Source organism: Mobula hypostoma, chromosome 6 (assembly GCF_963921235.1).
Source record: "Mobula hypostoma chromosome 6, sMobHyp1.1, whole genome shotgun sequence".
In the NCBI taxonomy this organism is placed as follows: domain Eukaryota; kingdom Metazoa; phylum Chordata; class Chondrichthyes; order Myliobatiformes; family Myliobatidae; genus Mobula; species Mobula hypostoma.
In genome coordinates this window covers 142,244,805-142,388,983 of record NC_086102.1, presented here as the reverse complement: position 1 = coordinate 142,388,983, position 144,179 = coordinate 142,244,805, and the positions used below count along the sequence as shown (strand labels likewise).

Here is a 144,179-nt window from a genome sequence, read left to right as displayed (position 1 = left end):
AGCTGCAACAGGTGGTGAAAAATGTGATGGGGTTTATTGATGCATTTTAAGTCCTGGGCCACATTGCTTAATCGGTAAATCAGTTTATTATTGTCACATGTGCTGAGATACAGTGAAAAACTGGTCTTGCATCCTGTCCACACAGATCACTTCATTTTGAAGTTGCATTGAGGCAGCACAAGGTAAACAATAACAGAGTGCAGGATAAAGGTAGAGCACAGAGAAAGAGCAGGGAACGTATACGTTAAGGTACAAGGTCATAACGAGGTAAATTGTGAGATCAAGAGTTCATCTTATTGTACCAGGGAACCATTCAATAGACCAGTAACAGTGGGCTAGAAGCTACCCTTGAACCTTGTGTTACACTTTCTGATTTTTGTATCTTCTGTCCGATTGGGAGCGGGGAGAAGAGAGAACAGGGAGAGTGGTCAGAGTGGGTGGGGTCTTTGATTATGTAGGCTGCTTTACTGAGGTAGTGAGAAGTATAGATAGAGTTAATGGAGAGAAGTTGGTTTCCATGATATGTTTTTTGTGGTCTCAGGAGAAGCAGTTGGCATACCAAGCTGTGATGCATCCAAATAGGATGTTTTTAATGGTGCATTGATTAAAAAAATAATGAGGGTCAAGAGGCACACACCAAATTTCTTTAATTCCCAAAGAAGTAAAGGCTCTGGTGAGCTTTCCTTGCTGTAGTGTCCACATGATTGGAGCAGGATAGGCTGCCTGAAAATGAGTGCCTTCTCTCTTCCTCATCCCCATCTTAACCCTCTTGCACAAGGCACCATTCTCACCACCTTTACAAGGTTAGAATAAGTTTTAAGCTGCTTAGTGACTGAATGGATCTGTCAGGGCCTGACGAGCTACTGTTCCTGAAACAAAAGGAGTTTCAAAGCAGCAGCCACCTAAGGCATAATCGAAACGCAGATGGACATTTTATAACAGATACTTAGCCTGTGGCACTTGCACATTTGCTGACAAAGAGAAATTGTACCCCGTGGAGTTCCTATAACTGCACAATATCATCAGCTCATCACTTGAGTGCTTTGATCACTCAGTCTTCATCTGCTTTAGCCAGAACGCCAATAGCTGAAATCACAGTAAAATCACAGGACCTCCAGCTTACGTACCAAGGAGACTGCGAAACACTGACTGAAGAAGCTGCAATGTACATGCAGAAATGTTAGCGTGATTGCAGGTACTGGGAATCTCGAACAACGCACATAAAACGCTGGGTGGGTGAATGAACTTGGCACAAAATTCCGGCTATTAACTTCTCGTCATAGATGCTGACCGACCTGCTGAGTTCCTCCAGCATTTTGTGTACGTTGCCCAATGTAAATGCTGTTACCTTCCCTCAGACCGACAAAGTCAATGTTATTTTGATGGCTATAACGGAAATTTTTTTCTTAGTTTTCTTCACCTCTGGATTTATTACAGGTAATGCATTATAACGAAACTGCTTATGACAGGGTGCCACAAAAGAACAGTGAGGTAAATGATTTAATGTGTGTGCTTGGGTGTTGGTTGAACAGTGTATTTCCTGGGAAACTGAGTGACCTTTCACTTCTGTCCAAAGGGTGTGTTTCATGTCTCATGCAGATAATCGTGGAAATTTCCAAATGTAATGTGGCCATTTGGCCCACTGGATGCACATTGGTGACAAATGGACTTTAGTTAATTCCTCCTTCCCAACATTGGTCTAGAGTATTGTGGGTGGCAACGATTCAAATGCACATCAGATATTGAATCAGGTTCAGATTCAGCATCAGCTTTATTATCACAGTGAAATACATAAAATTACCAGAAGTTACGATAACTACATAAAATATAAGTAAATAGTGTAAGAAGAGAGATAGTGTTCATGGATACGTGGACCTTTCAGAAATATGACAGCAGAGGGGAAGAAGCTTTAAAATGGTGAGGGCTTCTGTCTTTACCAATTTCTCCAGCAGTGAGTTCCAGACTCATTAAGTAAAACCTTTTCTTAAAGCCCCATCCTCTCAAATAATAATTCTACTGATTAAATGAAATTTATGCTCCCTTGTTATTTCTCACTGGGAAGTTCAGTACCCTGCAATACCTTGCACGGTGAATCATTTTTCCTTCCTGCAGATCGCCACTGAAGAGTGGGCAAAGGAAGCTGTTGTCCAGTTCTGGTTGGGTACCAGGGATCACAGGGGAAGGCCGCTCAAGGCTAGAGTCGGCAAATCATTGGGAATTGGATATGGGAAGAGTTCAAGCTGTGGCATGAAGGTGAAGTCCAGTTGCTGAGGACCTGTGGGTGGTGGTCAGTGATCAGCTTTTGACGGAGGAACAGTCAGGAGTCAATCTGAGGAGCACCATCATCACGGGGATCAATATACCAGAGGGAGACATATCGGATTAGCAGATCGATACTTGTGGGGAGGTGTGTGAATTGGGTGAAGTGGTGATGGGGGTCACTTCAAGAGGAACTTGAGTAAGAATTTTATTTGAAGGAGTCTCTACCTGACTCAGATTAGCATCTGCTCAGACAGATGGCCTTTATGAAGCAGGGCTCACAGGCACACTGATGGGATACAGTGCACATGGATGAAGGTCTCCAGATGTACATTCCACTCCATTGGACAACAGTTCAAGTGTTGAAATGCCCCGCTGTGTTACCATCAGGAAGAATCGTTCCGGACTATGCTACGTTGTGTTTAAATTTTCATTATGTTTTATTTTACATTGGAATAATATCAAGTGGTAAACAAAGGCATGACACTCCACGGCAATCATGCCTGGTATTTTTGCTGAAAGATATCATAGGTTATTCCTATACATTTTGTTTTGAGGCACAGGCAAAACTACTCTACTCTGATCTATTAAATCTCTGATTATGAGAGGTTTTACAATGCATTAACACAAAATGGAAAATTTTGGAGCAGCAGGAAGTAGGGCAAGGTATGGTAAGGTGGGCCCCAAGGGAAACATACAGTGAGGGGTAGTGGAGGTACCCATTTGCAGCCATTTCCAGAAGGTTTCAAACCTGCCGTGGACATTCCCATTCCAGCTCTAAGTTTCTCCTTTCCAAATGCCTCTTAAATGTTGCAAATGTACCCGTTTCCTCTGGCAGCTCATTCCTGGTACTGACTGTCCACTGTGTAAAAAGGTTTCTTCTCAGGTCTCTTTAAAATCTCTCCCCTCTTGATGTGTATATGTGCTGTCTAGTTTTGCAGTTTCCAACCAGGTGCTCCAGTGTTCTCCCACGTCCCAATAATGTGTCGGTTGGTAGGTTAACTGGCCATTGCACGTTGTAAATTACCCCACTGTGTAGGTGAGTGGTAGATTCTGGGAGAACTATTTGAGAAAGTGGGAAGAACAGGAATGGGATTAACATAGGATTACTATTAATGAGTGGTTGGTGGTCAGTGAGGACTTCCTGTGTAGAATCCTTCAAAGAAGTTACTTTGTAAGGAAGTATGTAAGTATTTATTAATATCTGGAACAATGAATGTGCTGTTGGCTGGTCTATAGATGGAATGAGCTTTCAGAAATGTTTGATGCATGTAAAATAATGCCTAAAAGACACTTTGACAAACACACAGATAGGAAAGTTTCAAAGGGATGTGGGCCAAATGCTAGTCTGGTCAGTACAGGTTGGGCCGAAGGGCTTATTTTTGTGCTGTGTAACTCTGTGACTCTGGTTGGAGATGCAATGCTGCGACGAATATTGCCAGCCAGAGTGAAGTGCTGTGTGAAGCGACCCTCGTTTGGATGTTGATGTACTCGATCTGAGGGAGTGTGGTGAAGTGTAAAACAAAACACAATTCAGCAGTGGCTGTGATATGACCCGAAAATATGTTGTGTGCACAGAAGAAGTGTGAAATAAAAAATAGAAGCAATGGAGTGAACCCTTGGGTCTGCTCCACCATTCTGTAAGATTATCAACTTTTACCTCAGTGTCACTCTCTAGTAGTAGTCTTACATTTTGAGTTCTCTGCTGAGGTCAGGGGAGAAGACTAGGTCTGGTGCAAGGTAACAGGCAGCCATATTGCTGGTGTTCTATGCTTTTACTAGATACAAAATACTGTCCCTTTTATTTTATATCATAATTTATTTAGAGATACAGCATGCTAAGAGTCCCTTCTGGCCCAATAAGCCCATGCCACTCAATTACACCCAATTAACCAACCAGCCCATGTGTCTTTGGAACGTGAGAGGAAACCAGAGTATCTGGAGCAAACCCACATGGTTACAGGGAGAACGGACAAGCTGCATCAGAACTGAATCCAGGTCACGGCCGCTGTAATAGCATTACTCTGACAACCATGCCATTGAACCCAGGTCACTCGTGCCGTAATATTGCTACGTTAACCACTACACTATCATCCTGTTATAAAATAATGATGCCACTGTGTAAGCACAAGAACCATTGCAGGTTTAGGACATCACCCTCTGTCCAATCAGGGCTGACCTTTTGCCTAAACACCACTTTCCAGCTCCAACCTCAAATCCCTTGATCCCCTTACTGTTTATAAACCTATCAGTCTTCTTGGCGGAAGAATTCTTGTGGCTCTGGCAGAAGATTTTGTTCTTTCCCAGATAGTCAATCCCTTCTTTTGAGACTATGATCTTGGTTCTAGACATCCAAGTCAGGGGAACATCATCCCTGCACTTACCTTGTCAAACATGTAAGATCTACAAGATTAGCTCTTGTTTTTTCTAAAGCCAAGAGACTACAGAATCTGTGTACTCCTTCCTCATAAGACAAACTCAGCATTGCAGGAACAGGTCTGGTTAACCTTTGTTGCAATTCCTTGGGAAGGAAGGCTAGACCTGTACACACATTCCAGATGCAGTCTCTACCAGGCCACCATATAATTGGAACAAGAAATCTTCCCTCTTGTACTCAAATGTTCTTGCAATAAAGTCTGGCTGACCGTTAGCCTTCTTGATTGCTTGCCTTACATGCATGTTAACTTCCTGTGATTTGATTACACAGATACCTAGGTCTCTCAGGCCACCGAGACCTTTTCATTGCTCACCACTTAAGACATATTGCCCTTCTATTTCATTTCTACCAAAGTGAATTACCTCATACATTTGTTTTAACATAATATCCCATCTAACAAGTCTTTCCTAAATCACTTAATACATCTCTACTTTTAATTCATTCCAGGAAAATGGCATCACTGAAAAAGGCCTGTACTTATTGTTTAACTTTAATTGCTGCTAAAGAGGTGATAGGGAGATGTGTTGTGATCTGCTGCAGTGCACTTGGAGAGGGAGTTACATGACTTAGACCCAATTATCATGAAGCAGCAGCAAATCAGGGTGATGTGCATCTTGGAGGGAATCCTGCAGGAGATGAACACCTCATGTGGCCTTTATCCTTCTTGGATAAAGATCATATATGTTGCCAGAGTAGCTTATGTAACGCTCAGTTATATTGGTTCGTATATGTCCAGGGGAAATCCCACCCAGCACCTGCCTCAACGCTTCCCAAGGAGTCAGTGCTGCACCACTGCCGTCCGATTCAATCCCAAACATCAATCATCAGCCAGCACACCCAGTACGTTTTACCAAGTACGCTTTATAGATATTACTAAGTCTATGAAATTAATATAAATTCGATACAGAAAAGGAAGTAATGGAAAAAAAAGAGGTGCCAGACTTATCAAAGTCCAAGTTCTTCGTGTGCAACCGTTGGAGCTCAATCGATTCCTGACGACCACCCGAATCCTGTCGACTCACGGCTCGGGACCACCCGAAGTGATTGACCGGAGCCCTTCTGCACGTCCGCCGTCCTCCCTGTCTCTCCTCCATTCTCCCCGTCAAAAACCCCGTTCCCACTCATATGAGACAGCATTATCATCTGAAAAAAAAATGATACATGAACACCCATTGACTAATAGCACCCTGCTATCTGTATTAACACAAGCAAATGTCTAGCTAGAGACTTTCTCAGTATTTAACATAACAAAGAAGCATTCCCAAGTATAACATAACAAAGAAGCCATTTTAAGTTTAACATACAAAAAAGAAAGACCCCGTACACTTAGGCAAACAATTGCATTAGATGATCCCTAAGACAGTCCAGTGGTCACAAACACCTTGTTCAATTCTGACTTCTTTATTCACACAATAATAGTCACATAATTAAAAATGTAAACAACAATGATGTTACAAGCTGTTAGTGATATTTTCATTATGCTGCATTAACCCTGCAACCCCAAAGGTAATAATATACAGGAAATCAGCTCCACATTCCAATGGCATGGATTAAAAAACAGAGATATTGTTATTACATTTTCCATATTAATACTTGGCATTGTTGGATTAGTTCAGTTGATGAGCACTGTCTTTGGAAACATGATGCAAGCCTCCAAAATATTGTTGGAGATTGTGTAAAGAATATTTAGATGCTGGAAACTCGTGGTGAAATCCATAATGTGGGCTGACATTTTGCAAGTAAGTTAATAACCCAATTATACAAATAATGTATTTGCGAAGTTTTTTTTGCCCATTTTTCTAATAATTCTTCAGAAAAATATTTGTTTACAGACTTAGACTAAATTGTGAGGTGGATTCTTGAGCCTGAATTATAAAGATGGTGCTGAGTAAGCTGAGCAGATAGCAAGCCTAGAATATATTCCAATCATCATCTCTAGGATCAGTAGGCTCAGAGGAGAAACCACTGTAGAGTAATGTATTAACACATACAAAATGCTAGAGGAACTCAGCAGGCCAGGAGAGGAATAAACAGTTGATGTTTTGGGCCAAGACTTTTCATCAGGACTCAAACTTAAACATCGACTGTTTAAGCTACAATACAAAGTAATGTATTGTCTACGTGAAGCAAGGTAACATCAAGCTCCTCAAAACCCAAATATAAGGTGATTAATTAATGCTGAAATTAAGCCCTTGATCAAGAATGAAAGGTGTTTCACAAACAGCAGTGAGAAGAGATCATGGCCTGGGTGGTGGGAGTCCTTGATGATGGATGCTACTTCCTTGCCACAGTGCTTCAAGTAGATGTGCTCAATGGTAGGGAGGGCTTTTTCCATGATTCACAAACCTATCCTTTACTTTTTGTAAGCTTTTTCATTCAAGGACATTGGTGTTTCCATACTGGGCCGCGATACAACCAGTCAGTATACTCTCCACCACGTTTGTTAGAATTTTAGATATCATGCTGAATCTTCAAAAACTTCTAAGAAAGTAGAGGCACCACCATGCTTTCTTCATAATGACACTTTTGTGCTGGACCCGTGACAAATCCCCTGAATGATAACACTGAGAAGTTTAAAGTGACTAACCCTCTCAACCTCTGATCCCCCAGTGAGGACTAATTCATGGACGTCTAGTTTCCCCCACCTGAATCGAATAATCAGCTCCTTGATCTTGCTGACATTGAGCGAGAGGTTGTTGCTATGGCACCACTCAGTCCGATTTTCAATCTTCCTCCTATATGCTGATTCAGCCAATGACAGTAGTGTCATCTGCTAACTTAAAATGATATTGAACCTGTGCTTATAAGTCATGAGTATGAAGTGAGTAGAGCAGGGGTCTAGGCACACAGCCATGTGGTGTACCTGTGTTGGTGGAGATCTTTGAGGAAATATTGTTGTCAATGCAAACTGACTGGGGTCTGCAAGTGAGGAAATCGAGGATCCAGTTGTACAAAGAGATATTGAGGCCAATGTTTTGGACCTTATTGATTAGTTTTGAGGGGAATATGGTATTGAATGCCAAGCTGCAGTCAATGAAAAGCATCCTGGTGTATGCATTTTCACTCTCCAGGTGTTCCAGGATTGAGTGAAGAGCCAAGGAAATGGCATCTGTAACGACAGGAATTCTGCAGATGCTGTAAATTCAAGCAACACACATCAAAGTTGCTGGTGAACGCAGCAGGCCAGGCAACATCTCTAGGAAGAGGTACAGTTAACGTTTCAGGCCGAGACCCTTCGTCAGGACTAACTGAAGGAAGAGTTAGTAAGAGATTTGAAAGTGGGAGGAGGGTGGGGAGATCCAAAATGATAGGAGAAGACAGGAGGGGGAGAGATGGAGCCAAGAGCTGGACAGGTGATTGGCAAAGGGGATATGAGAGGATCATGGGACAGGAGGTCCGGGGAAAAAGACAAGGGGTGGGGGAACCCAGAGGATGGGCAAGGGGTATAGTCAGAGGGACAGAGGGAGAAAAAGGAGAGTGAGAGAAAGAATGTGTGTATAAAAATAAATAACGGATGGGGTACGGGGGGTGGGGCATTAGCAGAAGTTAGAGAAGTTGATGTTCATACCATCAGGTTGGAGGCTACCCAGACGGAATATATGGTGTTGTTCCTCCAACCTGAGTGTGGCTTCATCTTTACAGTAGAGGAGGCTGTGTATAGACATGTCAGAATGGGAATGGGATGTGGAATTAAAATGTGTGGCCACTGGGAGATCCTGCTTTCTCTGGCAGACAGAGAGTAGGTGTTCAGCAAAGCGGTCTCTCAGTCTGCGTCGGGTCTCGCCAATATATAGAAGGCCACATCGGGAGCACCGGACGCAGTATATCACCCCAGCCGACTCACAGATGAAGTGTCGCCTCACCTGGAAGGACTGCCTGGGGTTCTGAATGGTGGTAAGGGAGGAAGTGTAAGGGCATGTGTAGCACTTGTTCCGATTACAAGGATAAGTGCCAGGAGGGAGATCAGTGGGGAGGGATAGGGGGAACGAATGGACAAGGGAGTCACGTAGGGAGCGATCCCTGCAGAAAGCGGGGGGGGGGGGGAGGGAAAGATGTGCTTAGTGGTGGAATCCCGTTGGAGGTGGCGGAAGTTACGGAGAATAATATGTTGGACCCGGAGGCTGGTGGGGTGGTAAGTGAGGACCAGGGGAACCCTATTCCTAGTGGGGTGGCAGGAGGATGGAGTGAGAGCAGATGTACGTGAAATGGGGGAGATGCGTTTGAGAGCAGAGTTGATAGTGGAGGAAGGGAAGCCCCTTTCTTTAAAAAAGGAGGACATCTCCCTTGTCCTGGAATGAAAAGCCTCATCCTGAGAGCAGATGCGGCGGAGACGGAGGAATTGCGAGAAGGGGATGGCGTTTTTGCAAGAGACAGGGTGAGAAGAGGAATAGTCCAGATAGCTGTGAGAGTCAGTAGGCTTATAGTAGACATCAGTGGATAAGCTGTCTCCAGAGACAGAGACAGAAAGATCTAGGAAGGGGAGGGAGGTGTCGAAAATGGACCAGGTAAACTTGAGGGCAGGGTGAAAGTTGGAGGCAAAGTTAATAATGTCAACGAGCTCAGCATGCATGCAGGAAGCAGTGCCAATACAGTCGTCGATGTAGCGAAGGAAAAGTGGGGGACAGATACCAGAATAGGCATCTGCTGTTGGTCTGTTGTGACGGTAGGCAAACTGGAATGGATCCAAGTCACTTCTCAGGAACGCATTGATATGTTTCATCACCATCCTCTTAAAACATTTCATCACAGTGGATGTAAGTGCTACTGGACAATTGGATGATACCACTTTCATGTAGGCCAACGGTATAATTGAAGCCTGTTTGAAGTAGGTGGGTACCTCAGACTGCCGAAGTGAGAGGTTAACAATATCGGTTAGCACTCCAGCTGGTTAATCAGCACAGGTCTTTACTACTTAGCCAGATACCCCGTCTGAGCCAAGTGCTTTCTGTGAGCTCACCTTCGGAGGTGTTGCTGACAGTGAAGAAGGTTATTGTAGACTACAGGATGGTATTCACTCGTTATAGAAGTGGGCTGAGGACTGGCAAATAGATTTCAATACAGACAAGTGTGAGGTAATGCATTTTGTAAAGTCCAAGCAGAGTAGGATTTATACTGTAAGTGGTAAGGCAGCAGACAGTGTAGTGGAACAGAGTATGAGTGCAGAGTACATGGTGTCACAGATTGACAGTGTGCTGAAAAAGCCACTTAGCAAGTCTGCCTTCATCAGTCAGGGCATTATGAATAGGAGTTGGGACTTCATGTTGCAGTTGCATAAGTTATTGGTGAGGTACACTTGGAGTACTGTGTATAGGTTTGGTCACCATGTTATAGGAAATATGTGGTTCAACTGAAGAGTGCAGAGAAGATTCACGACAACATTGCCAAGAATAGAGGTCCTGAGACATAGGGGAAAGTTGGCTAGCTACATCTTTATTCCTGAGAATGCAGGGGAACGAGGGGCAACCTTACAGTAATGTTTAAAATTATGAGAGGCATAGATATATTGGATGGTAACTGTCACTCCCCCAGGGCAGGGGAGTCTGGAAGTCCAGACTGGACCGGAAGTCCGGATCCGGAGATCTGGAGTGCGGAACTAAAGGGCATAGATTTAGGATGAGAGGAGAAAGAGTTATAAAGGTCTGAGGGGACAACTTTTTCACACATAGAGTGGAGTGCATATGGAGTGAGCTGCCAGAGGAAGTAGTTCAGGCAGGTACCATAGCATCTTTTAATTCGCACTTGGATAGGTGCATGGAGGGGTGGGTCCTGGAGGGAAATGGGCTGAACACAAGACCTTAGGACTAGGTAGGTGGACAACATGGTCAACATGGTATTGTTGGGGTAAAGGACCTGTATTCATGCCTTATTGCCCTCTGACACTTGTATTCTATATGACTCGTGAATTGATTTGCAGAGAGCAAAGAAGGATGTGGTAAACTCAGAGATGACAAATTGTGATGGTGTTTGACATCATGGAGGTGTAAATTCACTAGATCAGCATCAGGAAAGAAAGGTGAAGTCAGCAGATAAGTATGGGTTATCTTGGCCTGTATGGTGCGGGTGACTATACCTTCATGGGTCCTTTGGAGGACACCAACGAAGGCGCTGAAGGAAGCAGGGAACTTTTAAGTGAATAAATAACGAGGTGCAGTGTGTGTATAATTTCTTTCATCCACTCAGCTTTCATCAAAACTGCCTCCAAGGTTAGCTAATTATTCAGCTTCAAATGTTCAAATTCAGCCCTCGCCGTCCAGGCCATGCTCCCTTCTCACTACTACCATCAGGCAGAAGGTACTGAAGCCTGGGGCCCCATGGTCGTCCAGGCCCCATGGCCGTCCAGGCCATGCTCTCTTCTCACTGCTACCATCAGGCAGGAAGTACTGGAGCCTTAGGCCCCATGTCATCGGGTCCAGAAACATCGTCAGGCTCCTGAACCAGTGTGGATAACTTCACTTACCTCAACACTGACCTGATTCCACAACCTATGGACTCATGCGTACTATTGTAATGTGAGCATTATTAAAAGTAAGTTAATAGCATTATTAAAAGTAAGTTAATACTAATTAGGATAATGGGGGGTTTTACTTCCCGTGTGCTTTTTATATAGTGTGCCTGCCATGTCATACGGGTTGTGAAATTCTCTGTATATACATAATGGTTTTGAAGTTTGAGATAAAGTTGTTTCTTTGGCATGAAGTTGTCGAGTGTGCCTTTTTCAAAGTAGAAGTTACTACTTATTTTTGGCGACGAGGTGAACTGGTTTTTGTGAATGTATCAGCACGTTTTTTGGAATGGGAGCTTTGCGTTTCAGATGGTGACGTTTGGAACTATCGGTGAATTTCTGGAAGGAAATGAGGACTGGCTGGAGTATGAGGAAAGGTTGGGACACTTTTTCTGTGTGAATGGAATTACTGAGGAGGCTAAGAAGCACTCTATTCTCCTGAGTGTGTGTGGGGCAAAGACTTACAAGCTAATAATGAATTTAGCCACACTGTGTAAACCAGGGGACAGTCCATATGACAAACTGGTTAAGCTCGTGGGGAACCACTACAATCCGAAACCTTCTGTGATAGTCCAACGGTGTAAGTTTCACAGCCGTTTCAGGAAGCCAGGTCAGTCTGTGGCCAATTTCATGGCCGAGCTTCGGCAGCTGTCGGAGCATTGTGATTTCGGAGTGGTGTTCGATGACATGCTCCGTGATCGATTGGTATGCGACATTAATAATGACGGCATACAACGCCGCCTGTTAGGGGAAACCCCACCACTGACTTTCAAGAAAGCCTTAGAGATTGTCCAAGGCATGGAGATGGCTGCTAATAATGTCAAGGATATCCAGAAAGGACATGGGGGGGTGGGGGTCGCAGTCGGCGGCAGTGCACCAAGTCAGGAGGGATACTGGTAAACAGGCAAAGCGGGTGGAATGTTTCTGGTGTGGAGGGACACACTATGCAAATGGTTGCAAATTCAAAGACACTGTCTGCCATGCTTGTAGCAAAAAGGGGCATTTAGCTAGAAAGTACAGAAGTTCGAAGGGTAAGATTAAGCCTGGGCGGGGGAAAGCTCAACAGGATCAGGCAGTCACACACCATCTAGAAGAAGCAGATGAAGAGGCAGCGTGTGCCTACAACATGTTTGCAGTGGAAACAGATGAGGAACCACCTGAACCATATTATGCCACAGTCACTGTCAGGGGAAAGGACATTAAGTTTGAGATTTATTCAGGGGCTACTGCATCGGTCATTAGTGAGGAGATCTACAGGAGGACATGGGGGTCCAACCTGCCTCCCATTAGACCGTCAAAGCTCAAACTTTATACGGGGCAGCCCATACCTCATTTAGGGGTGTTATATGTGGATATTTCAGCCGGGGGTCAGAAGGCTGAAGCCAGGCTAGTGATAGCTAAGGGCAGGGGGCCCAGTCTTTTGGGTCGCGTTTGGCTTCGCAAAATCCGGCTAAACTGGCATGAAATTAAGTATGCGCACACGACGGAGGACGTTCTGCAGTGGTACAGTGACGTTTTCAGGGAGGAGCTGGGAACACTGAAGGGTGTAACAGTGAAACTCCATGTCGACCCTGAGGCTACACAACGTTTTTTTAAGCCCAGGTTGGTGCCCTATGCCATGAAAGGCAGAGTCAAGGAGGAGCTGGAACGTCTACAGAGACTGGGCATTATTGAACCCATCCAGCTTTCAAGGTGGGCGGCTCCCATTGTTCTAATTTTGAAGGCAGACAAAACGGTGAGGATATGTGGGGATTATAAACATACGGTGAATCAGGTCTCTAGGCTGGAGGAGTACCCATTGCCTCAGGTGGATGACCTGTTTGCGACCCTGTTAGGGGGTAAGCTGTTCACAAAGCTGGACATGAGCCACAACTACCAACAGCTGCTGCTCGACGAGGATTCAAAGGAGTACGTCACAATTAATACGCACAAGGGTTTATTCAAGTACAATTGCCTGGTGTTTGGAGTGGCGTCCAGCCCTGCCATTTTCCAAAGGACAATGGACACTTTGCTGCAGGGGATTCCACACGTAGCAGTGTACCTTGATGATAGTTTGTTCACGGGGGCTACGGAGGTGGAGCATCTGGCTAATTTAAAACGTGTGCTGAAGAGGCTCTCAGACACAGGGCTGAGGTTGAAACGCGGAAAATGTGTGTTCCTGGCATCGAGTGTGACTTACCTGGGACACAAGATCACAGCTGAGGGGCTTTGCCCTGTGGAGGACAAAGTGAGAGCTATTAAGGAAGCCCCAAGCCCTACGACTGTCACGGAACTCAGATCATTTCTGGGCATGGTGAATTATTATGGCAAGTTTCTTCCTGACCTCTCAAGGATTTTGACCCGACTGTATAAGCTGCTTCACAATGACACTAAATGGCAGTGGGGTGAAGAGCAGGAGAAAGCTTTCAAGGAAGTGAAAGAACTCCTCCGCTCAGCGAAGCTGCTTGTTCACTATGACCCAGACAAGGAGATCACCCTGGCATGCGATGCCTCGCCCTATGGAGTCGGGGCAGTTCTCTCACATGTAATGGAGGACTGTTCAGAGAAGCCTATTGGTTTTGCTTCACGTACCCTGACATGCTGAGAAGGGATATTCACAGCTAGACAAAGAAGGTCTGGCCATTGTTTTAGCAGTCAAATGCTTTCATCAGTACCTTTATGGACACGTATTTACAATTTATATGGACCACAAACCACTGATGAGCCTGTTCAGTGAGACTAGACGCATCCCACCGCTAGCCTCAGCCAGGATACAGCGTTGGGCTCTTACATTGTCAGCCTACCAGTACACTATAGTGTACAGAGCGGGTGAGAATAATGCAAATGCTGATGCACTGAGTCGACTACCTTTACCTGAGACACCTGTTACTACATATGTGCCTCCAGAGACTGTGTTTTCATTATAGCAGTTGACAGAGGGGGACCCAGTCCTGTCCCAAGACAAGACTTTTGTTTTACAAGCTTGGCCCAGAGTCATGGAAGGAGAGGAACTGAGGTCTTATGCCAAAGGCAAGACAGAACTCAGTCTGCAGGATGGCTGCATTTTCTGGGGGGCAAGGGTCATCGTGCCTCCCCCTGGCCGTTCACAGATTGTGGAGGAAATTCATGAGACTCACCCAAGAGTGTCTCGAATGAAAAGCCTTGCAAAATCCTATATTTGGTGGCCAGGAATGGATCAGGATCTGGAGAACAAGGTAAAATCATGCACACAATGTCAGACTAATCAGAATATGCCACCACCAGCTCCTTTGCATCCATGGGAGTGGCCAGACCACCCCTGGGCTAGGCTACATTTGGATTTTGCTGGCCTTTTTATGGGGCAGATGTTTCTTGTAATGGTGGATACACATTCTAAATGGATCGAAGCTCACATCAGGAGCAACATCACAGCCCTCTCAACCATAGACAAACTCAGGCAAGTGTTTGCAGTCCACAAGTTGCCTGACACTCTGGTCACTGTTAATGGCCCGACGTTCACCAGTGAACTGTTAGTGAGTTCATGCAGCAGAATGGCATTCGTCACATTCGGACGGCTCCTTTCCACCCAGCCTCCAGTGGTTTGGCTGAGCGGGCTGTTCAGACAGTGAAGGAAGGCCTGAAGTGGATGACAGGGGACTCTCTCAGTATTCGGCTTTCACGATTCCTGTTGAAATACCACCTCACACCACAGACTACGACTGCCCGCACTCCAGCAGAAATGCTGATGGGGTGTAGGCCCAAGTCAAGATTGGACCTGCTGCGCCCGGACATGAAGGCAAAAGTGGAGAGAAAGCAGGAAAAGCAGAAGGAGGAACATGATCAACATGGGCGAGAGAGACAGTTAAAACCAGATGACAATGTCTATGTGAGAAACAATCAGCAATGGCTGCCAGGGGTTATTCTTAAGCAGAGTCGTCCTGTCTGCTATGTTGTTAAGCTGACTGATGGGTGTATTTTCTGCAGACATCAGGACCGTGTGCGCCTGCGTCATGATACCGGCTCAGAGGCAGACAGTTCCATGGAGTTTCCATTTGTGAGACAGACTACGGTGGAAGCATGTCCACCAGTGACTTTGCCAGAGGGCGAGACGCTGGCAGAGGGGTCGGGGTCCCCTGAGGAGGATGGACATTCTCACGCAGACACACAGACCCCTCTCATGCCCCCAACACCAGAACCACCCAAAACACCCTCACCAGTGGTGCCTGCTGGGTCACCAGGGGTAGTGTGCAAATCACAGCGCACTCGTAAACCTCCTGACAGACTGAATCTTTGACGGGACAGTTTTTTTTTTGTTGTTGTTAGATTGAATGTTGAATCTGTCAAGTTTTCCAGATGTTTTGTATTGATAAACTGTTGCTGAGATACTAGTATAAGTTTTCAGGGGTACGCAAGTTAATAACACCATTGTTTTTATTTCCCAGTTTTTACATTTGGGGAATGTTGGATTTTAAAGGGGGAGAAGCATTGTAATGTGAGCATTAGTAAAAGTAAGTTAATACTAATTAGGATAATGGGGGGGGGGGCGGGTTTACTTTCATTCTTTTTACTTCTGGTGTGCTTTTTATAAAGTGTGCCTGCCATGCCGTACGGGTTGTGAAAGGCTCTGTACATACATAATGGTTTTGAAGTTCGAGATAAAGTTGTTTCTTTGGCATGAAGTTGTCGAGTGTGCCTTTTTCAGATTAGAAGTTGCTACACGCACACTGTTATTTATTTTTTGTTTGCACACTTTGTCTTCTTTTACACATCGGTTGGTTGTCAGTCTTTCAGTTTTTCATAAATTCTATTGTATTTCTTTACTTGTCTGCACATGCCTGCAGGAAATTGACTCCCAAGGAGTGTATGGTGGCATATACTGTATGTATTTTGATTAAAAAACTTTGTCTTGAAATTTTGCAAGTATTTACATTTGCCAATTTTGACTGCACAGATTACAGACCCCCTGGGTCTTAGTGAGTAGAGTCATCTCCCAAACAGATTGGGCAGGAGTGAGTCAGGACCAACAGACAGGAGCGAAGATTGGAGGCAGTGTGGTGTGAATGTCAATTTGGCAGCAGGGCAAAAGGGAGGTCTGCAATGTGAAGGAGTCAGACGCTTCTTGTGGGATGTAGGGACAAGCAGATTTACTCCTGGCTCACAGGATTGGCACTGAAAAAAAAACCTGAAACATTTGTCCTGGTCCACCCACCAGTTCTGCTGCCTGCTGGTTTGGGCTCCCAGCTCTGCTGCTACACAGGCCTTCTGACATTTTCTGTTGTAGCAGTCCGCAACCCTGACATCAGTGCAGGAGCTGTTAAAAGTGCATCTATTCCTGACTGTTACTCTCAGCTGCTAACACGGCGCACTTTAGATGGCCTTGAGTTTTTGTGTAAGATTTGCCTTTCATCCCAGCCTCTGATAAACACCGTATAACCCCTGTGTAGCACCAGTCTTGTCGTGCGTGACTAGTCGTCACACTCTTTAGAGAAAATCAAATTACAACAGGTGCTAATAGACCATCAGAAGAATCCAGGTATCGGAAGGAGGCAGTGAATAGGAACTCCACACTTTTGAAAATAAGGTTTTGTATTTAACGGAAAAGCAATATGGACAAAACATTTACATGAGCAAGAATAATTCAAAATTTTGACATTCTGCTTAGCTTCCAAATCTTAGATGTCAACAAAAGCCTAATTCCTATTTAGTTAGAATCAGTGATATTCATTAGAATAACCTGTGTTACTCTAATTTCTCTAACCAATTACATCTAGTGTTATTCCCTATTTAAAAGTTTACAGACTAAATTTCCCTTTTTACTTATCCCTAGTTAGTTATAAAACCAAATATAATTACTATTTTCAAGTATTATAGCTAACTTCAGTTTCAGTTCCAGGCAGCATATCTACAAGTTTAAATTCAAATTCAAAAATTATATATACACAGTTTAACACCTTTCACAACAATTCTCCAACATCACAACTCTTAAACAAAGTAAATCTCATTCAGTAACTCATCAAGGTCTTTGCAAAAATAATCAGTTCTTGCAGAAAATCAAATTCGGATTCTTCGAATGAAAATACATCCAGTTGTATTAAATCCACTGTGCCATTACACATTTCATTCCCACGCTGGTTCTTCATCTTGGGTGGCTTGCCATCATGTTTCTTGGTTCTTTGGAATGAAATAGTTGATCATCCACAGAAAGTCAATCAACAAACTTGTACAAAACTTGACTGAATGCCCTCGTATGATTTTGCAGAACTCGCAATTACACGGTAGGGATTTTGAACACTGGTCTCTGCCGATATTGTCTCGTTATACCTGCTGCATGTTATGGCTGTAGCTTCACTAAATCTAATATCGTTATTGTCTCTCCTCCAGGGGTTTCATCCTGAGGGTTTCAAGTTAGTAGGGTAACGATACTGACTACTTATTCCACTCCTAATAATTTACGTCTTCTGCTTCTAATCGTTGTTGCATTTGTATTCTTGTCCATCCTGTGTCCAGCCTGCTCTGCCCTTGCATAGCGTTTTTTTTCAAATTCTCTTTTTTTAAAATCGGTAAACCTTGTTTTCATTCCTCCGCAGGCAGAACTTTCTAATATTACAATTTTAGGTTTAAGTAACCTGGTCATGACCTTTGTTTGAATCTAAAACCAAAATCAGAATCAGGTTTAATATCACTGGCGTATGCCCTGAAATTTGTTGTCTTTCTGGCAGCTGTACAATGTAATACATAATAATAGAAAAACTATGAATTACTGTAAATATATATATATATACACACACACAAACACGCACATTATATATATATATATTAAATAAGTAGTGCAAAAGTTGAAGTAAGTAATGTAGTAAGGTAGTGTTCATGGATTCATGGGTTCAAAGTCCATTTGGGAATTAGATGGCAGAGGGAAGAAGCTGTATTTATTCAGTCACCCTTTCTTTTAACCAGCCGTGTATTCTTCATCAGAACAAACATACCAAATAAACAAAATGATTATGCTGTGTCTTCTTGATGCCAGTACCTTTGAGATTAGTCATCCTCCCCTCATCTAGTTTTAATTGTTCCACAGTTAATGGCTGCATTTGCAGGTAGAAAGGTTGGAGAGGTTTGATACGCGTTTGTGACCATCTGTCACAAGCACAGACTCTGCCGTGGGATCTGCATGCCATCACATACAGAAACTGTGGAACAAGTTTGGCAATCATGCTCATACGTATGCATGTTACAGCCAATTAGTGGTTCATTGTGGTGGTATTTAACCCTTACATACGGTTAGGGTCAAATTTGACCTGTTTTGATATTTGACAGCAGTAAAAACACCCTAAATGCCATTTTTTTAAGCCGAAATTTGATAACTTTTCCTACAGTGACCCAAAATGTGAAAAAATGAAAATATTTCAAAATTTCAAACATGAGGAAATCTGCAGATGCTGGAAATTCAAGCAACACACACAAAATGCTGGTGAACGCAGCAGGCCAGGCAGCATCCATAGGAAGAGGTACAGTTGATGTTTCAGCCCGAGACCCTTCGTCAGGACGAACTGAAAGAAGAGATAGTAAGAGATTTGAAAGTGGGAGGGGGAGGGGGAGATCCGAAATGATGGGAGAAGACAGGAGGGGGAGGGATGGAGCCAACAGCTGGAAAGTTGATTGGCAAAAGGGATACAAGGCTGGAGAAAGGGAGGGGATCATGGGATGGGAGGCCTAGGGAGAAAGAAAGGGGGATGGGGAGCACCAGAGGAAGATATAGTGAGAAAAAAATTAAAAATTATTAAATAAATATAAAAGAGATGGGGTAAGAAGGGGACGAGGGGCACTAACAGAAGTTAGAGAAGTCAATGTTCATGCAATCAGGTTGGAGGCTACCCAGATGGAATATAAGGTGTTGTTCCTCCAGCCTGAGTGTGGCTTCATCTTGACAGTAGAAGAGGCCATGGACAGACATATCAGAGTGAGAATGGGACGTGGAATTAAAATGTGTGGCCATTGGGAGATCCTGCTTTCTCTGGTCGACAGAGCATAGGTGTTCAGCGAAACAGTCTCCCAGTCTGCGTCGGGTCTCGTCAATATATAGAAGGCCGCACCGGGAGCACCGGATGCAGTATATCACCCCAGCCGACTCACAGGTGAAGTGTTGCCTCACCTGGAAGGACTGTCTGGGGCCCTGAATGGTGGTGAGGGAGGAAGTGTAAGGGCATGTGTAGCACTTGTTCCGTTTACAAGGATAAGTGCCAGGAGGGAGATCGGTGGGAAGGGATGGGGGGTACAAATGGACAAGGGAGTCAAATAGGGAGTGATCCCTGTGGAAAGCAGGGGGGGGGAGGGAAAGATGTGCTTAGTGGTGGGATCCCATTGGAGGTGGCAGAAGTTACGGAGAATTATATGTAGGACCCGGAGGCTGGTGGGGTGGTGGGTGAGGACAAGGGGAACCCTACTCCTAGTGGGGTGGCGGGAGGATGGGGTGAGAGCAGATGTGCGTGAAATGGGAGAGATACGTTTGAGAGCAGAGTTGATGGTGGAGGAAGGGAAGCCCGTTTCTTTAAAAAAGGAAGACCTCTCCTTCGTCCTGAATTGAAAAGCCTCATCCTGAGAGCAGATGCGATGGAGACGGGGGAATCGTGAGAAGGGGATGGCTCTTGCAAAAAAGCCCAGGCCCAGCTGGAAGAGCGAGTGTCAGCCCTTGTGGCAATGATTTGCAACTCACTGCAGACACCCGGAATCAGGTGGCAACAGTTACTGCTGTCACGGCCGTGGTTCAGCACCTTATTACTGATCGCTGTAATCAGGTGATGCCCATTACCACTCTTGCTGCCCGAACTCAGTAGCCTTTAGCCTTGTCATTCTCACTGTCAGCATTTCCTAGATTCTCCTCCCCTGCAGCCTCAACAATCTCGGCCGCTAATACGCTGACCTGGCAGATACTCCAGTAACCCCAATGACTACAGGAATTTTGTTACGCAGTTGTGAGCAGATTTTCCAAGCCAGCGTAGCTGGTCCAGTGAGGATGCATGTACCCTAGCGTACATGGTGAATTTCCAAGACGGACCCCCACTCAGCCTGTTCACCTCTGTACACAACACAATCATTTGGCAATTTGTTATCGAGTTCAAGAGAGTTATTGGTCTTCAAGTATCGGGTCACGAGGGTGCTTATCAACTCCTGGACCTGCGCCAAAGGAAGGGACAGTGAGAGACTCCACAGTAAAGTTCCATATGCTTGTGGTAGAGATTCCTCATCACTGCCTTCCAGAGAAGACTGATTGCAGGGGTGTGCATGAGATTGTAGTGCGTGATGAGTAGGACAGCCTGAATGACCTGATTAATCTGACCATTCGAGTTCACAGCCAGGCACCTGAATCGTGCAAGAAAGAATGCCCTGAGTTTCTTACTCCTTCGATCATTGTTCGTCTACCCTCTCCCATACCACCCAGTACACAGTCCAGGGAGGAGCCTAGGCAGGCAGGGTGCATGCAGCTTTCTCAGGAGGAATGAGATCAGCACAGGAGAACAGGTTCCTGCCTCTACTGTGGCAATCCAGGACACTTCTGGACTGTATGTCCCAAGAGCCCAGTAATAGTGAATACCCACCAGCAGGAAAGAGAATTCTGCCAGGTCGATTCTCCCTGTAAGCATCTTTTCCTAATTATGTAATGATTTAAGCTTCCTTGTTATGGGAGTCTCAGACCCACAAGCTTCAGGGGTACATTGACTCTGTGGCAGCCGGGAATCTCATGGATAGCCCTCTGGCTCAATGATAGAGAGTTCCAACTCAGCAACAGAGAGACAATATTGATCTCAAGGCCATTTTGGCCTCTGGGCACTAAGAAGATTAATCTTTCCACAGAACTAGGCTATTGTGCTGGAAGGCAAACATAAGGAATAGCTCTTCTATCTGGTTGCTTTGGCTGTACTGTTGCTAGTGCCTGGCCTTCCCTGGTTATCTCGACACAACCCATGGATTGATTGTTTCCTAAAGGCACTCCAAGAGTGGGATTGGCACACCTGTCTACCTGCCTGGGTCAAACTCCTGTCAGCATGTTCCCTCCTGTGCCAACTGCTATTGTGGACCCACCTGTCATTCTGACTGAATATGGAGACCTTCCTGAGATCCTCAGGAAAAAGAATTCCACCTCGCTGCCTCCACATTGGCTATATAACTGTGCCATTGACCTCTTACCCGCTACTAGTCCTTCCCGAGGAAGCTCTTTTCCCTCTCTCTTCCTGAAAATATGGCCTTTGTAGAGTGCATCAAGGAAGCATTGGCCTTAGGGTTTATTCATCTGTCAATCATGTCAGCAGGGGCGGGCTTCTTTTTTTTGTGAGCAAAAATACGGCAAGCTCTGTCCCTGCTTTGATTACCAACCACCCAACAACATCAAAGTGAACAACCACTACCCTCATTCCCTGCTCACCTCTGCATTCAAACATATCCAGGGAGCAACGATATTTTTTTCAGAATAGATCTGCGCTGCGGTTCATATCTGATAAAGGGACAGTTGGAAGACAGCCTTTAACACCTCCACTGTCCACTCTGAGTATCTTGTGGTGCCCTTTGGTCTGGCTGCTGTTTTTCAGTCCCTGGTCAATGATGTGCTCTGGGACAAGTTGAATCAGTTTGTTTTTGTGTATTTGAGGTGTATTTTGAGACTTTTGCCAGGAACATGTCCAGCACGTTCTCCAACGGCTTCTCAAGCCAGAGAAGTGTGAGTTCCATAAAGATCAGATATCATTATTGGGCTATATCCTCATCCCTTCCAGTGTTCAAGTGGGTCCGTGTAAAGTTCAGGAAGTCAGAGTGGCCCAAACCACCTAGTCAAACAGGTGCAGAGCTTCATGAAGTTTGCAAACTTTAATTGCCGCTTCATCAGGAACTTCCGTTCCATCACAGCCCCTCTAAATGCACTCACCAAGAAGATCTCTGCAGGATTCCTTTGGACAAGTGTTCTTGGACCTAAAGTGAAACCTTACCACTGCCCCAGTGCTGAAACACCTAGACCCATCCCATCCATTCATGGTTAAGATGGATGCATCAGATATCAGCATTGGAGATTTACTGTCCCAGCACTCCTCTGTGGATAACCAGCCGCACCCCTGTGCCTTTCTTTCCTGTTGCTTGGCTCCTGCTGAGCATAACTACAATGTTGGAAACTGAGAACTTCTGGCTGTCAAGGAGGCCCTGGAAGAATGGTGACTGGCTGTAAGGGGCTGAGCACCACTTTTTGGTATGCACAGATCAGAAGAACCTCTCCTACATTTGGGACTTCAAGAGACTCAACTGTCAACAAGCCTGCTGGGTTCTTTTCTTCACCCGGTTCAATTTTACCCTCATCTACCATCCCGGCAGCTAGAATTCCAAGGCTGAGATCTCTCTCGGCAGATTGACGTGTTTGTGGGCAATGCCAGTACAGACCCCTTCCTTCCTCAGTCATGCACGGTCTGCTGATTTGGGGTATAGAGGCAGAGCTGAGGGCCACCTGACAGTCAGATCCAGGCCCAAGTGGGCAGCCCCAGCTGGCTTTTTGTCCCTGTCACACTGCACACAGTGTTGGAACGGGGTTACTCCTCCTACCTGCTTGGACATACAGATACTCAACAGATCCTGGAATTTATCAAGAAGTGGCCATCTACATCCCAGGACATCCATGACTTCATCTCTGCCTGTCCCACTTGTGCCTAGAACAAGACATCACACTAGCACCCTATGTGTCTGCTATGTCCACTGCCTGTGCCTCACCGCGCCCTGGTCCCACCTCTCAGTGTATTTCATCACTTGTGTGCCCCTGTCTGATGGAAACACTTCACTATGAATGGACCTATGTAGCGTGGGGGCAACCGGTAACTGGTGATTGTGGACCCATTCTCCAAGGCTGCCCACTTCATTGCTCTCCCTAAACTCCCATCAGCTCCTGAGACCGCTACCCTCATGATTCAGCACATATTCAGGCTACATGGCTTCCTGCAGGACATAGTGTCTGATCAAGGACCATAGGTCACATCCCATATTTAGAAAACCTTCTGTTCTCCTGTGGAAACCACAGCTGGCGTCTCATCTGGTTTCGACCCCCAATCTAACAGCCAGATTGAGAGGGTGAATCAGGAGCTGGAGACAACCCTCGGCTGCCTTGTCTCTTCCAACCGCATGTCCTGGAGCTCCAAATTTATTTGGGCAGAGTTTGCCCAGAGTAACCTCCAGTCATCCTCTACTGGCATATCCCCCTTTGAATGCCAGAAGCATTCCAGCTATCAAGCTTCCTTGAACAAGAGATTGAAGTGAGAGTTCCTAGTGCTGAACAGTTGGTCCAATGCTATAAGTGCATGTGGAAACAGGCCAGGACATCTCTGCAGTATGCTCAGAAACAACGTGCCCAGCAGACTGATCAGCTCTGCCAACAAGAAGCCTCTTAAGCCATCAGAGAAAGTCTGGCTGGCATCTAAGGATCTTCCCTTGAAAGTCAAGAACTACCAGTTACCCCCATGCTGGGGGTCCAATCATGATGAAGAAGGCCATCAAGAAGGTCTTGAATAGATTTCACCTACCATCATCAATGACGATTCACCCAGTGTTCCAAGTTTGATGACTTCCTTCCCCCTTACTCCAGTTACCACCCCACCCCTCCTTGTTTGGTGGATGGGTCCCCGGTCTATTCTGAGGGGTGCCTCCTCGCATCTCACCAGGTATTTGGCAGGATCCAGTATCTCATTGATAGGTGAAAGGTGCATTACAGCAAACCTCAGAGCATTATGGAGTCTGATCAGAGGCAAAGCCAGAGCCGTTGTTGTGATTGAAAGGACAGGTAGATACGACTGAACAGCTGAAGAAGATGACTGTCAGCGCCTCACAGCACCCCTCCACCCTGGCCAGATCGTATGGTTGACCTGAAATCGCACAGGTTCCCAGGTTAGTTCCGAAGTACAGAACTGTGCAAAAGTCATAGGTACCCCAGATTTTTTAAATGGTGTTAGATGGTATGGCCTCCTCAGATTCCTGATATCACATCATCAACGCTGTCCTGGATTATCCGGAGAGACAGAAGCAAGCAAGACAGCCAAAGTCTGCAGAAGAACTGTGACAAGTTTTTCAAGGTGCTTGGAACAACTTGCCAGGCTATTTTCTACTAGTTCATCTTTAGGGACCCCACCACTCAGGACATGGTCTCTTCTCACTGCTGCCATCAGGAAGAAGGTACATGAGCCTCAGGACTCACAGCACCTGGTTCAGGAACAGTTATTACCCCTCAGCCATCAGGCTCTTGAACAAAAGGCAATAACTTCACTCAACTTCACTTGCCTCTTTATTGAAGTGGTCCCACAACAATGGATTCACTTTCAAGGACTCTTCATCTCACGTCCTTGATACTTATTGCTTATTTATTTATTACTATTGTTTCTTCTTTTTGCATTTGCAGTTTGTTGTCCTCTGCACTCAGGCTGAACGCTCTAGTTGGGTGATCTTTCATTGATTCTGTTATAGTTACTATTCTATAGATTTGTTGAGTATGCCCATAAGAAATTGAATCTCCAGGTTGTATATGGTGACATACTGTATATGTACTTTGATAATAAAATTTACTTTGAACTTTCTTATAAAACTGCATGACAACTTGCCGAAAAACAACACACACAAAATACTGGAGGGACTCAGCAGATCAGGTAGCATCCATGGAAATGAGCAAACAATCAATGTTTCAGGTCAAGACCCTTCTTCAGGTCTGGAAAGTTAGGGGGAAGGCGCTTCTTTGGTGGCTGTGGGGTGGGAAAGAAGGATAGCTGCAAAGTGATAAGGCGAAGCCAGGTGGGCGGGAAAGGTAAAGGGCTGGAGATGAAGGAATCTGATTGGAGAGGAGAGAGGACCATAGGAGAAAAAGAAGGAGGAAGGGCACCAGGGGGAGGTGATACGCAGGTGAGAAGAGGGGAGAGGCCAGAGTGGGGACTAGAAGAAGAGGGGAGGGGAAGGAATTTTTTTACTGGAAGGAGAAATCAATATTCATGCCATCAGGTTGGGGGCTACCCAGATGGAATATAAGGTGTTGCTCCTCCACCCTGAGGGTGGCCTCGTCATGACATAAGAGGAGGCCATGGACCGACATGTTGTAATGGGAATAGGAATAGGAATTAAAACATTTGGTCAGTGGGAAGTAAATCTTTCGGTGGATGGAGTGGAAGTGTTTGATGAAGCAGTCCACCGATTGGGTCTCACTGGTGTAGAGGAGGCTGCATCGTGAACATCGGATACAATATGACCTAGCACACTCTCAGCTGAAGTGCTTCCTCACTTGGAAGGACTGTTTGGGGCCTTGAACTGAGGTGAAGGAGGAGGTGAGTGGGCAGGTGTACTTTGGTAGCTTGCAGGAATAAGTGCTGGGAGGGAGATTAGTGGCGAGGCACAAATAGATAAGAGAATTATAGAGGGAGTGATCCCTGCAGAAAGCAGAGATTGTGGGGAGGGTATGTAAAGATGTGTTTAGAGGTATCTTAGTGTACCTTAAAGAATTGATTCAGTTTTAAAGGTGAAGGGTGGTCACACCTAATATTGATCTAATTTAGTTTTGTTTTACTGTTTACAGCTCTTATAGTAAATTTTTGATGTTTAGAAACTTTACATTTCATTATTTTTGAAAGCATTTTCATTTTACAGAATTGTTTTACATGGCCTGAGGCTTTTGCACAATACTGTATGAACACTAGCTACATCAGACAGTGTTGGAATGACTTATACCCCAGATAATGCACTCATTTTTCATTTGCTAAGGCTGTTCTCTGGTTCTCTGTTGTTGGTCAACATGCGTAGCTGAGGGAAGCATTGGGGTAGTCCTATCATTCCAGCACACTCCTGGAATATACCCAGGTATCCCGGTGGAAAATCCCGCTGGCATTAACCGAAACCGGTAGTGGAATAGTCAGCCCCCATCCCTACTGTTTCTGTGCTGTCCAGTGTGTCCTTCAGCAGATTTCCTAGCTTGTTAATTCTGGAGTCTGCCCGCTGCACCTGCACTGGGTTAAATTTAGGACAAGATGGGCAGTCCCTGTTCAGACAAAGGCGAGGATCCAGCTTATGGTTCTGGGGGCAGTGTGTCACCCGCTGTCAAAGCCATCGTGTGGGTGCAGCAGTCTCTGCTACACCGGACCATGTTGAAGTGCTGGAAGTGTAGGGAGTTGTGAATTGTGGTAAGGCAAGGGTTAAAGGCAAGAGAGCGTTAGTAAGTCATAAGTGTGTGTTTGTTCTGGGCCCATGTATCTTATTTTACTATGGGCACCAGCAGCTGCTAGTGTGGAAGCTGAGATAAGGCAAGGGTTAAAGACAACATCCGGGCAAGGACAGCCTAGCGTAGTTGTAGTCAAGTGAGGCCTTTGAGGTGAGACCACCAGAGACACCTCTGATTACTACAGATGAGATAGGCTAGAGTGACTGTGGCAGTGTGTAAGCAAACCAAATGAGTGAGACCCCTGCAGTAAGACTTTTCCACAAAGGTGTTCCTAAAACACAACAGGGGGGTGCCAGATACATACAAAATAGGAACAATGGAAGGATGTGAAACACACTCAACAACTAAGGAACAATTGCTTTACTAACTTTAAAAAATCATTGATTGTCAGCTTGAATTTTCGATTGACTTTTCAGATCTCTATTGTAAGTGCAAATTGAGCTTGCAAGTAAGGAATTCAAACAGATACAATTTACGGAATGGATCAATATCCATAACTGAAAAGCTAATTCTGTATATAAATAGCAGTTTCCTGTCCTGGTTTCAGAGTGGTATTGACCATTTGTCATTGGTACTAAGTTAGGAAATTCACTACGCAACTCATAAATTAATTGAAGCTTGCACTTTATTGTCTCTGTACAAACAACAGCCTAATTATGTTGACCCCGGGCCAACAGCTTAGAACATGATTTCTACAGTTCCCTCTGTACCAATACTCACTCAGACCACTTGTCCAATTTATAGCACCAAAATAGGAGGATCCAATGGCCAGATGATCAGTCCTTTCCTCACCAGGCGTCTGGCGTGGGTGTTCTTCCTTGAAATGGTGGACCTCTTTAGAGAGTTATCACTGATAGCACACTTAAAGTGTCCACTTTTATACTTGTTCCTTACCAATTCAAATATTGCATTCCAGTGTCATTGGCTGGAGGTCATCTGATTGACCTTTAACACCTTTTTATTGGCTCTGCTCTAGGCCAGCATCACTTATTGCCCTCTTCCCGGCAAGTGACAATCGGTAATTTATGGCTCTTTGTTCTCTTCAGTGAACAGCTCGAATCACTTCAAGCAGACACGAACCCCAACATCCACAACCCTGCATGTTATCTTACATCAAAGAACACCTCAGAAATAACGTCTTATTTGGAAATGATCTTTAGACTAGCAGATTACCTGAAACATCATTGTGTCTACTTCAAAGCACAGAAAGCAAATCAGCTCCATCTCACAAAATGGCAGTCTCCATCTCCAAACACATGGCGGGAACAAAGACAATTGATCACACTTGGAATATTCTGTTCAATTCTGGTCGCTTCATTACAGGAAGGATGTGGAAGCTTTAGAGAGGGTGCAGAGGATATTTACCAGAATGCTACCTGGACTGGAGTGCATGTCTTATGAAGATAGGTTGAGTGAGCTAGGGCTTTGCTCTTTGGAGTGAAGGACAATGAGAGGTGACTTGATCGAGGAGTGCAAGATGATAGAGTGGATAGTTAGAATTATTTTCCCAGAACAGAAATGGCTGGTACAAGGAGGCATAATTTTAAGGTGATAGGTGGAAAGTATAGGGAGGATGTCAGAGGCATGGTCTTTACACAGAAATTGGTAGGTGTTTGGAAAAGCCCCATCAGGGGTGGTGGTAGAGACAGATACGTTAAGGGAATTTAAGAATCTCTTAGATTTGCAGATGGATGATAGAAATATAGAGGGCTATGTGGGAGGGAAGAGTTAGACTGATCTTAGAGTGGGTTAAAATAATGATACAACATCATGGCCAAAGAGTCTGTAATGTGCTGTTCGTATTAAGTTCTCACTTTTTGTGAGGATGAGTGAAAAGTTCCCAATTTATTCTCAGATCAGTTAAACGAACAGCATTAAGGCTATATCATTAAGATTTAAAGTCATTTATAGGAAAGAAATGCAAAGGAACTTGCCTGGAAATAACCCTGAAATAATTTGTTTTAGCAGAATATCTGAACCTTCTAATCATTGTAAGAGGAATTAAAGCAGCCAAGGGAAAAATATCACCAGAGGTTTGTCATGGCAAGAATTTCATAGGTCAGGTTTGGCTATGAATGATGTAATGCATATTCTTATTGCCAACCCAACATGAAATTTGACCAATGTAATTCCAAGAATTTAATGTAATAAGACCTATCAGTTCCCAAAATAATCATTCTGACTGAAGCCAGTTCTCTTCTGAGTTAATAGCCAACAATTATTATAAAAAATAACAGATTGGCATGAAGAGATATATGGAGCCTAGCAAGTCATAGTCAGAATCTCTTGGTACAGAAGACAAAAAAGTCCTTCAGCCTATTGAGTTCATGCCAACCACCAAGCCCCCACTTACTCAAGATTCGAAGTACATTTATTATCAAGAGGTGTAAATGATACAACTTTGAGACCTGTTTGCTCACAGGTGGCCACAGAAACCTGAAAGAACTCAATTAAAAGAAATAAAAATGAAAATAAAAGACCAACATCTGATGTGCGAGAGAAAGGGAGAAAACAACAGAAATCGTGCAAAGAATTGAAGTGAGCAATAACATTCTGAACCAAATTGATGAGTCCTCAGAACCGAACCCCAGAGCAGCCAGGAATAGACCCAAAGCCTCGCTTATCAGTTCATCACACTAGCAGACATGGAGCACAGCAACTGGGCAATTCTCATTGCCTCAGCACTATGGAGAGAGGAGTGACCATCGCCGAGAGTGAAAATCGGCTCTCGCTCAGATCCTGACACCCTGTCATTTCACTCTATCTAGGCTGGCACTTAAATTGACCAAACAGTGGATTGTACCTCGCATTGTACCTGGCAACCATTGCAGCGAAAGTCTCTGGCGTCTTGGAGAGGGGCGTGAACATCACGGAGATCGGGTGAAATTGGCTCTCACCTCCAGTCTGGGCCGGCATTTAAATTGTCTAAACAGTGAGTTGTACCTCACACTAGGATCCGGCTCCTGTGATGGGCTCAGGGCCTGAACCATGCCACCCAAGTCCAAAGCCGCTCTCAAGCTCTTCAAATCAGCTCGGTGCCCAGATCGATCCAACCTTGCACCTGGGCCAGTTGTATGGGCATTGAATCTCCTCTGCCCCAACTTCTCCTCTCTGAATGGCTCACTTCAGCTGCATCGATTCTGCAACACACCAACCCAGGTCATCCCCTGAACTCACCCTCTCGCTCGCCTGAACTCGCTCGCCCCCTCACTGCTTGCAGTGATAATTTAACTCAATTTACCTCTGAAAAGATGTTTTTAGTGATGTTTTTAGTCAAAGTTCTTGCCTTTTGAACTACTAGTGAGCTGTCGCATGCATTCGGCTGTGCCACCTTAACCAGAAGATCTATTAATCCACTCTTATTCTTGTCACATTTCATAAACACCCCTCCCGATTCTATCACACCACTCACTCAGCTATATCCTAGGGACAACTTACTGTGAACAATTAGCCTGTCAAAGGTTGATTACTATCTAACTGGAGAGATTTCAGAGGAACTTGATGATCCAGTGCAGGGGTGGCCAACCTTCTACATTCCATGTGTCAATTTTTTCACGCATGAGTTCAGATGCGATTTTTTCACATGAGTTCTATATTAACATATTTTTACAAGAATTGAATGGGGATACAAGAGTTGTATGGCGCATCTGAACTCGTGAGTGAATAAATTGACACTTGGAATGTAAAAGGTTGGCCACTCCTGATCTAGTGCGTGTAACACAAAATGTTAGCAGGCAGATCGAACAAGTAATAAAGAATGCAAATGGCATATTAGTTTAACTGTAAAGGGGGTGGGATTTAAGAATAGGGAGGTTTTGTTACAATTGTACAAAATGTTGTTGAAGCCACTACTGAAGCATTGTGTACAGTTTTGGTCCCCGTTGGAGGCAGTCGGAAGGAGTTCAATCAGGCTAATTTCTGGGATAAGTGGATTATGCCATCAAAAGAGGCTACATAGGTTGGACTTGTATTTTTTGGAATGATTAGAATTAGGGATGAATTTATTCAAACGTATACGATCTTGGGGTGAGGGGGAGGGTTGACAGGAGGCATGAGTAAAACGAGTCGGGATGAAGAGGCGATTTCCATGCCTTATATTTTTATGACTCAAATTATTCCTCCTTAAGGCCTATCCAATTCCCTTCTGATTGCTTTAACCATCCCTGCAGACAACGAATCCCAGATTGCAACCAAATAGTAAAAGCAATTATGGTCCGGAGATGCATGGGTTTTTGTGTTCCTGCACATCCTGTGCAAGCATACCATTTAGTCTATAGTTCCATATTTCTCTGCCAAATTTCAGCTCTTCATCTTTCTCTGTTTTAAAATTCCCTCTGCCACGTCTGCCTATTCTGTCAGCCTGCCCACGTCTTTTTCCTGTCTATTAATAAATCCTCACTGTTTGCCTTCCCTCCAACCTTGGATGGATGCCTTAATTCCAATTACTCAGTGTATAATCATCTAGATTCCCCACACTCATGCTATGAAAGGATAGGGTTGAAACATATATGGAACTAACTGTTGTATATTTGAGTGCTTTAACTTAATTATCTATTGTCTTTATTTAAGTGGCGCGGCTAATGTAAATGAACTGAACACACTGATGAGGGAGAGGGAGAAGTGGAGAGTCCGTCATCGTGCCCAGCGCCGGCCCCCTAGGCCTGAGTCGACGTAGTAGTAGTAGTAGTTAATTAAGCACAAACAAGTGAATTCTCAGTCTTTCCAAGTTCTCTCTGCCCAGGTTTGACTGATGAAGCTGGATGGCAGCTTTTCAACCAGATATTATTTAATGTTTCAGTACTTGTGAATTTCTTGCTCTGATATTTTATTCCCCATAGCCAATCATTTCAGCTTTATTTGCTTGACAAGGGCATCAGATACACCACCGTAAAATGCTGTCAATGAAAAGCCTAAACTTAAGTGTTGCTATCTTAACTGTCAGCATTTCCCATCATTATAGTGACAGGAATTCCCGGTGTTTCGAAAGTCTGAGTTAAACCCAGACAGTGCACACTCCCGTTCCATAGAATGCAATGCTTTGCAACCTTCTTCGTCATAACCTTCAGAAATCAATGATCTGACAACTTCAGTTATGCACAAAGCATTCTTCAAATTTTTTTGCATGATGCAAAAGCGAAGTTTTACTAGTGAACCAAATTATGATTCCTACTCGCAAATCTCTTTGCTTATCTGGACCTTAATTTCATGCGTCTCTTATAATTTCTTTTCGGCCTGCAAAATTTCAATAAATTTAGTTAAATGTTGTCGACATGAGACTGCAAATGCTGGTATCCTGAACAACAAACAATCTGCTGAAGGAACTCAGGGGTTGAGTGGCATCTGTGGGAGATAAAGCTTAGGGATGAATGTTTGGGTCTAAGCCCTTCATCAGGATAGTTTCAGGGAACGGAATTATCATTCCCTAAAGGAGATTGGTATCCAAGTAGTAATTTGGATGGATTTAACATTATTATGGATAAAATAAAAAGATAAAATAGGGGTAAAATCTCTAAACTGGGGGCTAACTCTTGCCTTTGAAGGTTGTTCTTGTTGGAACAAGTGAGGCTGAGGAGAGACTGAATTGAGAGGCCTGAATAAAAGAAAGAGACTAATTTTCCTCTGGAAAAGATAGATAGATAGATACTTTATTGATCCCAAAGGAAGTCACAGTGTCATAGTAGCATTACAAGTGCACAGATATATAAATAGTGGAAGGTAAGTAAGAAAGAATTTTTAAAAAAGTTACCTTGAACAGTCTAACAGGAGGGGTCATCACTTGTCCGGCTATAGTTTGACTCATTTTAGAGCCTAATGGCCCAGGGTAAGAATGATTGTATATAGCGCTCTTTGGAACAGCACAGTTGTCTTAGTCTATTACTAAAAGTGCTCCTTTGTTCAGCTAAGGTGGCATGCAGAGGGTGAGAAACATTGTCCAGAATTGCTAGGGTTTTCCGTTGGGTCCTTTGTTAAACCACACCCTCCAGTGTGTCCAGTTTGACTCCTATAACAGAGCCAGCCTTTCTAATCAGTTTATTGAGCCTGTTGCTATCACCTGTGTTGATGTCATTGCCCCAGCACACCACCGCACAGAAAATTGTACTGGTGACAACAGACTGGTACAACATGTGAAGGAGAGGCCTGCATACTCCAGACCTCAGTCTCCTCAGGAAGCAGAGGCAACATGACCCTTCTTGTACAGAGCCTGCGTGTTAGAGTTCCACTCAAGTCTGTCATCCGGGTGCACCCCCAGGTACTTGTAGGTTCTCACCATCAATAGTAATAGGGAGCAGTACAGGTTTAGTCTTCCTGAAGTCCATCACCATCTCCTTTGCCTTACTAGTGTTGAGCTGCAGATGATTCAGCTTACACCATTTGACAAAGTCCTCCACCAGGGCCCTGTATTCATCCTCCCGTCCTCCCTTTATGCACCCAACTATTGCGGAGTTATGAGAGAATTTCTGCAGATGACATGAATCAGTGTTGTATCTAAAAGGTCAAAAATGAAAGGATCAAAGTGGAAGTGAGGAAAGCATTTTCAGCCAGCAGTGGGAGAGGTCTGGAGCTCACTGCCTGAAAGGGTGCCAGAGGCAGAGACAAGTACTTAGGTGTTTATCTGAGGAATTGTGCTCTGCAGGGCACAGTGCCGGTAGCAGAAGGAGCATCAGTGTGGGTCAGCCTTCTCTACTGGCACAGATACATAGAACATAGAAATTTACAGCACATTACAGGACCTTTGGTCCTCAATGTTGTGCTGATCCTGGGCCAAATGGCCTCCTTTGTGTCTATTTTTTCAATTACTTGACACCCTGTTATTTTTGTTGTTAAAAAGACAAGGTATTAGTTCCATACACTATATAAATACTGTGGTGCTTATAATATAATCTACCCGATTTAGCTTTTAAAATGTTGTTTCTTTTGTCTTAGTATCACACCATAATTTTCTTGCCAGGGTTATATTTTTAACAATGTATATTGTCTGACAAGTGCTAATTCAAAAGAAATTTACTCAACAAGGGAGGTTTTAAATAGCAGATTAGATTCCAAACCCCAGATTTTAAAAAGTGCAGAAGAGATTCTGTTGCAAATTTGAGGAGAATAATCATTCAAACCAACTTGAAGGCTCAGTCTTGGGGAGGACTGTGTCCTTCACAATATGCATCAAAAGCCACGTTGCAATGTGAATATTGAAATCTCCTTTTGAAATTCAGTACCCTTAGTGGACTGAAACACTAATGGATGGTTCAGTACAGGTGATGAATTCACAGAGGGCAAGAGATCTCTTCACAGACTGTGTGGGCAGGCAGCTCTGGTGAGTTATTCCAAGTATCAAATACAGAGTTGCTGGAGGTGGCACTCCTGTGGTTTATGTACATCGGCTGCTAAGGAAACCTGCTGCTTCAAGGTAGATGCACAAACACTGCATTTTGGTTGAAGACAGCTGCAAGTAAAGAAGTAAAAACGGAAAACACTGCAGGTAATCAGCAGCACAGACAACAGCTCTTTCCACAGACGCTGCCTGATTTGCTGAGCACCTCTGTATCTCTGATATTTTCTGCTTTTATCTCGGACTCCTCAGATTTTTGCTTGTCATTAAGAAATGCTGAGTTCACTCGCAGCTCCATGTTTAAGCGAGTGAAGGAGTCACCGTGATAATTTCCGCCAACACCAGCTTGGAAGGGCCTACAATAATTAGAAGAATGAGGGGCAACCTTACAGAAAAGTTTAAAATTATGAACGGCATAGAAAGGGTGGATGAAAATAGTGTTTTCCCCAGAACAGGGGAGTCCAAAACTAGAGGGCATAGGCTTAGGGTGCAAGAGGAAAGATTTAAAAGGACCCTCAAGGGAAATGCTTTCATGCAGAGGGTGGTGTGTGTATGGAAAGAAACCGAATCAGGTTTCTTATCATTGGCATGTGTTGTGAAATTTGTTAACCTAGTACAATGCAATGCATGATAAAATAGAAAGAAAAAAGAATACGTAGATCAATTACTGTAGTATATATATGTATGTTAAATAGATCAAAGGAATCTTATGGAAAACATTTTCATGCAGAGGGTGGTGTGTATATAGAAAGAGCAGTCAGAGGAAGTGGTTGAAGCAGGTATGATAGTATCATTTAAGGACCACTTGGACAGGTACATGGAGGGATAGGGCTAAGTGAGATACGGACCAAATGCAGGAAATTGGGACTAGCTACGTATGCACTGTGGTGGGCACGGACTCACTGGGCCGGAAGGCCTGCATCTAAACTGTAATGCTCTATGTCTATACATCTATGCCACTCTTTGTCACAACTCCTCCTTTCTTACACAACAGCAGCAGGGAAACAACAGGGAAGGAATTGATTGATGAGGGCTGCAGGTGCCAGTTTTTAAGAAGATAACATGCAGCATCGGGAGTTTGCCATTTAGCCTTTTTGATGACCAGGCTCTTGAATCAGAGGGAATAGCATCACTCAACTTCCCTCATCCCAACACTGATCTGTTCCCACAATATGGACTCTTCTTGTTCTCAATATTTATTGCTTAGTTATTAATGATTATCATTTTGGTTTTTTTTTCTTTTTGTATTTGCACAGTTTGTTGTTGTTTGCACATTGGTTGTTTGCACATTGGTTGTTTGTCCGTCTTGTGTACAGTTTTTCATTGATTCAATGGTGTTGAGTGGATGCCTGCAAAAAATTAATCTTAGGGTAACGTATATCGTAACATACATGTACTCTGATCATAAATTTACTTTGAATTTTGAACTTTGGTTTAACTCCTCAAAATACAATACTTTGGAATTATCTGAGTTAAATTCCATCTGCTGCTTCCTGTCCCACTTCTCCAGTTGACCAACATTCTGTTGTAATCTTAAACAACTGTCTTCACTGTCCACCACACCACCAATTTTGATGTCATCACAAGCTTTTTAAATATGCCACCTGCGTTGTCATTTAAATTGCTAGTGCAGATGACACACAGCAGTGCACCCAGTGTAGATTACAACTGCACACCACTGATCACATGCCTCCGAAACAACCCTCTACTTCCACCCTCTGTCTCCTACCACTAAGCCAAATTTGTATCCAGTTTACTTGCTCACCCTGGATCCTGTGTGAATTCACCTTCTGGGGCAGCCTACTGTGTGGTATCTTCTCAAAAGACTTGCTAAATCTAAGTCATGTTGAAAAATGTGAACTAACCCACATTGGTGCAAAAAAAGCCCCAAAAAGCTGTTCTTTATGGAGAAAGGTTGGTAACGCTGAAGTTCAAAGGGACCCAGTTGTTCTTGTATGCCTGCAACTGAAGACAAATTTGCAGGTGCAGCAGCAACTAGGAAAAAATGGCACTTAAAACTTCTTTATGGGAATATTTGAGGACAAGACCATAAGGTGTCTTGCTGCAATTATATAGAGACCTGGTAAATCTACTCCTAGAATATTGTGCATAAAGTTGGTCTCTTTACAAAAAAAACGTACAGTTCTTTGAAAAAGTTCAGGAAAGATTTAGCAGACTGGTTCAAGGGATGGGAGGTTTGTCACATTAGGAGAGATTGCAATACTTGCATCTTTACAAAGCACAGGGTTGGATTGCTCAAGTAACCTGTGCAAAGGTAATTTACAGTTAGTTATTACCATGCATATTCCAGACAACTGCTAATGTAGATGCTTTCCCTACTTCTGCCTCTCTATACTCTAATTTCGTGATGTCCCAGAAAACCTACAGAGTTATCAGTGCTACTGTTGATTCATAAAATCCAGTTCAACAGAAAAGAACTCACTAATCAAGTTTAAAAATGATCGCAGAGGAAATCTCCTCCCCTGCATGGAATGAAAAGGAAAGAGAATTCAGTATTGAATCTGATTGTGTTTTTAAGAATAAACAAACTGGGAATGCAATAGAAAACACTGAATCCAATAAAGAAAAAATATTATAAATGAAAGAGATCTGAAATAAAAAACACATCATGTTGGGCAGCGTTTGAGGAGAGCGAAATAGGAGTTTAACATTCCGGGTTTATAATCATCCTGTAAAACATCTATTAAAAAACTCATTCCATGACCTAAGTTAAAGCTAGCAAATTTGACTTAATAGGTTCAAATTGGCTTTGCTATTTAAAATAATATAGCAGTAACCATGCACAAAAGGACAGGACACATCCAGTGATGAGCCAATCAAATAATGGCATATTATAAACAACATGACAGGAAGTGCTACTGTTGGTGTAGTGAGAGTTATTGCCATCTAGTGGATGAAAAGGAAAAAAATATAACATGGGAGGGGTGACCTACTTTAATTAAGATGTGTCAAGGGTGGGGTAATGGTGGTTTGATAATTGAACTTTGCTGTGCTGTGTCTATGATACTAAGTAGTCGGTATATTTACCTCTGAGTAATGAGTGTGGCATGTTTTTGATTGGGCATTCAGAAGTCATCCAAATGGAGAGAGAAGTGTCCAAACTTGGACCTCTTTGCAGAGCTGAATGGTATTAAATATTATTGTTTGTACTCAGTGCTCACAGGCTCAGAAGTCCTCAAAATTTCTACACCAAACCCAAATGGCTGCTACCACTGTTTTCCAAGAAAATGAAATGCAGGAATGAACACTTTATTCTCTGTCCAACTTCAAATTGCCAATGTTGCATTTTACAAAACTACTAGCCAAATTCTGAAATGTCTACATCACCCTAATTTAGAAACAGTCCAAGTGAAGTTTGGTTTAATGGTGGGTCTTGTCAGAAAGGATTGTGAGATTAATCCTGGGAGGAGATTCCTTGTACAAAGCTTTGCCCATACACAAAATATAATTGCAGGTCATTTATTAAAATTCCTATAAACAGACTAAGGAAATAAAGATAAACGGATACAGGGTAGAATGGAAAAATGAGATTTGTCTTTTCAGAATGGGGCTGCTGAGTCAGATGACCATTTGCATTTATATCTGTAGATGGCAGATATCTGGATTGGGATGTGATGATTCATGATCCAGAAATCCTAGTCTCAGCTACCAGTGGAAACAACTTTCTTGCCTCTATCTTATCTATCCCTTTCATAATTTTATATGTTTCTATAAGATCTCCTCTCATTCTTCTGAATTCCAGTGAATACAGACCCAAGCGACTCAACCTCTCTTCATAGTCTAACCCCCTCATCTCTGGAATCAACCTGGTGAACCTCTTCCGCACTGCCTCCAAAGCCAGTATATCCCTCCTCAAGTAAGGAGACCAGAACTGCAAGTAGTACTTCAGATGTGGCCTCACCAATACCCTGAACAGTTGCAGCATAACCTCCCTGCTCTTAAATTCACTCCCTCTAGCAATGAAGGCTAACATTCCACTTGCCTTCTTGATAGCCTGCTGCACCTGCAATTTTTGTTCAAGCACTTCCAAGTCCTCCTTCACAGCAGCATGCTGCAATTTTTTGTCATTTAAATAATAATCTGATCTTCCATTTTTCCTTCCAAAGTGGATGACCTTACATTTACCAATATTGTACTCCATCTGCCAGACCCTTGCCCATTCACTTAACCTATCTATTTCTTTCTGAAGACTCTCCTTATTTTCTGCACAATTTAGTGTTATCAGCAAACTTAAATATATTACACTTGGTCCTCTCTTCCAGATCGTTAATGTATATCGTGAACATTTGTGGGCCCAGTACACCGCTCACCACTGATTGTCAACCAGAATAGCACCCGTGTATCCCAACCTCTACTTTCTATTAGTTAACTAATCCTCTAGCCATGCTAATATATCACCCCCAACTCTATGCATCCTTAACTTATGGATAAGCCTTATAGTGGCACCTTATTAAATGCCATCTGGAAATCCAAGTAAGTAACTTCCACCTGTTCCCCTCTATCCACTGTGCTCGTTATATCCGCAAAGAACTCCAGTAAGTTTGTCAAACAAGACCTGCCTTTGCAGAATCCCTGCTGGGTCTCCCTGATGGACCCAGTTCTTTCCATCATTCTAGAACCTTCACTGGATTGCAAGGATCCCTCTCCAGCCTAATGAGAAACCTTAACAAAATAAAGGTTGGATGACAGGAATTAGAGGTAAATTTGCCTTTGAGGAATTTTGATGGATAAAACATCGATGGCTCTCAGAAATGCAATAAGGAGAGATTTGCAAAGAGGTATGAGGGTCCAAGAGTCCATAAAAAAAGCATAAAAAAGCTATATTTGAAGGCACCCAGTAGCAGTAGCAGCAAAACTTTGCACTAAATCTCATAAGATATTTGGACAGGTGAGTGCAACCTTAACCATGTAGTTGGGATTTAATGAGCTTAAGAGGTCATGTTTCAAAAAGGCTTGGATCTAGTGAGCTCAAGCCACAGACAGGATATTAGAACTCAATAGATCCAAGAATGAACTTTATGTTGACGAGACCATGAAATCTCATTGTTCAGAATGAGAGTAAGGTTTGTTTAGCTAAAATATTAGAAAAGTAGTGAAAAAAACAATAATTGGGAGAATCATACTAGAAACATTGCGGAGGAGGAAGGAACTATCTGTCATAAACCCTGCCTATTTAAATTCTTGTATTGATAACTAATTAAAATAATTACTGTTAAACATTATAAACCCTGGCTGCTTTCTATATTGCTATACCTGAGATACATGACATGCGCAAAACTATACGTAGTCTTAAAAAGGAAATGCAAAGTGTTCTTAAAAAATAGAATGTAATGACATAGCATAACAATAAGATAACTTGTGCTATTATGTTGTTTTATTACATTAGGATTTTGCTCTTTCTCCTTGCTAATTGAAAACTGTATTACTGGGATATTGTCCAAAAATTTGAGTCAGGTCTTTTAGGTGTGAAGTGTGAAGAGCAACTGTTAATTTTAGTTCCAATGTTGATATATTGTTTGACAAAAAAAGTTAATAATGAGTAGGAGAAAGTGTTGTGAATATAGAACTTAGCCAAAAATCATAAAACTTAGCCAAAATATCATGGAATGTGAAAGAATCAAGGAGCTGATTGCCTGCTTCAGCTGTATTGTTCTAACAGTATATGCCCAGCACAAAGATAATGAAGGATTAATTTAAGTGGAAAGAATTCTCAAATTTAATTACAAGAGTAGAACAATTCATTATTTTTCAATTATTGGGGCATCACTAAAATATTTAATTTCTATTTCCCTGTGGTTTTTAATACTCGACATTGTAGGAATTGTTTTTCTCATTTATCTATGTCCTTTGCACACAATGTAACAGCATTCTTTAGAATGTTACTAAATAATTTGGTTCACTTCAGTTCTGCTAGTCGGATCTTAGTGATAAAATTCTAATCTGTGGGTGAGTGCATCATAAGTTTATCCCATAACAAGAATGGGAGTTTGCAGTGCAAGCTGACGGTTCAACACTGTATTGGAGATGCTGTTTCTGCATTGAATAACAAGGTCCTGAATATAATAGGTTCCATGGCAATATTTACAGAAGAAACATGGGGGATTGCCTGGTATTCTAGCTGATACTTGTTCTTCAAACAACGTAAGTACAACAATAGTTATTCTTTTTGCTGTTGGCTTTTGCAGCATGCAATTTTCTTCCCACATTTCCTATATTACAGTAGCAACTGGACTATGTTACACTTTCTTAGCTTCAAAGTTGTCTGAAACATTGCGAGGTGATGAAATACAAGTGGAAGCTATTTATTCTTCATTTCTGTTTTGTTCTGGGCTAATTACAGTTCTCATAGTTTGGAACATCAAGCATTTTTATTGTATGCACTTTTCAAAGAATCTCTCTGAAATGTTTGAACGGTATGAATGCTTTAACAGCGATCTCGTGTCATTTATTGTTACTGGTTGGAAAAAGCATACATGTCCTTCCTTGGCTAAGGAGATCAGAGCAATGATCCATGAATTGCCAAGCATTCAGCAGAAGGAGTATTATATGTAGAAACAGGGAGCTATGTAGTTTGGTGGGTTGTTATTTTGCTGCAGCATAACATATACTATAAATTATAATAAGAAATAGATATTAAAATTAAATAAATAGTGCAAAAAGTGAGCAAAAGGTAGGAAGTTTGAAAATGAAATTCATTTTTAATTGACCAATTTAAAAACACTGGGATTCAGAGGTAGCTTGAATCACAAAGTTGACATTTGGTTGAGGGAAGGAATGAGAGATTAATATTTGTAACAAAAAATTGGAGTTGTCAAAACACAATTGTCATACAGCATTGGGCAAATCACCCCTGAAGTCCTATGCATGGGTTTGGTCCACTTACCTAGAAAGAATTTACTTACTTTGGCATGAAGCAAAAATTTATTAAACTAGTTCCTGGAATGAGGAGATTGCCTGTGATGAAGGTTGGCTGATATTCCCCAGAGGACAGAGTGACAAGAGATGCTTTCCCTGGAATATTGAACAGTTTTAAGGAACCAAACAAGGAGACACTAACTGGAAAATGTGGAATAAGAGGTCACAAAATAAAGGACAGAAAAAATATCATCACTCCTAATGGGAATGATTAGAGTCTCCTGTTTGAAGCTCTCTTCCACGTGGATGATGGTGGTGGCATTTTGAGAATCACATTTTTTGATTTCTCTAGTGACTTCAGTACAATCCAGCTACTTCTTCTGAGCTAGAAGCTGCAAAGGTTGGGTGTAGACAAATCCACTATCTCCTGGATTACTGACTACCTGACAGATAGACCCCAGTTTGTCTCTGTCAGCGGTGGTAGTGAGTGGTACATGGGAGTGTCCAGTCTCCATTTCTGTTCACACAGTACACCTCAGACTTTCAGTACATCTCTGAGTCTTGTCACTGGCAGAAGTTCTCTGATGACTCTGCGGTGGTTGGGTGTATCAGGGATGGGCAGGAGTAGGAGTACAGAGGACAGGTGGACAAGTTTGTGGAGTGGTGAATGTGGCCAAATCCAGGGAGATGGTGATTGATGTTAGGAAGAAGGGGAGGGTGACGAGTCCAGTACACATTCTGGGAGAAGAGGTTGTGGTTGTGGAGGAGTACATGTTCACCTCGACAATAGACTTGACTAGAAAACCAACACCATGGCTGTTTTCAAGAAGGGGATGAGCAGACTCTATTTTCTAAGGAAGCTGGGATCCTTCAATGTGTGCAGCAGGATGTTGGAGATCTTTTACCAGTCAGTTGAAATGAGTGCAGTGGTCTTTGCTGCTCTATGTTGAGGAAACAGCATCAGTGCTGGTGTTGTAAAAAGACTAAATAAACTCATCAGAAAGGCTGGATAGTCAGTGAGGCAGGTAACCATAGGTAGTCATTGAAGCCTGTTTGAAGCAGTTGGGGTACTGCAGACTGCTGAAGTGAGAGGGTAATGATATAAGTGAACACTCCAGCCACTTGATCAAAATATGCACCCATCTCGGACACATACTCCATCTGGCCCAGATGCTTTTCGTGGGCTCATCCTCCTGATGGCTGGTCTCACATTGGCCTCAGAGACTAAAATGACAGAGTCATTGAGGGATGGTGGAGTTCATAAAATTACCTCCATGTTTTGTCCGTCAAAATGAGCATAAAAGCCATTAACCTCATCTGGGAGCGATATGTCGCTTTGTTTTATTTTGTATGCCGTGATAGCATTTAAGCCCTTCCACAGCTGTCGAGCATCCTTCTGTGATTCCAGCTTGGTCCACAATTGCCACTTTGTATGTGACCAGGGCAGGGCATGCACAGCATACGCAGGGCCTTGCAGTGCGCTATAGAACATAAAGGCCTAGAGGTACAAGTAGTGCCCAGAAAGTGGTGACACTGTATGCAGGGTGATGAAGAGTTTGCTTCACTGAGTACAAATGTTGGGAAGTTATGTCACAGCTGTGCAAGACATTGGTGAGACCACAGTTGTAGTATTATGTGCAGTACTAGTTTCTTAGCTATAAGAAAGATGTAACTAAGCTGCAAAGAGTATAGAAAATATTTAGAAGGGAATATTAGCTGTGTTATGCTAGATAGGCTGGGGCCGTTCTCCATGGAGTGTAGAAAGCTGAGCAGTGATCTCATAGAGGTAAATAAAATCATTAGGGGCAAAGAAAAGGTGAATGACATGGTCTTTTGCCAGGGTAGAGTAGGCTAAAACTAGAGGGCATAGGTTGAAGTTGAGAGGGTAAAGGTTGAAAGGGGACCTGAGGAGGAGCTTGTTCCACACAGAGGGTGTTGAGTATACAGAATGAGGCTGGTACAATTACCATGAAGAGGTAGAGACAGGTACAATTACAACATTTTTGGCTGGTACATGGATAGGAGAAGTTTGGAGGGGTATGGCCAAATGCAGGCAAATGGGACCAGCTCACATAGACACATTGCTTGACATCGATGAGATGGCTTTGTTTCTCTGCGTTATGTCCTTGAATTAAAACTGCAAGTATTGTTTTCTGATTTTTGACCTGAAGCATTAACTCTTCTTCTGTCTATGTTTCTTGTCTTGCTGTGTATTCCAGCATTTTTTTTTACGCCTCAATTAAGCATGGCGTTTGCACATGGAGTTGTTCTAAGACAGTTATAAACATCGGCCCTTCATTTGGCATCTTGGAATGTTACTGCCTGCCTTTGCAGTGCAGCACCAGAACTTCCCAGGGTAAATTTCCAGCACCAGTTCCCTGCTTACTAATACCCAGAGTTATGGGAGTATTTCCAAGTCTTTGTTGGATATGGCTCCATATCAGAAAGCATAGGCTTGTTTGTTTTTCTCTGTAAGATTATTTGTGTAGGAATAAAGAAGATTTTGAAAGTGCAGCATGTGATATAGTTACTCAAGCTGGGATGACCTGCTACTAGACTGGATGAGTGCAGCTTCAGCTCTAAAGGAGCTTGTTGCCAGCACAGGATAGCCCAGCACATCACCCACCCTCAAAATTCATTCCCTGCACCACCAGCACACAATGGCTGCAGTTTCATGTCATAAGGAGTAGTGGTAGTGCAATCGACTATGATGTTCTCCTCAGGGGTTGTCTACTGGTGGGTGCTCAGTTGGCTATAGAGGCTGATCCAGGATCCACATATCCTGGCATTCCTTTAATGAACAACTGTGTGTTTAATGTGGGGAGGCTGATGCACGGGCGGCCACTACACACTCCTTGTCAAATCAGGGTCAGGGTACAGTGGCATGCCTGGGGACCCTTCACGGCTGCAGCCTTCCTCCATCTTCACTGTCATTGAGATGGGTCATTATCTTCTGCCAGGTCCACCGTTGGGATCTTGATTAGATCGTTCTTTGTCTGGAAGCTCTCCCTTGATGCTACCATCATAGGTGATCCTACCAGGAACTAATTGCCAGATAGCTAATCGCCAGATGACAATTGCCCTCAGGATCTGAGGAACTTAGAAGCCTCTCCACTACGGCAGGGTGATGATCCTCAGACAGGTACCATCCAGAGGACACATAAGGAAAGGCATGAGTGTGCACCAATCTGTGTTGGAATCTGCTAGAAGCAGTGTGCTTAATGAAATCTTTCACACCCAGCCATCACAACCTCCAAATATCCCTCGATGACTGTCCATGGCATTTTCTTGCTGAAGTCATTAATTAAAAATCCAATCAATCATGTACGAACTAACTCTGACCATGAGGAGCAATGACGTTTTTGTTCTTGCTACAGTGGAGCCTCCCAGAGGTTTGTCGATGTGTCCTACTGTGGTCTTGAGCTTCTTCTTCTTATCGTGCCCACGGACAGTCTATACATGGCCCAGCCAGAACTGGACACATTTTTGCACCTTGTTGTTGAATTCAACAAGATCTGCAACAGCACCAGGTTCCTCTAGCGATGGGCATTGCAGGAGATGTTGGATAGTTTGTGGCTCAGTTCCACATTCGCAAGTTGTCAGGCTGGTTGTATATCCCCATTTGTTTAGTGACACCTTCTTGCTGCGCGTTGTGGTTGTAGAATTGGTTGAAACAGGGCCGCGATGTGAACGCATCTACCTTGGCCCGTCTTGAGCTCATAATCCTACATTATTTAGGGGAAGTACTGCATGGATGGTCTTTTGGGCTGAGATAATGGACCAAGACATGCGGATTTCATAGATGCTACCCCTTTATAAAAAGGGGAAAAAAGACTACTTGCGCACATCACTGCATTATTAATGACCCTTTCTAAAACAAGTCTACTTTCTTGGCATCAAAAGAGCTAGCATTTAGTCTGCAGAATCCTCTACATCATGTACTACAAGGTTGCAGGCACATATTCCAACATCAACTCCAGCAATGCTTCTTGCTGTTAAACTTCTTCTGAAAGCAGGTCACATAAAAACTAAAGTCAGAATGTTTCATTCTAAGCCACAGACAACTTTCAGTGAAAAATAAACAAAAACAAAATCTCATCGATGAGCTAATGCACCAAGTTAACACAAATCCCAAGTGAACCCAAACAATAACCATCAAATAAACATCAAGGCCATTAGAATTGTGGCTGTATTGTCATTTTCCTTCAAAGCTACCCCCATTCAAAAATTGCTATTGCATTTCTCCAATAAACATACTATTTAAAGTATGAAGTTTGGCCACTAAAATGAGGCTCAAAGAGAACAATGAAGTTTTTGCACATGTTCTTTGAGATAAAAGCACAAACAAGATATAATTCCTGTCCTAGTTATCTGTTGTGTTGATAAACCCTTCATCTCATTATGTCCTTCACAAACAGCTATCTTTAGCAAGCAGGGAAAAGAAAATTGGCTCTTACCAGTGGGTCCTTTCTGGTGCAAACTATTTAACTATTTTTGCTTCCTATAAAGTTAAATTAAGCTCGTCTCAGGAAGTTTCCATCATATTAATTGTGAGGAAATCTACTTAAAAGTTGATCAAATGGTGCACTGAATTCCCATAGCCTTTCCTTTCAGAATAGAACATTGCTCACTCATTTCTACAGCTGCTGTTCAAGAAAAATACTTATTGCGTCACACTGGTACTGTTTCCATGACACTGATGACTTTAGCAGCACCATAGTAACCACACAGGATAGGATTAAAGTGATGCAAGAATGAGAAACACTCTTTCAATTGATCAGATTGATTGCGGCATTTAAGAAAGTAGAATTTTAATGAAAGTATTAGCAAAATGATTTCATGGTTATAAATTATGGTATTAATAATTTGTTCTTAGTCATAGGTCATTCAAAGATTAGAAGCTCCCAAGCAAAGTAACCAAATGTGATTGCTCAGTACATATGGTAGAGCAAAAGCAGATGAAGTCTCTTGGATACATTGCCAATTTTGAAGTTCTTGAACAATGTCAAGTTTTAACTGTATTAACACTGCATTTTTACAAACTGTAAGATCAACTTCATTAATTTCATTTTCCATATACGCTTACATGTATTAGACTTTTACTGTAGTGTCTTAGCACAACATGCAACTAAAACAACATTGAAAAATTATAAAGAATAAAGAGCTAGATAAAAAGAAGTGAAAGTTAAAGTACAGATATGGACTAAAATGTGCATAAATACATAAACACCAGCATGTATTTACAATGTACACAGCATTATAAATCAAAGCGATTTAAAGTGGTTTACTTTTTGGTGACTGAGGTAATAGGTAGAGGGGCATGCTGGGGGGGGGGACTAACTAAAATGATTGATCAGCTGAATTGCCTGGGAAAAAAAAAGCTTTTTAAATGGTGGGAAGTTTTTGTTTAATTAGCCTTATAGCACTTTCCAGAAGGGAGCTTTTGTGAAAAGCAGTTTGCAAGGTGTGTAGTGTCCACAATAAATTGTCCTGCCTGCGTCTTTGTGCTGGACATATATATGACCTACAGTGATGGCAGACTACAGCCAATGACATTTTCTGCTGATCTGATAGTTCACTGTAATTTTCATATATTAGCTAATACTGAAGTACAAAGACATAACGTAGTCGTGCAGCAAAAAAAATGCATTAAGTCAGCTAAGCATAATTTAATATTGTCATCAGAGGAACAGCTTTAAGAGTATTTCTATTTATTCCTTTACCGAGCACTGACTCAAATGTTCACTTTTCTGTAGTCCCTGCTTGGAAGAGTTTAATGTTCCAATGCCTTCAAAGTAGATTTCACTCTTTTATTGTGTGCTGGTTTTGCCCTGATGTCCAATCAGATTCCCTGCAAGAAACGTGGTGCACCTGACCAACAGTATGTTAGAGACAGCACTGTTATGGATTTGTCAAAAATCATGTGCAAAGCAAGACGTTAGACGTCCGATAGGATTCATATTGAATGATCCCAGATACTGCCTCGCTGCCTCACTGATCAATAGGGAGGTTTTATTGTAACTTGGCCTATAGAAGTCATGGAATAGCAAGAAGCAGATGAAAGCAGAAGGGAGAGAGGAATCTGTGAGGGTATGTCCCTTAAAATCACCTGCCCTGATTGAACAGCAATCTATGCCAAGTGTTGTACACACCACTGGGAAGTGTGGAGCGATCAATGTGACAAAGATTATGATATGTGCCTATGCTGTACATTGTATAAAAAGGCTGCAGTCGCTGATGGAATACGAATGGTGAGTCCTGTGCATTGAAAATTAAGGCTGGCAGATATCATATACAGGTAGTCTCTTTAATTGATATCTTATAGGCAATCTCAACAGAATGTGCTCCCATACCAAATGCTGGAAGAACTCAGCATGTCAGGCAGCATCTGTGAAGAGGAATAAACAGTTGAAGTTTTGGGCCAAGTCCCTTCATCAAGACTCCCAATTATTTTGTGAGTGAAGATCATGGGTTGTACCATAAAGCTTTAAATTACATTGGTAAGGAAGGGAATAGAGCATGGTTTGTGATGTTCTGAGGCACAGGACTAATGGCAGAATATTGTGGCAAAAAGCTGAGACAGAATGCACATCAATGTGCTTGGCACTGTTTTCGAATGGACATGATTTAATCTGGAAAAGAATATGTTGGAGCATCCTGCCAGGGTCGAATTGTTCTTATACACAATTTGTGAAGCGCCATTAGTGGATCCAATTCTTGGCTCCTATGAATTCTCTGAAAATTGATAATGAGGTCTAACTTTAAGTAAGTAGCACAGATAGGCCAGACATTGTGTTAGTAAAAAAGCAGGAAGATGTGTTCACTGAGAATTACAGCAAAGTGAGCCTCTCATTGAATATAGCATTCGGAATGTGGCGAGAGTGTCCTCAGGGACTGAAATGCTCAAAATCAAATGTAATACAATCATCAGAAAAATATCAACTCTGACGAGGAGCAGGAGATCGCGGATTGAGTTGGAGACAATTCCTCGTGGACTTTACTCACCAGGTTTACTCTGTCTTGTGGGAGAGTATTAAACTGAAGCAGGGCAAATTAGAAGACCATTAGACAGGAACTAGAGAGAGTTAATTGAGAAATTGAGAACAGCTGTTTTTGGGCAAGTTCACATCTAAAACATGGAGGGTATTTAAAGACCAACTGTACAGAGTACAGTACAGGTATGTTCCAGTAAGAAAAAAGGACAAGGATAGCAAGTTAAGAGAACCTTGGAACTAGAGATAGAGAAACTAGAGAAAGCGTGATACTAGATCTCTTACTAAAAAATGAGACAGGGCAGGTGACAGAAGATTGTGTCAGGAAACACTTTCCATCTAGTGATCATAAATTAAAAGGCATCCGTTTGTCTTGCGAGACCATGGATCTGCACCTGGAAAGTCCTCACTCTCCAGGGCGCAGGCCTGGGCAAGGTTGTATGGAAGACCGGCAGTTGCCCATGCTGCGAGTCTGCCCTCTCCATGACACCAATGTTGTCCAAGGGAAGGGCAAGGGCCGATACAGCTTGGCACCAGTGTCATCGCAGAGCACTGAATAGTTAAGTGCCTTGCTCAAGGACACAACACACTTCCTCAGCTGGGGCTCGAACTCACCACTCTCAGATCGCTTGTCGAATGCCTTAACTACTTGACCACGTGCCCACATGATCATAATTCCATTATATTCAAGGTAATTATGGAAAACCATAGGTCTGGGTCATTGGGTTGAGATACTAAATTGGAGAAAGTCAATTTTAATGGTATCCGAAAAGATCTGGCAAGTGTGGATTGGGACAGGTTATTTTCTGGCAAAGGTGTACTTTGTAAGTGGGAGGCCTTCAAAAAAAAATAAATTTTGAGAGTACTGAGTTAGTATGTTTCTGTCGGAAGAAAAGGCAAGGATAACAGGTTTAAGAAACATTGGTTTCTAAGAGATATTGAGGCCTTTGTTAAGAAAAAAAGGAGGTTCATAGTAGGTGCAGGCAGGATGGAAGAAATGAGGTGCTTGAAGAGTATAAGAATGCATGAGAACACTTAAGAAGGAAATCAGGAGGGCTAAAAGAAGACATGAGGTTGCTCTAGCAGACAAGGTGAAGGAGAATCCAAAGAACTTCCACAGATACGTTAAGAACAAAAGGATAGCAAGGGACAAAATTGGTCCTCTGGAAGATCAGAGTGGTAATCTATGTGTGGAGATGGAAGCGATGGGAGAGATCTTAAATGGATTTTTTTGCATCAGGAGAAGGACATAGAGTCTATAGATGTAAGGCAATACAACAGCAAGGTCATGGACCCTATACCGATTACAAAGGAGGAGGTATTTGCTGTTCTGAGGCAAATTAGGGTGGATAAATCCCCAGGGGCTGAGAAGGTGTTCCTTTGGACCCAGTGGCAGGCAAGTGCAGAAATTGCAGGGGGGCCTGGCAGAGATATTTAAGACATCCTTAGCTACAGATGAGGTCCAGAGAACTGGAGGATAGCTAATGTTGTTCCGTTATTTAAGAAAGGCTCCAAGAATAAACCAGGAAACTATAGGCCACTGAGTCTGATATCTGCAGTGGGAAAGTTTTTGTAAGGTACAGGAACCAGGTATGTAAGTATCTGGATAGACAGGGACTGGCTATGTGCATGATAAGTCGTGTCTAACCAATCTTATAGATTCAAGGAAATTTTCAGGAAAGTTGATGAAGACACTGGATGTTGTCTATGTGGACTTCAGAAGGGCCTTTGACAAGGTCCCACATGGTAGATTAGTCAAGAAGGTTCAGTTGCTTGGCATTCAAGATGAGGTAGTAAATTGGATTAGGCATTGGCTTTGTGGGAGGAGCCAGAGAGTGGTAGCAGAGGGTTGCCTCTCTGACCGAAGACCTGTGACTAGTGGTGTTCTGCAGGGATTAGTGCTTGGTCTATTGTTGTTTGTCATCTATATCAACAATACGGATGATAATGTGGTAAGCTGGATCACAAATTTGCAAATGGCACCAAGATTGAAGGTGTAGCAGACAGCAAGGAAGACCTTCAAAGTTTGCAACGGGATCTGAAAATGAGCTGAAAAATTGCAGGTGGAACTTAATGCAGACAAGTATGAGGTGTTGCACTTTTGGAGGATCAACCAGGGTAGGTCTTACAAAGTGAGTGATAGGGCACTGAGGAATGTGGTAGAGCAGAGGGATCTGGAAATAGAGATCCATAGTTCTTTGAAAGTGGCATTACAGATAGATAGGGTTGTAAAGAAGGCTTTTGGCATGTTAGTCTTCATAAATCTATATACAGGAGTTGGAGTGTAATGTTGAAGTTGTATAAAACATTAGCGAGGCCTAATTTGGTGTAGTCTGTGCAGTTTTGGTCACCTACCTAGAGGAAAGATGTAAATAAGTCTGAAATAGTTTAGAGAAAATTTACAAAGACGTTACTGGGATATGAGGACCTGATTTATAGGGAAAAATTGATTAGATTAGGACTTTATTTGCTAGAATGTAAAAGATTGAGAGGAGATTATATTGAGGTATGCAAAATTATGAGGTGTATAGAAAGGACAAATGCAAGCAGGCTTTTCCCACTGAGGTTGGATGAGAAATCAGCTAGAGGTCATGGGTTAAGGGTGAAAGGTAAATGTTTAAGGGGAATATGAGGGGAAACTTTTTCACTCAGGGGGGTGGTGAGAGTGTGGAATGAGTTGCCAGCACAAGTGGTGGATGCAGGGTTGATTTCAACATTTCAAAGTATACTTATTATCTTAGTATGCATACAAAATACAACTCTGAGATTCCCTTAAAAAATGGATGAGAGTGGTATGGAGGTCTATGGTCCAGGTACAGGTCAATGGGACCCTAGGCAGATTAATGGTTCAGCACAGACCAGATGGGCCAAAGGGCCTGTTTCGATGCTTAAGGTACTATGACTTTATGAATCTATGCTGGCCTTCATCATTTAGAGCATTTTATAGAAGTTGGGAAGTCATGTTGCAGTTGTCAAAGCTGTTGATGAGGCTTGCCTAGAGCACTGTGTACAGTGTTGGTCACCCTGTTGTAGGAAAGATGTGGTTGAAATGAAAATAGTGTAGAAAGGATTTTTTGAGCAATTTGCCATGATTAGAGGGCCTGAGGTTTGCCAGGCTAGATCTTTATTTCTTGGAACTTAGGGGAATAAGGGGCAACCTTATAGAAATGTTTGAAATGATGAAAAGTATAGATGAGATGGATAGTAATAGTTTTTTCTTCAGGGGAGGGGAGTCCAAAACAAGAAGGCATTGATTTAGGGTGAGAAAGGAAAGATTTAAAAGCGACCTAAAGGGCAAAACTTTCATGCAGAGTATGGTGAATATTTGAAAGGAGCTGGCAGAGGAAGTGGTTGTGGCAGGTACAACAGTCTCATTTAACAATTACTTAGATAGGTACATTTCGGCATGGGACTTGGGGGATACGGACCAAATACAGGAAATTGGGACTGGCTGGCTGTGCTCAGTATCTGGCTTGGAGTTGTGATGCAAATATTACTTGCCACCCATCAACCCCAGTAAGGGTATTCTCTAGGTCCCTACACTGGGTTGCTTCATGAACTGATGAGTCAGATCTGAACACTGCATTCATCAGCAAACCTCCCAATAAAGAAAGGTTAGGACCAAACAGGAAATCCTGGGGCTGTGAGGCTGCCGGGTCACTGCTTGGTTCTTGATTAACGTCTTGAAAAAAAACGCTTGCTAAATATCTATAGTAACACATAAAATGCTGGAGGAACTCAAAGGGCCAGGAAGCCTCTATGGAAAGAAATATATAGTTGATGGCTCAGGAGCAGGAATGTTTACGATTGCCAGGCTTTAGATGCTTCAGAAAGGACAGGGAGGGAGGTAAAAGGGGTGGGGGTGTGACACTGTTGATCAGAGATAGTGTCATGGCTGCAGAAAAGGAGGAAGTCATAGAGGGGTTGTCTACGGAGTCTCTGTGGGTGGAAGTTAGGAATAGGAGAGGGTCAATAACTCTACTGGATGTAATAGTCAACATGGCTTTGTCAAAGGCAGGTCGTGCGTTATGAGCCTGACTGAATTTTTTGAGGATGAAGGTAGAGTAGTAGATGTAGTGTACATGGATTTCAGCAAGGTATTTGATAAGGTACCTCATGCAAGGCTTATTGAGAAAGTAAGGAGGCATGGAATCCAAGGGGACATTTCTTTGTGGATCCAGAACTGGCTTGCCCACAGAAGGCAAAGAGTGGTTGCTGAAATGGCTAGCACAAGAGGGCACAGTTTTAAGGTGGTTAGAAGTAGGTACAGAGGAGATGTCAAGGGTAAGTGCATGGAATGGGCTGCCAGCGACAGTGGTGGAGGTGGATATGATGGTGTCTTTTAAGAGATAAGTACATGGAGTTCAGAAAAATAGACGGCTATGGGTAACCCTAGGTAATTTCTAAGGTAAGGACATGTTCGGCACAGCTTTGTGGGCCAAAGGGCCTGTATTGTGCTGTAGGTTTTCTAAGTTCTATAGTTGATGTTTTGGGCTGAGACTTTTCATCAGAAGGTTATTAATAAGTGCCTCCACCCAATCGTCGACTGTATATTCTTTTCCAAAGATGATGCCTGATCTGCCGAGTTCCTCTGGTATTTTGTGTATGCTAATCTGGATTTACAGCGTCTACAAAATCTTTTGGGTTTATGTAGCTAATTATCTAATTAATGTTATTGGATGAGCAATCTGCAGTTTAACATTTTATATCAATCAATGACAACCACTGGACTTGGATCCGCTCCTTTATCAGACCATCATAAATATTCAAGAGGCCCATAAGAAAAGGTCACCACCTCTGCATAATCTGGTCTGCATACATCTCCATTCATCACATTGAGTTTGGTTATAGCAAATAGTTGCTATAGTAGTTAATACAAGGACTTGGGATGTCAGTTGGAAGAGACAAAAATAATCCCTAGTTGCTTTGAGGAAAGGTCATATTGATGAGCCAAGCAATCAACCAATATTCTCAAATCCTATAACAATGAATTTTTAACTATGGTTTGTACTACTGACAGAGAATGAGGACAACATGGAGTGTTGCCAGCCTAACTAAGTAACTATATAAAGTAGTGTAAAGGCCAAACACCCTTTGGGATTTGGGTCTCTGATCCTTCGATGAAAGATACTAATGGGCTGCAATAGCCAATGGAAGGCAAGATGGAATTTTCATTACTTTCATTCAGCCAGGGATAATATTGGAGCCATGCCTGCAATTATTTATATCCTTTGGGAAACATGGTAGCTGGAAAGAATTTAGAGCACATGATCGATTGAAATGAGTAGCTCAGTGCTCCCAGTACTCACTTCCTGAGGTGTATATTCTTGTCAGCAAGCACTGTTGGTCCCATTCAATTGAGCTTAGAGCCATTGAACTTTGGACTGATTTCAGAAGCATTTTCTATAAATAGATAGAGTGAAGGGGCACAGCAATAGGAATTTTTTTAAAGCTATGGCTCTTTTCCAAGTATTGTAAATCAGGGCCGGGATGAGGTAAATAATATATCCAGCTGAAAAGCTGCTTCACGTCTTGCCAACATAGCAGAAAATAACTTGGACAAGCATGAAAAATGTTCCTCTTGAATCATGAAATGATTCCAAATTCTAAATAACACTTCAGTTTAATTCCCTGTAACTTCACCTTGGTAACAATAACCCACGGCTTATAGCGGCTGCATTGATGTGGCACTTCTTGCCTATTAAATGATGTGGCTGGTGTATAATGGCAGTGCTGAATAACGACACTATTTCTGTTGCTCATCAAGATCAATGTTGCCTTATTAGGAATAAATTGATCTGCATCATTTGAATTTGTTTGGAAAGTTGTTTTATAATAGCCTGCTGACTTCCCAAACAGAGGATAGCTTTGAACTTCATAACATGCCATGACTGTCGATTTTCAATTCATACATTTGCCCAAACCTAACTTCATCAGGCTTAATTGCTGTTGTGGAATTTTCAGCAAGGCAAGGGTTTAAGTGAAGTCCAGGCAAGGGTAGTTTACAGATGTGTGTTCATCCATCGTTGACGTCGATGAGGACCTCGACACCATTATGGTGGTGTTGAGACTAGCGCGTGATTTGGATTTAAGTGAGGGAGAGTTCCGCAGCATCAACCCCACTCTCTCTTCCCAGTTCCCATCTGGATCCAGTGGAAAGGCAGAGTCGAGATGGCTGGAGATGGGACTAGACGCAGTGGATGACCAGGACATCTTTTACATAGTGTGCAGTCAGCCCAGGCAACTGAGGCCTTTGGAGAGAGGTCTTTGAAGAGCTTAACTTCCCTTTGCACAGCAGATGAAAATGAAGGATTCTAATGTGACAGTTCCTATTAGTTAGTTACTTTACTAATTCTGAAGTACTATTGGCCTTTAATGTGGAAATTCTATTAGCTATTAATACTTGCATTACAATAGTGATTAGTGATTGATTATGCAAATAAGGAATATGAACATACATAAGGTTACCAATTGATCAGTATCTGTATACAACTAGGAAACTCAGTATAAAAATGGCATTTATTTGTTCAGACTTTAGAGCAGAGTGGTGACAGGGGCCATGCTATCCTCCTCGTGCACGTTAACCAAGTGTGATTGAGGAATGAGTGTGAGTTTTCAGAGACCAGATAATCGACGATGACACTGTCAGTGAGCACTTGTCATTAGTGAATGAGCATAGATGTTTCAAACTAATTCAATACACTGCAATTTATAACTTTAATACTGGCTATCACACTTTGGATGACAAAGTGGTTCATAAAATATGAGGGGTGGTTGATAAGTTCATGGCCTAAGGTAGAAGAAGTCAATTTTAGAAAATCTAGCACTTTTATTTTTCAACATAGTCCCCTCCTACATTTACACAGTTAGTCCAGCGGTCGTGGAACATACGGATCTTTGACCTCCAGAAGGTATCCACAGCAGGGGTGATTGATAAGTTCATGGCCTAAGGCAGAAGGAGATGAGTTATATGGCTCTCGTTACATGCACATGCAGTTCAACTCTTTGAGTGATTATGCAGAAAGTTTGAAGTTTATAACTCATCAGGGGTGATTGATAAGCTTGTGGCCTAAGGTAGAGGGAGATGAGTTATTAACTTCAAACTTCCTTACATGATGGAGGCTGTTCCTGAATTCCTGAGTGTGTGCCTTCAGGCTTCTGTACCTCTTACCTGATGGTAACAGTGAGAAAAGGGCATGCCCTGGGTGCGGGAGATCCTTAATAATGGACGCAGCCTTTCTGAGACACCGCTCCCTAAAGATGTCCTGGGTACTTTGTAAGCTAGTACCCAAGATGGAGCTGACTAGATTTACAACCCTCTGCAGCTTCTTTTGATCCTGTGCTGCAGCCCACCCAACGCCCCCCCAATACCAGACAGTGATGCAGCCAGTCAGAATGCTCTCCACAGTACATCTATAGAAGTTTTTGAGTGTATTTGTATTTTAGATCTTTTATGTCCCTCTATTGGTAATGCTGACCAGGTGGGCACATGAATAACCCTGCACCAAACATCAAGTATCAAAGAGAGAAGTTTAAAGAACATCTAGCTGTCTCCATTCATTCATCACCCTTTCACAGAGGTTCCCTCCTTAACTCTCCATCCCCTCTAACACCTCCCCTGCAACTGTTTTTGTTCCTTTCCAGTTCACAGACCTGAAACACTAGCTCTGTTCCTCTTTACACAGATTCATTCCAACATCGGCATTGAATTATTAAGGTGACTGTTGCTCCACCTCGTTGACACCTTCCACAAAATGAGTTGCTTCATTACATGAGGATTAAAATCATAAAGAACAATGAGAAAAATAAATTGTTTCACCAGTGATGTAGTCAAAGAAAATAGACTTGAAATGTTATTTAGAATTTAGAATTATTTCATAATTCAGAAGTATCTTTCACAGGCTTGCCCTGGTTATTTTCTGCTGTGTTGGCAAGACATGAAGCAACATCTCAACTGGATATTGCTGTTCCTCTCTACTCTACCTACTTATCTAAAAATGCTTCAGAAATTGATCCAAAGTTCAACTCTAATCTGAACTGAACGGGACTAACAGTGTTTGCTCGTAGGGACACGCATGTGGACAGTAGTTGTTGGTGAATCCATTGGTTGTCCTACCAACCCTAAACATAAGAGCTAAGTTGTTTTCAGCCAACAAGCTCTAAACATAGGTGATGTAGAATGATTCAATAATAATTATAATCCAATAAAATGTAAATGTTATGACAATAAATTCTCTGGTTAGGAGTACACAACAAATTATATTTGTTGCACAGTTAATGTCCTAAAGACTTCAAGATGCTTTGTAGGCAAACAAGGGACAAGGAATGTAAAGGTTGATCAAAAATACCGAGGGGAAATTAGAAAGGAAGACTTCCCACAACTATTTACAGTTGATACACATTGGAAGTAGCTGTCATAATGAAGAAACACGGCAATTAATGCACCCACAACAGCAGTGTGACGTTGACCGTAACATTTGTTAATATTGAATAAGGAATAAATATTGGCCAGGATCCCTGGAATTTAACTTCTGCTCATCTTCAAGATGGAGCCACCTTGTGTGTCCATCTGAGGACAGGAAGATTCGCAGTGTGACACATAACCAAGGAAACCACCCTCAACAGTAATGAGCTCCTTCTCTGCAGGACTGCCATGTCAGCCTAGAGCTTTGAACTAATCTCTGGAGTGGGACTTGAAGGCAACCAATGATGCTGCAATAAAATAAAGGGATCTACAAGAGTTATTGCAATACTGCATAACGTGATTGCAAAGATCAATTTGTACAGATCTTACAGCCTTCACTTTTGTATTTCTAATCTTACATTGCAATAAGATGCACTCACAAAAATATGAATGAAAATGCTCTTCTGAATTGTTTCACTACCACACCATAGTAGTTTCACTGCCACTAGCATAAAGCTTCCTGACATGGAATTGTCAGTACTGTGAGCTAAATATATTGGCTAAATGGATGACCATCAAGTTTGTCACGTACCCCGTGACAGGTTAAAGAACCAGCAGAGATGGAAAACACTTTGGAGTCCAGTATTGCTATTAACTAATAATATTTATTAGTAACTATGCTATACAGTAATATAAATGTAGATAAATCAAACAGGTTAGCAATGATTATATATAAGTAAATATATCAGTAAGTGTGGAAATATATATGAAAAACCAAGCTTCTTCAAGTCTAGGGGTAAATAGATAGTCTTACGATGATGAGTAAAGTTCAGTTCGGTTTGTGGATTTGAGTTGAGTAGTGACGGAGAGAGAGAGAGGGAGCGATTTGAGTCTTCAGTTGAGCTGACCCCGTCAATCTTCTCGTTGTCTTCCAAAATCCTTTAAAATTCACCGACTGTGACTTCAACAAAGGGGATCGTTTTTCTGTAGTGGAATCATCAACCCAGACAAGGGTGGACACACGGACACCTCCCCACCGGTCAATCCCTTTTCTCACTGCAAGAGCCACTGATCGATCCTCCAAAAACCCACTTTTTCTGTGGGCACAACAAAGCTCATTCAGTGTCCAAAAACATGTGCCTGAGGTCTATCATCTGACCTCTTATTTATCTCACCGCACTGAGTACCAACTGTTGTTCAAATAACTCCTCCCATCTTTGTCTGTGTAGAATGCACTAGCGAGCCATGTCCTTGGAGAAAGTATAAACATACTCCAGAGAAACTATAACCTCAATTGTCCATCAAATAATGTCGCCCTCGGTCACCATAGCAACTTACGAGCTGCTCGGTGCTCTCTCTCTTCAACTTAGCAGAAATCCAAAAGTTCCTCATGTATTAAAGTGACAGTCCAAAAGTTAGTCTTTGTCTCTCTCTCTCTCTCTCTCTCTCTCTCTCTCTCGCTCTCTTTCTTTCTCTCTTTCTTTTCAAAAGCACAGTTCATAGGGGTAATTTAGGACCCCATCTCAACTTCCAATGATATTCTTACTGATGTTTACTACAAGACATGATAACCAAAACACCGGTCTCCTGCCTGTTCAGCAGTAACACTGGTTTTAATTTCTGTTTGATTTTAAGAGTAGAAAGTGCAATGATTTGGATGCTTTGCAACTTGTGACAAGACTGAATTATTCTAATGTTCCTCTCTTGTAATTGATGAAGTGTCGAATAAAGACAGCTTCCTATTTCTCAAAAATTCCTAAAACAAGCCAATACCTTAACTTCCTATGTCATTTACAATCTAAGGCATAGTTCAATTTAAACGTCATTTCATTGTTGAAAATGCATTGCAACATAACTACCAATCGAATAATTTCTCATCTTTAAAAAAAGTTTACAAACTTTGTAGGGTTATCTTACAGTAATCAAGGGGCCTGGGCTAATGATCAGAATTGCTATCGCAAAAATAGAGATTTTAAATTCATTAATTAACTAAATCTGGAATGAGGAAAGGAAAAGTGATGGTGACCCCTGAAATTACAGAATTGTTGTTAAATATCCATCTGGTCATGAATATCCTCTAGGGATGGAAATCTTCCATCCTTGTCAGAATGTTTCCCATCATCATTTGTGATTTTTATTAGCAACCTGGATGTCGGGGTAGAAGTTTGCAGACGACACAAAGGTTGGTGGTGTTATAGATAGTGTAGAGGATTGTCGAAGATTGCAGAGAGACATTGATAGGATGCAGAAGTGGGCTGAGAAGTGGCAGATGGAGTTCAACCCGGAGAAGTGTGATGTGGTACACTTTGGAAGGACAAACTCCAAGGCAGAGTACAAAGTAAATGGCAGGATACTTGGTAGTGTGGAGGAGCAGAGGGATCTGGGGGTACATGTCCACAGATCCCTGAAAGTTGCCTCACAGGTGGATAGGGTAGCTAAGAAAGCTTATGGGGTGTTAGCGTTCATAAGTTGAGGGATAGAGTTTAAGAGTCGCGATGTAATGATGCAGCTCTATAAAACTCTGGTTAGGCCACACTTGGAGTACTGTGTCCTGTTCTGGTCACCTCACTATAGGAAGGATGTGGAAGCGTTGGAAAGGGTCCAGAGGAGATTTACCAGGATGCTGCCTGGTTTAGAGAGTATGCATTATGATCAGAGATTAAGGGAACTAGGGCTTTACTCTTTGGAGAGAAGGAGGATGAGAGGAGACATGATAGAGGTGTACAAGATAATAAGAGGACTAGATAGAGTGAATAGCCAGCGCCTCTTCCCCAGGGCAGCACTTCTCAATACAAGAGGACATGGCTTTAAGGTAAGGGGTGGGAAGTTCAAGGCGGATTTTAGAGGAAGGTTTTTTACTCATAGAGTGGTTGAAGCATGGAGTGCACTGCCTGAGTCAGTGGTGGAGGCAGATACACTAGTGAAGTTTAAGAGACTACTAGACAGGTATATGGAGGAATTTAAGGTGGGGGCTTATATGGGAGGCAGGGTTTGAGGATCGGCACAACATTGTGGGCCGAAGGGCCTGTACTGTGCTGTACTATTCCATGTTCTCTGTTCTATGTTCAATGTGTTGGCTCTCCGCACTATTATGGAGGCACTACAGTTCACGGACAATCATTGAAGGGCAGGGAAGCTCATCCCTGACAGTGATCTGTACTTCCTATGAGTGAATAAGAAAATAAACCAAGGAAAAAGAAATCACACACAATAATACAGAATCTCTAACATTACCTGTAGTCCCCATACTCATTGATGTTCAGAGTTAGAAAGCTACAGGCAGTTATGCAAGTGAAATATTCACAGACTAGGGAATCTGATGCTTTAATATTCTGACAGATCCCAGACCTTCTTCACTGCAGCAGAACAGGTTCATTGCACCTCATCAGGCACCAGAAATAAACCGTGTGGAGAAATCACATATCACAGCTGGAATCAGACTGGAGACAAATGTCAGACGGTACTGTGTTACGTATTAAATATGTTATTGCACTTGAAAATAAATATAAGCATGTTGCCCTTCACAGGATGTTGGGTCAATTTTCACAGTGGGGTGCAACCTGAGATCAGTCAGCAATTCACAATTGTCTCATGACTATTTTCCATTGATGATTTTTCACAGGTTTTATGAGACATGACTTTATGTGAATAGCAATATATAATCAATAAATGTTAAAGTTATTAAATCTCATGTAAGGCCTTTATAATCAAAGAACTATTGAATTTTAAAATAAAGATTTTGTGCTTGGTGCTTCACCTCGATTCTCAATACAGTTTTCTCAATAATGCTGTAACCTAATGCCTTCAAACCTAGTGCAAAACAAAAACTAAAGTACTTACTCATCTTGGAGACATTCTGCTAATTGTGAATGTGGGAGGTAGCTCCAAAAATTAAGTTAGATTTTCTGGCTGTAAGGGCACTAATAAACACATTTTGTGAAGGTTAAAAAGAATTTTTAAAACAAGTAATACTGTATCCCTCTCTAGAAAATAACTTACATTTTTATAACGGATTAATAATTCATTAATTCAACATGGGTAGTGACTTACACAGATTTTTATTACTTATTTTCAGTAATAATTTTCTTTGTTTTACCAATTCACAGCCCACATTTATTAAGGAGTAGCTATTTTTTTACAATTACGCTGGTCAAAGTGAATTTCGTAAGTGGTAAAAGCATATAAGTTTGAGCAGACACTTGAGAGAAATAAGAATTCTCAACAGAAATGCAATTTTGAATCACCTGAAAGGGAGACTTGACTTCTTTGGAGTTAAGGTATGCTTACAAAACAAACAAAATGGGATCAAACTACATGGCATAATTAAAAATATGTAGAAGGTTAATCTGTAGATGCATGACAGAAAAAGCAGAGCTCAATAATCTGCAGAAAATTAGAATTCTTTATTGCCTGTGGATACTAATAAATTACAATATTAAAGTAGCAAACAAGGTGACAAGTTCTACCAATTAACAAAATTGTACATTAAAGAACTCTTAGATTCCCTGAATGATTCTACAACCAGCCTCATCGGATCTGGAAACCTCAGTTCAAACTAATCGATGAAGTCTCTCAACTAGTGCAGGCTGGGAATGAAAATTAATTGTGCTAGTGTGAATCGAATCTTTAACATGAGTCAGGTAAAAGAGAAAGGCACATTTATTTTTATTGAAAGATGAGCCTGGCACTTTTTATTGTGTCTTTCACAGCCAATGGACATTGCAGAGCTTCATAACCTACACACTGCTTCAGTTAGTGTTGTAATAAAGACTAACAAATTGTTTCCTCGGACTCTGCTGTGCACAAAGTGATAGCAGAACAGATCATCCATTTTACTTTATCTCTGTTAGGAATAAATATATTGGCTGAGACTTCTGGAAAATTCTTCTCAAGTAACAATAATTCAAAGGGATTCTTTGAGCCCACCCTGTCACAGTTCTTCAGTGCTGTAGTGATACAGTAGAGCAGACCTTTATTAGCATGCTCCAAATGGAGTCAAGTCCATTGTTTTACTGAAGATATAACACTTCTGAATGTCTTATTTATGTCTCTCGTTTGGTTATGTGATTAAAATTCAACTCATGATGCATACGTATCACGTGTGACACTAAATTTTCAATAGAGTCATAGAGCAATACAGTACAGATACACGCAATTTGACTCAACCAGTCCCTATCCAACTAGTACCAATTTCCTACATTTGGCCTATATTCCTCTAAACCTCATCCCTCCAAGTGCTCCTGCCTCAACTATTTCCTCTGGCAACTTGTTCCATGTACTCACCACTCTCTTCATGAAAAGTTGCTGCTCAGTAAAATTGACAAAAAAAGTCCAATCATTTTACAACTCTGTCAAAATCAAACCGAACATTCAAAATCCTACAGGATTTTCTGTTTCTATACCCCAGGTAATTGCTAAAATGTAGGGACATGTTCGGCACAGCTTTGTGGGCTAAAGGGCCTGTATTGTGCTGTAGGTTTTCTATGTTCCTATGGAGGCATGGGTACTCTCTGTGACATTCATTTTGCTAAATGCTTCTGAGATGATTTCTCTAGCAATGGGAAAGATGCTCATGAAAGTCTTTTTATTTTGACTTCTTGTATTCATTCACCTTCTTAAAAATTTCTCTCATTTCAAGAGCTTTTGTTTTAAGCAACTCATTTTCAGGACTATGCATGAGAATGAAAAAAACGGCAGGTTGAGGATATTTAGTATGTTAAACAATTTGTCACATTTTACTCATAGAAAATAGTATATAGGTATACAGGTAAACTATTATGTCAAAACATAAACAATCACTTGTTTTTTGATGCCATTTTTGCCAATGCTATGAAACATCTTAATGGACTAGAGAAAAGATTCACACCTGAAATATTTCTGTCATTCTTCAGTGGTCCAATAGCAAACACATCAGGTTTCCTTCTCAGAGACTTAACCCTGGCATCATGGTAGGGTAGACACTGGAAAGTGTTGAGCGTCGTCATAGCCCTTCCACAATATCATGTCATCTCACTTACTTCGCAATTTCAAAATTGCTATCTCTAACTCATTTCCCTCTCTTAAACGCAAGAGCTTCCACAGGTACTGGGAATCCAGAGCAATACAGAAAATGCTGGAGGAGCTCACCAGGTCTATCACCATCTATGATTTACACTTTTACATTGACATCATGTTCATGCTTCACCAACTTAACAGATACCCAACTGTTGTAGGGAAAAAACAGTGAGGGCTAATAATGAACAAATACTCTTTTGGATTGTGCTAATATGGTTTCAGGGAACTGCAAGCAAGAACATAGACAGAATGCAGCAGTGATGACACCTAAGTTTCTGGAACTTCACAAATGTTATAGCTTACGCCCATTGTTGTCATAGAAAATTGGATTTACTGTTAGACCTATGAATTATCATTTTATTCTGCAATCAGGACCTAGTTGGCTACTTAATTAAGTCTTCCTGTGGACACCATTCTTTTATCAAAGTGTCGTTTACTGGTACCCTCGTCGGCTGACTTTGTAAAAGCTGTACCAAACTCATGCTCATGTCGCTCACCTTTCCCCCAGAAGGACCAGAATCCTGTCATTGGGTTTGGCAGCTCGTGTGCCTTAATCACCAGGAGAGCTACGTTGGCTGGAGTCAGGGCTTTATGCTATGGCTCTTGTTAGGGTCACCCATCCCAAGAGTGGTCAACCGGTCCTCCGGGTTTGGGGGCTCAACTCAGTGCCAACAGCTCTGACTGGTAAAACAAAATTGTTATGGAAACAGCAATGAGGAATCCATCTACATCTGAGTGTGATGGTATTCCCAAGTCTCCACCTGGCACCTGCATGACTGATAGCAGTGAAAACCAAGAGGATGCTACTGACATGATGAAGGAAGTTTAACACCACAAGGGATGGGGGACCTTCTGTGCTGCCATAAGTCCCAGTGGTGTAATGAGGAGTAAGTAAATAGGTAGGATCAGCTTTGGCTGGGCTTCAGTTTTTAATATATCATTCGCTATTTGGAAAACCATCTCCGTGTAGCATCACAGTTTGCTCCTACACCCACCATTTTTGTGCCCAGTTTCTACGGCTTCATTTTAAATCTTTGAGTGTAATTAATTGATGCTTGTTTGGAACTATTCGGAAAATGTTTTGGAAGCCAACTCATTTGTCTTGTGAATAGTTTAATTGTGTTGGTTTCAGTTCAGTAATGCACGTTCATCTTTGTAGGTCAAGTATAAAATGATTATTTTTGGTATCCCTGACACCCTTCATTCTCTGCACATGCAGTGTTGAGTTCTCAATATTCCCAGGAATTACAAAAATTTGCATTGTCTTATTTTTTCGAACTTACAACCAAAGTGTAATTGGCACTGTGCACACCATCAAACTAAAACTACCTTTGCTTTCAGCTCCAGCACCATTGACAGACTGAGACTACACAAAGTTCCTCTAAAAATAAATCACTATTGAATTCGATTACTTCTGTATCATTCATTCCTAGCAACAAGACAAGATCAGTCACTGTTCTTGTTATATTTGCACTGGAGAGCTACATTTACGAGTCTGCTTTTATAAATACATCTATATTGTGTGTGGCAATCAGCTCTTTCACGCTACAAGTTGTACACAACATGGTTTAAATAAAGATGGAACTCAGAAGCCCTTGCAGTTTTAGTTTTCTGCAATATTGTTAAGGTGAACTGAAATGATTTTCAAGGAGAGGCAAGAGTGGCAAAAAGCAATGCAATTAAAGAAGATGGAAGAATTTGTATTTGCTTTTACGTCAGCTCTGATTTCCAAAATGCCCAGGAAGTGAATTCACTCATGGTGATCATAATATTAGTCCTAAATAGAAGCATAATAGAAAACTTGAGGTAACAATTCCTAATAATGAAACGTGATCACCTGTGTAATTATATTAATGGACTGACCTCTGTTTATAAATAAGACATTGCCAGTTACAGGGCATGCTACTAATGAAAAAGGTTTCTCTATTGTGGATTCATTTAGATGACGTTTTAAAAATAGTATCAACAATACTATGGAGAAGGCTATTAGATGACAGCTACACTTGCTTTTGTCTACACTGGTGGTTGGAGTGCTCATAGATTCTACTGATAAGGTCTGAAAGAGAGTGAGATCCTACTGCTTTTGGTAGGATTAGATCCCTTCATTGTGAACGGGCGGAAAAAATATCACCAAGCCCAAGGGAGAAAGAAATATGAGAAGATTTTCACCTTGAAAAGGTGGTGAAGATTTTCAGCTTGGAAGGGTGGGTGAAGTGCCAGGGTTGCTGGAAGAGGCAAGTATATTACGGTCATTTAAATAACTCTTAGTTAACCACGTGGATGATAAAAACAATGGAAGGCTGTACAGGGGGTGGGTTACATTGATTTTTGAGTAGATCAAAAGAATGCCACAGTGTTGTGAATCGAAGGGGCCTGCACTGTGCTGTAATGTTCTATGTACCAGCAATGGCTGGAATTTCTGGAAGTAATTCAGACGGCATGGGATATGTACGTCCCAAAGAGGTAGAAGTACTCTAAAGGCAAGATGACACAACCATGGCGAACAAAAGGAGACAAAGCCAAAATAAAAGCGAAAGAGAGGGCGTATAATAGGGCAAAAATTAGTGGGGAATCAGAGGATTGGGAAGATTTTAACAATCAACAGAAGGCAACTAAAAAAGTTATTAAGAAGGAAGAGATAATAAACAAAAGTAAGCTAGTCAATAATATCAAAGAGGATACCAAAAGTTTCTTCAGACATGTAAAGTGTAAAAGAGAGGTGAGAGTGAATATTGGACTGCTGGAAAATGATGCTGGAGAGGTAGTAATGGGGGACAAGGAAACGGCGGATCAACTGAATAAGTATTTTGCATCAGTCTTCACAGTGGCAGACACTAGCAGTATGGTGGAAGTTCCAGAATGTCAGGGGTCAGAAGTGTGTAAAGTTGCCATTACTAGGGAGAAGGTTCTTGGGAAACTGAAAGGTCTGAAGGTAGATGAGTCACCTTGACCAGATGGTGTACACACCAGGATTCTGAAAAAGGTGGCTGAAGAGATTGTGGAGGCATTAGTAATGATCTTTCAAGAATCATTAGATTCTGGAATGGTTCTGGAAGACTGAAAAATTGCAAATGTCGCTCCATTCCTCAAGAAGGGAGTGAGGCAGAAGAAAGGAAACCATAGGCCGGTTAGTCTGACCTCAGTGGTTGGGAAGATGTTGGAGTCAATTGTTAAGGACGTAGTTTCGGGGTACTTGGAGGAACATGATAAAATAAGCTGTAGTCAGCCTGGTTTCCTCAAGGAAAAATCTTGCCCGACAAATCTGTTGGAATACTTTGAAGAAATAACAAGCAGGATAGACAAAGGAGAATTGGTTGTAGTTGTGTACATGGATTTTCAGAAGGCCTTTGACGAAGCGCCACACATGAGGCTGCTGAACAAGTTACGAGCCCATGGTATTGTAGGAAAGATTCTAGTATGGATAAAGCAGTGGCTGATTGCAAGTAGGCAAAGAGTAGGAATAATGGGACCCTTTTCTGGTTGGCTACTAGTGACTAGTGGTGTTCCACAGGTATCTGTGTTGGAACCAATTCTTTTTACATTATATGTCAATGATTTGGATGATAGAATTGATGGCTTTGTTGCAAAGTTTGTGGACAATACCAAGACAGGTGGATGGCAGGTAGCTCTGAGGAAGTAGAGAGGCTGCCGAAGGACTTTGACAGTTAAGGAGAATGGGCAAAGAAGTGGCATATGGAATACAATGTTGGAAAGTGTATGGTCATGCACATGGGTAGAAAAAATAAAAGGATAGAATATTTTCTAAATGGAGAGAAAATACAAAAACCTGAGGTGCAAAGGGACTTGGGAGACCTTGTGCAGGATTCCCTAAAGGTTAATTTGTAGGTGGCGTTGGTGGTGAGGATGTTGGCATTCATTTCAAGAGGACTAGAATATAAAAGTAAGGATTCAATGTTGAGGCTTTATAAAGCACTGGCGAGACCTCACTTGGAGTATTGAGGGCATTTTGGGTCCCTTACCGAAGAAAGGATGTGCTGACACTGGAAAGGGTTCAAGGGAGGTTCACAAAAATTATTCCAGCATTGAATGGCTTGACATATGAAGAGTGTTTGATGGCTCTGGGCCTGTATTCGCTGGAATTCAGAAAAATGAGGAGTGACCACATTGGAACCTATCGAATGGGAAAAGACCTTGATAGAGTGGATGTTGAGATGATGTTTCCTATGGTAGAAGAATCTATGAACAGAGAATACAGTTTCAGTGTAGAGGGGTGTCCTTTTAGAATGGAGATCAGGAGGGATTTCATTAGCTAGGGAGTGGTGAATCTGTGGAATTCATTGCCGCAGGCGGCTGTGGAGACCAAGTCTTTACGTATATTTAAGGCAGAGGTTGATAGATTCTTGATTAGTCAGGGCATGAAAGGATACGGTGGGGGGAGGCAGGAGATTCGGGCTGAGAGGGAAAATCGATCAGCCATGCTGAAATGATGGAGCAGTCTCAATGGGCCAAATGGCCTACTTCTGCTCCTGCATCTTATGGTGTTATGGTATTGTATTCTTAATTGAACTGCAGGGACAGAATCCTCATTTCTCCTATCTCTCTTAATATTGAAGCCCCATTCCTGGTGGTAATTCTCCTCTGCAGTTTGGGCCTGAATTTACAATGAGCAAATGCTCAATCAACCAAACATTTGGATGCCAAAGAAGAAATGTGTCCCACTTGTTAGTATGTCAATATGCACTTGTATGATGTTAAAGAGCCTTCCAAATATTCCGATTCATTTCAGTGTTATATTTGAGTCATATCCATAATACTTACCCATGGAAGAATTTACTGTAAGTGAGGAAATAGTGACATTTTACAGACTCTGAATCTTTACTGGAATGTGCAACACTACTGAATGCTGGAAATCTGAAACAAAAATAGGAAGTTACCTATTCCATGAAGAAGCAATAGGTGAGTCTGTGTCTGAAAACAGAAGTTACACATTTCCAGAGCTCTGGGCTGAAAAGTCACTGGAGATATTAGGAAGATTGGAAATCAATGTGATAAGCAGCTGCTGTGACTTGCTACTACCACAACTGACCCTACCTACTGTCTCTTACTGAACTCTCTGAGAAGTGGTTACAGATTTTACTATCAGTGGAAACTATTATGCCATTTATACAATGTCCATAGTGATATTGAACATCTCTTTTAAATGTCCTCTTAACCTCTTTATGTTTAGAGGAGGAATCCTGGATGCTGCTGTCTCTCTTACATGACTGAAGACACACGTGCCTGGTACCAATGGCCATTGTAGCAAAACCCTTCTACACCTGCATGAGTTTGTGTCTATGCCAGTATGTGCTTATACACACTTGCTTACACATGTGCATATGCATATGCATGCTGTGCACACAAACATATGCCTGCATGTACATTTCCCCTTCTTTGCATAACTGTCTGAGATTAATTGCCTCACCTAACTACTTTTTCCAGGTCTGAAAACAGTACAAACAAGAACTTGTGCCGTAGTCAAGAGAAGGATACAAGAATAAACAGAAGGTCAGTGCAAAAGAAGTCCAAGGTGAAAGGGCCAAAATAATAAAGCAGAGCTGAAATGAAAAATGTTTAGGTTATGTAAAGCTCAGTTTAATGCATGTAAAATTATTACTGGGGAAAACTGACATTCATTATCCACTTGGACAAATTTCAAAATCAGGTATAAAGCATTGTATATGAGAACCACAATATTTTCATGTCAAGTTCAGAGTACTAGCTAAATTGCTAAATACTGGATAGAGATGTATAAGTTTTAACTAATGCAACGTTATGGATGGAAAGTTAATTTACATTATTGAGTAACATTGAACAATTTCTTTGCCTTTTCCTGATGTTAATGATCAGACCATACTGATACGGGATTAATAGGAGTCAGACATATTGATATCAGGCAAAAACTCTTAAGGCTTGACCTTTACAATCAACAAACAAATCAACTTGAGTATAATACAGGCTTTTCCTAATAAAATCTAATTTCTGTATACTTGGATTCTGCGCTCTACAATGGTCAGAAGCACTCTATGATCTATTAGTATTAATGAGAGCTTTCGGATGACCCAAGTTCTATTTATAGCTTTCAAGCTGTGATATTAAACTCACAGCAGTAAGCAACATCAAGGCAAACCCATTAATGAGCAGCTAGCAAACAGGAGCATTTATGTTTTCCGAAGACTTCAATCACAAAGGGATATAGCGGTACAATGTGTACGAAGCAGAACTTACATCCAGGGGCCTGGACAGATCGCATTTAATTTGAACCATGGCAGCTGGGGAATTTCAACTCAGTTAATAAATTAAATAGGTCTGGTATACTATGCCCGGACCAGTAAAGGAGACATTGAGACTGCCATAAAAATCCATCTGTTTCACTAATGTCCTTCAGGGAAACCTGCCACCTTGCCTCCATCTGCCCTGAGAGCTGCTCTTCAAGAATATGTTTCACTTTGGAAATATGTTGGCAAGCCTGCAACAGAACAAGACGATATTCAACAGCAAAGCCCACCTTGTATAGGTGTACACACCAGATTTACTCATGCCAAAGACTCGCATAGCACAATCCATTACTGAACGTTGACTCCTGCTGTGAATATAGCTCAAGCCTCCTTATTAGCAAACTTGTAGGTGTTAAAATTAGGAGTGCTGTGCATCAGACTTATCAAGCAACAACTTGGTATAATCATAACAACAGAATCTTAATGAACATCTTGGACTCCTCTGCAACAATGATCACATTTACGACCTTCACTGGAAACTGGAATCTTCACGAACCTAAAGCTTAGCTGGGCAGGTATATAGGTAGTGTTCTACAAGAAAGGTGGCTATTCTGCATTCTGAGACATACACCTGATGCCTCACCACCCTTCTTCTGCTGGTAAAGACAAGGTTGTGTGCTTAGCCTTCCTGTTCTATTCGCTTTATACTTACGACCGTATGGCTAAGCACAGCTCCAATGTCATACTTAAGTTTGTTTACAACACTACTGTCTTTGGTCGAATCAAAGGTCATGACAAATCAGCATAAGGGAGGGAGATTGAAAATCTGGCTGAGTGGAGCCCCAATAACAACCTCTTACTCAATGTGCGCAAGACCAAGGAGCTGATTATTGACTTCAGGAGGAGGAAACCGGAGATCTGTCAGCCAGTCCTCATTGGGGAATCAAAGGTGGAGAGGGTCAGCAACTTCAAATCGGAATCAAAATCAGATTTGATATCACCGGCATATGTTGAGAAATTTGTTAACTTTACAGCTGCGGTACATGATAAATAAATATGGAGAAAAAAGTTGAGTTACATTATATGTGGTGGCATCCATTAGTCTCACGAGACCATGGATCTGCGCCTGGATTCTCCAGGACGCAGGCCTGGGCAAGGTTGTATGGAAGACCGGCAGCTGCCCATGCAGCAAGTCTCCCCTCTCCACGACACCGATTTTGTCCAAGGGAAGGGCAAGGGTCGATACAACTTGGCACCAGTGTCATCGCAGGAGTTGCCAGAATGAAGTTGGAGGCAACAACGGACTGCGTTAGGGACTGCAGCTCCGGATTTGTCCTCAGGGTTTACTCTTGAAGCCTTTCCCATGAGCGGGTATGGCCATAAGGTAGCGGAGGTTTGAAATTGGAGTTTTCCCTCTCTTACATTATATATACAGTTGACCTTCACTAATCCGACTACCTGTAATCCAGTTCCTTCACTGTGTGTGCCTTCAGGCTTCTGTACCTCCGTCCCAATGGTAACAACATGAACAGGGCATGTCCGGGGTGGGGATCTTTAATGTTGTACACCGCACCTTGAAGATGTCTTGGATACAACAGAGGTAGGCACCCGTGATAGAGCCCCACCGCCCCCATACCAGACAGTGATGCAGCCAATCAGAGTGCTCTTCATGATACATGTGTAGAAGTTTTCAAGTGTTTTAGTTGACAAACGAAATCTCCTTAGACTCCTAATAAAATGTAGCCGATGTCTTGCCCACTTTATAGCTGCATCAATATGTTGTGTCAAGTTAGGTCCTCAGAGAAATTGACACCTATGAACTTGAAATTGCTTACCCTTTCTAATTCTGATACCTCTATGAGGATTGGTTTGTGTTCTCTTGTCTTACCCTTCCTGAAGTCTCCAATCAGCTCTTGGATCTTGCTGACATTGAATGCAATGTTGTTTTACTTGCACCACTCAACTAAATGGTATATCTTGCTCCTGTATGCCCTTTTGACACCATCGAAAATTCTGCGAACTGTGATTTTATCATCAACAAGTTTATAGATGGCATTTGAGCTATGCCTAGTCACACAGTCATGGGTGTAGAGAGTAGAGCAGTGAGCTAAGCACACACTCCTGTGGTGCACCAGTGTTGATTGTCAGCGAGGTGGAGATGTTATTTCCAATCTGCACAAATTGTGGTCTTCTGCTTAGAGAGCTGAGGATCCAGCTGCGGAAGGAGGTACAAAGGTCGGGGTTCTGTAGCTTTTCGATCAGGACTGTAGGAATGATGGTGTTAAATGTTGAGTTATAGTCAATAAACAATAAACAGCATCCTGATATAGGTATCTGCATTGTCCAGGCGATCAAAGCCTGCATCCAGAGCCACTGAGATCGTGTCTGCTGTAGGCCTGTTGTGGCAATAGGCAGATTACAATGGGTCCAAGTCCTTCCTGAGACAGGTGTTGACTAACCTCTGAAAGCATTTCATCACCGTAGATGTGAGTGCTACTAGATGATAGCCATTGAGACAGCTCACACTGCTCTTCCTGGGCACTGGCATAATTTTTGCCCTTTTGAAGCAGGTGAGAACTTCCAACTGTAGCAGTGAGAGATTAAAAATGTCTTTGAATATCCCCGCCAGTTGGTTGGCACAAGTTTTCAGAGCCTTCCAAGGTACTCCATTGGGCCCTGCTACCTTGTGAGGTTCACCCTCTTGAAAGACAGCCTGACGTCAGCCTCCAAGACAGAGATCGCAGGGCCCGTTATTGGATGCTGCAGGGATCCCCAGAGCTGTGGTACTATTCTCCCTTTCAAAGTGAGCGTGAACGGCATTAAGCTCATCTGGTAGTGAAGTATTTTTGCCATTCATGATGTTGGGTTTTGTTTTGTAGGAGCTAATGGCCTGCAAACGCTGCCAGCGTTGACGTGTATCCGATGTTACCTCTAACCTCTCCTGGAATTGTTTCTTGGCTCTTAAAATAGCCTTCTGCAAGTTGTACCCCATTTTCTTATTAGACCTGGATTGCCAGGCTCAAAGGCCACAGGCCTAGCCCTCAGCAGACTCTGAACCTCCTGGTTCATCCATGGCTTTTGGTTTGGGAATGTACAGTCAGTTTTTGTAGGCACACACTCATCCACACAGGTTTTAATGAAGTCGGTGACCACTGTGGCACACTCACCCAGGCTCGAAGGTGACTCCCTGAACACAGTCCAGTCCTCTGATTCAAGGCAGCGCTGTAAGCGCTCCTGTGCCTCCCTTGTCCGTGCCTTCTTGGTCTTCACTACTGGTGCTGCAGTCTTTAGTCGCTGCCTACACTCAGGATGGAATAGAACAGTAGGCACTCTTGAACTTAGTGTAACAGTGGTCCAGTGCGTTACTTCCTCTGGTACTGTAGGTGATTTGTTGATAAAATAATTATTTAGTGGCTTTATTGAGCTGGCCTGCTTACAATCCCCCAAAAAGATGGGGAAGGCATCAGGATATGCTGTTTCATGTCTGTTGATTACATCGCTCAGTTCACCTCGAGCCTGTTTGACATTAGCCTAAGGTGAAATGTACACGCTACCAAAATGACCTTTGAAATCTCCCATAGCAGGTAAAACAGCCAGCACATAATAGTGAGATATTCCAGGTTTCTTGGTGTTATAATTTCAGAGGACCTGTCCTGGGCCCTGCACATAAATGTAATTATGAAGAAAGCGCAACAGTGCCTTAACTTCTTTAGAAGTTTGTAAGTATTTGACATGACATCTAGAACTTTGATAAACTTCGATAAAGTTCTATAGATGTGTAGTGGAGAGTATATTGACTGGTTGCATCACAGCCTGGTATGAAAACACCAATAACCTTGAATGGAAAATCCTACAAAAAGTAGTGGATATGGCCCAGTCCAACACAGGTAAAGACCTCCCACCACTGAGCACTTCTACTCGGAGCGCTGTCGCAGGAAAGCAGCATCCATCATCAGGGACCCCCGCCAACCAGCTTATGCTCTCTTCTCACTTCTGCCATCAGCAAGAAAGCACAGGAGCCTCAGGACTCAAACTGCCAGAGTCATGAACAGTTATTACCTTCAACCATCAAGCTCTTGAACCAGTGGGGGGTAACTTCATTCAACTTCACTTGCCTCATCACTGAACTGTTTCCACAAACTATGGACTCACATTCAAGGACTCCATCTTCTGTTTTGAAAATGTATTTCTTGTTATGTATTATTCTTATTTTCTCTTTTATATTTGCAGTTTGTTGGCCTTTACATATTGGTTGTTTGTCTGCCCTATTGGGTGCAGTCTTTCATTGACTCTATTACGATTCTTGGATTTACTGAGTGTACCCGCAAGAAACTGAATCTCAGGGCTGTATATGGTGATACTTTGAGAATAAATTTACTTAATCTTGAAGTTTGAATTTTCTCAGCTTGAGGTAGATAGAAATAGGGCATGGTGAAATTGCTGGGGGAAAGCTCCGTTCAATGCAGGTTGGCATTTCCATTTTATCCAGGATAACGGACTACCTGACTGGCAGGCCACAGTACGTGCAGCTTTGAGTTGTGTGTCTGCACTTGTAATGCTACTGTGACACTACAATTTCCTTTGGGGTCAATGAAGTATCTACCTATCTAATATAGACGAGTTTGCATTGAAGGGTGAAAGCATTGTTGCTGGATCAAGGGTCAATGTGAATCAATAACACAGTGTGACTCCATGTAAATCAGGATCAGGCCCCCAGAGTTCGAAATAAACTGAAGCTTATCTAGAGCAGAAGATCGGAGAGCAGCCATGAAAATACTGTGGTAGTGTCCCCAGGTGATGAGAATATGGAGTGTGTTTCAGTAGCACTGAAGTCAGCAGAAAGGAAAATTGAGCAGGATGTATAATGTTTGTTTGATCTTCAACTGTAGATTGGCTTCCCACTGAAGCTGAGAATGGATGGATGTTTTAGAATCAGGCAAACACTGTCACACCCATCCTGCTCTCATTCAACGAGCAGTTCATGACATAAACAAAGTGTGGCACCTTGTTTACTCGTTTCTCTATCACCTCAGGGACAATATGCTGTAGTATCTCTAGTGTCACTATGGTGAGGTTAAATAACTCAGCACTGAGCTATCCTCCATCTATGGAGCATCTCGATGGCACACTGACTGTCCAAGGCACCAACAGAGCTCAGGAAGCTAGCTTTTGAATTTACAAATAATAGCACAAGATATTATTAAATCATAACTGATGGCGTGTCATGTTACAGTAATATCTTGTAAACATACTTAGGTGCACAGTTCCAAAGACCCCTCGTCCAAGCCCCACCTCGATGAGCAGATAATGCATATTCCGACATTTATGGTTTGCAAAGGTTTTCAATGATTACAGTTAAATACACACAAAAACATTCTAGATCAACATTTAACATTGCCAAATTGTTAGTGAGTCCTAATGATCTCAATTAATGTGGCATTGCTGCAAGATCTGTTCAGAAAAGGAAACTAAATCACAGAAAGCCTATTAACCTTAACTAAATACATGCTACAGGGGTCTACGTATGAAACTCTGCAGAGGAGGCTGAGTGGGAACAGCTTGTTTCCCCTCTGGCATTGGCTCTTTATGTATCCCAATTAGAACATTGATGGCAATCTTTAGTTAATAAATGGTATTTAAACAAAGATTATATTGTATTCACAGCAGAGGTCAATGTTAGCTATCAATATACATGGCATATCCCACAGATCCATTAACCGCACTGAAAGACTATTGAAAAGGGATCTGTGTGTAAGTGCTGGGGCTGGACATTTTTCTGCTTTGCGTTTTAACAGAGGAAACGATGCCAATCATCGGTAATACATGTTGTGGGGAGAATAGTTAGTTTCAGTATCATGTTAGTTTTGGAAACACTGGGATTGAACATTTATGATTAACTATGCCTTTTGAAAATCAATAAACTTTAATAGACTGTAAATGGAATAGGATACAGATTTTACTGCATTCAAAAGCCTGGAAGATTAGCAGAAGATAGTCAATAAAGCATCACTTCTTAACTGGGCTCACATCTCATCTCCAAACAATGACTGCTAGAAGGAATATAATTACACTGCTCTCCTGAAAGTCTAATCCCATATCACAGTCAATATCAGAGCAAACATCTGTCAAAAGATTTATACATCGACCATTTTTTCAAAGGACAAAAGGGGAACTGCCAGACATGCCCTCAGGTTCTGAACGACGAGGATACAATTTTACTACCATATGTCCACGCAAATAATTCATCCAGTTTCATGACTTCACTCACTTAGCTTCCCTAATCTTTATTCAGTAGGTCAAGGAAATGGAAGTGGGCTTCTGCTAGCTTTGCCACTTAATGACAGCCACACAAAATACTCACCAATCGCATACATTTATTTGGAGGACATTGCTTATGAACAGAAATAATTCTGTTTCACTTGACCAACTTTCTTGTTCAGTAATGAACAACAGGAAAGCAAACGGTAATTGGCTGCGTACAGTGACAATGCTATAGTAGTCATAGTGTGCAGGAATAGGCAATTCCCCTGTCAGTCAGCCTTGGGGATTACATTCCTGGAAGGAATAATGATTGATTCTATGATACGTATGCATCCGTCCTCCAGAGTGTGGCACTTTTCTCAAAGAAAATCTTCTTTTATTGGAAGAAGCTCTTCTTGTTTCTGTTCCCACTGCTCTTTAAGTTCAAAGTTTAAAGTAAATTTATTATCAAAGAACATATATGTCACAATATACAACCTTGAGATTCATTTTCTTGCAGGCAAACTCAATTAATCCAATAACCATAACAGAATCAACGGAAGACTACACCAAATGGGTGGACAACCAGTGTGCAAAAGAGAACAAACTGTGCAAATACAGAAAATGAATTAAAAAAAAGGAATAAATATCAGGAACATGAGATGAAGAGTCCCTTAAAGTAGGTCCATAGGTTATGGGAACAGTTCAGTGATGCGGCAAGCGAAGTTACCCCGTCTGGTTCAAGAACCTGACAGCTGAGGGGTAATAACTGTTCCTGAACCTGACAGATGAGGGGTAATAACTGTTCCTGAACCTGGTGGTGTGAGTTCTAGGGCTCCTCTACCTTCTTCCTGATGGCAGGAAAGAGAAGCGAGCATGATCTTGGTGGTAGGGGTCTCTGATGATGGATGCCACTTTCCTGTGACAGCACTCCATGTAGGTGAGCTCAGTGATGGGGATGACTTTACCCGTGGTGGACTGTGCAGTATCCACTACTTTTTGTTGGATTTTCAATTCAACGGTGTTGATGTTTCCATACCATTCTGTGATGCAGACATTCAATTTACGTTGCACCACGCACCTATAGAAGTTTGTTGAAGTTTTAGATGTCATTCCAAATCTTTGCAAACTTCTAAGGAAGTAGAGGCTGACTTTGATTTGGCCTGCTGTACAAAAGATGCTTTCTCTGATTTAAGTGTTCCACCTCCAATTCATTGACAATGCTGCATTTGCCAAATAATGCCCTGTTACATCTACTGTATATTGTCGCAGTATGATGTTGAAAGACCTGAACCACCTGACGACCCCAGGTAACATCACTGATGATGTGCCCTAGCTTAGCATCATGCAGATGTTTCTGTAAGAACTACCTCCTGGGACACCAGTGACTACCAAGAGTCTGGTTGACAGCCTGGAAAGACAGCAAATCAGTGCAGGGTGGGTTAGCAGCCCTAACCACAGCTCCTGTAAAGGAGTATGCAAGAATGCAAGTTCAAAGAATGGAAAGATACCCCCAGGGAAGCCTGGAGCAGGGGGGAGGCGGGGGGGGGGGTGGGGAGGCGGAAGAGCTTCCCAGCCGGTCGGATACAAGGCTAACGACCCAGTGCAATGGACAAACGGCAACCAGTATATGGTGTCTTTGAGCAAGGCACTTAATCACACAGTGCTCTGCGAAGACACTGGTGCCAAGCTGTATGGATCCTAATGCCTCCTCTTGGACAATATCAGTGTCATGGAGAGGGGAGACTTGCAGCACGGACAACTGCAGGTCTTCCATACAACCTTTCCCAGGCCTGCACCCTGGAGAGTGAAGACTTTCCAGGCGCAGATCCATGGTCTCGTAAGACTAATGGATGCCTTTATTTATTTGATCCTTAATAGTTCATACTAAAAATCAATATCAAGCATTAAAACATGAAAGATCTTTTTCATCTTTTACAACTCTTTACCTCTAGGTAATAATTACTGGCATTTGGAGGACAAATGCAGTTTTAAAAAATCACATTAATTCCAATTACAGAGATTTAGCAAGCTGTGGTAAAATGTAAAATAATTGTGGTCTGTTTCATCACATTGCAAGTGAGTTTGAGGAAGACAATGCTAATGAAGTAGCACTCAATCACATTGACCACAGCCAATTAACTTCTCTTCTGAATGCTGGGGTTCCCGGTTTTGTAAGAGTCCCTGAGAACTGTCCATAAGCCAAATGTAAAGTCAGAAAAGAACAACTTTCTTTCAAGGTCACAATGTGAAATCTTTAGCCTCAAGGCAGCCTTTGGGGACTGATTTGCAAAGAATAGGTTGTAGATGTTCAGCATAGGTGATTAGAGTTGATGGCAGCTAGCGAACAGTGACAAATGTTTGTCTGAATGCAGCTCAGGTGGAGTGAAGGAGGGAGATGATTCTAATCAGTGAGAAAAGTACAACAGAAGGAAGTGTGTGCTGAAAGAAGGAACTGTGCTTCCTGACCCTAGAAGATACATCCTAGTAACCACTTACTTTCTGAATTAAGAATGAACAGCTAAGTATCTTGGGGACACAAGAGACCACAGATGCTGGAATCAAAAGCAACAAACAATCTGGTGGGGGAACTCTGGGCTGAGCAGCATCTGTGTGGGGGTGGGAGGGTGGTGTTGTGGTTATGGAGCGGAATTGCTGTTGTTTTGGGTCAAAATTCTGCATCTAGACAGGCGAGCTATCCTGGTTGCTTTTGTGAAGTTTGAGACCACGAATGGGATGTCAGCCTATGTCCATAGATGCTGCCTGTCATGCTGATTTCCTCCAGTAGCTTGTAATTTGCCTTTCCCAATGATAGATCTTAGTCTAATTAGCCTTTAACTTCTTTGTTTCTGTCCAGTTCCTTTCCCTGAATGCGTGTGTTACATGTATGATTTTCCAAACTTGTGGTACCTTTTCAGTAAAACTTCGGAAAATTGCACTCGTTGCATTTTGTACCTTTCAAGATCCTCAGCTTCAAGCCATCTATTCTAGTCAAGTTTATTGGTCTTCATTCCCTGTCTATCTTCCCATCTGTTTCTGCACTAGAAGTTCTGCTAAGTGTAATGATTAGAACTATTCGCAGCCTCTTTCCTGATCTGTTTGATCTCTCATGATTTTTTATTTGGCACGGATCTGACATTCTTAAAGCGCTGTTGGATATCCACAGTGGGAACAAGAACAGAATGTTTCAGGAGTTGGAACTGCATTGTCTGGTCACTGAAAAAGTTTTACTCCATGCGCAGCAGTGCTAATGAAAATACTGGATAAAAATCACACCTAATTATTCCATTGGATTTCTTGCATTTTCCATACACTCCCAAACACATAAAATATGTTCCGTTCCCTTTCTCGACACTTTCTATGATGGAGAAGTTAAGATATTTAATGATGATGCAAGCAAAAAGATTACTGGTCAAGACAAGCCGCAAGCTGCAGCAAGAAATCAGATACCTTGACAAATTGGGAGATAGTAGTTAGTGTAGTTCAACGATTCAAGTTCAAGGACGGACTATGTTAAGTTTTTTTCTTTTAGTTACTTGATTATCAAATACCATTCTAAAACTCAAAAAAGTCATTAACGTATCAACTATTAATTATTGCTTCAGCATTATGGTAGATATGTTGCTGCACCAAGATTAAACAATAATCTGGACACAGATTTAAAATCTCAACAGAATATGGTTTTAAACAGTTAATTTAATATCAAATTAAATCGCTCTGTAGGATTAGTAGCCATGAAATTGTCAGCTGAAAAACAATTAGGTTTAACAATGTATTTCAGAGACAGAAATCTTCAATCATTACCTACCCTGATTCTCTACCTAGTGATACAGCCAAAGCAAAGTGGTTCATGCGTAACTGCCCTCTAAAAGAATTTTAAGGAGATTAAACTGATTAGCTTTATTTGTGAATTTAGCAGGTCATACTACAAAACATCCTGTCAATATCAGAGTCAATGATGGAGGCACTAGACTCAGTCTTGAGCACAAGACACAAAATCAATCCTTAATTTGCTTTATTAAAGGATGATCTCACCTGATCCCTTGACACCACCACTTTGGTAAAGAAAGCACAGCAGCGTCTCCAATTCCTGAGGAGACCAAGGTGAGCAAGAACCCTCCCCCCCCACCACCCCCAACCATTCTAACCAATTTTTACAGGAACACCATTGACATTAACCTCATAATTCATAGTTCATAGTCCAAGTGTAATTGTCATAAAGGGGTGGGGGGAGGAGAAGGGAGCTAGCTGGAAGGTGATAGGTGAAACAGGTAGATGGAAATCATATGTAGCACTTAGAAGGTAGCAAGTTCATAGACATCAGTAAAATACAGTCACACAAAATATATCGTTCAAGACCCTGAGTCTATGAATGTCACAGAAATCTGCAGTTGAACACAATATACCTTGTGTTCTGTCGAGTGAACACTAGGGAGTAGCACCAGCTCTAGTTTAGATGCTGCACCCAGCTGCCTCCAGAGTTGGTGAACACTGACGCCTCTCTCCCGGGTAGCTGTAAACAGGCGACACTGCAGATTCAGGCCTAGTCCTTGCTACATCAAGTCAATGCAGCACTAAGACCCTCCCCCCACTGTTCTCATCTGCCCCCGGTGTCTGCCAATAAATCAGTCAATTGGACTTGGCAGCATTCCACATTAAAAATGTCCAACAAGATCTTGCAATTAATAGAAAAGCAGCTAAGATGATCACTCGCTGTCAGACTGCATGTCTCGTTCCTGCACCAGTGCCTCCGACACCCTTCTGATGCAGACAGCAGCTCGATCCGCAACAAACCCAGCTCCTTCAGTTTCTCCACCAAGAGCAACTGCTTTAGACCTGCAGTACTTTAAATACTTAATGTCCAGATGGGTCTTGAGTTCGTAAAAAAATATGTTTAGAAGGAACAATAACATCTTTGGTTGACCTTGTAAAAGCCGCTGTGAGCAAACGCACCACTAACTTACCAAAAGGGGCCTGGTAAGAGAATTGCAAGACATCTGATCACATGTCCCTGCAAAGGATTGCAAGGACAGCTGAGAGAATAATTGGAGTCCTTCATCCACCCATCAGAGATATTTATCCAGAGCACTGCATACACATGATCTCTTCCATCCTTCCAACAATCTCTTTGAGCCCCTACTATTAGGCAGGAGGTACCAAAGCATTAAGACAAGAACTGTTGGGATGGGAAACAGCTTCTTCCCCCAGGCTGTAAGACTACTGAACTCCCTGTCACCATCCAGGACACATCACGTATGAAGTTCCAGTAGCTTTAGACTGTTTACGTTTTATTTTATGTCATCTATGCACCTTATTGCTTGTTCATTTATTTCTGGTAACATTACTTTATGTGTTGCATATATGAGTTATAAGTACTGGGGTGTGCATCTTGGTTCGGAGAAACTTTGTTTCATTTGGTGGTGTACATGTGTACGGTTGAATGACAATAAACTGAACTTGGAACTTGAGTTTTAGGAACATGTCAAATTGGGAGAGTATTATCCTACTGGCCAAGCTGGCTGAGTCTGAGGAAAGGATGTCCATTCGGCATGTGGAAGGTTTGGAACCGCAAGAGAAAACGGATATTTGCCCTCTGCAGCTGTGCTAGCCCCCTTGCTGGCATTGGATTAGCTGGTACCTACCCCATCTGGCACATGTTGGATACCCAAGCTTTTGCAGTGACCCGTTGCAAGCTGGTGGCGTTTAGCAGCATTGTAATGACACAATCACGTACTTTGTGAGAGTTTTCCGGTGAAGGAAGCTGTCAGATTATACATGATTATACAAAACTGTCAGATTATACCGATTATACAAAGATGGCTTTCTCACTATGAAACTCCTCCTGCGTCATCATTGGAAATGACAGTCAACCAACACTAACAACATGAGTTGTAGCTCCTTGAGACTGAGTCCCTAGGTTGTAGAATCATTTAGTTTTGGTGGGTGAAATTATCCATGCAGATTTTCTCGGAATTGTATATTTCTTGATTCTTCTGGCAACACCAGTGAGTTCTACTTCCGTTATGGATTCCATAATAACTATCCAGAATGGTTAGTTTAATTTAACATGGATAACCTTTGAGGATGAACAAGCAGTCAGATTTGATTAAAGTACCTGTTTTTACCACAATCTATTTACTGCTCTGTCAAAACTAACGCAATTGAAAACTGGATTTACATCAATTTCTTAGACATCGTTATATAAAAGAGTAATTGATTGTTCCTGTTGATTAATAAATTATTACGGTAAAATGTTGGCAGTAAGCATTTAAAGAAATTCTGTGTTCTATCCATTATCATCCATTAATTTACAGCTTATATAGAACTATAGACCTTGGACAACATCATTTAAAAATAATTTTTTAGCCTTCTGTCACTGAGGCAAGACTTAAACAAGAAAAAAGATATACTTAGTGGTAATGTTTTCATGTTATACAGAGCAGTCACAGTTTAATTTGAGCCACGACAAGCAAACAGTTCACATATACCACAAATATTTTTAGATTCTCATTATTTCCCTCTAAAATCCTAACTTGTACTTCTAAGCTTAACCTCAACCTTTCATTACAACAGTTTAATAATGCTATAACTGCTTCTGGATAGCATGAAGTATTTGTCTGCAAGCAATTTGCACTCCACATCCAAGACAGAGAACTATTCCTGAACCATGACATGTTTATTTCTCTATTACTTGCAAAACATCCCATCATGGGATGTCATCAATAAGTGAATAGTTAGATAATAATAACTTCTGAGAGACCAGAAGCGTGGAAATAAGCCTGGAAATGTAAATTGGCAACAGAATTAAGGAGTTCTTTCCCAGTGGAAACAAGAGCAGCTAATATTAGCTTTGACGAATGGGCTGTACATATTGACGTCAACTGCAAGTAGACAGCTGTTTTTGATTTCCCTTTTGCAACATTCCTGAGTTTGAGTAGAATATGAAATTGAAGAGTAGTCTTTAGGATGTCCAGCAGTTAGAGAGAGAGCTCACAACATCTTTTTATAGATGCATTGTTTTATCCAGACGTATATTTAGATGTTTGTATGAAATCAATCTTGTTGTGCATACTCCAAATTTGGTAAAAATAAGGCCTGGAAGATTGAATCAAAAAAATCTGGATAGCAAGACAATGCCAACCATAATAAGAGCCTATTAAACTGATTTATGAGGTATAACTAAAATAAACTCAATGAAGTTATATAAAAGGGGAAGACAAGGCATGGATCTGAATTACTGTACCGGCATCTATGCTATCTTTTTCTGTGATTATTTTTATAACATAATTGATTGTTGTTCCTATTTTTGTGATGGTGAGCATTGTTAAAAGAAATGAAGCCACGATGGCCTTTGCAACAACTGGAATGAAGCTCTCTCCAAGTTATTTCTAGCACATTGTCAAAGGTACGAGAAAAGCAAATTTCCCTTGCGGTTTATCATGATTATGATGCCTCCGCTGGCATGAAGGAAAATGGCAAGAGATAATAAATTTAAGAAGACAAGCTCCATAGCATACTAAATGGCACGGCTTACTTCATTACTGCAGGTTACGTTGAGTGTCACTCAGGAAGGACATGTCAAAAGCAATGAGACCTCAGTGGTTGTGATGTTATTGTAGCTCATCATTATTTATTTGCTCATTTTCGTGTATTGGGTGGCATATTTTTTGCTGTTTCCGTAGCATTTTACTGATTTTTTACAAGGCTGAGTTGCTAGCTTGATGCTCAATTCAGCCCAGTAAGGACTGAAAGCGTGCAAGGAGCCGGCTGGATTTGATCTCGGGACTATTTGCCTCGAAGTCCTGTGCTGATGCTTCTACTCCACCGGCCAGCTTGCTCCTGATTATGCTGCACTGTCATCGGTGCACACTCTGCCTACATGTGTACTGTACATGCACTAGTCTGTGCATTCAGGCTTTAGAACTACCCCAAGGGACAACTGAAGAAAAAGTTCACAATAATATGCAAATTCAAGTTAAAAGTATAGGAGCATCAGGCCCTGGGTTTAGTTGTCAAATCAGAAAAGTTGCTTAACAAATGGGGAAAGTTTAATTTTCAGTACCTTGTCAAAAAACAGTATGAAGGCAGTAACATTTTCAATTTTTTTCCAACAAGTGTAAATTATATGTACTGCAGCTGCAAATGCCATTAACTGAAACAGTAGAAAAAATAAACGAACGGTATATAATTTGACAGAAAGAATGTAGCTGAAAGGTACAAGGAAGTGTTAGAATTACTAAGTCTTATTTCAGGTTAGGCAAAGGCTGTAATCTCAGGATTATTACTCGTTCTACATCCCAGTCAGTGCAAAATTAGCAGGATATATCAGTTGAATATATAGCTAGAGCAGTGATTCCCAATACCACCCCCCCCCCAGGGCACAGTTACATGTCCTAAGAGGGCATTAGGAGAAATAGAAGTTGTTGAGAGAGGGGGATCGGTAAATGGCACCCTAACATGAGGCATGAGACCTGACCAACAGCTAGTAAAGCAGGTGCTTCCGAAAAAAAGGATGAGGCACTGGAACACAGGAAGAACCATAGATCTCCAGGTTGTGAGTACTCGTCATCACACTGTATCTGAAACTCAACCTTATTGACATTATTGGGGATGCATGAATTAGTAACCAGGTGCCCAACAGTTCCCCTTGACTCGCGGCACGGAACGAGTTCATGCAATTTAACAGTTGGTAAGTCAAGTACACCCTCTCAACTTTCTCTACAGATCTACGGAAAACAGATGACACAATGATACAGCGCTGGCCAGAACCAGACGGTGAAATAGAGCCAATCAGTGAGCCTGCCAACCCCGAGGATTCCCTATGAGGTGTTCAAAGTGACCTCGGCTTCATTTATGTGGTCATGAACCATCTTTGAGGATTATGAGACCTTACATGATTGGTCAATCACGCTAACTAGTATAGTATAAACTTTATACTATAAGGGGAGCTTGCAGAACACCAGCTCTATCCCGAGTAACATTCAGATTCCAATCTGAATCCTTGTCAATGTAATTTTCACTGCTGCGATCCTCTTCATCTTTGCTTCTTCGTTTCTTTGTGTGCCTCTACCATCATTCTATCCGTGTTCAACTCACTGCTATCATCAACATCTGATAGGCATTCCCATTTTGTGTTAATTTTTAATTTTAATTTAGTCCCGTTAATGATGGATAAGTACGTACAGTGTGATCTCTATGAGTATGAAAGCAGTCAAGTCTTGAATTCTAATCCTGCTAAGAAACAGAAACCACAGAAAGTGTGTCAATACAATGTTACATACCTGGAGTATGGTTTTATTCTGCCCTATATGTCTTATTCGTAATATTGTACTGTATAATGAAGCCATGAAACCATCAAGTTTGCAGGAACCCTTCTGTAAAAGACACCCTGAAAAGGCTACTTATCGTATTACTCAGTTCCAGAAGATGAAAGAAGCATTTGAAAACTGTTGCACACGCGAGTCATTTGCCAAAAAAACTAAAAATGACCTTGATAGTGGTCTCACTGCTTCTTATAACATTTCTAAAATGATAGCAAATTGTGGAAAATCTCATACAATTGGTGAAAGATTGATAATACTTGCTGTATCAGAAGTGCTCACCACTGTTCTCAAAATGGATACCAGTTTTTAAAATCAATTCCTCTGAGTAATAATTCTGTTGCTCATTGTATTCGTGAAATGAATGAAGGCAATGAACTATGCACAGAACTACAAAAAGCAGAATTTGGGATACAACTGGATGAGTCAACTGTGTGAGACAATGAGAGAGACATTGCTAATGGTATATGTATGGTTTATCAAAAATGGAAAAGTTTATAAACCAATTCTCTTATGTAAAAAAAGTTAAAAACAAACATCAATGGAGAATCAGTCTACAAGGAGATCAAAATGTATATTGACGATAGTAACAGGATTTCTTGTGCAACAGATGGAGCATCATGTATGACAGGTCACCATTCTTGTTTAATGGCATTTATGAAAAAAGAAATTCCAAGTCTGTTTGCAATCTTAGCCACGAATCTTAGCCAGTGACTTTTTTCAAGCATGACTCTTGTAATATCTGCTATCAACAAAATTAAAGCTCATCCATTAAATAGCAGAATATTTCATCAGTTATGCCAAGATAATGATGAAGAATTTGTATGCTTGCTTCTTCACACTGAAGTGTGGTGGCTGTCAAGAGGTTGTTGCTTAAAATGTTTCTTTGATATTTTTGACACTGTTTGAATTTTTGCTCAAAGTCGACAAGAATTTAGGAAACAAGATTGAATTTTTACGTGGAGATGTGGCATACCTAGCCAATCAGTATGACAAAATGGACATTCTGAATATGAAACTGCAAGGTGAGAATTTCAAGTTAATACAGGTAAAAAGTGCTGTGTCCACTTTTATCGGAAAATTGGAAATATATAAGCAAAACATTGGGAGAAGAATGTTCCCACAGTTTCCCTGCATGGAAAGTATAGAACTCTCTTTCACAGACAGTAATTTGCAAGAGTACTGCTTCCACCTGCAGTCACTGAAGAAGGATTTTTGGAATTGATTCAAAGATTTGGATGATCTGGAAATTCCGGACTGGGTAATTGAACTATTTCTTTGCAAGGTGGAAGAACAGGAAGAGAAGTTCCAAGAAGAAGTTATTAAAATTATTAAAAGGAAGGAAGGCAAAAGAAAGGAAATTTTAGGCAAGTTAGCCTAACCTCTGTGGTTGCGAAAGTGTTGGAGTCTATTATTAGTGATGAGGTTTCAAGGTACTTGGAGATAAGTGATAAAATAAGTCAAAGTCAGCATGGTTTCTTTCAAGGGAAATCTTGACTAACAAATCTGTTAGAGTTCTTCAAGGAAGTAACAAGAAAGGTGGACAAAGGAGAGGCAGTGGATGTCATTTACTTGGATTTTCAGAAGACATTTGATAAGGTTCCACACATGAGTCTGCTTAACAAGATAAAATCCTATATTGTTACAGGAAAGATACTGGCATGAATAGTGGAATGGCTGACAGGCAGGAAGCAGTGAGTGGGAATAAAAGGGGCCTTTTCTGGTTGGCTGCTGGTGACTAGTGCTGTCCTTCAGGGGTCAGTATTGGGACTGCTGCTTTTCACATTGTTTGTCAATGATTTTGATAATGGAATTGATAGCTTTGTGGTAAAGTTTGCTGATGATACAAAGATAGGTGGAGGGGCAGGTAGTGCTGAGGAAGCAATGTGATTGCAGGACAGACAATAGGCAAAAAAGTGGCAGGTGGAATACAGTATTAGGAAATGTATGAAAATGCATTTTGGTAAAAGGAACAATAGTGTGGACTATTATCTAAATGAGGAGAAGGTTCAAACATCAGAGGTGCAGAGGGATTTAGCAGTCCTCGAGCAAGACTCCCACATGGTTAATTTACAGGTTGAATCTGTGTTAAAGAATGCATGTGCAATGTTGGCATTTATTTCAAGGGGAATAGAATATAAAAGCAAGGAGATAATGCTGAGCCTTTAGAAGATACTAGTCAGGCTGCACTTGGAGTATTGTTATCAGTTTTGGGCCCCATATCTCAGAAAGGACGTGTTGTCATTGAAGAGAGTCCAGAGGAGGTTCATGAAGATGATTTGGCAATGAAGGGGTTAACATATGAGCAGCAGGCCTGTACTCACTGAAATTCAGAAGAATGCATGTGAATCTCATTGGAACCTACCGAATGTTGAAAGGACTAGATAGGGTGGATGTGGAAAGGATGTTTCCTATGCTGGGGACATCCAGAACTAGGGGCACAGCCTCAAAATGGAAGGATGACCCTTTAGAACAGAAGTAAGGAGGAATTATGTTAGCCAGAGAGTAGTAAATCTGTGGAATGCTCTGCCACAGACCGCAGTGGAGGCCAAGTACGTGCGTATATTTAATAATTGTTTCCTGATCGGTCAAGGCATCAAAGGATATAGCAAGAAGGTGTATGGAGTTGCATGGGATCCGGGATCAGCCATTATGCAATGGTGGAGCAGACTTGATGGCCTAAGTCTGCTCCTATATCTGGTGGTCTTATGTTCTAAAATTCAGAATGATGAAGAAGTAAAAATGCTTTTCAAAAATGGCAGCTTTTGTGCTACACTGTCATACAAAGTTTTCTGGTCTTTGGAGAAGAGCCAAACATCTCTTCATTGCATTTCTATCCTCCTGCCTTGTTGAAAGAGGCTTCAGTGCCGTGAGCCACATAGTCACAAAAACCAGAAACTGCTTGGACGTTGTTATGCATGGGGACTTAGGACTTTTGCTGTCACAACTTGAACTGGTTATTTCAACTCTTGCTAAAAACCATCAAGCTCAGGGATCACATTGATATCAAAGTTGCTGTATGGTGCACAGGGACTGTGTATGCTAGGTTCAAAGACAAATAAAAATTTAAAGCAGAATCAATTTTTCTGTGTTAGCATATGATAGACATGTTTTTACACTATGGGGGTGCCAGAAAGTATTTTGTGCCTACGAGGGGTATTGGTTACTATGAAGGTGCTTTAGGCTAAAAAAGGTTGGGAAACACTGGGCAGGAGGAACAATGTAAAGAAAAGAGATTCAAATTCCTGTGGCATTGATAGCAGTTCTGGGAGAGATTCAACCTGTCACGCTGGATGGCCAGCACCTGGATATAAGTGGGTTCAACATCCCAGGGGGAAAGTTTGCTAATGTTTTTGGGGATGGTTTAAACTAGACCAGCAGGAGGATAGGAATCTACACAGGGAGACAGAGGAAGGAGACAGAAGGGCTAAAGGAAACAACAGGATGAAGAAAAGTAACATTGAAAGGCAGTGAAATCAGGGGCAGAAGTCAAACAGGGTCACAGAGGAAAATGTTGTAAAGGGGAATAAAGTTTTTACAATGACGAGCTTAAAGTTTTGGTGCTATAATGGTTAAAACATTCACAATAAGATGGATGAATTAATTGCATAAATAGATGTAAATTAGTATGATATAACTGGGATTACAGAGACATTGCTGCAGGGGGAACCAAGGATGGGAAATAAAATCTAGATTATACTATATTTAGCAAGGATAGACACAAAAGAAAATGATGTGGGTAGTGATGCTTGTTAAAAAAGATACGAATCATATTCAGGAGGAATAATAATTAGGCTAACTGAGCAATGAACGAAACTGTGGAGAAGGAATTCCTAGATTGTGTACATGACAGCTCTCTGGACAAACTAAAGAGGAAGCCATCCTACAGATGATGAAAAAAATAGTGAAGACAAGGATAGGCCCTTTGTAGTCAGAATCTGGGGTATTTATAATGAAGAACAAAGAAACAGCAAGCCAATAGAAAAAATGTTTTGCATCTGCCTTCACAAAATGAGTAGAAATGATTTCCCAGAGTCTAGTGAGAGGGCGGAACTGAAGGAAACATTATTGGCTCCGTAGTATCCAAGATATCTTCAAGGAGCAGTGCCTCAGAAAGGCAGTGTCCAGCATTGAGGACCCCCATCACCCAGAACATGCCCTCTTCTCACTGTTACCATCAGGGAGGGGGTAAAGAAGCCTAAAAGCACAGATTCAGTGATTCAGGAACAGCTTCTTCCCCTCTGCCATCCAATTCCTAAATGGACATTAAACTCATGAGAACGATCTCACTTTTTTATTATTTCAGTTTTGCACTGTTTTTAATTTTACTATTTAATATATATATATCTACGGCAATTCATTAACTTTTTTTTATATTATCATGTATTGCTTTGTACTGCTGACGCAAAGTCAGCAAATTTTATGACATATGCCGATGATATTAAACCCGGTTCTGGTGTGGAAAAGCTCTTTGGGAAATTGATAGGACTGAAAGGTAATAAATCTCCGTAGTCTGATAGTGGATATCCCAGAGAACTCAAAGGAAGAGTCCAAAAAGCAGTAGATGCATCGGTAGTTATTTGCCAACATAGACCGAAGATCAGTTCCTGCTTGTTGCATGGCAACTAACATAACCCTCACTGTCTGGGAAAGAGAAAAGAAGGAATTACAAACTCATACCCTGATATTGGTAGCAGGGGAAATAGTGGAGCCTATTGGCAGTTATGTAAAAGCAGAGCACTTGGAGAACAGTGACAGGATTAGTGATTTATGAAGCATGGGTTTATGAAAGAGAGGTAATGATTCACTTAATGTAATTAGCTGAGTGGATTGAGGAGAATCAGCTGATGTAGTGTATTTGGGTTGTTGGGAGGCTTTCAAACAGGTCGCACGTATGAGATAGACATGCAAAAGCAAACCTCACGAGACTGGGGGCATAATGTACCAGCACGTATGCATGGCTAAGAGACAGGAAGCAAAGAGCAGAAGTAAACAGATCTTTTTCCAAGCGACAGGCTACTAGTGTGTTCAATGCATGGTTTGCAATTATTCACAGTACTGGTATTGGTATTGGCATTGGTTTATTATCGACTCATGTACCAAGTCACAGTATCTTGTCTTGCATACTGTTTATCAGATCAAATCATTACACCGTGCATTGAGTGAGAATACAGTAAAGCAATAACAATGCATAGTAAATTGTAAAAGCTACTGAAAAGACGCAGTGCAGGTGAATGATAAAGTACAAAATCATAACGAGGTAGATTGCAAGGCCAAGAGTCCATCTTATCAGACAGGAGTTGAAGAATCTGATAACAGTGGGATAGAAGCTGTCTTTGAGCACAGAGGCACAGGCTTTTAGGCCTCTGCCTGTTGGGAGAGGGGAAGAGAGAATCTCCAGGGTGGGTGAGCTCTTTGATTATGTTAGCTGCTTTACTGATGCAGTGTGAAGTGGCTCCAGTCAGATAGCAGAGTAGTTCCCATAAGATGGAGATGCGTTCGATCGTGGCGGCTTCCATGGGGTCAACAAAAGGTGCTATTGTCCTTTTTAATTTTTTTAAGATTGCAATATCATGCTGGATCTTAAGAGTTTACGGTACTGCAGGTCTACCCATTAGTGAGTTTCGTGTTGGCGGAGAAAGTGAAGGAGCTTTGTATCATGCTTGCTGCCTGCGTCAAAGGAGGCTTACAGTCTAATAGTGAGTGACCATCTTGGTCACTTTTCTTGTGATCACAAGACCCTTCTCGCTATTGCTAATGTGGAACGCCGCGGGTTCAATTCACTGATTTATTGGCCTTGACCAGGGGCAGATAGTGGGGGAGCTAAGTGGCCTTGGTCATAGCTGCACCCCAACAAGGGCAGCGTTGGGCTGCATCCAGGCTGGAGTCAGTGCTGCCCTCTAGTGCTCGCTCAGCAGAAGACAAGCCACATTGCGGTTGACTGCAGATTTCTGCGACATTCATGGACACAGGGCCTGGGCTATATATGTATTTTTTGCGTGGCTGTATCTTACTGATACCTTTATGTGCCTGCTATCTTGTATGCCTTATGAATGCTTTGTGCTGTGTGACAGTTGGCACTGTGGTTTGCACCTTGGGCCCAGAGTAACAATGTCTCATTTGGCTGAATTTATGGGTATTCATGTATGGTTGAATGACAATTAAACTTCAATTGAATTGCATTGAAGCATAGACAAAGACCATGGACAGGAGACTGGGTATTGAGTTCCATTCCTTATGAATTAAATTGCTCAAAGCTTCAGAAAACAATTGCTGTTGAACTGCCTCAGGGGGACAATATATGACACACTGCAACCTTCAGTTAGTTATGACGCTGATTGTGGACTGCTACAAGACTTCCTAGAATCCTTAGTGTTGCGATTGCTAGGCATTTGAAGGTCCTCTCAGTGACCCTTGACAATTCATTGCAAGAAGCTTCAGGCAATAAATCACTGGTTATTAAAGGACGATTGAATACCATGGTGTGGGAATGTTCGAGTGTGATCAGCTTATTTGAGAAACACTGGTGTACCTGGACCTGCTGATGAGCAAAGTGGCACAGTTTTTCTGAAGTTTCAGTAAGAGATATTCTGTGACATTTTTGTGATGACGTTCAGCCTCCCCTCACGCCAGGACCACTCACTGTGGAGAGTAAGGTGTGATTTGGCTTCCTGGTCTCAGGTTTATTCCAGGCAGCTATCATTGAACCCTACCATATGTCTTAATTTGTTAATCACCACAAAATTGGAGAAGTTACCCAGATACAGTCTCTGTAAAGGAACAAATCTGTGTACATCAGAATCAGGTTTAATATCATTGGCATTTGTCATAAGATTCATTGGTTTGTGGCAGCAGTACATTGCAATACATAATAATAAAAACTATAAATGACATTAAATAGTAGTGCAGAAAGAGAGGGGTAAAGTGCTGAGGTAGTGTTTATGCAGTCATTGTCCATTCAGAAATCTGATGGCGGAGGGGAGGAAGCTGTTCCTGAACTGTTGAATGTGTGTCTTCAGCATCCTGTATCATCTCCTTGATGGTAGCAATGAGAGAAGGGGGCCTGACCTGGGTAATGGGGGTTCTTAATGAAGGTGTCCTGGATTCTGGGGAGGTTAGTGCCATGATGGAGCTGGCTAGTTTTACAACCTTCTGCAGCTTTTTCTGGTCCTGTGCAGTGGCCCTTCCATACCAGGCAGTGATGCTACCAGTTAGGATGCTGTCCATGATACATCTGTAGAAACTTGCGAGGGTTTTTCATGACATGCCAATTCTCCTCAAACTGATAATGAAATATAGCTACTGACACGCTTTCTTTGTAATTGCGTCAATATGTTGGGCCCAGGATAGATATTCAGAGACGTTGACACCCAGGAACTTGAAACTGCTCACCCTTTCCACTGCTGATCCCTCGATGAAAACTGGCGTGTTCCCTTGACTTCCCCTTCCTGAAATTCACAATCAATTCCTTAGACTTACTGAAGTGCAAGGTTGTTGCTGTAACACCACTGAGCCAGCTGATCTAAATCACTCCTGTACACCTCATCACCAGCTAGAACATGATAGTTGTGCCATCAGCAAATTTATGGACAACATTTGAGCTGTGCCTATCCATACAATCATGGGTGTAGAGAGTAGAGCAGCGGGCTAAGCACGCATCCTTGAGGTGCGCCAGTGTTGATTGTCAGTGAGGAGGAGATGTTATTTCTGAGCTGCGTAGACTGTAGTTTTCCAGTGAGGAAGTCGAGTATCCAGTTGCTTAGTGAGGTACAGAGGTCCAGGTTTTGGAGCTTGTTGATTAGAACTCTGCATATGATTGTGTTGAATGTTGAGATATTATCAATAAACAGCAGCTTGATGTAGGAATTGCTATTGTCCAGGTAATCCATGGCTGATTGCAGAGACTGAGGGATTGCATCCACTATAGACTTGTGTGGCAATAAGCAAGTGGCAATGGATCAAGGTCTCTGCTTAGGCAGGAGTTGGTTCTAGCCAGGACCAACCTCCCAAAGCACTTCATTACAGTAGATGTGAGTGCAACTGGGTGATAGTCATTGAGGAAGCTCACCCTGCTCTTCTTGGGCATTGGTATGATTGTCGCCCTTTTGAAGCAGGTAGGAACCTTCTCCTTCAGCAGCAGATGTCCTTGAACACTTGTACCCGTTGGTTAGCACAAGTTTTCAGAGCCTCACTTGGTACATCATCAGGGCCTGACTCATGTGAGGGTTTACTTACTTGAAAGATGTTCTGATGTCACCTCCAAGGCAGAGATTACAGGCTCGCTAGATGCTGCTGGGATTCATACAGGTGTAGTTTTATTCTCCCTTTTAAAGCCTGCATAAAAGGCATTGAGTTCATGTGGGAGCGAAGTATCACAGCCCCCCATGTTGTTAGGTTTTGCTTTGTACAAGTATGGCCTGCAAACCCTGCCAGAGCTGATGTGCATCTGATTCCATATCTAACCTCAATCAGAATTGTTTTTTTTGCCCTTAAAATAGCCTTCAGTAGGTTGTACCTGGAATTCTTATATAGTCCTGGGTCACCAGTCTTGAAAGCCATAGGTAGCAGACTATGAATCTCCTGGTTCATCCATGGATTTTGGTTTGGGTATGTCTGCTATGTTCTTGAAAGCACACACTCTTCCACCGGTCTTGTTGAAGACGGTGACAACTGTGATGTATTCATTCAGACTTGAAGATGACTCTCTGAATATTGTCTAGTCCACAGACTCAAAACAGTCCTGTAAACACTCCTCTGCCTCCTTTAACTGTGCCTTCCTGGTCCTCACCACTGATACTGTGGTCTAATCTCTGTCTATATGTTGGAGTAGAAGTACAGCCAGATGATCAGACTTATCGAAGTATGGTTGTGGGATGGCACGGTGAGCGTCCTTGATTGTAGTATAATAGTGATCAAGTGTGTTGGCTCTCCTGGTACCAAAGGTGATATGCTGGTGACAGTTGTTCAGAGACTTCAAGCTGGTCTGATCAGAGTCTCCCACAATGATAGGAAAGACATTAAGATCAGCAGTTTTGTGCCTGCTGATTACTTTGCTCAGCTCCTTCAGTGCCTGTCTGACTTTGGCCTGAGGTGGAATGAATGTACACTTCTACCAGGATGATGGCAGAAGTATTCCTTAGGAGATAAAATGGATGATATTTGATCGCTAGATGTTCAGGTCAGGTGAGCGGGGCTGAGGCAGAATTAGCATGATTATACACCACGATGAGTTAATCATAAAGCATACTCTACCTCCCCTGCGTTTATACCTCCATATACCACCATACTTTACCTCTTCTATCCTGTGTTTGTGGAGAATCCCGAAGCCATCAAGCTACAGCACTGTTGTCAAAATGGTGGGGCATGAAGGTGTGTTTAAATGAGCCTAATGCAAAAGACCTCTATTGCTCCACACTAAGTAGAGAGTAGTGCTCGTGAGCGTTCAATCTCTGGAAAACAAAAGTGGAGCAAAGTACACAGCGGTCCCTAATGTCCCTCTGGTACAGCAATTTTGCTCTGAGGTCTTAAGTTTTCTTTTCCGGAGATTGAACATTTGCTAGCAGTACTTTCATCCTAGTATGGATAAATTGATGCACTTTTCCAGTAAGTCTCATTAAAAAAAACCCCTAGATCTCTTCATGAATAAAATATTCTGATCAACAAGAAGCAATATATGCAGGTCAATTGCACTACAGGACTTTGGAGTGAAAGCATTGTCCAGAAGCCTTAGACTTTGGGAGTCACATTGCTGTCCACCAGTTCCCTGGTGTTTGGTCGCTATCTGAACTCCCACTGAGTGTTGATACAACAACAGATCAAGTATAACACTAGGGATTTCCACTGACCTCCTGAACCTGAGATTGCTGCCTTCCTCAGTCCATGGCTGTCAGTAGTTCATGGTCAACTGGTGTGGAGATGTTATGGTACAGTGCTGCCTGCAGCATAACCCTGATCGGCTGGTACTCAAGGAGAAACAAATCCTGGGGAAACACAAGCAGAAGATTAGCAGGAGTAGAAGGAGTATGAAGGGTCGGCAGCGAAAGTTCCCATGCAGATCAGATTAACTTACTTATCACATGTATATCGGACCACCTAGTGAAATGTTTTGTTTGCGTTAACAACCAGCACTTCCCAAGGTTGTGCTGGAGACAATCCACGAGTGTCACCACACACTCTGATGTCAGCATAGCATACCCACAATGTTCAGCAGAGCAACAGAAGCAACAACAACCCTTTTCCTCCCTTTCCCCACCTCCCAAACTCACATGCAGCGACGGTCCTCCAACCCCAGCACAGGCCATCTCCAGACCCCCAGTCTCCAGCGGACTTGCAGACTTCCTTGTCCCACAGACTGAAAGCAATGCCCCGATGGACAAAAAGGAATTCATTGGCACAGCGATAATTCTCATGAACACCCTTCTTAATCACTGCAAAGCACAAGATGCTGGAAGAACTCAGAGGGTCAGTTCACATTCTCGGAGGGAAATGGACACTCGACATTTAAGGTCGAGGCCCGTCATCTGGACTGAAAGATAGGAGGTCGTCTAAATAAAAAGGTGAAGGGACGGAGTGGAGCAAGAGCTAGCAAACGATGGGGTGATAGGCAGGAGGTGGAAGAAAGAGTGGAAATAGCGACAGAAGTTGGGAGGTGACAAGTCGAGGCAACAAAGGATGTTGGAGTCTGATAGGAGAAAGAGCTGGAGCATGTAATCGTGAGGAGGGTGGGTGGGCAGATGGGAATAGTGGGGTGTGGGGAACCAATATGGCGTGAGTGTGTGGGCAACTGGCAGATGGAGAGAGTGTAGAATACTTCACCTTGTGTGTACAGTAGTTACTGATTCCAGCACCTGCAATCTTTTGTGTCTTCTTATGCCCACCCTGTGAAACAGGCATCATTCTCCACTCTCTGTCCTTTGCTACTGACACCAAGAGTCAACCCAGAGAGACCACTTGTCGCACAATATTCCCTCGTGTGATGCTTTGCAGATCTGAACTGAATTTGACACTGAATGAATTCTCCTACTACTTCAATGTCTCATTAGCATATCCCCATACTTATTGGTGAATTCTACTTTACTTAAAACACTCTGACTTCCTCACAAACATTCTTTTCACAGAAGCTTTGATGCTGATCAACCTTGTGATATATTCACCATTGCAGCCAATGCAGCTGAGAGCAATGCATATAATATTATATTGATCATGGACATTTAAAAAAAGAGAAGGGATGCAAAGAGGAGCTAACTTTTCAATGCAATGAATTCCATACTTACCTATCAATGAGAAATCCCTCATGGAACCCACTTGCGATAACATGCATTATCAGCTGTGAGATACTTCTGACGTACGTGGCAGGAAAGAACTGAAGAGGCCTTGGTAGTGAAAGGAACACAACAATTAGATGAGAACATTGTATTGTCACTCTATCTTGCTCAAGCAATCACGCCTGTCTGATGTTATATTACCTGATGATGCAGGTTGTAATCCTGCCCATATATAAAGGCACAGAATCAATGTTTCATTTGAGCAGGTAATCTCACTTATGTCTTTCAGGGAACTATTCATTGAAGTTGCTATTATATGTAAAACTGAAGAACACGCCGAGCAGGGAGAGGAATCCCAAGATGGGAATTGACGTTAGAAGACTTCTTCATTCATTCATTAACTGAATTACTGTCAGCCCTGATGTTAATTGTTGTTAATCTCTCATATTCTGGTCAGTAGTGAGACAACCTTTTTAATCAGAAACCATCTGATGTGAGCAGCATTCAGATTGATTCATTCACTCAGAGGGTCATGAGAGTGTGGAATGAGCTGCCATTGCCAAGTGGTGCCTGTGAGCACTCGATTTACATGTTTAAGAGAAGTTTGGTACCATGGATGGCAGGGGTACAGCAGGCTATGGTCCTGGTGCAGGCCGATGGGAGTATGCAGGTTAAATGGTTCGGCACAGGTTAGATGGGCTGAAGGGCCTGTTTCTGTGACTCTATGATTTTATCTATGTGACCTGCAGCCACTGCATGGAGTGCAATGGCCCAAGGTAAGCAGTAATTCCAGACCACCGACTTCACTGAGCAATGTCATGTGATCTAAATGAGAAGGCATTTTTATATCAGTTACTGTATGTATTGAAAATCATATGTTGCAAGGTTAAGTTAAAAGATACAAGAGATGAAAACATGGCACCGTAATCATGATTTAAAGATCTAAGCGCGTTTCCTTTCCACTAGCATGCTTTGGTGGTTTGCACGACATTTTGGTAACCCTTGTAGCTTGGGTGACTTGGTTGCATAGTGGTTAGCACAGTGCTTTCAGGCTGTAAGCTCGGGGTTTGATTCCTGCTACTATCTGCATGGAGTCTGTACCTTCTCCTCGTACTCTGCTTTCCTATCCCCCCGCATTCCAAAGGCACAGTTAGAGTTAGTGAATATGTGGGCATGCTATTTTGGTACTGGAACTGTGGTGACACTTCTGGGCTGCTCCACAAATTTATTCACTGATTAGATTTGACACAATTAACACATTTCACTGTATATTTTGATGTACATATGACAAATAAAGCCAATCTTTACCTTTATCTTCAGTTCCTCTGTGGATGCAGCCTAGCTATGGAAGACCACTTCATCTTCTTTTGAATGTGTATAAATATTCTTGACGCATGAGGATCTCTCTAACAAGTGGGCCAACTTTAGCCAGGTGGCCCTAGCCCACGGAAGGGAGATGCTGAGATGGGTGGCTGTGTGGCAGAGTAAAAGACAGTACTGAGAGGCAAATTAGTGACCCCCCCCCAAAGGAGTCATCAATAACAAAGGATCCAAATACACTGGGTGACCCTCAGATGGTTCTGACCCCATATCTCCTGTGGTGTGGCAGGGACCTGACCTCCATGCTCCTTGGCATCTCCTGTATTTGACTAGGAAGGACAGACAGGGCACTAACTATCCACTAGGGATGTAAAATATATCCTCTCAATACCCACAACAGGTTCCTTCCACCTCAGAGTGATACAAGGGATTGGAGTGTCTGGAATCTGGAGCAACAACAAGTCCAAATGAAGGCTTCAATCAAAAATGTCAACTGTCCACTTCTCTCCACTGATGCTGCCTAATCTGATTAATTCCTCTAACCTCATGTTTGTTGCTCCCTGTTTCTCACTGCTAGAGACAACCTGAGTCATGGTCTCCCCAACTCATTTTGCAATGACCCTGGGGTGTCTCTTGGCAGTTATCTTCCTGAAGTATCCCTTTTATGCAAACTTGAGAACTCCCTCCCTCTCCCATACAGTGACTCTTTCACCCACCTGCTGCTGTTGACCGGTTACCACTGGAATTGGGCCTTTAAGGGCTGAACCATTCCTGAGGTTTGCACAGCAAAAAGCCGCGGCTCCATTGATATTGCACAAGTGTCAGTGGAAGATGATGCAAATGGCTCTCTCAGTGTTTCATTCTGGGCAGAACCTCTTGTACATTTGCTTTTCACTACTTCTGAGATTTTTTGAGGAGAACCTGAACTGGTGCTACGGCTGAACTCAGTCACAATTTAGTGCAATACAATGAGTTGTGATCCATTTTCCAGCACAGGCATGCCGACATGCCTACATTTCTGGGTTAAATGTTATAAATGTTCTGATCTGCAGTAATGCAGAAAATTAATGCATTTGGTGAGAGGTGGAATTATTTATACTAATAAAATAGGCTTTTTTTTATGGTTGAAGTTGAAAACTCTAGTTGAGGCAAAATATGCAGAGGCCAGCCATCGGTGTTTGTGGTAAACCATATATATGTGCTGTCTGGACAGGCCTCTCTGCTGACTACCCCTGTGGCTCCTCCCACAGAGTCCTGTATAAAGGTGTCTCGCCTTGCCCCTCCCCCTCAGTTCGGGGGCAGACACTCACCGTGGAGGTCGTATTGTACAGCGAATAAAAGCCTTTCAGTATTTTACCAAACCTCAGTCTTTTGGAGTTATTGAAGGTGCTTCAGTGTTTTAGTTGCATTTTTTAGTGTATCAAATTCATGCATAATTGCTGACATTGCTTCATTGCTTCATGCTTCATTGTTGACATTGCTTATTTCTGTATCATTCCACTCTGGGGTCTGTCATTTCGCTATTAGTTTGCAGTCCAACTGAAGCATCTGTGGAATCACCTTCTCCTCTTTACTGCTCTTGGCAGTAGACCCCGTGGCTGAATGCAGTTGGCAGGAAGTCTGGGGAGAATGGGATCTCTCAGTTGCATTACACAGGGCACCTGAAGTTACTGCATTGCTGGTCTGGTCCATGTTAAAATCAGACATAGGCACACCTTGGAGTGGTTAGTGGATGGAAGGAAAGAGATGAGCCAGGATATCAAAGAGGTAGGGAGCGATTAAGAGGAAATAAGTAAGCTGACATGAATACACAGGTAAACATGAAGAAATTAAATTTTAAACAAAAGATGATGCTGCGAATATTCAGCAATCTGTCAGCATTAATGCAAGAAAGAATCAACAATTCACTTCAATGGAGAGTCCTGGAGAATTTCTGGATTTAATGTTATAAAGGGTTTCGATGAACAATCTCAGCCCAAAATGTCGACTGTTTATTCCTCTCCATAGACGCTGTCTGACCTGCTAAGTTCCTCTAGCATTTTGTTATTGCTTTGGATTCCCTGTATCTGCCGAATCATTTGTGTTAATGTTACAAATATTCTGAATTAGTATTAACACAGAAAACGTGTGCAAATAGTCTTTTAATTGGGAAGAAAATGACAAAAGATTTTAATTTACATTTCAGTCTTATGTAAAATTATGAAATTATCCCAAACTTTCAAGAATTATTCATGAAATAACTACTTAAAAGGAATAACCTGGATGGATTAATCATGACCGGAATATAGGTGATGTCACTTATACGTGGCTAATACACTCAATTTCGTTTCTAAAGGGGTTTATCTAACAAATTTAATATTAAACACACAGTGCATTTTTCCTCGCATGAATAATATGATAAGTCAATTATAACAGTGGTCCCAAACTTCCGGGCGGCGGACCGATACATTGCCATGAAGAATACAGCGGTACAGCGGTGGCCGGAACACACCCAGCACGTCTTTAAGAAAAAAAAGCTGAAATAAGCAACCTAATTGATTAGGTGCTGCCTGGCACGTAAATGTCGGCCCAGATCAGAGGCGACGCAATCAGCAATCGCCTCTGATCTGGGCCGACACTTACTTGCCGAGCGGCACCTATTGCTCGTTTATTTCAACTTTTTTCTTGAAGACGTGCTGGGTGCATTCCGGCCACCGCTGTACCGTTGCGTTCTTCGCAGCCCGGAGGTTGGGGACCACTGAATTATAAGTAACTTATAAGTCAATAGCGTCATGACATTTTAAGTAACGTGTGGATATTAAACACACAGCGCATATTTTCCTCATATGAACGTATAAAATCACTGCAACATACCAATATCGCTGAATCAGTGGGAGCCCTGGGTTCGTTTCCCTGCAACAAGACAGTGCCATCAAGGGGTGATGGGAGACAGCGATACTCGAAGGGGGTTCCTTATGTCCAGTTTATTCTGCAATTTAGTTTTCGTTGCATTTATCGCAGAAAACTCCGCTTCGCAGCGATATGATGTTGGAAATGGAAGCAATGTTTTCAGCGCTTTCGTGGCTATCTCAGGATATTCAGCCTTGACTTTGATCCAGAATGCTGGCAGAGATGTTATGTCAAACATACTTCTCAGCCCATCGTCATTTGCGAGCTCAAGGAGTTGATCTTTTTCCTGCGCTGACATGGATGATTCACCGGAAACATTCACAAATGGGTCATGGACCCATTCCTTTGCACGTCTTGGGTCACTGATGACCTCGCGTGTGTTAAAGTTCAACAGTGGGCGTGACAGGGAATGAGGAAAGGTGCGCTGACTCATATAGTTTCATATCGCCAAATCATATTGTTTCCTCACGGCTTGTGGCCCATGGCCTGGTCGCACATGCTTTGCGGCCTGATACCGGTCCACAGCCTGGTGGTTGGGGACCGCTGGTTTATATTGATTAAGTTGGTTCCTTTGTGGTTGAGGTTGAAAACTCTAGTGTAGGCAAAAGAAGCAGAGGCCAGCTATTTGTATTTTAATTGCATTGGTTAGTGCCTCAACATCAGCTAAAACAAAGTGATTGCAAACCAAGTGCAATTCTTTCCTAGCAGACATTGCTTATTTCTGAATCGTTGCACTCTGCGGTCCTCCATTATATAATTACCTTCCGTTACAAGTCAAGTGGCTATGGATCACCTTCTCCTCATCAACACACACAAAACGCTGGAGGAACTCAGCAGGCTAGGCAGCATCTATGGAAAAAAGTACAGTTGACGTTTTGGGCAGGGATCTTGGCCTGGCCTGCTGAGTTCCTCCAGCTTTTTGTGTGTGTTGCTTGGATTTCCAGCATCTGCAGATTTTCTCTTGTTTGTGAACGGATCACCTTCTCCTCATGACTGCCTTTGCTAGTAGCCCCAGTGCTGGAATGCAGTTGGCAGGAAGTCTGAGGAGAGTGAAATCCCTCTTGCACATTACAGGCCATGTAAAGCTACGGCAGGTCTGGTCCATGTTAAAAGCAGACATAAGTACACCTTGGAATGGCTGGCGGGTCGCAATGAATGGAAGGAAAAGGAAGGAAAGTGATGAGCCAGAAAATGAAAGAGGCAGAGAGGGATTAAAAGGAAATAAGTAAACCAAGCAGCATCTATGGAAAAAGAAGCAAGAGTCAACAATTCATTTCAGTAGAGAAACAAGAGCCTGCAGATGCTGGAACGTGGAGTCACAAACAACCTTGCTGAGGAATTCAGCAGGTCGAGCAGTATCTGTTGGTTGAAAGGAATTGTGAGTTTATCGGGTGGGAATCCCAGAGTCAGGGCTGTGACCAAAACCATCGACAATTCCTTAAAACCCATAAATGCTGCTTGAAGTACTGAATTCCTCCATGAGGTTGTTTGTTAATTCAGTTCAGCAACCTTGCCCTGCCTTTATTTCTGGCCTCCAGCTTTCGCAGCATTTTATACATTCAAGTTGGAGGTCCGTCCAGGATCCCAGGTAAACAATCCCATTGGCTTTTTTCTTATTTCCCTGTGTTTTTGCAACTTATTCTTGTTCACTCCTGCTGTTGACTTCTTTTCGTCTCTAATCTACAGCAAGGGAAAAGCCAAGTAAAGCTGCCAGGACATTTCTGAGATGTGGAAAGAAACCAGAACACTTGGAGGAAACTCATGCATTCATGGGAAGAACAAGCAAAATATGTTCTTTCCGCGTTCCATTTTGGGCCTCGTATCCAAGGAAAGATATCCTTGCCCTGGAGAGGCTCACAAGAATGATTCTGGGATTGAAAGGCTTAATGTATGATGAATGTTTGATGGCTCCAAGCCTGTACTCAGTGAGTTCAGAAGGGTGAGGACAGATTTCATTGAATCCTACTGAATACTGGAAGACCTGAATACAGAGTGGATGTAACGGAGATGTTTGCATTAGTAGTCAAATCAAGGACCCTTTATTCAGACTCAGAATAAAGGAACGTCCCTTTAAAACTGAGGTGGGAAGAAATTTCTTCGGCCAGAGGCTGGTGAATCTGCGGAATTTGTGGCCACAGAGGTCTGAGGAGGCCAAAACACTGGGTATATTTAAGCAACACACACAAAATACTGAAGGAACTCAGCAGGCCAGGCAGCATCTATGGAAAAAAGTGCAGTCGACGTTTTGGGTCCTGCCGAAGGGTTTCAGCTGGAAACGTCGACTGCATTTTTTTTCCATAGATGATGCCTGGTCTGCTGAGTTCCTCCAGCATTTTGTGTGTGTTGCTCGGATTTCCAGCATCTGCAGATTTTCCCTTCTTCGTGGGTTGTAGGTTCTTGATTGATAAAGGAATTATGGGTTAGAGGGAGAAGGTGGAAGAATGGGGTTGAAAAAATTCAGCCATGATTTAATGGTAGAGCAGTCTTGATGGGCCAAATGGCCTGATTATGCTCATATGTCTTATGGTCTTATGGTCATGTATAGATAGCATCTGAAGTCAGGATCAAACCCAGGTCCCTGGAGCTCTGAGACTGTGACAGTAACTGCTGTGCTACTGTGCTACTCAGCCTAAATCACTCAATATTACTACTTCATCATTATCACGTTATTTGTTAACCTTCTCTTCATTATCTTCATCACTTGTGGACATATGAAGGACTGGCATTTGGGGATGTATTTACTACATCATTAGCTGTAAGGTGGTTTGGGATGTTTTGGGATATATAAATTAGTGTGCCTGTACCTTCTTCAGAGAGTGCTATTGGCATCAATTACTAAGCATTACAAATGCTTCAGTTATTGCTGTTGCCCACAAGGCAGTACAACTAGTTCATCATTAAGATATTAATTCATAGTGGCATAGCTGGAGGATCTGCCATCTCACATTTCCAGCAATCCTAGTTCAATCCTGACCTATACAGACTTCACAGATTCTCCCTGTGACTGCCTGAGCCACCCCTGGGTTCTCCAGCTTCCTCCTACATGATTGGTAGAATAATTGGCCACTGCAAATTGCCCCTAGTATGCAGAGCAGTGTCAGAATATGGGGGGAGGGAGTGGTGATGGGAATGTGGAGAGGATAGACTAGGTTAGGATGGGATTAGTGTAAATGGGTGCTTGAAGATTGGCGTAGACTTGGATTCAAAAATGACTGAGATAAGAAGCAGAGGGTGGCGGTTGAAGGTTATTTCCTGGAATGGAGGCCATGGTGCACCACAGGGGTCAGTGTTGGGATGCTTGTTATTAATTATTTCTGTAAATGATTTGGATGTGAAGGCACAAATGTTGATCAACAATTCTGCAAATGACAGGAGGTGTTTATAGCGAAGATGGTTATTGTAGATTACCAGGAGATCTCAATCTGTTAGGGAAGTGGGCTGAGAAGCAGCAAATAGGTTCCAATTCAGCTAAATGTGAGGTGATGCACTTCAAAAAGTCAAGACAGCATACTGTGAGGGGTAGGGGAAGAGGTAGTATAGTGAAAGAGAGAGACCGAGAGTACAAGTGTATATTCTTTTTAAAGCATCACAGGCAGACTGGGTGATGAAAAAGACACTTAGCCCACTGGCCTTCATCAGTCAGGGCAATGAGAATAGGAGTTGGTGCAGGAAGTTGCAGTTGTATAAGTTGTTGGTGAAACCACACTTGGTACAGTTTTGGTCACCCTGATATGGAAAAGATATGGTTAAACTGGAATGTGTGCAGAAGAGATTTACAAGGATACTGCCAAAACCCAGAAGGCCTGAGTTATTGGGTGAGATTATCCAGCGTAGGACTTCATTCATCGGAGCGTGCGAGAGTGAGGGTGATCCTTATAGAGGTTTATAAGATCATGAAGGGCATAAACAAGGTGGACGGGAGCAGTCTTTTCCCCAGGGTAGGAGAGTTCAAAACTAGAACATAGAACTGTACAGCACAGTACAAGCCTTTTGACTCATGATGTTCTGTTGTGCAACCGTATATAAACACACACCAAGATCAATCTAACCCTTCCTGCTTACATGGCCCATAACACTCCAGTTTTCTTTCGTCCATGTGCCATTCTGAGTCTTTTAAATATCCCTATTGTATCAGACTTTACCATCATCCTCGGCAGTTCATTTCAGGCATCCCCAGTGCTCTGTGTCAAACACCTACGTACCTCTGACATCTCTCCTAAATGTTCCTTCATTTTAACTTAAACAAATGTCCTCTGGTGTTTGCCATTGCCACCTGGGAGAAGAATGTTCTTCTTATAATCTTGTACATCTCTATCAGGACATTCCTCAACCTCTTCCATTCCAAAGAGAAAACCCTAGCTCACTCAACTTCTCCTCATCAGCATGTTCTCTAATCCAGGCAGCATCCTTGTAAATCTCCTCTGCACGCTTTTTAGATATTTCCACAGCCTTCCTATAATCAGGTGACCAGAAATGAACACAGTACTGTAAGTGCGACCTAACCTGAGTTTTATAGAGCTGCAGCATACCAATATGGCTCTTGAACTCAATCCCTAGACTAGTGAAGGCCAGCACTCCATATGCCTTCTTAACATCCTGTCGAAATTGTGTGGCAACTTTGAGGGATTTATGGACTTGGACCCAAGATTGCTCTGTTCCTCCACACTGCTAAGAATCCTGCCATTGACCTTGTTCAACCTTCCAAAGCTTATCACTTCACACTTTTCCAGACTAAACTTCATTTGCCACTTTTCCACTCAACTCTGCGTGGTGTCTCTATCCTGTTGTAATCTATGATGATCTCTACATTTCCTCCTTACCATCAACCTTCATGCCACCTGCAAATGTATTAACCCACCCCTCCACTTACTCATCCAAAGAGCAAGGATGGGTTACCCAAGCACCACTGGTAACTGACCTCAAGGCAGAATATGCTCCATCTAATAAGACCCCCTGCCTTCTATGGTCAGGCCAATTCTGAATTCACTCTGCACGGATCTCAAACCTCATGGCTTTCTGGATGAGATCACTATGGAGAACCTTGTCAAACATTTCATTAAAATCCATACACACCACATCTGCTGCGCTACATTCATCAATTTGTTTTGTCATCTCCTCAAAAACCCCAGTCAGGCTCATCATGATACACAGCCTGCTCCTTACAAAGCCAAGATGACTATCCTAATTAGAATATGCTTTCCTAAATGCTTGTAAATCCTGTCCCGAAGAATCCTCTCCAATACACCAAAGGCGTAAGACTCATTGGTCTATAATTGCCAGGATTAACTCCATTAACTTTCTTGAATAGCAGAATAGCATTTGCCATTCTTCAATCCCATAGGACCTGTCCTGAGGCCAGGAAAGACGCAAAAATCTCAGGAGCATAGATTGAGGGCGAGGTGGGAAAGATTTAAAAGGAACTTGAGGACCAACATTTTTGCACAAATGCTGGTGAGTTTATAGGAAGAGATGCCTGAGGAAGTAGTTGAGGCTGGTACAATAGTGTCATTTAAGATGCACTTGGATAGGATAGGCACTTGCAGCAACAGGGATAGAGGGATATAGGCTGAATGTGAGAAATTAGGACTAGCTGGATGAGCACCATGGTTGCTATTGTCTCATTGGGCTGGAAGGCCTGTATCGTGCTATATGATTCTATTACTAATGGGTTGGAGGGCCTGTTTCTGAGCTGAATAACTCAATAGCTCAATGAGGTTTGAGACTCCGATTGCCCAGATTGGAATTTTAATCCAGTTTGAGACAGAACACCAGATGGCAGTATATACCATCATTCACAGTATCTCAGATGAGAGGCAGGAACTGAAGAGTTCCTGTTCCAACTTGTCTTGCAGGGATAGTTAGTGGAATATGGAGCAAAGTATGAGGTATATAGGGCTGAGATGTTTACTAGCATTTGGAGACTTACCTGTAAATAATAGGCTAAATTTTATTAGAGAGGGACAGATTCACAAGTCAAGTTCATTGTCAGATAGAATAGAACATAGAACAGTACAGTATTGGATAGGCCATTCAGGCGATGATGTGCCAATTTATATTACATGTCCTCTTCCTGTTATAATGCATATCTTTCCTTCATATTTATGTGTCGAATGAGAAGTACTCTCGTAGAAGTTTATAAAATCATGAAGGGTATGGATAAGGTGGACAGTCATAGTCTTTTCACCAGGTTTGAGGAATCCAAAATGAGAGAACATAGATACAAGGGGGAGACATTTAAAAGAGGCCTGAGAGATAACTTTTTTTATGCAGAGGAAGTGATCGAGGCAAGTACAAATGTAATATTTAAGAGACATTTGGATCGGTACGGTACATGGAGGGGTAGGGTTTGGAGGGTTATGGGCAACTGGGACTAGTAGTGAGGATGCTGTGGTTGGCATAGATCAGTTGGGTCAAAAGACCTGTTTCACTACTCTATGATGCTGTGACTCTGCCTAAATGCCTTTTAAGACCCACCAAGCTGCCTGATTCCACTACTACCTCTGGTAAACCACCTCTCCTTGCGTAAAAACAACTTTCTCATCACATCACCTTTAAAGTTCTATCCTTCCCCCTCCCTGTACTCTGGTATTTGACCTTTCTAGCCTGGGTTCCTCCTCTAGATTCACTCCAGTCTCACTGACCAAAATTGACCGCACCTTCCAGCAGGAAAGATTAGGAGTGCGAGCCCAGGTGGACTGCTCTTGAGCACAGAAACAATAGTCCTCTCATAGACTTAACCTTTCTTAATGCAGGTCAGCAGACTTAGCACAGGTCAGTCATCAGGGTTCTATGATTCTAATCATCATGGTCAGAACCCAAACAAATAGAGGGACTGCACCAACATGAGCAACAAAATATCAAAAACCTGCAGATGCTGTAAATCTGCAATAAACATGACGTGCTAGAAGTACTCAGCAGGTCAGGCAGTATGTGTTGAGAAGGTAAGTGGAATTGAAATACCTAGCTCTCTGACAATATGATATTAACCTTGATATGCACAATTATAATGAGGTACAGGACAATGAAAAACTTAATTGCAACAGTATCACTGACACGTTGATTGAGACAACACACAGGACATAAATTATATGTAAATTATACATGATAGTGAAGAAACAAGTGCAGAAAACGGACAGGGGAAAGTCCACAGTAGCTCAGGAGGTGGTCATAATTTCGGTTGCTGAGGCAGGTTTAAGGTTCAAGGGGAAATTGATTGTTCCTGAAACTGGTTGTGTTGGAATTCAGGCTTTTTACCTCCTCCTGTGTTAGACACATGGCCAAGTGGTTAAGGCATTCGTCTAGTGATCTGAAGGTCGCTAGCTCGAGCCCCAGCTGTGGCAGCGTGTTTGTGTCCTTGAGCAAGGCACTTAACCACACATTGCTCTAGTGTTTGTGCGAGGAGTGGCGCCCCAAACAGACTTCCAATCTGCACCTTGTAAGGCATGAAAATGCCCGACACAGGCCTCTCATGGTCTGAGTCGATGTTCCCCCCCCACCTCCTGCTGATGATAACAGCAAGACGAGAGCATATTGGGGATCCCTGATGACAGATGCTGTCCTCTTGAGGCAGTTCCTCATGCAGGTGCTTTCAATGGATGTCCTCATGATAGACCAGGCTGTGCCCATTACACACTGTAGACTCTTGCATTCCTGTGTGTTGGAACTGCCTTAGCTACCCATGATGCAATGAGTCAGGATACTTTCAACAGTACATCCATCAACGTTTGTTAATTATGTGACTGTTCTAAGAAAGCAAGGGCACTAGTGTGTCTTCCTCATGATTACATCTATGCGCTTGGCCCAGGACCAATTGTCTGAGATGTTAACACCATGTCATGGTCCAGTCCGTGTAGTCTGTATTCCGGTTCACGGTCCGGTCCATTGACCCTTGTTCCAGGTTTTCCTGTTTATCCTGTTTCTGTTCTTGTTTAGCTCTAATTGAAGCAGCTGATGCTCGTTGGGGCTGGCTGCATAAATACCTCCAGAGACCAGGGCGTGGTTGCTGGATTGTTTTTGTCCTTACTCCTTGTATCCCTTCCCCTGCCTTCTGTTTCCTCTCCTGAAGTTCTGCCTTGTCTTGCCAGTAACTCTTGCCTCGCCTGACGTTCTCGTCTTGCCTTTCTTTGCCAGAAGCCTTGTCTTGTCTTGCTGGTGACTCTCGCCTCACCTGAAGTTTTCACCTCGCCTTGCATTGTCTGAAGCCTTGCCTTGTCTTGCTGGTACTCTCGCCTCATCTCGCCTGGTCTCGCCAGCAGTCTTGTCCTGGAGCCACCCTGTACCTAGCTCCCTTCCTGTCCCTTGCCTCCGTCCAGGTAAACCAGGCTGTCTTGCCGTTACCTGCGGTTGGTTCTGTCCCTTCCTGTCCCTTGCCTCTGTCAGGTGGTGATCTGCGCCCTGTCCAGGTGAACTGCGCCCTGCCCAGGAGGAGCCTGCCTAGACTCAAGCCTGAAGACTCCAGCCACCTGCCTAGACTCAAGCCTGAAGACTCCAGCCACCTGCCTAGCCTCAAGCCTGAAGACTCCAGTTTCCTGACTAGCCTCAAGCCTGAAGACTCCAGCCTCCTGCCTAGCCTCAAGCCTGAAGACTCCAGCCTCCTGCCTAGCCTCTAGCCTGAAGACTCCAGCCTCCTGCCTAGCCTCTAGCCTGTAGACTCCAGCCTCCTGCCTCCTGCCAAACCTCGTCTGTAGCCTTTAGCCTCAAGCCTGAAAACTCCAGCCTCCTGCCAAGCCTCGTCTCTAGCCTCTAGCCTCAAGCCTGAAGACTCCAGCCTCCTGCCTCCTGTCAAACCTCAAGCCTCATCCTGCCTGCCTGCCAAGCCTCATCCTTGCCTAGTTCTGGGGTCCGAGCCAGAGGCAAGACCCAGGTACTGGGTCCTTGTCCAGTCTCTGGCTTGGAGTCCATCCTGCCTCCTGCCAAGCCTGGCCTCTAGCCTCAAGCATCAAACCTTAAGACTCCAGCCTCCTGCCTCCTGCCAAGTCTCACCTCTAGCCTCAAGCCTGAAGACTCCAGCCTCGTCCTGCCTGCCTACCAAGCCTCGTCCTTTCCTGGTACTGGGGTCGAGCCAGAGTCAAGACCCAGGTACTGGGTCCTTGTCCAGTCTCTGGCTCGGAGTCCAAGCCTGGACTCCTAGCTCTCTTGTTCAGTCCTGTTCCAGGTTCCTGGTTTTTGTGTCCATGTCCTTGCCGTCAGCCTGTATCCCAGTCCTGTCCCTAGTACTTCAATGTCTGTGTCTTGCACTTGGGTCCGTTCCCACCTCCCGCCTTATGACACACCAAGGGATTTGAAGTTGCTAATCTCTCCACTTCTAGCCCACCAATGAGAACTGGTACATGATCTCTCAGCTTCTGCTTTCTGAAGTCAATGATTAGTCAATGACATAGCAGGTGTCCATAAGAAAGGAAATGAAGAGAGACAAGGACGCTCAGAACTTCTCAGTCACTATTGTATCAAGTTGTGGAGATACTTATGGAGGAACTTGCAACAACCAGTTATATGCAAAGAACAAAACAAAACCAATTTATAAAATCTATTTTGAGATAGTCTCTGCAACAGCAACAAAATCCAAAGCTGAAAACTGAAAAGTGGGTGATTTCTCCAACAAATACAATGAACGGAATATAATAACATTGGAAATTATGTAACATCATCATCATCATCAGGTGCCGTGCCCAGTTTGAGCTTTGACTGCCATGGCCCACACACTCCTGTTTCGGGTCAAGTGGATCAATTCATTGGTACTCATTTCCAGTTCTCTGGCTGCTGTATCCATCATTATTTGTCTTTGCCTTCCTTTTGCTTTCTTCCCTCCAATCTTTCCCATAATTACCGTGCATTCTAACTCCTCTTTCCTAATCACATGTCCAATTAAGTTACGTTGCCTTTTCATGATCTCATACATTATTTCTCTTTTTGTGCCTGCTCTGTTCATGACATCCTCGTTAGATATTTGTTTCGTCCATGATATTCTTTGCATCCTCCTCAAAAACCACATCTCTGCTGCTTCAATTCGTTTCCTCACGTTACTAGTGTTACGAGAATACACATAAAATTAAGATGTTTGCTGGCCTGGGCTAGCATCAGTGGCATCAGCAGTTGGTCTGCCACCTGCCCTCAGGGGAAGGAGAGATAAGGAACAATGGAGCAGCGTCTGGAGATGTGTAATGAAGGGATGTGGGAGAGAGAGCTGTCTGGAGCGGCTCCCCCCTTTGAACCCTGAACTGTTTGAAGTGATGGACAGGCGATACCCCAGCAGGGGGATAAAAAGGGACAGGTTCGCTAAGACAGACACACACGCCACCCGAGGTAACGAGACCCTGGAAGCGGTGCGCCTCTCACGAGTGGTGAGAAGTACCGGACAACGCACAGGGTGGAAAGGTACGATCAGCGGGAACCCGGTGTGTGTCCGCCCTTGCCTGGGTGCCGGGTTCACTGCAGAGGATCGACCGCATCTGGAGGAGGGGTCACAGTCGGTGACCTCAGGTGACATCACCAAGGACCCGCCCAAATGCTGTTTGTGAGCCATCCCGCTGGTCTGTGAGTGAAGCTGTTCTGAATGATCAGTTGTTCCTGTTCTATCTCTGTCTCTCTTCCCCCACCTTGTCCATCGCCATGGCAACGATTACTGCGAACTGAACTACAAACTGGACTGAACTTTGAGTCATTTTGAAATTGGTCATTTAACCCCTAGACAACGATAGAGCTTGATTGATGCTGTTATCTTAATTCTGTGCACATGTGTTTATCATCACTGAACTGTTGCATTTATTATCCTTTCGATTACTGTGTTGCTTGTTTCTTTAATAAAACTTTCTTAGTTCTAGTACTCCAGACTCCAACTGAGTGATCCATTTCTGCTGGTTTGGCAACCCAGTTACGGGGTACGTAACATAAGTGGGGTTCTCGTCCGCGATTTTGAACGCTAAATTTGGGACGGAGTAAATTGATTGGGTTAAAATTCCCGAAAGAAAGAAAAGACAAACAGCAGAAATGGAGGTTGAGGAATTTATAAAGGCGCCGACCTTGGAGGCATTAGAGGATGCCAGGAAATCGGAATTGATAGCTGTGGCAAAACGGGTGAATCTTGCTAAGGTGAAGTCGACAATGAGGAGAGAGGAGATACACAGAGCTATTGTAGAGCACTATGTATCTAAAGGTGTGTTTCCCCAAGGTGAGCTGGGGGAGGTGTCTATTGAAAAACCTGCTGGAGACGCGGTACAGGTACAGCTTGAAAAACTGAGACTCGAGCACGAGTTCCGGGTACGGCAGTTAGAACACGAAGAGAAGCAGTTAGAAAGGCAGGAGAGAGAGGTAGAAAGGCAAGAGAGAGAGAGGGACAGACAGTTGGAGAGAGAGGAGAAACAGAGGGAAAGGGAATTTGAGCTGGAGAAGTTAAAGATAAGGGCCGAGCAGGGGCTCGTGCTGAACCAAGGTGGAGGGTTCCGGGCGACCCAGGAGGTTAGGCTGGTTCCCCCATTTGACGATACCGATGTGGATCGGTACTTTCTCCACTTCGAAAAGGTAGCTATAAGTCAGGAATGGCCGAGGGATAAGTGGGTTGTCTTACTTCAGAGTGTACTGAAAGGGAAGGCCCAACAAGCTTACTCAGCTTTATCCGCGGAAGATGCCCAGAGGTATGAGGTGGTGAAAGAGGCCATCCTCAGGATTTATGAGTTGGTCCCGGAGGCATACCGGCAGAGGTTCCGGAATGCGAGGAAGCAGTGGGACCGCACGTATTTGGAGTTTGCTCGTGAGATGCAAACATATTGTGAGCGTTGGTGCGCCTCGAAAGGGGTAGAGGGGGATTACGACAGACTGCTGCAACTGATTCTGATTGAGCAGTTTAAAGGTTGTGTCCCTGAGGGTATGAGACCCTACCTCGATGAGAAAGAGGCAGCCACGTTAGCCGCAACTGCTAAGTTAGCGGATGAGTATGCGTTGACGCATAAAATGAAGGTTGCCCCGAGTAAAGGCTACCAGAAGGGTAGTCAGGACGGCGGGGAGAGTCCACCGGAAAAGTCAGAAAGTAAGCCGGGGACTAGTGAAAAGGATAAGGTAGACCGGGAGCAGTCTGGTAGGAAGTCTCCTGGGGTCGTCTGTTATAATTGTGGGAAAGTCGGACACTTTGCGTCCAGGTGCTTTGCCCCAAGAAAGGAGACGGGGAAAGGAAAAGCGGAAATTTGGAATGGCTGTATTGAGCTGTTAAGCGAACCGCTAGGGAAGGACAGGTCTGAAAAAGTCCAGGAAGGGCGCGAGAGGTTTATCTCGGCCGGACTGGTGTCAGTGAAAAAGAGGTTAAAACCAGTTCCAGTGCGGATCTGGAGAGACACGGGAGCGTGTCAGTCACTAATACTGAAGAGTGTATTAGAGTTTAGCTCAGAGACCCAGACTGGGGAGGTAGAGGTCAAAGGTGTTGGGGAAGGGACAGAGTCAGTCCCTTTGCACCAGATACATTTACAGAGCAACCTGGTCTCTGGACTAGTCACGATCGGGGTGAGGTCCGAATTACCGATGAAAGACGTGGAAGTCTTGCTCGGTAATGACATCGCCGGAGGAATCGTGTTCCCAGTCGTGAGATTGACGGGTCAGCCTGCCAGCATGGAGGCCCCGCCCGCGATGGTGAATTTGGCTGAAACATTTCTGCCAACCTTGTATGAGACAGGGTGTAGTGAGATAAGAGGTAGTGAGGGAGCTGGGACGGACGTAGCAGTAGCCAGGAAAGAATTTGTGCAGACGCAGGAGCGAGACGAGGGGCTGATGGTTTTGGCCGAGACCGCTCTCTCTGACACAGCCTTGACAAGCTATTGTGCGGATGAGGAGGTGCTAAGGAAGAAAGGGAAATCAAGTACAGCATCCGCAGATGAGGAGTGGGGGGTGGTGCAAAAGAGTTATGGGGATGAGGTTTTTAACATGGCCCACGAGGTACCCCCCGGTGGACATTTTGCGGTGCTGGGGGAAACAGTTGGTGGAATCATGAAAGAGATTTACCGGCTGCCCAGGGGGAAGAATGTTATTGATCATGACCGACGCGAACTGAGACGGTCACCGGCTTTTGATATGCTAACAAAACTAGTCGGTGTTAGCGTGGAAATCAATGAAGCTAGGGGCCCCTTGATAAGAGAAAAAAACCATTTTGAAAAGATTAGGATGGGATCGGTCAGATGGGAGAAGGCTATTGTTTTGGCCAGGTCTACTGATAAGGTCTCTCCCTTAATCCCCGAAGGAGTAATTAAACGACTCGCACCCATGTGTTTGATTGTCCCGAGGAAATGCAAAGAACTGGGACGTTGGGTTATGTCTGTTACAATAGGGCAGCCAAGCAAACAACACCCATATTTTTTGAGTAATTCAGTGACTAAAGGGCTGATGAACACAGAGGTGTGTATTGGCAATTTAACACGGCTGTCTGAAGCCAGCGTGATAGTGAGCCTTGGAAAAAATGAATTCGGCCACACGAGAGTCACTTACCTGGGAATTGTGGTGACACAGGGGCAGCTGGCAGTGATGCAAGCTACAGAGCAGGCTATCGCTGACCTCCCAACCCCGACAGACAAGAGGGCCCTCAGAAGGCTCTTGGAGATGGTGGGGTACTGCAGGAAGTTTTGCAATAACTCTGCGGTCAATACCCGTCCCCCTCCTACTAAGCCCTTGCGAGAGAAAACTGAGTCGGAATGGGACGACCCTTGTTATTGTGGTCCGGGACAAAACCAAATGAGAGGTTACATTGGTCGCAATTCATCAGTGTTTTTGGCCACTATGAAGTTTGCTGAGTTGGAGCCTGGTCTAAGGGATTATTAATAACACGTGTAAAAGGAACAGAAAATGTGATGACTGTCTGTCAAGGTGTTGACAGCTTCAAATTCTCTGTATTAGCTAAATAACTGTTAAAGATGTATATTGTGTATGTATCAGATAATGTAGTCATGTTTGTAATTTTTACCTCCCGGTAAAAATCCTTAAAGGGGGGAAGTGTTACGAGAATACACATAAAATTAAGATGTTTGCTGGCCTGGGCTAGCATCAGTGGCATCAGCAGTTGGTCTGCCACCTGCCCTCAGGGGAAGGAGAGATAAGGAACAATGGAGCAGCGTCTGGAGATGTGTAATGAAGGGATGTGGGAGGAAGAGCTGTCTGGAGCGGCTCCCCCCTTTGAACCCTGAACTGTTTGAAGTGATGGACAGGCGATACCCCAGCAGGGGGATAAAAAGGGACAGGTTCGCTAAGACAGACACACACGCCACCCGAGGTAACGAGACCCTGGAAGCGGTGCGCCTCTCACGAGTGGTGAGAAGTACCGGACAACGCACAGGGTGGAAAGGTACGATCAGCGGGAACCCGGTGTGTGTCCGCCCTTGCCTGGGTGCCGGGTTCACTGCAGAGGATCGACCGCATCTGGAGGAGGGGTCACAGTCGGTGACCTCCGGTGACATCACCAAGGACCCGCCCAAATGCTGTTTGTGAGCCATCCCGCTGGTCTGTGAGTGAAGCTGTTCTGAATGATCAGTTGTTCCTGTTCTATCTCTGTCTCTCTTCCCCCACCTTGTCCATCGCCATGGCAACGATTACTGCGAACTGAACTACAAACTGGACTGAACTTTGAGTCATTTTGAAATTGGTCATTTAACCCCTAGACAACGATAGAGCTTGATTGATGCTGTTATCTTAATTCTGTGCACATGTGTTTATCATCACTGAACTGTTGCATTTATTATCCTTTCGATTACTGTGTTGCTTGTTTCTTTAATAAAACTTTCTTAGTTCTAGTACTCCAGACTCCAACTGAGTGATCCATTTCTGCTGGTTTGGCAACCCAGTTACGGGGTACGTAACACTAGGTATTGTCTAACATTCTGTTCCATATAGCATAACTGGATAAATGTAACATTTCAGTACTCTGAGATGGGTTGTCATACCTAGATTAGTGTTGGTCAGTATACTCTTCATTCTTGTAAAGGTGTCTTTTGCCATCCCTATTCTTCTTTTGATGTCCATGTCACACCTGCCATCTGATGTCACCCAGCTTCCTAAGTAGCAAAAGTTCTGTACTTGTTTTATGTCTTCCCCGTTTATTTTGAGCCTGCAGATAGGATTCTCCTTCCTTTTGGATATCACCATACATTCTTTCTTTTTGCGATTGATAGATAGACCCATTTTTGCACTTTCTTCAACAACTATATCAGTTAAATTTTGTAGTTCTTCCTCCGTACTTGCAATTAACACAGTGTCATCTGCATATCTGAAATTATTTATGTTTTCACCGCCAACTTTGATTCCCAATATGTCTCTTATTTTTTTGTAATACTGTACACATTAAACAAATCAGGGGAGAAAACACATTATGTATACAAATCAATAATAATCAATGAACTATTTACTTATAATGGTATGATCAGCAAGGGAATTAGCCATGGAGTTCCTTTATGGCTGACAATAACATTGGCATGATATGCAGCATGAAAGAGGAAAACAGAAAAGGAAGGAATAAAAAGAGAGGAAAATGTGCAAGCTACTTTTAAAGGTTTCGGATCAATTTGTCTGAACAACTTTTTCCACTGGGCTTAAGAACTGGCATTTGTACTGATAAGTATGCTGAAGTAAACTGCTATTGACATCTCTGCTCTTGTTATAGATACTGCTGTTCAGTGGGGCAGAGGTAGTAGCATTTGATCAGATTCAGACATAGATTCTAATTTACTTATCACGGAGGGACTTCCGGGTCATCAAGGGAATGGCGGCGTAAGGAAAAGGTCTCTCGACAAAAAAGAAGGTAAACTGCCCCAAAATCGAATTTAGACAAATACTTAATATTGCATAACTATATTAATAAAAGGGGCAAGGATGATGTCTAAGAACAAGATTAAAAAGTCTGCTCCGAAGGCTGATAAACATAAAGGCGACGGGCCTAGCTCCCCCACGGCAAGCCAGGACGGAGATAATGAGGGGGAATCGGTGACTCTGTCTTTGATTCTCGGAGAGATTCGCGAGTTCCGACAAGATAACAGCAAACAGCTGGAAGATATTAAAGGAGAAATAGTAAAAACTAACTCGCGGATAGATGAAGCCGAAGCGAGGATTGTTGGAATTGAAGAGAAGCTACAAAACGCCGAGAAAGTGATAGCAGAAATGCTGAAGCTGCAAGACCAACTCCAGTGGAAACTAATAGATCAAGAAGGCCGCTCGAGAAGGGAAAATGTGAGGATCTATGGAGTTCCCGAAGGAACCGAAGGTAAACCCGGATTGATGATTCCCTTCATAGAGAAGCTGCTTAGAGAGAACCTTGATATACCGGCCGCAAAAGACCTACAGATAGAAAGGGCTCACCGCGCGTTGGCACCACAGCCTCCGGCAGGCGCCCAGCCCAGATCGATTCTGATCAGATTTCTCAGTTACAGAACGAAGGAAGAGGTGCTTAAAAGAGCATGGCAAAAGAAAGGTTTCATGTGGAACAACTGCAAAATCAGTTTAGACCACGACTACGCACCGGGGATTCTTGCCAGACGGAAGGAATATACGGAAACACAGAGAGTCCTGAAGGAAAACAACATTAGATTCCAGACCCTGTATCCAGCTCGGCTGAGAGTCTTTTACGACGAAGGGACGAAAACTTACGCTACGGTGGAGGAGGCAACGTTGGACCTGGCGGACCGGGGACTACCTATTAAAGTTATCACCCAACCGGAGTCGCTACTGGAGAGGATTCGGCAGAAGTCGTGGCAGTTAGTGGGGCAAGGATGCTCCACTCGAACCAGAGTGTCAAACTACAAGGAAAAGCTGCAAATATTCAGATGCGAATGTACAGAGAATACAGATTAATTAAGAGAAATGACTGAAAAGAGTAAATCGGACTTAAAGGTAAAATGAAAACTGGTAACTGAAAATAAACTAGGCGGAATAACTTGAATGATAGCAATTTGGTCGAGACATAAATAGGAGAAAATTCTCTATGATTATTCAAACTGCTGAGGGCCCTCTAACACAGGGTGAAGATAGAGGTTATCCCTCTGAACTGAGGCGGGTCGGTGCTCAGGCCTCACTGTGGGAAGTCGGGAAAAATTTTCAAATGTTACACGTTCAAAAATGTCTAGGGTGTGGTTATATGTCTTGGTTTACTGTTGAGAAGGGATTGCTTACTGTTTGGTTAGAAAAGGAGAGTGTTTTTTTTCTACTAGAGAAAAATGCAAACTGAATTGGTAAAAATAATTTCCTATAATAATGGGGTTTTGAATCCAATTAAAAGAAATAAGATTATGTCTAAATTGAAAAAAGAGAGGGCACAAATAGCTTTCCTCCAGGAAACACATATGAGCCAATCTGAACATGGAAAATTAAAAAGAATGGGCTTTAAGCATGTATTTTATTCATCATATAACTTGAGTCACAAAAGAGGGGTAGCTACTTTAATCTCAAGTACTCTTAATTATGAACATATTTCAGAGACTAAAGACAAAGAAGGACGGTTTGTAAAAATCACAGGAAGAATAGAAGGTACAGAAATAACATTGCTGAATGTTTATGCTCCTCCAGGTTGTGAATGGTCATTTTATAGACACATTTTTGACCTAATGGTCAGTTCTCAAGGGGTAGTAATTTATGGAGGGGATTTTAATATTAGATTAAATCCTGTATTAAATTCTTCAAGAATAGTTACTCAGAATAAACCTCTGACTCGGAAAATAATTCATTGATGGAGGAGTTGGGAATTATAGATGTCTGGAGGGAATTACACCCTACTAGTAAAGATTATACACATTACTCTTTCCCTCATTCAGCCTATTCAAGGATAGACTATTTCTTTATCTTTAATACAGATAGACTCAGGATAAAAAACTGTAATATTGCAACAATTGATCTGTCGGATCATAGCCCAGTCTCTCTGTCTCTAATCCTGGAAAGGAAAATGAGGAAAACACTATGGAAGCTAAACTCACATATACTCAATAACCCAAAAGTAATGGAGAGATTAAGGGGAGAAATCAAAGAATATCTAGACCTTAATGACACGGGAGAAACATCACCAGTGATCTTATGGGATACATTGAAAGCTGTACTGAGAGGGAAAATTATTTCCATTACCACTCACATGAAAAAAATCAATGCATAAAAATTAGCAGACCTTCAAGGAAAATTAAAACAACTTCAAGTTGTAGATAGCAACAAAAGTAATTCAAATCGAAAACAGGAAATTAGGAAATTGCAAAGTGAAATTGACGATATTTATACGTTGGAAACTCAAAGAAATTTTCTTTACCTGAGACAAAAGAATTATGAAGTAGGAGGTAAATCAGCTAGATTATTAGCATATAAATTACGAAAACAACAAGCAGACAATACAATTCATAAAATAAAGAATCCAAAGACAAAGCTTGTGGAGAGTGCAATAGGGAAAATTCAAGAGAGTTTTGAAACATATTATCGAGAGCTGTACTCCCAACCCCGGGCCCCCAATGAGCCCTATATAGACAGTGTATTGAATTTTTTAGATCTACCTAAACTTACAAATTTACAAAATGAAAGTTTATTAGAACCAGTAACTGTCAAAGAACTGAACGTGGCCATCTCTAGGTTAAAGGCTGGAAAGTCCCCGGGTTTTGATGGGTTTACCTCAGAGTGGTGCAAGTCCCTGAAGACACAGTTAGCCCCATTACTACTTAACACCTTTAATTGGATCTTGCAGAGAGGAGAAACTCCACCTTCCTGGAGAGAAGCGATTATTTTAGTTATTCCTAAAGGGGGTAAAGATAAACTAGAATGTGGCAATTATTGGCCAATTAGTGTTCTTAATTTAGATTACAAACTATTTACATCTATATTAGCGCGCAGATTGGAAAAGCTTTTACCTGGCCGAATCCACTTAGACCAGACTGGATTTATTCAACAAAGACAAACACAGGACAACATAGGGAGAACTCTGCACATATTAGAACAGGTTAATAAGAATGAGACAGAGACAATGGTAGTAGGATTGGATGCTGAAAAAGCTTTTGATTCGGTTAGTTGGGCATTCCTATACAGAGTGTTAGGAAGATTCGGCTTTCAAGAAAAGTTTATTAAAGTAATTCAGACTCTATATGACAGCCCTACAGCCCGAATTAAGATAAATGGGGACCTCTCTGACTCCTTCATCTTAGAGAGAGGCACTAGACAAGGATGCCCAATTTCTCCTCTCCTTTTTGCGCTATATATTGAACCGCTTGCCCAACTAATAAGACAGAGCGAAATCGTAAAAGGTATCAAGGTGGCAGGGATTGAACAGAAAGTGGCGTTATTCGCAGATGATGTTTTGGTCTATCTGAGTGAATTAGAAAAATCATTTATAGCATTGTTTACACTGTTGGATGACTTTGGGAAAATATCAGGTTATAAAATAAATGTAAAGAAAACGCAGGTTATGTCCCTAAATTATACACCATCCAAAAAATTGCAGGATACATACGATCTTAAGTGGGAAGCTAAATCATTAAAATATTTAGGAATAACCCTGCCGAAGGATCTTTCAACACTGTCACAGGTAAATTATGGGCCATTAATCTCAGAGATAAAAGCAGATATGCATAGATGGAATCTTATCTCCTTTTTAAGTTTAAATTCAAGGATAAATACTATAAAAATGAATATTCTTCCTCGGTTATTGTATCTTTTCCGTACTTTACCGGTGGAGGTGGATGATAATCAATTCAGGGAATGGGACAAATGGATTTCCCGCTTCATTTGGCAAGGAAAGAAACCTAGAATTCGATATAACACCTTACAGTTAGGGAAGGAAGGAGGAGGTATGGTTCTTCCTTGCCTGAGAAATTATTTTTATGCCTCACAGATAACCCCTCTGTTATATTGGTGTAATAGGGAATATAAGGCTAGGTGGAAGGAAATAGAATTTGGATTAGTTGACAGTTTTCCTCTACAGGCCTCAATAGCTGACAAAGGATTGATGGCCCAGTTGGAAAAATTTAAAAACAGTTGGATAAATCTTACATTAAAAGTATGGCAGAAGGTGGTTAATTCATGTGGAATTAATAACATGTTAAAACTCTTTAGATGGTGTGCATATGATACCGAATTCCTTCCCAACAGAGGAGATAAAAGATTTGAGTTATGGATAAAGAAAGGTCTTACAACCTACCTCTCATTTATAGATAAAAGAGTATTACAAAGTTTCCAAATCCTGCAGGACAAACATGGCCTAGAACATAATGACTTTTTTAGGTACCTTCAAGTATGAAACTATGTTAACCAGAGTTGTAGATATACAGACCTATCAACAGTAGAATTAGAATTTTTCAAGATTCTGAATTCGGCTTGTAGTTCAATACCTAGTAAATCAGTTTCTCGAGTATATAATGCACTCTCCCATGCTAAAAATGTAAATACACTGTATATTAAAGAGAAGTGGGAGAAAGAAGCGGGGTTGGTACTTTCAGAGGAGGCTTGGGGGAAAATCGGCAGCTTTCAATGGTCCTCGGCTAATTCTTTGACTTGGAAAGAACATTGTTGGAAAAACATTATAAGATACTTCAAGACCCCATATCAGGAAAAATATAAAGATACAAATGTGACGTGTTGGAGAAGGTGCGGCTCCAAGGAGGCAAATCATTTTCATATTTTCTGGGATTGCCCTAAATTAAGTCTATATTGGGAAGGTATTCATAGGACATTAGCTAAGGTACTTAGGTCCCAGATACCTCTGAATTTTGAGACGCTCTATTTGGGGCATGTATTGTTTCTTGAACAGAACGAAGATATAAAGTTGCTGCAGGCCCTCTTAGCGGCAAGTAAGGAATCAATCACTAGAAAGTGGCTAAATCCAATACCACCTACATTAGAAGACTGACACGAAATTATCTTGGAAATATTTAAAATGGAAAAGTTGACTTATTCCCTGAGAATTCAAAAAGAAAAATTTTATCAAATCTGGAATAAATTGATTGTATATATAACCCCAATGCGAGCAGACTTTAGATAACTCTCCTAATGATTTATACTGCTCTTCTCATCAACACAGTAATATTGCTAACGTAAGCACCCCTAGTCGAAATGTCTTTTTTTTTTCTTTTGGAAAATAGAGAATTAACACAAGTAAAGGGAAAGATTTGGGAAAGGGATAAAAAATGGAAAAATTAAGTAAATAAGTACATAGGGATTGGATAATTATGTCTGCGGGCAGGAGCAAGCATGAACAAATTAGGATATAAACACCTACAATGGTTGTTACATAGGCTTATATACAACATTTTGGACCAGTGGAAATGGTCCAGAAGAGTTATATGGAAACTATTATTACCATTTTTCTGAACAACTAATACCATTACTTAGCCTAATAGATTAGAATTACCACAGTACATAATTATCTATTTAAGTGTCTAATTTGCTTTTATATCATCTCAATGTGTACTTAAGAATGTATAAATAATTATAGTTTTATACATATAAAAAATGGAAAAGGTTATATGTGTGAAAAAGTACATGATATTTGTGAATTCCTTATCCAAATAAAAATAAAATTTAAAAAAAAATAATTTACTTATCACATGTATACAGTCCTTCTCTCTAAGATTGTGGTTGAAATCAATGTCTTGAGCAAACTTTATTTACCATCTTGTCTAATAAAATGACTTGGTGCCAAATTTTACTGGAAGATATTGCAGTATCAGAAACTTCAGGATGCTGTATTGTGCTAGCTGTGTGCCATAAACGAAAATTTCGTAGTCGCTCACTCTGGTGATTTAATTCTCATTGCATAGAGCTTCGTACAGCAGGTGTTCGCATCAGGAATGGAGATGTTGAAGTTAATGTACTTTCTTCGTTGTCTCACAGGAAATTGCAAATCTGCTTCATTCCCCACCATTGGACAGTGTCATTTATTCCACCATTCTTCAAATTTGAACAACAGGAGCACAAAGTCTTCCTACTGGATAGTGTTATCACCATTATCAAACATAGTATTTCTCTGTGTCGGCATCCCATTTTGAACAATCACCCAAGGTTGCAAGAGCAGAATTTATTGAGTGAGATTCTCCCTTGTCCATTCATGGTCAGGCCTCAGTAACACCACCTTTGATGGATCTATTTCAGTCCTGAAATGTATAGATGTTGTTGTAGGCCTGCATAGAACAGAGGGAAAACCTACCTGATTCATCCTGTTCCCACTATCTGCAATTGATGCACATGCCCATGGCTGTGTGCGTTGGAGAGGTTATTGCATTGTTGTTGAAGCAAAATTCTATTTCGCAATGAGTTCTAAGGTACTGCCATGGAACAAATTGGATAGATGCAGAACAAGAACAGTAGTTAACAGCAGAATGTCCGTTAGACTATCTGAGGCACAAGCAGTAGCAGAATTATATTCTTTTGCACTCTGTGACCATGTGCTTAATTGCATCCCTCACATTACAATACAACCAAGCCCATGGAACAGGAGTAACTCAACAAATGCGTTCGATATATCAGTAACAGCACCTAATACTGTGTTGTTAATCTGGATGAACAACTCATGCTACACAGCAGAAGCATCATGCTGGAGAAAACCAATTGACTTGTGCAAAACTCGGCCACAATGATGGTGAACAAGTAAAGAATAATTACAAGGCAGAGCATTGAAGGAAGATCCGCCCTAAGTGATGGAATTCCCCAAGAGGCATGATGGAGCTCCTCAGGAGGCATGATGGAGCTCCCCAAGAGGCATGATGGAGCTCCCCAAGAGGCATGATGGAGCTCCTCAGGAGGCATGATGGAGCTCCCCAAGAGGCATGATGGAGCTCCCCAAGAGGCATGATGGAGCTCCTCAGGAGGCATGATGGAGCTCCCCAAGAGGCATGATGGAGCTCCTCAGGAGGCATGATGGAGCTCCTCAGGAGGCATGATGGAGCTCCCCAGGAGGCATGATAGAGCTCCCCAAGAGGCATGATGGAGCTCCTCAGGAGGCATGATGGAGCTCCCCAAGAGGCATGATGGAGCTCCCCAAGAGGCATGATGGAGCTCCTCAGGAGGCATGATGGAGCTCCCCAAGAGGCATGATGGAGCTCCCCAAGAGGCATGATGGAGCTCCTCAGGAGGCATGATGGAGCTCCCCAAGAGGCATGATGGAGCTCCCCAAGAGGCATGATGGAGCTCCTCAGGAGGCATGATGGAGCTCCCCAAGAGGCATGATGGAGCTCCTCAGGAGGCATGATGGAGCTCCTCAGGAGGCATGATGGAGCTCCCCAAGAGGCATGATGGAGCTCCCCAAGAGGCATGATGGAGCTCCTCAGGAGGCATGATGGAGCTCCTCAGGAGGCATGATGGAGCTCCCCAAGAGGCATGATAGAGCTCCCCAAGAGGCATGATGGAGCTCCTCAGGAGGCATGATGGAGCTCCCCAAGAGGCATGCTGCATCACCTACACTCAGTTGCCAGCATTAGTTGCTTCTGTCAGAGGGTGAAAGTTTGACTGCCGCTCTAGAGCTTCAGCTCTACATCTAGGTCGATGCTTCTGAGTGTGGACTGCAAGGTTTCTGCTGCTGGATCTTATTTGTGACATTGGGTGTTCTGCACTCTCTGGAGGACATAAGTGGATCTTAGGGAGCAATATTAAAGACAAGTAGGCGGGGGTCAGAAGGTAAATACGAGAATTTCTGCATTTAAGAGAAAATCTTCAGGTGCTGGAAATCAAACAATACACACAAAATGCTGGAGTAACTCAACAGGTCAGGTAGCATCTATAGAAAAGAATAAACAGTCAATGTTTTGGGCGAGCCTTTTACTCAGGACTGGAAATGAAAGGGTACGATGTCCGAATAAAAAGGTTTGGAGAGGCGAAGGAGGATAGCTAAAACGTGATAGCTGAGGCAGGTGGGTAGGAAAGGTAAAGGAAGGGCTGGAGAGGAAGGAATCTGATAGAGTGGACCATAGGAGAAAGGGAAGGAGGAGGAGATCCAGGCTAGTGATAGGCAGGTGAAATGAGGTAAGAGGCCAGAGTGGGGATTAGAAGAAGAGGGAAGGGGAAGGGGAAAACTTTACCCAGGAGGAGAAGTCAATATTCATGCTATCAGGTTGGAGGCTACCCAGATGGAATATAGGGTGTTGCTCCTCCCATCTTAGGGTGGCCTCATCGTGGCACAAGTGAAGGTCATGGACAGACACATCCGAGCAGAAATGGGAATTGGAATTAAAATATTTGGCCACAAGGAAGGTCCACTTTTGGCAGATAGAGTGGAGGTACTCAATGAACTGGCCCTTCTGATCTATGACGGATCTCAGCAGTGTTGAGGAGGTCATACTAGGATCACTGGACACAATAGACGACCCCAGCAGATTCACAGGTGAAGTGTTGCCTCACCTGGGATGACTGTTTGGAGCACAGAATGGTGAGGGAGGAGGTGCATGGGCAGGTGTAGCACTTTGGCTGCTGGGAGGGCGATTAGGGGAGAGGGATGAATAGATAAGAGAATCAGGGAGGGCACAATCCCTGTGAAAAATAGAGATGGGGGGGTGTGGTAACAATATGTTTGGTAGTAAGATCCCTTTGGAGGTGGTGGAAGGTACAGAGAGTGATGCGTTGCATGTGGAAGCCACACTACAGCAGCCCCTCCTTTGTCTACAGGTTTGATGGTAATGTTGGGACTGATGCAGAGAGAGTGGAGGGAGGAAGGGTAAGGATTGAGGCTGTAGTTAAGAAGGTAGATGTCGCATTGGCAATTCGAGAAGAAAAGATCCAGAGCAGACAAAGAACCTGAGGAGAGTTGGAGAAGGGGTCATCAATGCAGGATGTGGAATCCTTGCAGGGTCAAAATATGAATTAAAGGAGCTGAATTCCAGAGATCTGCTGTGAATTACAAGTCAACCTCAAAGTAGTCCCCAGCCAAGTGTGGAGCCATAGTAAAAACTGAAGTCAATAATGCTGAGAGGAAAACTCTCTTCTAGCTTGTAAATACATCATGGATAGAATACTTTAAAATCGAAGGATGTCTCTTTACAACAGAGATGAGGAGGAGTTCCTTTAGCCAGATGGTGGTGAATCTGTGGAATTCATCACCACAGATGTCTGTGTTTGTCATATCATATGGGTATATTTAAAGCGGAGGTTGAATGGTTGTTGATTTGCGGGGGGATGGGAACCAGAGTGCCAGAGCAGACAGTGGAGCAGGGGTGAAAATTCATGATGTTAAAAGTTCATGCAAAGTCACAAACAGAAGGGTTGTGTGTGGTGGTAATAATCTTCTGAAGCATGTCTATTTCAATACGAGGAGTATTGTGGGGAAGGCTGACAAGCTGAGGGCGTGGATTGACACCTAGAATAATGACATTATAGCTATTAGTGAAACTTGGCTGCAGGAGGAACAGGACTGGCAGCTTAATGTTCCAGGGTTCCGATGTTTCAGACGTGATAGAGGCAGGGGAATAAAGGGTGGGGGGTGGCATTGCTAGTCAAGGAATATGTTACAGCAGTGCTCAGGCAGGACAGATTAGAGGGCTTGTCTACTGAGTCCATATGGGTGGAGCTGAGAAACAGGAAAGGTATGACCACATTAATGGGGTTGTATTATAGACCACCCAATATTCAGCGAGAATTGGAGGAGCAAATCTGCAGAGAGATAGCAGACAACTGCAGGAAACATAAAGTTGTGATAGCAGGGGATCTTAATTTTCCACATATTAATTGGGACTCCCATACTGTTAAAGGTCTAGGTGGGTTAGAGATTGTAAAATGTGTTCAGGAAAGTTTTCTAAATCAATATATAGAGTTACCAACTAGAGAGGGTGCAATATTAGATCTCCTATTAGGAAACGAGTTAGGGCAGGTGACGGGAGTGTGTGAGGGGGAACACTTTGTTTCCAGTGATCATAACACCATTAGTTTCAACTTGATCATGGATAAAGATAGATCTCGTCCTTGGGTTGAGGTTCTAAACTTGAAAAAGGCCAAATTTGAAAAAATGAGAAAAGATCCAAAAAGTGTGGATTGGGACAGGTTGTTCTCTGGCAAGGATGTGACTGGTAAGTGGGAGGCCTTCAAAGGAGAAATTTTGAGAGTGCAGAGTTTGTATGTTCCTGTCAGGATTAAAGGCAAAGTGAATAAGAATAAGGAACTTTGGTTCTCAAGGGATATTGGAACTCTGATAGAGAAGAAGAGAGAGATGTATGACATGTATAGGAAACAGGGAGCAAATAAGGTGCTTGAGGAGCATAAAAAGTACAAGAAAATTCTTAAGAAGGAGATCAGGAGGGCTAAAAGAAGACATGAGGTTGCTTTGGCAATCAAGGTGAAGGATAATCCAAAGATCTTCGACAGGTATATTAAGAGCAAAAGGATAGTAAGGGATAAAATTGGTCCTCTTGAAGATCAGAGTGGTCGGCTATGTATGGAACCGAAAGAAATGGGGGAGATCTTAAATGGGTTTATTGCATCTGTATTTACTAAGGAAACTGGCCTGGAGTCAATGGAAATAAGGCAAACAAGTAGTGAGGTCATGGAATCTATACAGATTGAAGAGGAGGAGGTGCTTGCTATCTTGAGGCAAATCAGAGTAGATAAATCCCTAGGACCTGACAGGGTATTCCCTCGGACCTTGAAGGAGATTAGTGTTAAAATTACAGGGGCCCTGGCAGATATATTTAAAATGTTGGTATCTATGGGAGAAGTGCCGGAGGATTGGAGGATAGCTCATGTTGTTCCGTTGTTTAGAAAAGGCTCTAAAGGTAATCCGAGAAATTATAGGCCGGTAGGTTTGATGTCGGTAGTAGGTAAATTATTGGAAGGGGTATTAAGCGATAGGATCTACAAGTATTTGGATAGACAGGGACTTATTAAGGAGAGTCAACATGGCTTTGTGCGTGGTAGGTCATGTTTAACAAATCTATTAGAGTTTTTCAAGGAGGTTACCAGGAAAGTGGATGAAGGGAGGCAGTGAATGTTGTTTACATGGACTTCAGTAAGGCCTTTGACAAGGTCCCGCATGGGAGGTTATTTAGGAAGATTCAGTCGCTAGGTATACATGGAGAGGTAGTAAATTGGATTAGACATTGGCTCAATGGAAGAAGCCAGAGAGTGGTAGTGGAGGATTGGTTCTCTGAGTGGAAGCCTGTGACTAGTGGTGTGCCACAGGGATCAGTGCTGGGTCCATTGTTATTTGTCATCTATATCAATGATCTGGATGATAATGTGGTAAATTGGATCAGCAAATTTGCTGATGATACAAAGATTGGAGGTGTAGTGGACAGTGAGGAAGGTTTTCAAAGCTTGCAGAGGGTTTTGGACCAGCTGGAAAAATGGCCAAAAAATGGCAGATGGAGTTCAATACAGACAAGTGTGAGGTATTTCACTTTGGAAGGACAAACCAAGGTAGAATATACAAGGTAAATGGTAGGGCTCTGAGGAGTGCAGTAGAACAGAGGGACCTGGGAATACAGATACAAAATTCCCTAAAAGTGTCATCACAGTTAGATAGGGTCGTAAAGAGAGCTTTTGGTACATTGGCCTTTATAAATCAAAGTATTGCATATAAGAGTTGGAATGTTATGATGAGGTTGTATAAGGCATTGGTGAGGCTGAATTTGGAGTATTGTGTGCAGTTTTGGTCACTAAATTACAGGAAGAATATTAGTAAGGTTAAAAGAGTGCAGAGAAGGTTTACAAGGATGTTGCCGGGACTTGAGAAACTGAATTACAGAGAAAAATTGAATAGGTTAGGACTTTATTCCCTCGAGCGTAGAAGAATGAGGGGAGATATGATAGAGGTATATAAAATTATGATGGGTATAGATAGAATGAATGCAAGCAGGCTTTTTCCACTGAAGCTAGGGAAGGAAAAAACCAGAGGACATGGGTGAAGGGGGAAGAGTTTAAAGGGAACATTGGGGGGGGGGTGGTTTCTTCACACAGAGTGGTGGGAGTGTGGAATGAGCTGCCAGATGAAGTGGTAAATGCGGGTTCGCTTTTAACATTTAAGAAAAACTTGGACAGGTACATGGATGAGGGGTGTATGGAGCGATATGGTCTAGGTGCAGGTCAGTGGGACGAAGCAGAAAAATGGTTTGGCACAGCCAGGAAGGACCAAAAGGCCTGTTTCTGTGCTGTAATGTTCTATGGTTCTATGGTTCTAGTAAGGTCGTCAAAGGTTATGGGGAGAAAGCAGGGGAATGGGGTTGAGAGGGATAATAAATTAGCCATGATTGAATGGGAAGCAGACTTGATGAGCCAAATGGCCTTGTTATGCTTCTACAACTAATGGTCTCATGATTCCATCATCATTGAGTCTAAATATTGGAGCTCCCTCCTTAATAGCATCATGTGGATACCATCATCAAAAGGACTGATGAAGTTCAACAAGATGGCTCCAGCACCATCCCCTCGAGGGCACATAGACTGGGTATTAAATGCTGGTTTGCTGGCAATGCCTTGATCCACAAAGATAGATAAATGAAAACAATTTAATCTATTCTGGGCATAATTTTAAGATGATTGCATGAAAGTATAGGGGGACAACAGAACTAGTTTTTTTTAACACAAAAAGTGGTGGGTTCATGGAACATGCTGCCGGGGGGTGATAGAGGCAGATACATTAAAATTATTTATGAGACTCTTAGAATCAGAATCAGGAGCATGTTGTGAATTTGTTAACTTAGCAGCAGCAGTAAAGTGTGATACATGATAATATAGAAAAAAATCAGAAAGTCAATTACAATAAGTATATACAGGATATGTACATTAAATAGTTAAATTAAAAATAGCACAGAAACAGAAATAATATAAAAAAGTGAGATAGTGTTCATGGGTTCAATGTCCATTTAGGAATCGGATGGCAGAGGGGAAGAAGCTGTTTTTGAATCATTGAGTGTGTGCCTTCAGGCTTCTGTATCTCCTTCCTGATGGTAACAATAAGAAGAGGGCAGGTCCTGGGTGATGGGGGTCCTTAATAATGGACACCACCTTTCTGCGGCACCACTCCCTGAAGGTGTCTTGGATACTAGGAAGGCTAGTACCCAAGATGGAGCTGATTAATTTTATGACTTTCTGCAGCTTCTTTCAGTCCTGTGCAGTAGCCCCTCCATACCGGACAGTGATGCAACCTGTCAGAATGCTCTCCACGACACATCTGTAGAAGTTTTCAAGTGCTTTAGGTAACATACTAAATATAGCCACTGCCTTGCCTTCTTTATAACTGCATCGATATGTTAGGACCAGGTTAGATGCTCAGAGATCTTGACACCCAGGATCTTAAAATTGCTCACAATCTGCACTTCTGATCCCTCTATGAGGATTCGTTCATGTTCCCTCATCTTACCCTTCCTGAAGTCCACAAGCAGTTCTTTGGTCTTGCTGATGTCGAGTGCAAGATTGTTGCTGCGACACCACTCAACTAGCTGGTATATCTCGCTCCTGTATGCCCTCTCAGCTCCATCTGAGATACTGCTAACGTTGGTTGTATCATCAGCAAATCTATAGATGGCATGTGAGCTATACCTAGCCACACGATCATGGGTATAGACATCCCTGAAGTACCCAATGTTTGATTGTCAGTGAGGACTGTGATTTTCTGGTTCGGAAGTTGAGGATCCAATTGCAGAGGGATTGGGGCCCAGGTTCTGTAGCTTATCGATCAGGACTGTGGGGATGGTGGTGTTAAAAGCTGAGCTATATTCAATGAACAGCATCCTAACATGGGTGTTCTTATTGTCCTGGTAATCTAAGGCTATTTGAAGAACCATTAAGATTGCATCTGTCATTGACCTATTGTGGTGGTAGGCAAATTGTAGTGGTCCATGTCGTTGCTGAGGCAAGAGTTGATTCCAGCCATGACCAACCTCTCAAAGATTTTCACCTCTGTAGATATGAGTACTACTGGACGATATTCAATATGGCAACTCACATGACTCTTTTTGGATACTGGTATAATTGTCCCCCTTTTGAAGCAGATGGGAATCTCCGACCATAGGAGTGAGAAGTTGAAAATGTCCTTGAATACTGCTGCTAGTTATTTGCCACAAGTTTTCAGAGACTTACCAGGTATTCCCTTGAGGCCTGCCACCTTACAAGACCCTCTTGAAAGACAGCCTGACATTGGCCTCCGAGACGGAGATCACAGGGTCATCAGTTGCAGCAAGGATCTTCAAAGCTGCAGTTATATTCTCCCTTTCAAAGTGGATACATGAGGTGATGAGCTCATCTGGTAGAGTAGCATCACTGCCATCCATGCTTTTCGGTTTCGCTTTGTAGAAAGTAATATCCTGCAAACCCTGCCAGGGTTGATGTGCATCCAATGCCACCTCCAACCTCACTTGGAATCGATTCTTCACTCTTAAAATAGCCCTCCGCAAGTCATACCTGGCTTTCTTGTACAAACCTGGATCACCAGACTTAACTGCCACAGATCTAGCGCTCAGCCTCCTCGTTCATCTGGGGCTTTTGGTTTGGGAATGTACAGCAAGTTTTCGTTGGCACACACTCATCTACACAGGTTTTAATGAAGTCGGTAACAACTGAGGCATCGTCATCCAGACTCTTAGACAAACATGTGTTCACATGGACGAACAAAAGTTTGAGGGCTACATGGCAGGGCTAATGACTAATCTTATAGTAGGTTAAAGGCTGTAATGTTCTATGTTCTATGTCCTTTTAGTTTATTGTTATTTAAATTCTCTTTTGTGGCTCTCCCAGTTGAATGTTTCCAAATGTTTCCAAATTTGGAACTCAATATTTCCAAGTTCCTCAACCATCCTCAATTGATGCAGTTCTATATTTCTGATACAATTTGCATTTATTCAAGCTTACCTACCTTTACATGGCTCACTGGAAAACCACAGTACCAGCAGTCTTTCAGCTACTAATTTGTTCCAGATTTAGCATGCTGCAAGTTTAAATAAAATCTTCATTTTTAGTGAATATGTAATTAATGTGAACATCAGGTTTCATTTCTTAACAAAACTTCAAGTATGACTTTTGCTGTGAACTTTGGGCCCTGCTGAGATTGCTAAGTCTCTGGTTTGGCTTTTGGAGTAAACACGAACAGTCTATGCTGTTGAATCTGTTCGAAAAGGGGTGTAGGTAAAAGCTGGGGACATGAATGTACAAGTCATTGACATCAAGCAAGTTGAGAAAGCTGCTAAAAGTAAAATCACACAATTCTGGACTTTATCAGCAGAACCTAATATAAAAGCAGGAAAATTATCCTCAACCTATAATAAACAATTATCTGGCCTCATTCAGTGGGAGTACTGAGCTCATTTCTGGTTACCTCATAATAGAAGGGATATGAAAGCATTCAAGAGGGTCCAGAGAAGATTTATGAGAATAGTCTGTGGGATAGATTAAGAGGCTGGGACTGTTTTCTTTGGAGAAAAGAAATTTGGGTAGAGATCTGATAAATTGCATAAAACGACGAGGGTTCTGGATAGTCATGGTGGGAAGCTGATCCTGTTGGTGGAGGGGTTGAGAATGGAGGTCTGGTTTAAATCAGAGAGGAAGAGAATTATTTGTCATATAGAAAAAATATTTAAATATGGTTGGAATGCAGAACACTCTGCCTGTAGATGTAGTGGAGTCAGCTGGATAAATATATGGACAGGAAACATTTGCATGGGTACAGTCAGGGTTCTCAGGTAGGGAGTTTTTATTGACATCTTTCTGTGTTGAATAGCATCTTTCTGTGATTCAAGCATTTCTTATGATAATAATTACATTATTTAATAAATGTAAATGTTAAATATAGTGATGTGTGAGGTTGTGAATAAGAGGGAGTAATTTTGATCTAAACAGTAAACTCTATTGAAATATTAGCAGATAGGCTATTAAAGCAAACAGACTGGAGTTCAGAGACAGGGAAGTTTTGTTACAATTGTACGGGGTGTTGATGAGGCACAGCACTGAAGTCAATCCAATGGAGATTCAGCAGGCTCTTTCCAGGGATGCGAGGATTGTCCCAGAGAGCCTAATTAGATTTGGTATGTATTCTTTGGAGTGTAGAATACCAAGAATTGATTTTATTTAATATCATCAGGAGAGACCGTGGGGTAAATGTTAAGAAGTTTTCACTACTGAAGGAGTCTCAAACAAGGAGTCATAGTTTCAAGGTAAAGGGCTGATCTTTTAAGACCAGCGTGCTTAGAAACTTCTTCTCACAGAGTAGGTGAATCTCTGGAATTCTCTTCCCCAGAGAGTTATGCAGGCTAGATTGTTAGATGTATTTAAAGTGAAGGCAGATATTTATTTTTGAAAAACTGGGGAATGGAAACCCGTGGGGACCTGCCACGTAGGAGATGATGGGGCTTGGAGTAGATCATCTATGATTATGTTAAACGGAGGGGCAGGTTTGAGGGGACATGTAACCCCGCCCCCAGCTCCTATTTTCTTGTGATGTTGCAATGTTGCGTCCTTTAGTTTTGGGTGGCATCTGACAATGGATTCCTTGGTGAATCAATGCTTGGAAAATAAAACATGCCTACCTGCAATAGATCCAAAACACTTCTTATAAATATGTGGTGAAATATTGGGAAGATGGACACCATTATTCACAACCTTTGTTTTGCACTCACTGATTGCATCCTTCTCCTGTCAGAAACTGCAGCAGGATCTTTACAAAACTGGTGTTACATTTAACCCGGGAATGATTGATAGATCACATGTAACTCAGCGGCTGAAAACCTCATGTGCCTATCACATATCTCCCTCACAATTATCTCACTACATAGAAGGAGGCTATTCAGCTCGTCGTGTCTATGCCAGCTTCCATTTCCTCTCTCATATGCCTTGACAACTCCCATTGGTTCTCCTACAACTCACCTACCAGCGTGTGGGATGAATGCAGAGCACTCAGAAGAAGGCGTGATCTCCTGCGGTCAGAAGGTTACTTAAGCTCTACAGCGCAGCACTAAATATGCTGTCCCTTTGTTTCTACCCAAATGATTTGAAGTACTCTTGGGCATCCTCTTTTATTTGAATTTCTCTTGGGTGATCCAAGGCTCATCTGCAATGTCGTTAATCACACTAATTCTCATTAACATTGCTCACCTCCATTAATTCCCATTTGATCAAGATCTTAGCTTTAAACTTTTCCTTCTTATTTTAACATCTTTCCAGCTTTCACGTATTTATATTTCTGTATTTTTTGCACTCCACAATCTGACATCTCCTGATCATTATTGAATTTAATTGCCCACAATTTTGTCTGCCAATGAATTAAATTGAATTGAATTAAATTGACTTTATTTCTTACATCCATCACATATATGAGGAGCAAAAATCTTTATGTTACATCTCCAGCTAAATGTGCAATATGCAATCATAGTAATTTATAATAAATAGAACAGTCAATGCAATATAGAGTGCACTTAAGTCAACATGAATTCATCAGTCTGATGGCCCGGCGGAAGAAGCTGTCCTGGAGCCTGTTGGTCCTGGCTTTTATGCTGCAGTACAGTTTCCCAGATGGTAGCAGCTGCAATAGATTGTGGTTGGGCTGACTTGGGTCCCTAATGATCCTACGGGCCCTTTTTACACACCAGTCCTTGTAAATATTCTGAATCATGAGAAGTTTACAACTACAAATGAGCTGGGCTGTCTGCACCACTCTCTACAGTTCCCATACCAGGCAGTGATTCAGCCAGTTAGAATGCTCTCTGTAGAAAGTTCTTTGGATTTCGGGGCCCATACCAAACTTCCTCGACTGTCTGAGGTGAAAGAGGCGCTGTTGTGGATTTTTCATCACACAGCCGGTGTGTACAGATCATCTAAGGTCATTGATGATGTGGATGCCAAGGAACTTAAAGCTGTTCACCCCCACAACCCCAGATCCATTGATGTCAATAGGGGTTAGCCCATCTCCATTCCTCCTGTAATCCTCAGCGAGCTCCCTTGTTTTTGCCATATTGAGGGAGAGGTTATTTTCTTGACACCACTGTGTCAGAGACATGACTTCTTTCTTGTAGGCCACCTCATTATTATTTGAGATCAGGCTAATCAATGTAGTACCGTTGCCAAATTTAATTAGCAGATTAGAGCTATGGGTGGCGATACCGTCATGGGTATACAGGGAGTAAAGAGGGGACTCAGTACACAGCCCTGAGGGTTGAGAGTCAGAGGGTTGGAGGTGAGGGAGCCCACTCTTACAACCTGCTGGCAATCTGATAGGAAATCCACAATCCAGCTGCACAAGGCAGGGCCAAGGCCGAGGTCTCTGATCTTCTTGTCAAGCCTGGATGGAACTATGGTGTTGAATGGTGAACTGTAGTCCAAGAACAGCGTTCTCACATAAGCATCCTTCTTCTCCAGATGTGTAAGGACAGTATGTAGAACAGTGGCTATTGCGTCGTCTGTCGATCGGTTGTGTCGGTAAGCGAATTGTAGGGTGTCCAGTTTGGGTGGTAGCAAGATGCAGATGTAATCCTTGACCAGACTCTCAAAGCATTTGCTTATTATTGAGGTGAATGCACTATCAGCAGCAACAAAGGTCCAAAGGTTTAGAATCAGTTCTTGAAACCAACTTTCTGCTTCTTGACCTCTTTTCCGTCTTACGGCATTTGCTAAAACCTGCCTCTTTGAGGAAGCCTTTAGGTATCTGCCTTGCCATCTCCTTTCGTGAATCAGAATCAGTTTTTGTTTGCAAGCAGAGTCCTAGAGATACAGAGTTGTACAGTACAAAACAGGACTTTCAACCCACCACATTCATGATGACATTTTTTCCCAACTACACTAATGGTATTAGTCTACATTAGACCTATATCTCGCCTATTTCTGTATGTCTAAATGTGTCTTCAGTGAAGTGATTGTATCTGATTACACCATCTCCTCTGACAGCAAGTTCCAGATATCAACCACTCTCTGTTCAAAAAATGTTTCGCATCCCCTTTAAAACCCCTTCCTCACATCTTAAACCTCTGTCTTCTTATTTTTGGTGCTTCGAGGGAAAAATGTTCTGACCATCTGTCCTATCTAACCTGATAATTGAATTTATTTATTTATTTAGAGATGCAGCATGGAATAGGCCCTTCTATCCCTCTTTGAGACAAGCCAGCCAACAATCCACTGCTTTAACCCTAGCCTAATCATTTCAAGGGACAACTTACAATCACCAATTTACCTGCTAACCAGTATGTCTTTGGATTATGGGAGGATACCAGAGCACTCGGAGAAAACCTACACATTCCACAGAAAGGATGTACAAGCTCCTTATACGAGTCCCTGAGTGTCATGGCCTGTAGATTTATGGTGCATGGGATGTTGTTTTGGAGCCATGTTTCTCCAAGAACAAGTACACAACAGTTGCTTATCTCACACTTGGTCAGCTGTTCTCTTCCTCTGGAGGACAGCTCTGATGGGAGGGGCCAGCCTTTGCGCTTTCTCACGCTGCCTCCAGGGTCTTCTCCCCTGGGCAGATGCAACAGGTGACCCCATAATGTGAAGACCTGGTCTGCGCAACAACCGAGACCATGCAGCTTCCTCACTGTCAGTCTTGCCAATGAACCAGTAAACTATGCTTGCAGCATTCTAAACTACCAATTTCCAACAGGGTTTTGTGACCACAAGAAAAAAGGCAAAACAATCACTTCCACTGTTTGTTGGATTGCGCACGGCTTCCATCTCCATCTCTGATTCCTTCCTCCTCTGGTGGCTGGAGCAGACGGCAACACGGAATGCAACATCTCCACCGCTATCATGCAACACACTGGTTGGGTAGACCTGCAGTTCTCAATAGCCAGCGGTTGCCTTGTGATTGTAAAATTAACATAAAAATGAACATTTATGCCTTTGTTTGGATCCAGAGAGGTTGCTGAAACTGAGTGTGGCTATCTTACTGGAAAACCCTGAAAATTTTAAGTCATCTTCAAATTTATTAACCATACCTCCTCCATTCATGTTATTAATACATACCACAGACAAAAAGGGTTGTAGCGGTTCACCATAGGTCACAGACTTCTAATCAGAAAGTCACCCTTCCATCACCACCCCCTGCCTTCTATCACCAAGTTAATTTTGGATCCGTTCACCCTGGAATCCAAATCCCTTAACCTGCTGAACCAGCTTATCATGTAGGACCTTATCAGTTGATTTGCTAAAGTTCATATGTCAACATCTACCACACTAGCTTCATCAACCTTCTTAGTTACTGTCTCATAAAATTCAAATAATGTACCTTGGGCGGTTCTGCTACTTTTAAGATGAAACTTGTTATGATTATAGGGATGATTTATAGGGATATTTACAGGGAACAATAACTGAAGGTAATGGTATTACCTTTGATAATAATGCCGCACAGTAATGTAACAGTTAGCATCATGCTGTTGCAGTGCCAGCAGCCTAGGTTCAATTCTGGCCACTGTCTGTAAGGAGTTCTGCCTTCTCTCCATGACGACGTGGGCTCCCTTCGGGTGCTCTGGTCCTCCCACAACCCAAAGACGAATGGGTTAGCAGGTTAATTGGTTTAATTGGGCCATGCAGGCTCATTAGGCCTGAAGAGCTTGTCACTGTGATCGATCTCTAAACTAAAAAAAATTAAAAGACATTTGAAAACGCAGTCTATGACCTGACCACTTGCAAAAGGTTATTGAATATCTAGTACCGACAAATCTGGATCCTTGTGGGTCAAGGTGATATGTTTCCATTGGTATCTTAGGCTTCTGGAGAATCTCTTGGTCCCCTCTCCTACTTTCTATGTTTTCCTATACTGCAGCAGCTGAAAACCTCATAAACGGCTCTTTCCCACTAGGTTTTCAAGTCATTCTTAAAATTATTGCCATATTCCTTGTTTATGTTTCATTCACATAGTTCAGTATTTCTTGAGCGCGCAGATGCAGGAAAATAAATGATCACTTAACATGGTATAACTATTGACTAATCAGCCGCCATGGGAATTAAAGTTTGAGGAGATAGCCTGACAATTCACTGTCACATAAAGCTGAAATTAGACCCCACATTTTTAAAGTTAAATATTTGTTAATAAAACTAAATCACGATCAGCACAATTGAGTGACTTTCCCCATCATTATGTCAGTAATAACTCAGTATAAAGCATCTTCTCACTAGGATCTGTCATCAATTTAAGTATCAAAGATGTCACAAAAACAAATTCTTTCCCTTCACTTTATGTACTGATAAGAATGATTTTCATTTGAATGATTCTTAAAGTTGTTTTTAGCCAAAATGATCAGTACTTCCATTGCATTGTTTTAAAACCATGCTGATGTGTTCAATGAGTAATAAAATGTACTCAGGAGACTAGGGCATATTACGTAAACCGCAGACTGTCTGGTGGTGCAAATATACCATCTTTCCATTGATTCCCATCACTCAGTAAAACCAGTGAGACCAGGAACTGCAACAAGTAAAAAGTCTTTACGCACCACTAAGGTAGGCATCATCCATGTGCAGCAGTTGAAGACCATCTTGACCATCGCCTCCTCGAGCTTTTCATCTAATGGGACTCCACGGAAACAAATGGTCATTGAACTTATTACCTGCCCTATTTAACAATAAATTTCAAGGAAGAGCTCAGCTCTGGCAAGCAGAGCTCCATGAATCTTCCAGAAGGAAACATCAGTATATAAAATGTATGTCAGAACTTCATGAGGCTTCAAGGTTCTTCTCAGTTAATGAAGCAATTTCCAAGTGCAATCATGGTTATTTTGTAGCCACACTGTAAGACTCCTCCAACAGCTGAGTTTCATGGCCAAATAATTGATTGGTCTGTTTGGTTGATTGACATCGGACAAGACAGAGAACTGTCCCACCTTTCATAATTTGGAAACATAGACCTTCAAAGTCTGCCAAAGAGGGCATAAGGGATATTGGTATCAAACCCTACCTGAAGTACATCACCTCTATATAGCACAAACTCTAGACAGGCAATAGAATAATATGGGGATGACTATGACTGCAGCCTGTTACTATTAACTTGTGCTCCCTCCAATAGAAAAGCATCAAAACATTTGCTGATTTAATACAAATATCACCCACTCTGCCCTCTTGCCAATTTTATCTTTGAGATTTTGCAGTGTTATTCTCTCAGGGGAAGATTAGTTAATAACGTTTGAAGACATTCTTCATGCTATTTTGTAGAGATTATAATGATTTCACAGGATAAGTGAAACTGGAGATGCTTCAGCGATCAAGGTTCTTCAGATGGCTTGTAAAAATAAGTTCATGCCATTGATCCGTGAAAGCAAATTGATTTAACATTCCTGCCCATTGTACTATGCATGTTCCAATCCCTGTCTGACGAGAGCACAGATTGAAAGCACGGAGAGAGGTATTGGTCTAAAGCCAGTAAAATACAGCAGACATTCCAATGTCTAATCAGCCACAGCCACAGCTGTTGTCAGAACTGTGCTCCAGAGATAAGGAATGCATTACTACCCTTAGCATCTCAGCACCATTTGAACTTGTACGGTATTAAGCAGTCATCGCTAAAATCAGAAAGGTGGGGGTGGTGTGAACTCCCCACTAGTAAGCTCACCAACTGACTTGCATGGAATGAGTGTAGTGAATGCTGGAGACTGATCATCACAGCCACCGCACATCTGATTGGTATCCTTCCCATGTTAGAAATATTCACTATTTATACGACTGGTGGAACTGGATGCTAGGAGACCACATACAAAGGCAAACCATGCTATGCCACTAGTCAAGAGGTTTTCAATAGCAGTTCCCAAATCCACTGCCTCTTCCACCCAGATGAACAAGTGCAGCAGGAGTATAGGAAAACCACCTTTAGCAAGATTCTTTCTATCATCATGACTTGGAAACATATCAACGCTCTTTAAATAATTTCTGGGACAAAGTTCCTGGAGGTTCCTTCTTAAAAGCACAGTGGGAGTACTTTCTCCATGTGGCTCATATTGAAAGGGCAAATAAATGAATGGAGGTGGGCAAAAAAAAAGCTGGTTAGAGGACCTTTAACTATGCTGTATTCTTTTTCTTGTTTCTTCTGGACTTCACTGTGAGAACATCCTTTGTTGAATAAAGGACCAGGTGTGTACTCAGTGCTCCAGTGTGGCCTCATCAACATCCTGTACAATACTTCTCTATTTCTAAATCCGGACTCCCTTGTAAGAAAGGCCAATGTGCCATTTACCTTCCTATTCACTCATTGCACCTGTCTGCTAACTTTATCTACTTCATCCTATGCCATGACACTGGATCTGTAGTCTGGGCCTTAGCATGAAATTCCCTTCTCGCTGTGGAGCATGCCATTAATGACCACACCTCCCTTTCCACTCGCACCTACCTAAGAAAATACTGGGAATACTCAGCATATCAGGCAGCATCCAAATGGTTTTTGAACTGAAACTTTAACTCTGCTTTTCTCTTCATAGTTGTTGTCTCACCTCCTGAGTGTTTTCACCATTTTCTGGTGTTACTTCAGATTTCAAGTATTTGAAATTCAGGATTGCTTTTGATTTCCCCTTCCCCACTTAGCCAGGTACTTGCCTTCAGCCCACAAACCAGTTTGTAGCATCACACATTCTGTAGGAAACATGCTCAGGGCAAACAGTCTTTCCCAACATCCATCTCATCCCCCAACACTCCACTCCCTAAGTCTTTCACCTCTTCCCTGTGTCTATAATCATAACAAGATATGAAACACTTGAACTAAGAAATTCTAAAAATAACCTTGCTTAAAAATAACTAGAGTAAGAATGGGTGTTTGATCTTTGGTGGGAACTACGTGGGCTGATGCGCCTATTTTTGTGGAGTGTCCCCATATCTCTAAAAACTCATTTAACATTATCAATCCAAATGAAAAAAAATACATTTAATGAGGATTCATAGTTCCTTTTAAATGAATGGGACTGTGTTGTTTGTACCAGCTGTGACAGGCATTCAGTAGTAGTTTGAGGAGGGTTGGTATTTCACCAAAGGCTCTAGCAAACTTCTACAGATGTACTGTTTAGTGCATTCTAACTGGCTGCATCATAGAAATGTTTTGGAGCCTCCAATGCACAGGATTGGAAAAAGCCACAGAGAGTTATAAACTCAGGCAGCTTCATCATGAACACAAGCCTCCGCACCATCGAGAACATCTTTAAAAGGCAGTGTCTCAAGAAGGCAGCATCCATCATTAAGGACTCCCATGACCCAGGACATGCCCTTGTCTCATTACTGCCATCATTTGGGAGGTATAGGAGCCTGAAGACACACTCAACATTTTTATGAACAGCTTCCTCTGCCATCAGATTTCTGGAGGGTCCATGAACTCATGGACACAATATCATTATTTTGCTACCTTTTTGCACTAGATATTTATTTTTCTAATACGGTAGATTCCAGATAATCAGGCTATCGGTTAACCGGGGCAGCTGCTTATTTGGGACAACTCTTAAAGAACAAAAATGAATCAAGAGAATGGCCGAGATTCCCTTTGTTTATTTGGGACACTATGCTGCTTAATTTGGGCAGTTGATGGATGCCGAACAGTTTCTAACTAGCGTCAGATGTATGCATGTGTGACTGTTAGACACGACACTGTGCTTAGAGGGAACAGTTTTTAAATGGGGTCAGTTGTATTTGCTTGTGTTCAAAAAGCAGTGATTTTTGTCACTGATAGTTGCTGAGAAATAAACAGTAAGACAATTCAGAACTGTTTCCCTCCCCACAGTTTCAAGGATTCAGGCTTGGAGGTGCCAGAAGTGACTGGAAGTCAAAATGAAACCGTTCATCACTTCAACAGGAATCTGACAATCAGTGACAGCATAGATTGTATGAATTCCTTCATCGCTAGCTATCAGAAACCAATACACAGTTTTAGAATACTACAGTGGTATTGATGGTGTTCCAATTTATCCTGTATTTCATTTAAATATATAATTTGTTACTTGTTAAACTGTATTTTGTCTTTTTTGTACCTCTTTAACTATTTCCTTGAAAATCAGCTAATTGGGGCAGCTACTTAATTGGGCCAAAAGGTACTGGTCCTGATATGTCCCAATTAAACAAAATCCACAGTATTTCTTATTGTAACTGAGAATATTCTTTTTATTGCACTGTACTGCAGCCACAAATCAACTAATTTCGCTACATAGTCAGTGATAATAAACTGGATTCTGATTCTGATTCTTAAAGCTAAGAAGCTGGAATGTTTGTTGGTGCTCAGCTGTGTATATTAAGTTACACACTCATGCACCCACCACATCTAGCTGCTCCTGTGGAACTGCCACCTCACCATCGGCGCAGTTTGGCCCAGTAAGATAACCAGGCATTCTACAACCAAGGGTCACATTCTCCATTTATTCTGATGTTTCCTTTCAAAGTATGATCATAACTCCTGAGAGATAACCCTAAATAACTAAGATGCTTCTACTAGTAGATACTTGCTTACCATCGTGTCTAAATAGCTTAATCTGACAGTAGGAATCATTTGGAAATCAGGTCAGCTGAGGTGGAGAATCGCTCTATTTCATCTTCCTCCCATTATATGGAGGTACAGTATGCTGCAAGTCACATCATTACCACTCACATTATCTATTAGAGGGTTAAAATTGTACCATTGGTGGTGTGCTCATTAATGCCCGTTCATTATCCGGCTATTTATAGATATGTATTTATTGCAATCTGACTTAGTATTAAAATAACAAAAAAATTGCAGTATGCGGTTAACCTGGCTATTAGTCTGTGTTTTATCAAACTTATTTTTCTTGGGAAATTTAATCCCTAACTGCACAGGACAATGCTCCTGACAAACAAGCTACAATGTTGAACTGTTCTGCCCTCTTATCCATCAGCTTTACCTTTGAGAGTACACTGTAATAGACAAAGCATGGCACAGAACAATATATGTCAATGCACTTTACAAAGAAACTCCGTAAAGTGGTGAGTATTTCCTCACTTAAACTGGTCCAGATGCAGCACTGTGGCTCTGAGGGCTCCATTATAATGAGTTCAATAAATGGGGCAAACTTTAAAAAGGGTAAGTTTCCCAAATATCCTGTCACAAGATGAATGTCCATTTAGTTGGGAAGAAAATGTAATGGTTGGTGATCTTGTCAGATTAGTTGTTGCCAATTTTGCTGTCAGTTGGCGTTAACAACAATTGATGAAAAATGAGTTACTTGGCTCACAGAGTGAGAGGCAGCTGGAAGAATTCAAAGTAAACACATTTCTTCCCCCACGAGAAAATGAGAGGAAGTTCTACATTTCCTCCTGTCATTCATTACATTGCACACCCCTAAGCATCCTTGAGAGGGTAGCTGAGAACCACATTTCTGAATTGTTGCAATCCTGATGATTAAACTCCCAGGGCTTTTGGGCAGGTTGGTCCTACAATGATGAAAGAATTGCAATCAACTTCGAGGATGGGATGAAGTGCAACTTGCCAGGGAACCTGCAGCCTGGCGGTGTTCTGGGCTTATTCTTTATGGTAGGGATTGAGAGTTTGGATAATGCCTTTGGAGCAGTCTGCATAACTGCTCATTCATGCCAGGCATGGCTGATGCTACCTCAGTATCATGGGCCATCGTTCTCATCTGACCTCCAGGAATCAGTCCTTTGAGGAAGTTGCATCAATTGAATGGCATTTTGACCAATCAGCAGGTAAGGATTTTGTGTTAGTCCAGACTACCAGTGATGTGCTCAATAAGATAGAGAGGCCTGGAGAGGCGGGACCATGGGCAGTCCATATTTTTAGAGAATGGGGGAATGTAGCTGAGGGTGAAGACTTTAAAGACAAATTGTTCTCATTTCTGCGAAGTGAGGGAAAGGAGATGTCAGAAAGGTCTAATCGGTCTTTTAGCTCTTGACTGAAGTTCTGAGCTGGTTTCTGCTATTACATCACTGGTTGATAAATGCCAAATCATAGCTGCGGAGAGCCAAATTTATCGCAGGCTAAGCATGTCCTCTGAAAGTACGCCCACCTCTGATGGGGAAGAAGAATCTGAGGCTTGGGCTGAGCAGACATCTCATTTACTGGATGAATGGCAGCGCTCAGATAATATGAAAAAACAGAGACTGGTAGAGAGTTTAAAGGGTCCAGTGTTTGATATAGTGATGTTCCTAAAGGCAGAAAACCCATATGCCAGTCAGTTAATTACATGCAAGCTCTGGAAGATGCTTTTGACACTACTGAAAGTTCAGCCGATCTTATGCTGAAACTTAGGCACATTCCAGGAGGAAGGAGAGAAGCTGTTTGCCTACCTTTTCAGGCTGGACCAACTGCTGCCCTGTTTGTGCCACAAAGGGGCCATTCAGCTGTCGGAGAGAATTGTTTGAGGGTGGAGCAAGATGAGAAGGGCGTGCTGTCACATGACACGATTGCTCTATGTATTTGAATGACCCACAAGATGCTCCCTTCTCCATCTTTTACCGAATTACTCCGAGAAGTTAGACAGGAGAAAAACATGAACATTTCCAAAAGCCAACAAGTGTCTTTAGTGGGGTAGCCTCTGCTTCTAAAGTGACCCCTGATACCACAGAGATAGAGCTTTGGAGGAATGAAATGAAAATCCTTTGAGCTGAGCTGACTCGATGGATATCTGTTAATATTTCAGCTAAATGTGACATACCATTGGGAAACCCGACCAACCTGTTTAAGCTGGGCTGCAATTTAATTGGGGATAAAGCTGAGTTCAGTCAGGTGGCAGGGGGACCTGAGTTACCAGAAAGTACAAGTAGTAGATGAGGGAGGCATCCTCTAGTAGACAGGGTCACAAGGAATGGCTGAAGCTGAAGATGAGATAAAGAGCTCCTAGAGAGTCAGGAAACCTCCAGATAGGACTGTGTTATTAATAATGACTTAATGGATTCCAGTGTCATAAGGACATGAGTATATTTGGTTGTTTGATGGGGGGGGGGGGTGGAGAATGCAATGCCCTGGTTAAGATAACATGCCCTGCTATGTTGTGAGGTATTTTTATTTAAGCAGTTTTCTGCAAAAGCGGTGTGTCCTGTTAGTAAGAGTATTTTGGCTTCAATAAAGATAAGGAGCCATCTTGTACAACTTAGGAATGTTGTGTCAGCCAATCAGGATTGTCTTGGTACAAGTTGTAACATGCTGCCCATTAGGATGTATGGAAGATTTGAGAGAGCCTGGCAGGATCATATTTCTGATGGACAGTAGTTTGGTTTAGGATCTCTTGGCGGGAGCTGTGGACACTGGGAGATGCCGCAGAATGCTGCTTGAGGGAAAAACTCCGTTGTAAGAAGTGCTTTGTGTAGATGAATGGTTCCAAAGAGGAAGTGCCAACAATCCTGAGTTAGCCAGTTTGTTTGAGATGGCCTTTGAAGGAAGTTCGAATGGTGGCTGGTGCCTTTCACGCAGAATGTGGGTTCAGTGTATGGGTGCAGTGATACACCTGACTACTTCAGAAATGAACTTAAATGCTTATATGCACATTTAGACTGGTTTAAATGTAATGGGCCCTTCACCCAAAATTAGTAACTACACTTGCTTTATAATTTTATGCAGGTGTACATATCTGTATTTTCTTGGCGACTGATAATTGTGTATGGGTACAGCATTTGCAACAATCAATGTTCCTTAACCAGAACATCCCAACTTTCCTGTTCGGTTGAACCCCAAATTGTACTGACCCTAGATGTATATTGCTTATGAAAGGTGGCCTCCTCACCACTGAGTTATGTAGCTGTTAGCAGAGTTCGCTAACGAGCCAAGTTTGTGTATGAGCCCTAGTGAGAGGGTTGCATGTATATCACTGAAAATAATTGAACTGTATTTTAAACTACTTTGTTTACTGTAAGTATCTTCTTCATGGTAGGGAGAGGGGACCCACCACTCGAATAGTGGTCATTGGCAGTTAAACTCTCCATGAAGAATAATTAAGGAAATGAACTTGTCTTTGAAAATTGGGTTCTTACAGTATGATCTCCCTTTAGTGAGAGTACTCATGGCTATTTATATCCGATGGGGCTTAAGGTCTTCAGTTGTGTTTAGGACTTTGCAGTCAACAAACCCAATACTACCATAGTTGGCACCCGATGTGGTCGTGTCATACCACGGTATTAT

General features: G+C 42.4%; 1 long non-coding RNA gene across 1 annotated transcript; it reads left to right on the top strand.

Annotated features, from left to right (window-relative positions):
* Positions 1–39,702: 39,702 nt before the first annotated feature.
* On the top strand, positions 39,703–95,880 carry LOC134347670 (uncharacterized). Its single transcript, XR_010018226.1, has 3 exons — positions 39,703–39,850; positions 67,457–67,522; positions 95,346–95,880. It is a non-coding gene; the product is annotated as an uncharacterized LOC134347670 (long non-coding RNA).
* Positions 95,881–144,179: the final 48,299 nt, after the last annotated feature.